Source organism: Chamaea fasciata, unplaced genomic scaffold (genome assembly GCF_029207755.1).
Source record: "Chamaea fasciata isolate MVZ Bird 193981 ecotype frontalis unplaced genomic scaffold, bChaFas1.0.hap1 SCAF_17, whole genome shotgun sequence".
NCBI classification, from domain to species: Eukaryota; Metazoa; Chordata; class Aves; order Passeriformes; family Sylviidae; genus Chamaea; species Chamaea fasciata.
This window is the reverse complement of record NW_027094102.1, coordinates 9,172,496-9,313,367: the sequence shown is the minus strand read 5'-3', so window position 1 is coordinate 9,313,367 and position 140,872 is coordinate 9,172,496. Positions and strand designations below refer to the sequence as shown.

The following is a 140,872-nucleotide window of genomic DNA, read 5'->3' as shown; positions in this document are numbered from 1 at the left end:
TCTGTATGGTTCATACATTGTTATATAGGTTTTTGTAATGTAAATACGTTTTATAGACTGTTGTTGTAATAAAGATTCTTACATTGAAAATGCCTCATATAGTTTGTTTTTGTTGCTGCTCTTCTGTAAATAAGCAATCTTTATTTTTCACACCCCAGCTCTACTTGCATTGGCTTTGGGTGCAGGGAGCGTTTGCAGGGTTGTGGGTGCCTGGGGCTGGAGGTCCCTGGGGCTGTTGCCATGGTCATCCTTTAGTACAGAGGGTCCCAGTGACAGGTCACACTCTCCTTGCAGGTGCTTTGGACATGCATGGTACATGTTTGCACTGGAAAGGAAAAAAATAAAGTATTTCTTGCTGAGGTTTCCAAGATCAAAATGACTTGTGTGGCTTCCTGAAGTGGCAGACAAGGAGATGACTTAGACACACACAGGAGTCATGGAAGGAGAAGGTAGATGCCAGACTGGAGGAAGGAGCCCAGCAGTGCTCCTGCTTTCGTTTTACTTTATAACCACCCATGAAGAGAGAGCGGGGGATGCTCAGGCTGGAGAAGAGAGGGCCATGGGGACGCCTCGCTGTGACCGTGCAGGACTTGAAGGGTCCCACAGGAAAGATGGGGACAGAGTGTTCAACAGGGTCTGTGGTGGGAGGAGAAGGGGGGATGGCTTTCAACTGCAGGAGGTCGATTTGGGCTGTACCTAAGGAAACTGGCATTTTACAGTAAGGGTGGTGAGGCACAGGCCCAGGCTGTGCACAGAGGCTGGGGATGCCCCACCCCTGGGAACGTGCAAGGCCAGGCTGGAGGAGGCTCTGAGCAACCTGGTCTGGGGGGAGTTTGCTCCGGTTGGAATAAGATGAACTTTAGGGGCCTTTCTGAGCAAAATCAGGACAGGATTAGACCATTCAATGGTCCCTGTTGCCCAAAGTGGAGCGGTCCTGCAACTCCTGTAAGTCATAACGGAACAGTGCCCAAACGTTCCAACGCTTAACAATGTACCCACAATGCCATGATGTGTCCTGCAGCCCAGAAGAACCACACCCTGCTCAAAGGGTGCACCTGACAGTGCACGCGGCAAAGCGGGAAAGCGCAACTTTGACGCTGCTGTCAGAAGCGGTATCTCTCTGGTGCCTGGATCTTGCCATCCATCCCTGCAGGATGCCCACTTTTGCCCCAATGAAGGTACAGTGCCATTCCATGGAGGTGGACACCCCCAAGTGCCTGGGTGGGCTGGAGCTCTGTGGGGATGGTGTGGGACAGGGACCCCACCGTGAGGTTTTGCTCCCTATGCAGGCTGGCACAGACACTGAGGAAGCGATGGAGGTGGATGTGCAGGAGGAGATGGAGGAAGCGATGGAGGTGGATGTGCAGGAGGAGATGGAGGAAGCGATGGAGGTGGATGTGCAGGAGGAGATGGAGGAAGCGATGGAGGTGGATGTGCAGGAGGAGATGGAGGAAGCGATGGAGGTGGATGTGCAGGAGGAGATGGAGGAAGCGATGGAGGTGGATGTGCAGGAGGAGATGGAGGAAGCGATGGAGGTGGATGTGCAGGATTACATTGAAGACATGGATGTAGATGAGGAAAGTGAGGAGGAGAAGATGGTCTTGGGATGAAGAGGGAGCCCAGCAGCAGCACAGGTAGGTGCTGGCCATGCCCTGCCCACAGGCAGAGTGGGTGCCCTGCTGCCAGGCTGGGGCTGGGCTGGGTGTCCCCACTCAGGGACACGGTGCCCGGGGGGGCCCTGGGTTCTGGTGGCACAAACACCACCCCCAGCCCGCCCTGGGCTGGCTTTGAGCCAGGCTTTGGGTCCCACTGCCTGGGGCCCAGCCCTCAGCCCCAGCCAGGCTCAGTGCTGGCAGCAGAGTCCCTCTCTGCCAGCGTGTCCCAGCCTGGGGGCACAGGGAATAGACCTCTGTGCCTGCCTGGAGTGACCCTGTCACTTGCTTTTCTTCCAGGGCTGATGGAGATGCCGGGCAGGGATGCCACCCCTCTGGATACATGTTTTGGAGTTTGTTGTTACATTTTCATCTGTAAATATGTTTCAGAGTTTGTTGTTCTCTTCTGTATGGTTCATACATTGTTATATAGGTTTTTGTAATGTAAATACGTTTTATAGACTGTTGTTGTAATAAAGATTCTTACATTGAAAATGCCTCATATAGTTTGTTTTTGTTGCTGCTCTTCTGTAAATAAGCAATCTTTATTTTTCACACCCCAGCTCTACTTGCATTGGCTTTGGGTGCAGGGAGCGTTTGCAGGGTTGTGGGTGCCTGGGGCTGGAGGTCCCTGGGGCTGTTGCCATGGTCATCCTTTAGTACAGAGGGTCCCAGTGACAGGTCACACTCTCCTTGCAGGTGCTTTGGACATGCATGGTACATGTTTGCACTGGAAAGGAAAAAAATAAAGTATTTCTTGCTGAGGTTTCCAAGATCAAAATGACTTGTGTGGCTTCCTGAAGTGGCAGACAAGGAGATGACTTAGACACACACAGGAGTCATGGAAGGAGAAGGTAGATGCCAGACTGGAGGAAGGAGCCCAGCAGTGCTCCTGCTTTCGTTTTACTTTATAACCACCCATGAAGAGAGAGCGGGGGATGCTCAGGCTGGAGAAGAGAGGGCCATGGGGACGCCTCGCTGTGACCGTGCAGGACTTGAAGGGTCCCACAGGAAAGATGGGGACAGAGTGTTCAACAGGGTCTGTGGTGGGAGGAGAAGGGGGGATGGCTTTCAACTGCAGGAGGTCGATTTGGGCTGTACCTAAGGAAACTGGCATTTTACAGTAAGGGTGGTGAGGCACAGGCCCAGGCTGTGCACAGAGGCTGGGGATGCCCCACCCCTGGGAACGTGCAAGGCCAGGCTGGAGGAGGCTCTGAGCAACCTGGTCTGGGGGGAGTTTGCTCCGGTTGGAATAAGATGAACTTTAGGGGCCTTTCTGAGCAAAATCAGGACAGGATTAGACCATTCAATGGTCCCTGTTGCCCAAAGTGGAGCGGTCCTGCAACTCCTGTAAGTCATAACGGAACAGTGCCCAAACGTTCCAACGCTTAACAATGTACCCACAATGCCATGATGTGTCCTGCAGCCCAGAAGAACCACACCCTGCTCAAAGGGTGCAGCTGACAGTGCACGCGGCAAAGCGGGAAAGCGCAACTTTGACGCTGCTGTCAGAAGCGGTATCTCTCTGGTGCCTGGATCTTGCCATCCATCCCTGCAGGATGCCCACTTTTGCCCCAATGAAGGTACAGTGCCATTCCATGGAGGTGGACACCCCCAAGTGCCTGGGTGGGCTGGAGCTCTGTGGGGATGGTGTGGGACAGGGACCCCACCGTGAGGTTTTGCTCCCTATGCAGGCTGGCACAGACACTGAGGAAGCGATGGAGGTGGATGTGCAGGAGGAGATGGAGGAAGCGATGGAGGTGGATGTGCAGGAGGAGATGGAGGAAGCGATGGAGGTGGATGTGCAGGAGGAGATGGAGGAAGCGATGGAGGTGGATGTGCAGGAGGAGATGGAGGAAGCGATGGAGGTGGATGTGCAGGAGGAGATGGAGGAAGCGATGGAGGTGGATGTGCAGGAGGAGATGGAGGAAGCGATGGAGGTGGATGTGCAGGATTACATTGAAGACATGGATGTAGATGAGGAAAGTGAGGAGGAGAAGATGGTCTTGGGATGAAGAGGGAGCCCAGCAGCAGCACAGGTAGGTGCTGGCCATGCCCTGCCCACAGGCAGAGTGGGTGCCCTGCTGCCAGGCTGGGGCTGGGCTGGGTGTCCCCACTCGGGGACACGGTGCCCGGGGGGGCCCTGGGTTCTGGTGGCACAAACACCACCCCCAGCCCGCCCTGGGCTGGCTTTGGGCCAGGCTTTGGGTCCCACTGCCTGGGGCCCAGCCCTCAGCCCCAGCCAGGCTCAGTGCTGGCAGCAGAGTCCCTCTCTGCCAGCGTGTCCCAGCCTGGGGGCACAGGGAATAGCCCTCTGTGCCTGCCTGGAGTGACCCTGTCACTTGCTTTTCTTCCAGGGCTGATGGAGATGCCGGGCAGGGATGCCACCCCTCTGGATACATGTTTTGGAGTTTGTTGTTACATTTTCATCTGTAAATATGTTTCAGAGTTTGTTGTTCTCTTCTGTATGGTTCATACATTGTTATATAGGTTTTTGTAATGTAAATACGTTTTATAGACTGTTGTTGTAATAAAGATTCTTACATTGAAAATGCCTCATATAGTTTGTTTTTGTTGCTGCTCTTCTGTAAATAAGCAATCTTTATTTTTCACACCCCAGCTCTACTTGCATTGGCTTTGGGTGCAGGGAGCGTTTGCAGGGTTGTGGGTGCCTGGGGCTGGAGGTCCCTGGGGCTGTTGCCATGGTCATCCTTTAGTACAGAGGGTCCCAGTGACAGGTCACACTCTCCTTGCAGGTGCTTTGGACATGCATGGTACATGTTTGCACTGGAAAGGAAAAAAATAAAGTATTTCTTGCTGAGGTTTCCAAGATCAAAATGACTTGTGTGGCTTCCTGAAGTGGCAGACAAGGAGATGACTTAGACACACACAGGAGTCATGGAAGGAGAAGGTAGATGCCAGACTGGAGGAAGGAGCCCAGCAGTGCTCCTGCTTTCGTTTTACTTTATAACCACCCATGAAGAGAGAGCGGGGGATGCTCAGGCTGGAGAAGAGAGGGCCATGGGGACGCCTCGCTGTGACCGTGCAGGACTTGAAGGGTCCCACAGGAAAGATGGGGACAGAGTGTTCAACAGGGTCTGTGGTGGGAGGAGAAGGGGGGATGGCTTTCAACTGCAGGAGGTCGATTTGGGCTGTACCTAAGGAAACTGGCATTTTACAGTAAGGGTGGTGAGGCACAGGCCCAGGCTGTGCACAGAGGCTGGGGATGCCCCACCCCTGGGAACGTGCAAGGCCAGGCTGGAGGAGGCTCTGAGCAACCTGGTCTGGGGGGAGTTTGCTCCGGTTGGAATAAGATGAACTTTAGGGGCCTTTCCGAGCAAAATCAGGACAGGATTAGACCATTCAATGGTCCCTGTTGCCCAAAGTGGAGCGGTCCTGCAACTCCTGTAAGTCATAACGGAACAGTGCCCAAACGTTCCAACGCTTAACAATGTACCCACAATGCCATGATGTGTCCTGCAGCCCAGAAGAACCACACCCTGCTCAAAGGGTGCACCTGACAGTGCACGCGGCAAAGCGGGAAAGCGCAACTTTGACGCTGCTGTCAGAAGCGGTATCTCTCTGGTGCCTGGATCTTGCCATCCATCCCTGCAGGATGCCCACTTTTGCCCCAATGAAGGTACAGTGCCATTCCATGGAGGTGGACACCCCCAAGTGCCTGGGTGGGCTGGAGCTCTGTGGGGATGGTGTGGGACAGGGACCCCACCGTGAGGTTTTGCTCCCTATGCAGGCTGGCACAGACACTGAGGAAGCGATGGAGGTGGATGTGCAGGAGGAGATGGAGGAAGCGATGGAGGTGGATGTGCAGGAGGAGATGGAGGAAGCGATGGAGGTGGATGTGCAGGAGGAGATGGAGGAAGCGATGGAGGTGGATGTGCAGGAGGAGATGGAGGAAGCGATGGAGGTGGATGTGCAGGAGGAGATGGAGGAAGCGATGGAGGTGGATGTGCAGGAGGAGATGGAGGAAGCGATGGAGGTGGATGTGCAGGATTACATTGAAGACATGGATGTAGATGAGGAAAGTGAGGAGGAGAAGATGGTCTTGGGATGAAGAGGGAGCCCAGCAGCAGCACAGGTAGGTGCTGGCCATGCCCTGCCCACAGGCAGAGTGGGTGCCCTGCTGCCAGGCTGGGGCTGGGCTGGGTGTCCCCACTCGGGGACACGGTGCCCGGGGGGGCCCTGGGTTCTGGTGGCACAAACACCACCCCCAGCCCGCCCTGGGCTGGCTTTGGGCCAGGCTTTGGGTCCCACTGCCTGGGGCCCAGCCCTCAGCCCCAGCCAGGCTCAGTGCTGGCAGCAGAGTCCCTCTCTGCCAGCGTGTCCCAGCCTGGGGGCACAGGGAATAGCCCTCTGTGCCTGCCTGGAGTGACCCTGTCACTTGCTTTTCTTCCAGGGCTGATGGAGATGCCGGGCAGGGATGCCACCCCTCTGGATACATGTTTTGGAGTTTGTTGTTACATTTTCATCTGTAAATATGTTTCAGAGTTTGTTGTTCTCTTCTGTATGGTTCATACATTGTTATATAGGTTTTTGTAATGTAAATACGTTTTATAGACTGTTGTTGTAATAAAGATTCTTACATTGAAAATGCCTCATATAGTTTGTTTTTGTTGCTGCTCTTCTGTAAATAAGCAATCTTTATTTTTCACACCCCAGCTCTACTTGCATTGGCTTTGGGTGCAGGGAGCGTTTGCAGGGTTGTGGGTGCCTGGGGCTGGAGGTCCCTGGGGCTGTTGCCATGGTCATCCTTTAGTACAGAGGGTCCCAGTGACAGGTCACACTCTCCTTGCAGGTGCTTTGGACATGCATGGTACATGTTTGCACTGGAAAGGAAAAAAATAAAGTATTTCTTGCTGAGGTTTCCAAGATCAAAATGACTTGTGTGGCTTCCTGAAGTGGCAGACAAGGAGATGACTTAGACACACACAGGAGTCATGGAAGGAGAAGGTAGATGCCAGACTGGAGGAAGGAGCCCAGCAGTGCTCCTGCTTTCGTTTTACTTTATAACCACCCATGAAGAGAGAGCGGGGGATGCTCAGGCTGGAGAAGAGAGGGCCATGGGGACGCCTCGCTGTGACCGTGCAGGACTTGAAGGGTCCCACAGGAAAGATGGGGACAGAGTGTTCAACAGGGTCTGTGGTGGGAGGAGAAGGGGGGATGGCTTTCAACTGCAGGAGGTCGATTTGGGCTGTACCTAAGGAAACTGGCATTTTACAGTAAGGGTGGTGAGGCACAGGCCCAGGCTGTGCACAGAGGCTGGGGATGCCCCACCCCTGGGAACGTGCAAGGCCAGGCTGGAGGAGGCTCTGAGCAACCTGGTCTGGGGGGAGTTTGCTCCGGTTGGAATAAGATGAACTTTAGGGGCCTTTCCGAGCAAAATCAGGACAGGATTAGACCATTCAATGGTCCCTGTTGCCCAAAGTGGAGCGGTCCTGCAACTCCTGTAAGTCATAACGGAACAGTGCCCAAACGTTCCAACGCTTAACAATGTACCCACAATGCCATGATGTGTCCTGCAGCCCAGAAGAACCACACCCTGCTCAAAGGGTGCACCTGACAGTGCACGCGGCAAAGCGGGAAAGCGCAACTTTGACGCTGCTGTCAGAAGCGGTATCTCTCTGGTGCCTGGATCTTGCCATCCATCCCTGCAGGATGCCCACTTTTGCCCCAATGAAGGTACAGTGCCATTCCATGGAGGTGGACACCCCCAAGTGCCTGGGTGGGCTGGAGCTCTGTGGGGATGGTGTGGGACAGGGACCCCACCGTGAGGTTTTGCTCCCTATGCAGGCTGGCACAGACACTGAGGAAGCGATGGAGGTGGATGTGCAGGAGGAGATGGAGGAAGCGATGGAGGTGGATGTGCAGGAGGAGATGGAGGAAGCGATGGAGGTGGATGTGCAGGAGGAGATGGAGGAAGCGATGGAGGTGGATGTGCAGGAGGAGATGGAGGAAGCGATGGAGGTGGATGTGCAGGAGGAGATGGAGGAAGCGATGGAGGTGGATGTGCAGGAGGAGATGGAGGAAGCGATGGAGGTGGATGTGCAGGATTACATTGAAGACATGGATGTAGATGAGGAAAGTGAGGAGGAGAAGATGGTCTTGGGATGAAGAGGGAGCCCAGCAGCAGCACAGGTAGGTGCTGGCCATGCCCTGCCCACAGGCAGAGTGGGTGCCCTGCTGCCAGGCTGGGGCTGGGCTGGGTGTCCCCACTCAGGGACACGGTGCCCGGGGGGGCCCTGGGTTCTGGTGGCACAAACACCACCCCCAGCCCGCCCTGGGCTGGCTTTGGGCCAGGCTTTGGGTCCCACTGCCTGGGGCCCAGCCCTCAGCCCCAGCCAGGCTCAGTGCTGGCAGCAGAGTCCCTCTCTGCCAGCGTGTCCCAGCCTGGGGGCACAGGGAATAGACCTCTGTGCCTGCCTGGAGTGACCCTGTCACTTGCTTTTCTTCCAGGGCTGATGGAGATGCCGGGCAGGGATGCCACCCCTCTGGATACATGTTTTGGAGTTTGTTGTTACATTTTCATCTGTAAATATGTTTCAGAGTTTGTTGTTCTCTTCTGTATGGTTCATACATTGTTATATAGGTTTTTGTAATGTAAATACGTTTTATAGACTGTTGTTGTAATAAAGATTCTTACATTGAAAATGCCTCATATAGTTTGTTTTTGTTGCTGCTCTTCTGTAAATAAGCAATCTTTATTTTTCACACCCCAGCTCTACTTGCATTGGCTTTGGGTGCAGGGAGCGTTTGCAGGGTTGTGGGTGCCTGGGGCTGGAGGTCCCTGGGGCTGTTGCCATGGTCATCCTTTAGTACAGAGGGTCCCAGTGACAGGTCACACTCTCCTTGCAGGTGCTTTGGACATGCATGGTACATGTTTGCACTGGAAAGGAAAAAAATAAAGTATTTCTTGCTGAGGTTTCCAAGATCAAAATGACTTGTGTGGCTTCCTGAAGTGGCAGACAAGGAGATGACTTAGACACACACAGGAGTCATGGAAGGAGAAGGTAGATGCCAGACTGGAGGAAGGAGCCCAGCAGTGCTCCTGCTTTTGTTTTACTTTATAACCACCCATGAAGAGAGAGCGGGGGATGCTCAGGCTGGAGAAGAGAGGGCCATGGGGACGCCTCGCTGTGACCGTGCAGGACTTGAAGGGTCCCACAGGAAAGATGGGGACAGAGTGTTCAACAGGGTCTGTGGTGGGAGGAGAAGGGGGGATGGCTTTCAACTGCAGGAGGTCGATTTGGGCTGTACCTAAGGAAACTGGCATTTTACAGTAAGGGTGGTGAGGCACAGGCCCAGGCTGTGCACAGAGGCTGGGGATGCCCCACCCCTGGGAACGTGCAAGGCCAGGCTGGAGGAGGCTCTGAGCAACCTGGTCTGGGGGGAGTTTGCTCCGGTTGGAATAAGATGAACTTTAGGGGCCTTTCCGAGCAAAATCAGGACAGGATTAGACCATTCAATGGTCCCTGTTGCCCAAAGTGGAGCGGTCCTGCAACTCCTGTAAGTCATAACGGAACAGTGCCCAAACGTTCCAACGCTTAACAATGTACCCACAATGCCATGATGTGTCCTGCAGCCCAGAAGAACCACACCCTGCTCAAAGGGTGCACCTGACAGTGCACGCGGCAAAGCGGGAAAGCGCAACTTTGACGCTGCTGTCAGAAGCGGTATCTCTCTGGTGCCTGGATCTTGCCATCCATCCCTGCAGGATGCCCACTTTTGCCCCAATGAAGGTACAGTGCCATTCCATGGAGGTGGACACCCCCAAGTGCCTGGGTGGGCTGGAGCTCTGTGGGGATGGTGTGGGACAGGGACCCCACCGTGAGGTTTTGCTCCCTATGCAGGCTGGCACAGACACTGAGGAAGCGATGGAGGTGGATGTGCAGGAGGAGATGGAGGAAGCGATGGAGGTGGATGTGCAGGAGGAGATGGAGGAAGCGATGGAGGTGGATGTGCAGGAGGAGATGGAGGAAGCGATGGAGGTGGATGTGCAGGAGGAGATGGAGGAAGCGATGGAGGTGGATGTGCAGGAGGAGATGGAGGAAGCGATGGAGGTGGATGTGCAGGAGGAGATGGAGGAAGCGATGGAGGTGGATGTGCAGGATTACATTGAAGACATGGATGTAGATGAGGAAAGTGAGGAGGAGAAGATGGTCTTGGGATGAAGAGGGAGCCCAGCAGCAGCACAGGTAGGTGCTGGCCATGCCCTGCCCACAGGCAGAGTGGGTGCCCTGCTGCCAGGCTGGGGCTGGGCTGGGTGTCCCCACTCAGGGACACGGTGCCCGGGGGGGCCCTGGGTTCTGGTGGCACAAACACCACCCCCAGCCCGCCCTGGGCTGGCTTTGGGCCAGGCTTTGGGTCCCACTGCCTGGGGCCCAGCCCTCAGCCCCAGCCAGGCTCAGTGCTGGCAGCAGAGTCCCTCTCTGCCAGCGTGTCCCAGCCTGGGGGCACAGGGAATAGCCCTCTGTGCCTGCCTGGAGTGACCCTGTCACTTGCTTTTCTTCCAGGGCTGATGGAGATGCCGGGCAGGGATGCCACCCCTCTGGATACATGTTTTGGAGTTTGTTGTTACATTTTCATCTGTAAATATGTTTCAGAGTTTGTTGTTCTCTTCTGTATGGTTCATACATTGTTATATAGGTTTTTGTAATGTAAATACGTTTTATAGACTGTTGTTGTAATAAAGATTCTTACATTGAAAATGCCTCATATAGTTTGTTTTTGTTGCTGCTCTTCTGTAAATAAGCAATCTTTATTTTTCACACCCCAGCTCTACTTGCATTGGCTTTGGGTGCAGGGAGCGTTTGCAGGGTTGTGGGTGCCTGGGGCTGGAGGTCCCTGGGGCTGTTGCCATGGTCGTCCTTTAGTACAGAGGGTCCCAGTGACAGGTCACACTCTCCTTGCAGGTGCTTTGGACATGCATGGTACATGTTTGCACTGGAAAGGAAAAAAATAAAGTATTTCTTGCTGAGGTTTCCAAGATCAAAATGACTTGTGTGGCTTCCTGAAGTGGCAGACAAGGAGATGACTTAGACACACACAGGAGTCATGGAAGGAGAAGGTAGATGCCAGACTGGAGGAAGGAGCCCAGCAGTGCTCCTGCTTTCGTTTTACTTTATAACCACCCATGAAGAGAGAGCGGGGGATGCTCAGGCTGGAGAAGAGAGGGCCATGGGGACGCCTCGCTGTGACCGTGCAGGACTTGAAGGGTCCCACAGGAAAGATGGGGACAGAGTGTTCAACAGGGTCTGTGGTGGGAGGAGAAGGGGGGATGGCTTTCAACTGCAGGAGGTCGATTTGGGCTGTACCTAAGGAAACTGGCATTTTACAGTAAGGGTGGTGAGGCACAGGCCCAGGCTGTGCACAGAGGCTGGGGATGCCCCACCCCTGGGAACGTGCAAGGCCAGGCTGGAGGAGGCTCTGAGCAACCTGGTCTGGGGGGAGTTTGCTCCGGTTGGAATAAGATGAACTTTAGGGGCCTTTCCGAGCAAAATCAGGACAGGATTAGACCATTCAATGGTCCCTGTTGCCCAAAGTGGAGCGGTCCTGCAACTCCTGTAAGTCATAACGGAACAGTGCCCAAACGTTCCAACGCTTAACAATGTACCCACAATGCCATGATGTGTCCTGCAGCCCAGAAGAACCACACCCTGCTCAAAGGGTGCACCTGACAGTGCACGCGGCAAAGCGGGAAAGCGCAACTTTGACGCTGCTGTCAGAAGCGGTATCTCTCTGGTGCCTGGATCTTGCCATCCATCCCTGCAGGATGCCCACTTTTGCCCCAATGAAGGTACAGTGCCATTCCATGGAGGTGGACACCCCCAAGTGCCTGGGTGGGCTGGAGCTCTGTGGGGATGGTGTGGGACAGGGACCCCACCGTGAGGTTTTGCTCCCTATGCAGGCTGGCACAGACACTGAGGAAGCGATGGAGGTGGATGTGCAGGAGGAGATGGAGGAAGCGATGGAGGTGGATGTGCAGGAGGAGATGGAGGAAGCGATGGAGGTGGATGTGCAGGAGGAGATGGAGGAAGCGATGGAGGTGGATGTGCAGGAGGAGATGGAGGAAGCGATGGAGGTGGATGTGCAGGAGGAGATGGAGGAAGCGATGGAGGTGGATGTGCAGGAGGAGATGGAGGAAGCGATGGAGGTGGATGTGCAGGATTACATTGAAGACATGGATGTAGATGAGGAAAGTGAGGAGGAGAAGATGGTCTTGGGATGAAGAGGGAGCCCAGCAGCAGCACAGGTAGGTGCTGGCCATGCCCTGCCCACAGGCAGAGTGGGTGCCCTGCTGCCAGGCTGGGGCTGGGCTGGGTGTCCCCACTCAGGGACACGGTGCCCGGGGGGGCCCTGGGTTCTGGTGGCACAAACACCACCCCCAGCCCGCCCTGGGCTGGCTTTGGGCCAGGCTTTGGGTCCCACTGCCTGGGGCCCAGCCCTCAGCCCCAGCCAGGCTCAGTGCTGGCAGCAGAGTCCCTCTCTGCCAGCGTGTCCCAGCCTGGGGGCACAGGGAATAGCCCTCTGTGCCTGCCTGGAGTGACCCTGTCACTTGCTTTTCTTCCAGGGCTGATGGAGATGCCGGGCAGGGATGCCACCCCTCTGGATACATGTTTTGGAGTTTGTTGTTACATTTTCATCTGTAAATATGTTTCAGAGTTTGTTGTTCTCTTCTGTATGGTTCATACATTGTTATATAGGTTTTTGTAATGTAAATACGTTTTATAGACTGTTGTTGTAATAAAGATTCTTACATTGAAAATGCCTCATATAGTTTGTTTTTGTTGCTGCTCTTCTGTAAATAAGCAATCTTTATTTTTCACACCCCAGCTCTACTTGCATTGGCTTTGGGTGCAGGGAGCGTTTGCAGGGTTGTGGGTGCCTGGGGCTGGAGGTCCCTGGGGCTGTTGCCATGGTCATCCTTTAGTACAGAGGGTCCCAGTGACAGGTCACACTCTCCTTGCAGGTGCTTTGGACATGCATGGTACATGTTTGCACTGGAAAGGAAAAAAATAAAGTATTTCTTGCTGAGGTTTCCAAGATCAAAATGACTTGTGTGGCTTCCTGAAGTGGCAGACAAGGAGATGACTTAGACACACACAGGAGTCATGGAAGGAGAAGGTAGATGCCAGACTGGAGGAAGGAGCCCAGCAGTGCTCCTGCTTTCGTTTTACTTTATAACCACCCATGAAGAGAGAGCGGGGGATGCTCAGGCTGGAGAAGAGAGGGCCATGGGGACGCCTCGCTGTGACCGTGCAGGACTTGAAGGGTCCCACAGGAAAGATGGGGACAGAGTGTTCAACAGGGTCTGTGGTGGGAGGAGAAGGGGGGATGGCTTTCAACTGCAGGAGGTCGATTTGGGCTGTACCTAAGGAAACTGGCATTTTACAGTAAGGGTGGTGAGGCACAGGCCCAGGCTGTGCACAGAGGCTGGGGATGCCCCACCCCTGGGAACGTGCAAGGCCAGGCTGGAGGAGGCTCTGAGCAACCTGGTCTGGGGGGAGTTTGCTCCGGTTGGAATAAGATGAACTTTAGGGGCCTTTCCGAGCAAAATCAGGACAGGATTAGACCATTCAATGGTCCCTGTTGCCCAAAGTGGAGCGGTCCTGCAACTCCTGTAAGTCATAACGGAACAGTGCCCAAACGTTCCAACGCTTAACAATGTACCCACAATGCCATGATGTGTCCTGCAGCCCAGAAGAACCACACCCTGCTCAAAGGGTGCACCTGACAGTGCACGCGGCAAAGCGGGAAAGCGCAACTTTGACGCTGCTGTCAGAAGCGGTATCTCTCTGGTGCCTGGATCTTGCCATCCATCCCTGCAGGATGCCCACTTTTGCCCCAATGAAGGTACAGTGCCATTCCATGGAGGTGGACACCCCCAAGTGCCTGGGTGGGCTGGAGCTCTGTGGGGATGGTGTGGGACAGGGACCCCACCGTGAGGTTTTGCTCCCTATGCAGGCTGGCACAGACACTGAGGAAGCGATGGAGGTGGATGTGCAGGAGGAGATGGAGGAAGCGATGGAGGTGGATGTGCAGGAGGAGATGGAGGAAGCGATGGAGGTGGATGTGCAGGAGGAGATGGAGGAAGCGATGGAGGTGGATGTGCAGGAGGAGATGGAGGAAGCGATGGAGGTGGATGTGCAGGAGGAGATGGAGGAAGCGATGGAGGTGGATGTGCAGGAGGAGATGGAGGAAGCGATGGAGGTGGATGTGCAGGATTACATTGAAGACATGGATGTAGATGAGGAAAGTGAGGAGGAGAAGATGGTCTTGGGATGAAGAGGGAGCCCAGCAGCAGCACAGGTAGGTGCTGGCCATGCCCTGCCCACAGGCAGAGTGGGTGCCCTGCTGCCAGGCTGGGGCTGGGCTGGGTGTCCCCACTCAGGGACACGGTGCCCGGGGGGGCCCTGGGTTCTGGTGGCACAAACACCACCCCCAGCCCGCCCTGGGCTGGCTTTGGGCCAGGCTTTGGGTCCCACTGCCTGGGGCCCAGCCCTCAGCCCCAGCCAGGCTCAGTGCTGGCAGCAGAGTCCCTCTCTGCCTGGGGGCACAGGGAAGAGCCCTCTGTGCCTGCCTGGAGTGACCCTGTCACTTGCTTTTCTTCCAGGGCTGATGGAGATGCCGGGCAGGGATGCCACCCTTCTGGATATATATAGAGTTTTCTTCAGTAGTCTTCTCTACGTTTTAGGGAGTGTTTTTGCCTTTTGTAAATATGTTTCATACATTGTTGATATATAGGTTCTTTTGTTAACACATTTTACAGTTTGTTTTTGTTGTTATAGGGATTCTTACTGTTTAAATACATGGTGTAGTTCGCTGTTGTTTCTGCTCTTCTGTAAATAAACAATCTTTATTTTTCACACCCCAGCTCTCTTTCCATTTGCTTTGGGCACAGGCAGCATGTCCAGAATTGTGGTTTCCTCTTGCTCCGGGTTCCCCGGGCTGGAAATGTCTGGGAGTGCTGGGTTGTCGGTACCTGTGCACAGAGCAGGTCCCACTTCGAGATCTGTACACCCTTGGTATCTGTAGAGGCAGACCCCACAGGGTCCTTTCCCGTGGGATTACATCTGGGAGCAGGGCCGAGCCGGCGTGGTCCTGCAGAGCCTCATCGATGACACTGCACTAGGTGGCACCAGACACCAGCGCTGGGACGGCAAGGCTGGGCGGCGGACACCCCCTTCCATCTCCCGGGCACCCCCTTCCTTCTCCCAGGAACCCCTTTCCTTCCTTCTCCCGGGCACCCCGAGCGGCTGGAGCCGGCCCGGAGCTGAGAGGAGCCATGAACCGGGCAGGGATGGAGGGAGGGAGGGAGGGATGGAGGGATGGAGCCCACCATCAGGCTGAAAGCTTTGCATCACCTGGTGGGGGCCTAAGGCTGCTTCGCAGGCCACAAGCCGTTCCCGGGGTGTTTTGTGTACCTGGGTAAGGCTGAGGGATCAGGGGCTACTGGTCTCCCTCCTTTCCCTTCCCAGGGAATACAAACTGCAGAGCCATGCTCTGGCCGGGAAAATGCAGCATCTGCCACAATACCCTCAATCATCACACATGCAGGAAGGAGGGACACAAAGTGGTTTTCATGGAGAGGAGCATTAGCCATGTGGGATGGGGACTGCTATGAGGGATGTTGGGGCAACAGGTGCTGCACAGGTAACAGAATGCAGCATGAGGACTGCAGGCAATCTTGTGCCCAGAAATGCTGGGTTCTGGTTATTACATGGGAGTTTGCAACAAAAAGAGTTCACACTTTTCCCCCTGCTATGAATTAAGCACTATAGAATGTTTTTCAGGTGGATTCCAACCCTCCCCCCCCCCCCCCCAATATTCTCTTCAGCTTAATCCAAGCTTTGGTCCTTGATCTTTTCCCCTCCCTTGGAGGCATAGGTTCAAGCACTACCTCAGCCAGATTCTATCACCAGCTGGGAGCACAATATTGTCCTCTTCAGCCCCAGCAGCAGCTGAATGGCAATGGATTGCTTAAAAATTAATCCAGTGCTTGTATTTCTCATTAAAAGTGCCAAACTGTTGGTGCACAGCCCAAAAAATCTTTTTGGGTTGGCTATATTTTGTGCACGTTATTCAATATATGACTTCACAAAGAGCTAAATGCAGCCACAGAGTCAACAGGGAAATTGGACAATGATTAACACATACAGGGTTAGTTGAAGTCCAGTTAACAGGGCCCATTGCAACTTGAGAATGGAAGTCTGAGCAGGAAAGGGCACAGTGAGACACCCACCATGCCCTGGATGGAAAGAGGCAGCTCCAGGGGCTGGATCAGTGCAGTTCTGGGGGATTCAGGGGCTGCACAGAGCATGCAGAGATGACACTGGGCTTTTGCTGTTCTTCGTCCCTGCCTGGTTGTGAAATCAGCAGCTGCCCTTTGGAGGACTGGGGTAGGTTGGCTGTGGGTGCCTTCCCCTTCCCAGGAATTCCCAGAACCTGTTTCCAGGACAGCTTGGGCTCCTGCCAGCCCCAGAAGTCCCACAGAAATGTTTCAGGAACCCTTTACACAAGCTGAGTGGGACATTGACCAGTTGGTGGGAAATGGAGTAACTTCCCATTGCCCAAGGGCACCTAAAGAAAACAGATTTACCTGGAGGCCAGGGCAGGGTTACAATTTCCTTGGAAAGGAGGAACAGGTGGTGGGATCTTTGCCAGCCCCCAATCCCTACAGCCATCAAGAGTTAGGGCTTAGCCAAGTTGTCCTTGTGCTGCATCACAGCTGGTGACAGGTCTAGAAGGAGTGGATTATCCTACCCCAGAGAGGTCAGCCACTTTCTTTCAGCCCCAACCAGCTTCCTATATAGCAGAAGCCACCCAGAGAAGGTCCTGGAGTCCAGGTGACCCCCACAGAGCTTGGGAAAGACTCACCCTTGACTAAGCCAAAGCTGTTTTCTCTATACAAATTTATACTCCCAATAGGGCAGGAGTAAGGAGGATTTGGGGCTGGGGCAAATTACCTCCAGGAAACTTGAGGGATCATCCCTGGGAAGGCACAGACAGCCTCATGAAGAGTTGGATCATGTTGTGAGGTTTGGTTTGCACCACCACATGTAAGCAAAGTACAGAAGGAAACCCATTTAACAGGCCCCAGAAGTGAACACGGCCACCACAAGGGTTTCTCCTGAAAAAGGATACCTGGAGAAGATACCTGCCCAGGAGAAAACAGCTCCACCACCTCCAGCCTGTCAGGGTGGACAGTGCCCCAGCTCATGTCCCCTTGGCTTGTCCCTCAGCCCCAGGTGTGGCTGCATGCAATAACTGCAGTGGAATAACTGCCTTTTGAGCAATGGAACAATCCCCTGTGCATTTGCGCAAAAGGCTTCCGGAGAGGAAAACCATACAAAACCGGCAGATGCTCAGCCCTGTTCCCCACCCCCAGCCTCCCTAAGGGTTTAAATGTTGGTGTCCCCCACCTCTCACGCTCACACCTCTCAGGGACACGGCAGCATGAAGACGGTGGCCGCCCTTCTCCTGGTGGGGATGCTCGTCCTCTGGGCAGAGCTGCCAACAGGTAGGAGATGTCCAGGGATAAGGTACGGGGAGGAAAAGTTCAGGTGCTGGGAAGGAGCCATGTTCACATGGATCCTGCAGGAGGAGAGGGTGATATTTGCTGGGCAGCATCTCCCCAGTGCCCCTCAGCTGGCCTGGAGAAACCTGTCCCTCCTCTTGCAGGCAGCGCCTGGTCCTGTCCCCCCGTGCGCTTCACCTGCGCTCTGCACAACCCGCGGAACCAGTGCCTGGTGGACCGGCACTGCCCCCGCGGCAGGAAGTGCTGCCGGACCTTCTGCGGGAAGAAATGCGTCTCCAAATCTCCTGTCATCCACGTCTCCTATGGTAGGAGCTCAGGAGCCCCTCCTGCCCACGGGTAGCAGAGCGGGATAGGATGAGGTGGCTCTGGGCAGGGAGCAGTGTCCAGCTGGGGGGTGTCCGGCCAGGCTGGGGGTGACTGCTGAACAAACACGCTGGCTGGGGTGAGCACCAGACCCAACCTCTTTCTTTCTCTCCCTTTCCTCAGTGTGAGCTCTGGGTTCCAGGACAGACTGAGGGGCATCTCAGCATCCCCATCCCACCTCAGCTGCAGGATCACTCTGTGACAGCTGCTGCACAGTGCTCTGTGCCACTCGCCTCCCCTCTCTCTCTGCTTCCCCACTGCTCCTTTAACAAATAAAAAAGGCTTTTCTCAAGGGTGTTTGCGATGTGTGTCTCCTTTTCCCACCTCCTCCCTCCCTCCTGGCACACAGTCCCACTGCTGCTTTCACCCCAGAATTTCCACTGGAGGAAGATTATGAACACAGTCTGGCCACACACCTGCAGTGTGGTTAGGGACTGGTTTGGGGGAGAAAATTCATCCAGAGGCACACAAACCTCCAGGAGGAGAGAGCAATGGAAAGGATTGGAACAAAACATGACAGGCTGCTTCAGGAAGGCTGCAAGAGGCCCTGGAGGGCAGTGTTTCCTCCAGGCCCCTCCCAGCTGGACAGGGCTATGGAAGGGGACTGATCCTGCCTGTCCAGGGGGATACAGAAGGCAGAGCCTGCCTATGAATACCCTGCTTGGGGCACATTTGGAGAGCAGAGGAGGGGGTTACACAGACCCAAACCTCACGTGGTGCTGAACCCCTCACTGAACCCAAGCTGGTGAGGAAAATTCAGCTGGAGAAACTTGGCTGGGAAAGCCTCAAGCCAAGGCAATAAAATCATAGGTCCAAGGGGTTCTGGTAATTTTTGTACAGCTCAGTGCTGGGGACAAAAATTCAGGCAATGCCAAGAAACATCAGCAGAAGAGAGTGCGTGCAGCCTGAGGGACCTGCTGGCCTCTGTGCAGTGGCAGAACCGGGCATTGCCACCATCCACTGCAGGGGCAGAGCATCACCCAGCCCAATACCCAAAGAGGGCCTGCCTGCTCTCCCCGGCCCATTGCTGATGCCAGGCTTGCTGAGAATGTCCCTTCTCAACAACCAGCCCCAGCCCAGACTAGGGGAGGAGCTTGGTCCATCTGCACACACCGAGGGAACAGAGAGGAGCTGCTGCTGCTGTGTGAGCGCTGAGCTAATGAACCCCAGGGCCAGGCAGGAGCAAAGTGATCTGGAGAGCAGCACCAGCTGGCCAGATCTTAAACTACCCACAAACACAGAAGGATGAAGACTCTGGCTGTGGGATTGACAGCTTGCATGGTCCATGGGAGATGCTGGAAGCTTCCTGGCCAAGACTGGGGGGAGCCTCTGCTGGAGGGAGTCCTTCTATGGCCACATTTATGTTGGTGACTTCTTCTCTGTGGAGGAACGAGAAGAAGGAAAAGACCCAGAAATTACTCTGACTGAGAAGGAAGAAGTCCTACAGTGAAAAAAGCCATCTCTTTGCTTAGCCTGGCCACGGGAGGGCGGGGAGAACTGGAGAGCTCATGCAGCACTGGGGAGGCTGAAAACGGCAGGTGATGATCCAGCAGGGACAGGCAAAACAAGAACTGGGAGCTCATCAGCCCAACTCGGTGTAAAATCAGACATTGCTTCAGCCCAGTGTAGTGGGCTGGAAAGGAAAATCTCTCCCTGACACCAGCCCAGCACAGGCAGAGCTGTGCCACACAAGGCGTGGGCTGGGAGAGGCTGAGCCCCAGCGCTCCCCCAGCCATCCCCAGTCCCGGCAGCCGGGGCAGAGCAGCCTGATTACACCTCCCGCGGTCATTAGTCACGGATCACAACCCTCCTCCTCCTCCATCAGCACCAGCTATTATCAGCTATTAAGCAGGCATTTCCATACAGCTGGCTAATTTGATAATGCTGCAATTATCTTGGTTTGTTAACAAGATTAAATTGCTAATTGGTTTGATTAAGCACAGAGCTCCAGGCATGGGGTGCCTCTCAGCTGGCCCTGCACAACCCTACGGCCGCCGTACCCAGGGCAGCAGCTCCTCTGCAGAGAAAAGGAAATGGCAGGAAGGGTTCATCCTTCCAAAACCTGCTGCCTGAGGCCTCCAGATCACCCTGTGAGAGGTCCCTCTTCCTGCTCTGAGACAGCTTTGCTCATGTCACCACTGTCACCCAGCTGCTGGCCAGGAAGGCAGGAGGAGGTGGCTTTGGGCCAGGGGATGCTCTGGGGACATCTAGTCTGTCTCAGTCCGGCTGCTTTCTGTTTTGGAGCTCTGCAAGTCAGAAATCCCCGAAGCAATGCACCAACTGTGCCTCCACCTGCAGCTCTGCCTTTTCCCAGGCACAGGTCCCTGCCTCCCGTGCCCAGCATTTCCAGGGCTCACCAGCTGTGCTGGGGAGCCCGGGGAGCTCCCAGCACTGGATTAGGCTCACCTCTGCCCCCTCCATGAAGCAGCACCCACCTGGGAGGAGCTGGGCAGTGCACCAAAACACACAGGTCAGGATCACTGTGCTAAGCTCCTGGCAGTGTGCATTGGCTGAAATCCTTTGATTCAGGTCCCTGAGGAGGAAGGGAAATTCCCTCTTTGTTCTAGGTTGGTGCCAGCAAGATAGTGGGAAAAGCAGTGAGTGCTGTGTCAGAGATTCTTCCCACATCACCTGTTCCCCAAGGCCAGAGCAGCCTGGGGATGAAGGTGTTCATTTTCTCTGCCTGGGGGCTCAGAGCTCACCACATCTCCTGGGACAGGCCCACCAGGTCTGGTGCTGGGAATGTGGGCAAAGGCTGCACTCCAGGGCCCAGCTTTGAGTTAGAAACATCCAGCACGGCACATCACAGCAGCACCACTGCAGGGCAGGCTGCAAGTCTGGCTTACTCCATCATCCCTCAAAGCAAAGGTTTTCAGGCCAGTCACTTTTGGACAATTCCCAAAAGAAACATCCAACACTCCCCAGGATCCCAGGGGATGGAATCCAGAGTGTCTCCCCAGGGGTCCATCAGCACCGCAGAGCATCCTTGCTCCACACAATGCCCTTTGTTCCACTCTGAAATGTACACAGGACAGAGGATGGAGAAGTCAGGTCTCACCCACGGCACTGCAGAACATCTCTAATATTTCCTTGGAGCCTCCCCCTGCAGATGTTATGGTCTGGCTCGGAAGACTGGGTGGTTGGGGTCTGAATACAGAACAGTTTGGTGTTCAACAGTGACGTGAGACCTTTTCAAGAGATGATTCAAACGAGCCTAATAAGAATTACTACAGCTTTGACAACCTTTGAAAGGGGAGGGTTATTTAGCTAGCCTGGTCTAGGAGTGGGAATCTGTAGTCCCAGCAGGATCTCAGCAATCACATCAGTTCCAGAGGAGAAAATACCCTGGGCAAAGCAGATCCACTCAGCAACAGCTCTGCCCATGGTCAGGAGCTATGCACAGCCCTCATCATTCCTGCTGAGCAGCAGCAATATTCCAGGAGGGAAAAGGAGTCAATAGCATTCTGTTCCCCACCATAGAAGAAATAGATACACACCTCTGCAGAAAAACAAACAATCCTCACAGTTAAAGGTCAACAAATGTACGAATTCACTCTGTGCTTTTGTCTGTGGGTTGGTTTATACAAACTCAGCTCCTCACCTGGACCTAGACCCTCTCCAGTGGCAGGGAGAGTGGGCTGGGCCAGGGCTGTCTCACACCAGCTGGCGCCCTCCAGCATTTTCTTTCTGAAGACACAGGGGTGCTTTGTCTTACGCGGCCGGAATACACCAGTAACCTTTCCCAGTGGCCTCCCACTGTCGCCAGTGAGCAGCAACACCGGACACCCACAGCTCCCACCGTGCTGGGAGGGGAGGGCAGAGGGGAATCCTGGAATTACAGAGCGGAGGGGGGCAGTGGCTGCCACCAGGGCACATTTGAGACCAGGGATGGAAGCTGTCCCTTCTGCCTGGCTCTGGCAGATCATCTCAGCTGTGCACTGCCCCCAGCCCCCTGCATGGTGGGGAGCCCCAGAGTGGTGGGGGCTGGCAGAGGATGGAACCACGGCTGAGGAATACCAGAGCGGCCCAATGTGATTTCTCTCCTGCCCAAAGTGCTGCCAAAGCTCACAAGCTGCTTGTGACGAAGGCCTTGAGTCTGGCAGGGAACAGCTCTGCCTGCCCCAGCCAAGAGGCAGCAGAGCTGTGCTGAGCGGCTTGGCTCCATCTCCCCTCCATCCCACCAGGAATCCTCAGCAGACTGCTCTTTGCTGCAGCCTCACAAGGTTGCACACACCCAGGAAGCCTTTCAGATGCTGGCAGGACTTCCCTAAGCTGAGGAGCCAAAAGGAAGCTAAAAAAGATGAGGCACTGACAGCACCCTGTAGCTGAGGGAGATCCCTACATGCCAGCAATCCTTTTCCCCATGCAGAAAGAGAGGAAAGGAGACATCTCTTTTCTCTGCAGTAAGCCACACTGCATGAAGACACTTGTGAGAGCTCAGCAGGAGGCTGGCAGTGGCACAGGCAGGGCAGCTGGGCCTCCTTGTGTCCCATGGCAGGCAGGGCAGCTGGACTCCATCATCCCTGCCCTCTCTGTAGCCCCATCTCTCAGCAGGGCACTCCCTCCACAGTCCCTCAGAGAGGCTGATGTCTGTGCTCAGCCAAGCAGCTGGGATGCTCCACAAATAACAGCTCTGGCAAAGGCTGGTGAAACACACAGAGACTCACATGAAGCAGTCTGCAGGGAGGAAAGCAGCTCCCATAGATGCCAGCCCTGCACCAGCCCCTGCTCATGCATTAAACTGCAGCACAGATCCCACCTTGTGGCCCACACACAGTCGTAAACTCACCAGCGCTCCCAAATCCACCAGCACAGGAGCAAAGGTACCTGCACACCCCTCCCAAATGGGGCTGCTCACCTGCGGAGAGCCCCTCCTATCTGAAACCAGTGCCTCCCTACAGCACAGCGTTCTGGAAGAGGAGGGTGGGCTATTTATGCCACGGGGCAGCCCAACGAGCTTCGCTCTCTCCCTAGCTCCAGCCATGCAGGGGAAGCCATTTCCCAGCTCCTTCAGGTCCCCCCAGCAGTGCTGCATGGGGGAATTCCTGTCTCTTCAGCCCAGCCTGTGCCAAGGCACACACAGATGCTCCTTTCCCTGACATTATGTAGGTTAACAACATGCAATGTGATGGCAAGACACAGGGAACCGCAACGCGGTGTCAATATTTAGCTTTTACACATTTGGCTAATTAGGAGGCAACCTGTGATTCCCTGAGCGGGAGGCAGGGCTGCTCTGCCCCTCTCCCTCCCCGTTCACACGGGACAAACGTCAGCTCCCTATTTCGGGAGTTCTCTGGTCGCAAACGGTCTGTCCCAAAATGCCGTTCCCAGGCGGTGGATGTCAGAAATCATTATACTAAATAAAGCTTCATGAATGATTCATGAGGCCGGGTTTCACATTAATCAGGCAGAGATGGGCAAAAGCAGCAGAGCATCGCAGACCGCCCTGTCTCGCTCCTGCACAGCCGGGCCAACGGGGAGCTTTGGACCTTCGAGGCACAGGGCAGAGATGTGGTGCCAATCAGAGGAGCACCCTGGTCCCGGCATGATTAGAGCCTGACCCAGCAGAGACTGAGAGGCAGCAGACTTGCCCAAATACCTTTCTGCTTCAGGAACTCCTGTGACTCGATCGTGTTAATGACCCCAGGGCGGCTGCTCCGAGCATCCTGAGATGCACGACTGCTTCCTGCAAGCGCTTGGGAATCCTGTACTGACTCCCTGGCTCTGTGCACGATGGCCTCTAAAAATAGAAAAATGCTTTCCTGAAATGTCATCAGGAGGCTCTTTCCAGGGCTCAGGCAAATGGGGCTTCTGCCTGGATGCCATGCTGCCTCCAAGCAAACCAACAGGGATCTTCTTGGGACACAAATGCGTCTTCCACTGCTCCAAGAGTTTGGAAAGAAGGTCAATGTGTCCTCTCTTGGTACCTGAATCTGCCTAAAAAGGCAGGTCCTGAGCTCCATCAGTATCAGTGAAAGAATGAGGGGTGCTCTCAACATTGCAGCTGGTGTAAGGAGGTAATGAAATGTGGGATCCTGTGCGCATATTGCAGGAGCAAGTGCCCATGTCTCCCCCAGCTATCCAGAGTCAGCCAGCAAGCTCCCATCCACCTGCATCCTGCATCCTTGGCTTCTCCTCTGCTGCTTGCTCAAAGATTCCTGGTAAAAAATCCCTCAAAACAACAAAAATCTAGTGACAAGCAGCCAGGATGGCTGTACAGCAGGAAAAATCTATAGCCAGCATAGCAAACCTGGGCTCTGACATGGAGACAGCAGTGATTCTCCATGCAGCAGCAGAGGAATATCTATCAGGAGACTGAGGAGCTGTCAGACACCCCTGCTCCCCCCTGCCATGGCTCTGCAGCCTTCCCAGGGCTGGCAATGAGTCACCAGCCCTGAACCACAGAACCACAGCATGGCTCATCTGCTGCCAAGGGCACCTGGGGGGCTTAGGGGGTCCCACACTAGTCTGGCCCCCCAGAGCCACCCTGCAGCCCTGGGTGTCACGTCAGCCCACTCCCCAGCGCTCCAGCACCTCCAGTCCCACATTCTCCTCCTTGGACTGAGGTGTCCTGCCCATGCTGGGGTGATGGAGAGGCAGAGATGGGATGGAGGGAAGCCAGCAAGTCCCTGGCATCCTTCAGAGCCTCAAGACCTGAAGACACTCTGGCAGCAGAGCTCTCTCTCACCACCCCCAGTACTGCCTGAACCTTCTGCAGAGAGCCCAAAAGGCAGCATCCTTGCAGAGACAGGAGAGAAGACCCTTCCCTGCACCCAAGCATCTCCAGCTGTAGTTGTTTCTGCGTGTTCATCCCTATCAGCACAGAGGCAGCTGGAGGCAGAATTGGAATGGAAGCAGGGCGCTCACCCGGAGCCTCAAATCACCAGGGCACTTCCACCTGCAACACTACCACAGTGATAATTCACCAGCAATTTATAGTTTTGAAATTCTCAGCTGTGTCATCAGAGCTGGGCAGAGTCTGAAGAGCCCCAAACCCAGTTTCCACTCTCTGTCTCCAGCTCTGGTGGAGAGGCAGAGCCTCAGGGCAGGTTTGCTGCCCCTGCTTCCACCAGTGCCAGGCCCTCACCTGGGTTTGCTGTGGTATGAAATCATCCACAGGACCAGATAAATCTCAGGGAAATCACCTTTTAACTTGACCTCCCTTAGTACATGAAAAGACTGATTCCTGATTTGCCTCATTGTATCATTTCTGAATACTAATTTATAAGGCATTTCCATGTGCAGTGCAGCACAGGGGCAGGTGATGGACGTCCTGCTCCACCCAGCCTGGCCTTGCTGGCAGGAATCAGAGGCCACCTCTGGTTCCCTCCATGGCCATGGCCTTGGCTGTGCACAGCTATCAAAAAGCTATCAAAACCAAAATACAGGGCAAGTGTCCTCACTGCATGAGCCTGCAGAGAGTCAAAGCTCAGCTGCATTCTTGGTTACTGGCATCATTCGACCTGCAGTATTGTAAGATTTAATTACTCTTAAAGTCGTGCTTCCATCTTCACCTGTCTCTCTCCCGGCAGAGAATCCAAGAAGTGAGCCCATGCTGCCTGAGCAAGTGTGGGTATGATGACTGGGTTTTGTGGCTTTCGCTGTACTGGTAAATGAAGTGTGACCGACCTGACACCAAAGATGGGTGTCAAGGAACAGAGCAAGTCCTGCCATTAACCTCTCCTCTGACACCATGCTGCCCTTCTGCCAGCATCCCTACCTGTGGCAGCTCCTAGCCCTGCTGGGAATGGTCTGGAGAGGGCTTGGCCCGTGGGAAACCCTGGCCCGAGATGCTCCAACAGGTTCATGATGAGCCTGGGAATATCCTTTGATTTTGATGAATTCAGTTTTGGTAATATGTCCGGGCTGTTGGAGGATGGTGACACAACCTGGAGCAGAGACAGAGTGGATGGAGGGGATGTACCACATGGAGATTGCAGGTTGCTGTGAGATGGAGGCAATCCGCATGCTGAAGGCATGTGGGAACTCGCCAGACAGTAAATCAGTGCTCTGAAATGTATGACCTTACACTGCAGCATCTCCCTGCTCCCTCACTGGAGGCTCTCCATCTATATAAAAAATAGCCACTGCTTTGGTACAACTTTCCAGATTTTCTTATGTTTCCTGTTAGAGTTCCGGAGTCCAAATGCAAGTCAAGGTCTCCAGCAAGTTCAGTGAGTGTTCATGGATCTCTCCTGTCTCAGGCACTCAGTGAGCTCAGTAAAACTCAAGTCCAGGAGAGTTCCAGGCTGTCAGAGGGATGAGCTGCTGCAGGCCATACTGAGAGCCTGCCCCAGGCCTGCTGCAGATGGACTCCAACAAATCACCTTTCTGCAGGGGGCTGGATATGCAGGGGTATCCAAGGGCTCCAGGAGCTGAATGAAGCTGGTTAATTAATTTCCAGCATGGAGCAGGCTGATACGCCCGTCATCAGCATCTACAGACACTCTGTGGCTCTGGAAGGAAGATGGGGGTTGTAGGGGTGGAATCCCGTGGAGTTTGTGTCCCCACTTTTCTCCTCCTGCTCAGAGGATGCTGCCATCATAACTCACTTTCTCTCCTCCCACCCCATGAACTGGCTGCAGGGAGAGGCACGGAAACTGGGACAGCTGATGGCACAAGAATGGGAACAGCCAATGGCATGGGAAGGAAAAGCCCAAACCCCTGCGGCTGGAGCAACCCCCTCCCATAGCTCAGGGAACAAACACACCAGCGAGCACAGAAACCACCAGGAAATAACAGTATTAAGGAAAGCCCCTGTATTCAGTCATAAGTCTTTGCCACTGAGAAACACAAGACCAGGCTTTTGCGTCTGCCCTAATTTAGCTCTTTCCCTCTGGAAAGGACTATTTGTGAAATGCTTTGTGCTCATGTCCCCGGCATTAATCAGCCCCTGCCAGCCGCCGGCTCCGCGGATCCCCCTGCACTCGCAGGTGTGCTGCTCTATCCCACCCTCCCACGTGGCAGGTACCCAGTGGCTCCAGCCTTTCACAACAGATATCCAAGGGGCTCAAAAGTGCCTGAAGATTTTTCTTTTAATTAGAGGAGCTCTGGAGACATGCTATATTCATATGTATTTCCTGCTATTTTTTAATTTATTGCTACATCAGCTATTAAAAAAAAAAAAGGCAAAAAAGAAGAAAGGAAGGGAGCTGCCACAAGCTGAGCGCCTTTTGGGATGACTCACTGCAGCACTGAAATGGCTGCTGGCTTCAGACTCACCCTGCCTCTGCGATTTGCTTCCAGACTGCAGAAGAGACCACGGCAAGAGGTTTTGCCCCCCGTGCCCGTGTGGAGGATTGGCCGTGTGGTTATCGACATAATCCGCCCTGGTGCTCGGCGGGAGGAGACCTGCCTTCCTCAAGAGAGGAAGATGGGGGAAACATGAAAGGAAGAGATGGCGAGGCATTTCCAGCTGACCTGATTTTCTGCTTGCTCCCATCTCCACATCACTGCCATTTAGCTCAGGGGTGGCAGTGGGGGCACGGGGCTGGCCTGTGCCCTGGGGAGCTGCGCCTTACCTGGGCCATTGCAAATGCAGCTGTGCCAAGGAACAGCCCTTACACCTCAATTTGCTGGAAAACAACCTTAAAATGGGGGTCTCCCTTTCCTGCCACAGCATACCAGTGTCAGTGCAAAGGCAGGCCAACGAGCTCTGTTTGGCTCATGGCAGAGTCAGGCCTTTTGCCTCTGAATTTGTGCAGAAAAGGGAAAATTCACCTCGGGTGCCACTGATGTAGCAGCCAAGTCCCCTCTGAAGGATGCCGTGATGCCAGCACAAACCTGCTTGGGGCCTCTGCATCCTGCAAAGTGAACTTCCCTTCTCTGCAGTTGCTTCCAGCCAGAGCCTTGAGCTGGAGCAGGAAACATGGAGGTATCTCCTCTCTGTGTGTCCTCAGCCCCTTCCCAGGGTGATCCCTCCAGTCTGGGGGCAATAACGGCAGAGCACTGGCAACTCCCTTTCCACTCCTTATTCAGCTCCTCCACATGGCCCAGGGACACTCAGCAAACCTCCTTGTACTGGGAGAGTTGATTTTGGGGGGGACAGGGCTGAGGTCTACTCTGTAGTAGAGCATAAACAGGGCTTTGGTGCAGACACAAAGTGCCAGATGGAGTGGGTGCCCTTGCAGTGCCAGGCACAGCTCCTTCCCTGAAAAATGGCTGGATGAGAACTATTTTCAGAAGGGAAAAGAAAATTCACCCTGATCACCATATGTCAGTGACAGGCAGAGAAAACCCCACGTGGGAGCCAGCCCTCCTCCTACCCCGTGGGCTGCACCCTGCTGGGACTCAGCACCCACCATCAGCCAGGCTCGCAGCTGCCTGGAGCAGACAAAGATGGGCATGTTTATCTTGCAGCTTCCAGGGATGCTCAGCCATCTCTAATTGCCATTAAAATAAATGTTTTTTGCTTCATATCACAGAACAGAGGAATTTCCCTCTGTTTTTTTTTAAATTTTTTTTCTTTCTTCTCCTCTTTTCTGAGGCCTCCCTCAAAGTCATCCCTTCCCCCTCCCTCCGCTGCTTCCTTGCCATGTAAACAAGCACAGGCACACACAGTCTGACACATCACACACATGGAGACACGCTGATGGCCCTGCAGCGGCCAGCACTGCCTGGCACAGGGACAGGACTGGCAGCACACGCGGGAGGCGGGCGTGCGGGCAGGGGGAAGGATGCTCGCCACCAAAAAGAGCTCTCAGTCCGCCTCGTGCAAGCCTGGAGAAGGTTGAGAGCCCTCGGGCTCCAGCCCCTCGGGCTGCAAATCAGCAAGCCGATGGAAGGGATGCAGAGGGTGCTGCGAAGTCTCGCCCCGTGCGAGCCGCCTGTCTGACACAGCTGCTCTGAGCTGGCTGCCGGAGTAATGAGCCATCGCTGCGGGGACACGCAGCCCCGGCCGTCACCCTGGGAAGGTCCCTTTCCCATCCTCTCCTTGCCATCCCTGTGCTCCAGCAGCTGACTTCCGGGGGAGTCGATGCGCTTGCGGTGCTCCCCGGGCTGTCTGGGGATGGCCCCGGGCGGCGGCGGCAGCTCGCTGACCTGAAAGCCAGCGTGTGCCATGCCCGGGACTCGCTGCCTTCACCCACCCCCCAATGAGCCTTTAAAGAGACACCGAGGAGCTCAGCAAGCCGGGGGAGCGCTTCCCCGCGGGGCTGCCCCGGTGCCCTACACACTCCCAGCTCCAAGGAGCAAGATGAAGATGGATCGCACGGAGGGCGACTGCGAGGGCAGCGGTGCCCGGTGTGCCCGGCGCAGGGCGGCACGGCTGCCGGGGCCCTGCTCGGCCTGAACGCGCCCGGCACGGCACGGCTCGGCACTCCCAGCTCCGGGGGCTCAGCCCCAAGGGCAGCGCTTGGCACCCGGGCAGCTTCGCAAAGACCTGGGGTAGCCCAGGGCCGGGTGAGAAGGGTACCCTCAACGCGGCTGCCATAGCCATCCTGTGAGCTCGCCCGCCTTCCAAGGGACTTCCAGCAGGTAAGACTTCAGGAAAGCCAGGGGTACCCTCGCCTGGTCCAGATTGACAGCCGTGGTGGTGCCTTCGCGGGGGACAGTGCCAGCCTGGCACGGAGCTGCGCCGACCTGTCAGTCGGTTTCGCCAAAATCAGGTCGCTGGTCTTGTCCGGTGGGTTCTCCCCGGGCGTCCTGAGCCCTGTCCCTCCGTACAGAGCTCGGGAGGGGCTGGTGGGAGGCAGAGGCAGCCAAGAAACGGGCACCGGCAGTCTGGGAGCGGGGACTGGGAACCGGGAATCGGGAATCGGGAATCGGGAATCGGGAATCGGGCTCTCGCCGGCTGTTCCCGCGCCGCGGCGCCGGCGGGCGGGCGGAGGGCGGCACCGGGAAGGGCGGCGGGCGGGACCCCCGGCCCCGCGGAGCTTCTGCCGCCGCCGCCGCCGGCCCCGCAGGGCTCACGGCTCCGCGCCGGGCGCGCTCGCTGCGGCGGGGGCGGCGCCGAGGCAGGTGAGCGGCGGCGCGGGGCCGGGCTCCGCCACCGGGGTGCTGCGGGCACCGGCGGCGCGGGGACCGCGGCACCGGCACCCGGGGCGGGCGGGGACGAGGGCAGCGGCATCCCGGGGCGCAGCAGGGACCGGCATCCCGGGGCGGGGTGGGGACCCGCGGCATCGGCATCCCGGGGCGCTGCAGGCACCGACATCCCGGGGACCCGCGGCACTGGCATCCCGGGGCGCGGCGAGGACCTTAAGATCGGTAACACAGGGACCGGGGCACCGGCAACCCGGGTACCCGGGGTACCAGAACCCCCGGGCATTGCAGGGTTCAGCACCCTGGGGTGCGCCGGGGACCCGGGCCATCGGCATCCCGGGGTGAGAGGGCAATCGGAGCAGCGGCATGCGGGGATGAGCGGGGAAGCGAGGCACCGACATCCCGGGGTAAGCGGGGAGCCGCCGTGCCAGTATCCACACCCCGGGATGCTGCTCGGTGCCGGGGCGCAGGGACACTCCTCCCCGTCCCTGCGCGGGCGGGTGTAGGGGAGTCCCTCGCCCCGGAGCCTGCCTCCCCCGGGGGCTGCATCCCTCCTCCCCTGGGAACGGAGCACGGAGGTCCCTCTGGAGAGCTGTGCACGCGCAGCGTGAGACCCGGGAGTGGAGGCTGGCACAGCGCTGGGCTGTTGGTAATCACCCTCTCCTGCACCCGAGGCGAGCAGGGAGTCCCCCGTCATCTCCGGCCCCGGGCATTTTGGTGGCCTCTCAGCGTACAGCAGCAGCTTGTGCTCTGCCTGCAGGGAGCAGCCAGTAGTGGGAATCCCCCTTCCATTCTCCCCACTGCCTGCCTGGCAAACCCCCGCACCGCCCAAGGCAGGGCTTGGTCCTGAGCATCTTCAAGCCGATGAGCACAGAGACGCTCAGCAATGGGGACGGGGCTCTGCAGGGGCAATTTTGGATGACCCGAAAGCAGATATCTCCCCAGTCCTGTCCCAGCATATGAGGACACCACCCTGTAGGAGCTGGGATGCCGCCCAGCCCCACTGGCCCCCCTCAGGTACTCAGCAGGGGACCCCCAGTCCTACCCCAGTGCCATGGATATCCTGCACAGGATCTCCTCAGTGATTTGCAGCCACCACGCCTGCACACCTGGGACGTGCACGGTCACAAGCCCCGGGTGACAGGGCATTTAGGTCTAGGCTACAGGCAAAGGATAAGAGGTTCCTCCTCCTCTACGCTTTTCTAATGGCTCCTTTGAGACAAGCCACACGACTCCCTGCTGGGAAGCCTCGCTGAGCTGTAAGTACAGGGTTTTTTATTTGGGCTGTTAATCTAAATCCATTGTACCTGGTTGGAAAAGACCCTGTGTGCAATGCTCCCTGCACTTGCTGCATCCTCACTTGAATGTCTATTAGCACCTTCCTTCCCACTCCCTTGAGTTCCCTCTGCCAGGTAGAATAAATATACATAACTTCCATTTGAAAGCCTTTGAGAAAAAAAAAATATGTTGTCAAGGGAAACTCTTCTAGCATTTCTTATAGACATGCTTGATCTGTTTTATATTTTATTTTTACTGTCAAAAATGCATATATCAGGATTTTTTTCTCCACAAGATAGATATTAATTTGAACGCCCAACACCCAGCTCACACTGGGCTTGTGTAATTCTGATGGTTGTCTCAAAATAGCTTACAATATATTTCAACATTTATCAGAAAGATACTGGCTTTATCTGTTCCCTTTTTCCAATCATTCATGGAAATTTTGGGTCAACTAAAGGAAAATTTTGCAAATTCACTTTATCCCAGACAGACACATTTGTATTCTCTGTCCGTCACGCTTTTAAATAAAAATCACCCAAGCTTCCCAAAGTAAGCTTCTGTTTCCCAGCTGATACTCCTGCAATTGTGAATGACGTGCACGCTTTGGTGGTCCAACAGGGGAGATCACACTGGGTCCCAGTTCAAAGCCCAGTTTTGTTCTAAAGCTGAGCTTAGCTGCTTGTGAAACAAATAGGCAAGAGAGTTATAAAACTATTAATTGCTGCTTTAGATTCCTAGATGAAAGCTGTATGTGGGCAGAAATAATTTGGTCTATTCATAAGTGAAGATCAGAAAGGAACATCTCTGGCAGTTCGTGACCCTTCTCCTCGCTCTGCTTCCAGTGCAGGAGGGATGAAGGGATTTCCCTTGTGTACAAAGATTGCAGGGTCCTGATACCCACCTTTTAATTTTGAGCTGGGAGAGAGGTAGGAGTCATCTCCTTTCTGGCTGTCAGGGTTTGGCATGTCTCACCCAGAGCCACAGCCGTGCACTGGGGATGGTCTGGCTGAGCTGGAGCAATGCTTCAGGCTTGTCCTGCCATCCTGGGCTGTCCTGTGCCCCAGCCCAGCCTCCAGCCCACCTTGCCTTTGATTTTGGTGGCATTTGGCCTGACCTTTCAGAGAGGCTGCTCTATAGGGAGGGTGCACAGAGAGTCTGAGGTTGGTTTTGGGATAAGCTGGATCCCACAGATGCACCTCCAGGGCCCCCCATCTGTGTGTGTGCTTGTAGCCAGAATGCATGAGCATCCTTCTGGAAGGAACCTGGATTAGTCATCCCTACCCCACAGATGGGCTGTGTGATGTCTTCTCTGGAAAAGCTAATCTGACACTGAAATTCCAATTTATTCCTGAAAGAAGTGTTTACACCCCTTCTTCTCCCTTGCTTTTGGCTTAAGCATTAAAAAAATGGATCCTTCTTTTCTTCCCATCCCTTTGAAAGGCAAGACAATGAGTCCGTTAAGCTCTGAGGTTTATCACGAGCTGGTTTTCTCCTCCAGACGTGGTGTAATGGGAGCACTGGTTGTGGTGCAAAGCTGTGTCTTTAAGGAGCCCTGGCCGGGAGATGCAGTGGAGTTCGCAGATGCCTTTGCCAGGCTGTTTGACACAAATCTGGCATTTCCTGCACCCACAGCCCTGCTCAGTGTTAAAAACACCTCCGGGGCTTAACCGTGGCTCCATTACCTGTTCCTCTGCAGCTCTGCTGTGACCTACAGATTTAGATGTGACCATGTCCCCCAGGTCCCTCCCAGAGTGACAAACCTTTTACACCGAGTTTCTCAGACTGGAGAGCCCTGGCGTTTGCCCCATAAATCCTGTGAGATGGCTGGTGAGGAAGAAAGGGTTGCAGCAGGGTCCACAGGACTCCTCTGGGTGGAGGGACCCACCTTGTGTCACTGATCTGGCCTTGCTGTGGGACCAAGCTGTTCTGTGTGGGGTCTGCTGGCGCCTCAGCATCACTGCCGGGGCTGCAGCCTTTTTTCCCTTGGCTCCTGCTGCCTGTCTGTGCCCTCTGCCCCTGCACCTCCTAAAAGCTTGGAAAATTCTGTGGGTGACATAAGACAGGAAAAAATGTAATTCCTCAACCTCAAGAGGGCAAAGCAGTGTCCCTCAAACCCCACCACTCTGTGCCAGGAGCAGGGGGATCCCGTGAGCACAGGGCTGCTCCATGTGTCCCCTGGTTGTTTTGATGAAAAAGGTAGGTGGAAAAATCTGATTTCAAGGTGGTGCATAAAGATCACAATGCTTTTTATTTGCCTTTTTGCTCTAAATTTCTGGTCAAGACAGGTAAATGCATCTGAAGGTGTGGGAATATTTCTCTTTCTTTGATGCTTTAACTGTTTTTCATTAAAAAAATAGAATTTCTGCTGCACAAAAAAGCCTGGCTCCATGAAACTTATAAATTCCTAAAACACAATAGAAATCAAAACTCTGTGTTTTTATTTCCCCATTGACATACAAATTTTATTCGGTCATCAATGATTCTGAATCATGTTTTTGTTATGTTTCAACATAATGAAAATAACCTTAATATTTTACATGGCAGAACACACAAGAGGAAACACAACAGGCAGATGAATTGTTTTGACACTTCTTCCTCTCAAATTCTCCCTAAAATCAACACCTTCTGTGATAATACTTTGATTTTGGCAAAACTGGCTGTGCTGCTGGAAAGATTGCACCATCTAAGGCCTTTTGGACCAGGTCTAATTAGCAGCGTAGGTAGTGGGGCTACATAGCACTTTGGCAGAATCGCAGCAGTGGTGATTTGACAAGATCTAATTTTTCCTCCGGGAGACTCTTTGGGGAATAAATCTTCTCTTCAGTGACTAATTACCTGTTTGAAGAAGGAGAGCCCCAAGGGTGAGGTGCTGGAGGTGCATTAAACTGCCTTCCTTAGGCCATTGACAACCTGCAAAGGGAGAAACTTTAGGAGGTAAAAAATCAAGGAAAAGTTTCACATGGAAAAAATCATTGGCTTTTCTTTTTTTAGCTTCCATACCGCAGGGGAACAAAGGTCTAAAGCTGTTTCTCTCCCTGTCTCTCTCCTTGGTCCTCCCTTCTCAAAATGCAAACATCCCTCCTCACTCCCCAGGGTGCTTCTGGCCCCCCCTGACACAGGAGCACCCAGCTCTGGGGAAACCCTGCGTCCCCTCCAGCCCCACTGTCTCATCCACAGGTGGAACCCGCTCCTGCTCTGCTGATCATGGTCAACAAGACCTTAAATTACTGGGGTCCTGGTTTTGAGGAGGACGTTATCAACATCAACGTGGGGGGTCTGAGGAGGCGGCTAAGCTCCAGTGCCCTCTCTAAGTTCCCCGACACCCGCCTGGGCCGGCTGCTGTCCTGTGACTCGGAGGAGTCCATCCTGCAGCTCTGCGATGACTACGACGTGAGCGCCAGGGAGTTCTACTTCGACAGGAACCCCGGGTTCTTCCTCTACGTCCTCCACTTCTACCAGACAGGGAAGCTGCACGTCATGGAGGAGCTGTGCGTCTTCTCCTTCTGCCAGGAGATCGAGTACTGGGGCATCAATGAATTCTTCCTGGACTCCTGCTGCAGCTACCGCTACCATGAGCGCAAGCTGGAGAGCCGGCATCACAACTGGGATGAGGAGAGCGAGGTGAGCAGTGTGGACACGTCCCCTGATGAGATCTCTGACATCAACCACGATCTGCTGCGCTACAGCACCCTGCGCTGCGGCAACGTGCGCAAGCGCCTCTGGCTCACCATGGAGAACCCCGGCTACTCCATCCCCAGCAAACTCTTCAGCTTCGTGTCCATCAGCGTGGTGCTGGTGTCCATAGCTACCATGTGCATCCACAGCATGCCCGAGTACCAGGAGGTGGATGAGAACGGCAACGTGCTCGACGAACCCATCCTGCACAAGCTGGAATATTTCTGCATCTCCTGGTTCACCTTCGAAGTGTCCTCCCGCCTCCTGCTCTCACCCAACCCCAGGAAGTTCTTCACGCACCCGCTGAACCTGATTGACATTGTCTCAGTGTTGCCCTTCTACTTCACCCTCCTGGTGGACGTGACCATGGGCAGTGACTCGGAGCTGGGCAACCTGGGCAAGGTCGTGCAGGTGTTTCGGCTCATGAGGATATTCCGGGTGCTGAAGCTGGCTCGGCACTCCACTGGACTGAGGTCACTGGGGGCCACCTTGAAGGTAAACTGTCTCTCTATCTCCTTATCTACTCCTTTCAGGCAAGGAGAAGACCTCTGGAATGGCTGGGGGATGTAGAAGTCCCTATTTGCAGTGAGCTCCCAGCTCTTGGTGGTGCCTGGGGAGCCTGCCTGGGAGCCTGGGGTGGTGGCTTGGGCTGTTGGTTGTCTGCTAAAGCAGACAAGTGTGAGGAGCACTGACTGCACTCATGCACTGTGGTATGAAAGCCTCAATGCACAGCACTGGAATAGACTCAGCCATGCATGTGTGGATGGGCATGTCCCACCAGAAGTGAGTCACTGCCTAGTAGGGCTGAGAGCAAATGCTGAGCAGGTACCAGGCCAGCCAGCAGCCGCTGGGTCTGCCAGCATCAGTGTGTGTGGCTTAGGGCTGCTCCTGTCCCCATCCTGGGAAAAGGGGAACCCTCCTAAGGGCATGCTGCCAGCTGACCAGAGGCCAGTGTCCAACCCCTGGTGTCTGCCCATTTAGGGAAACAGAAACCCTGGCCCTGCTGAGTTAATACTTGAATGCTTCAGTTTACAGTGGGGTCGGGGCTGGCACAAAGCAGCCAGAGAAAAGCAAAGGGTGAGTTGCATGGCCTGGGACAACCAGCCCCAGGCAGGGTCTATGGCCTCAGCAGAGCCTGGGTTGCCAGCAGCTGCCCCTCAGCATGATGGAAAACTTGGCATGCAGGGCTGGAGGAAGCTGGTCCCAGGACCATGCAGTCCTCAGGAGGAAGCTCTGCAGGAGGAAATGCTGACCATGTGGAGGACCAGGGTTCAGATAGGCCTAGAGGTGCATCCCTGCGGGTTTGGTGAGAGGGTTCACATCCCCCAAACCATGCCCCAAGGCTGTGTTTCTCCAGACCCCCACCCACAGTACCCCTGGCCTCTTCAGACAGACCGAAGGCAACTTGAAATCTGTCATGCAATCCTCACTATCCCAGTGCTGCAGACAGACCTGCATCACTGCAGCTCAGTGGTGAAGCAGGACCAGCTTCCACACCCAGTGTGGTCCTGCTCACTCCCACCATCTCTCCTCTCCATCCCCCTTCTGCTGAGATCTTAGTTACTGAATCTGGGGAGAAGGAAACTCACCTCCTGTGCTTACACAGAAAATCCAGCCTGGTGCAGAGGCCAATTAAACTCAGCCTTTAATTGTCCCTGGTTCTTGGTGATTGCAACAATAGGCATCCTAAAGCTGATCCTTGAGCCTGCTAAGACTCAGTGACACATACTCCCAGTGCCCCACCACACATGGGGCTCGTGCTGGGCATGGGGGGATGATCACCAGGGAAAGCGTTGCCCCTTCTCGGGGCAATTGCATAAATATCCCAGTGCTTTCCACCCTTCAAATGACTGGTGTATCACAGCAATGGCCAAGGAAATGAGCCTTGTAACACAGCCTGAAACTCAACCAAAGGGCCACTCTCCTCCCACTCGGTGCCTGGCATGGGAGGGAGCTGCAGCTCCTGCTGCTGCTGCCTCTGAAGCGTCATGACAGGGATGAGTTGCTGGGGACACCCTGTTTTTGCTACTGCAGCAGTGACAGGGTTGGCAGGGGGTGTACTGGCATTGGCCATCTCGGCTGCTGGGGCTGGACCCATTCCTGTGGCTGAGTCATGGAGAAAAGCAAACATTGAGTGTGAATGGGGGTGAGGATGGGCAGCAGAAAAGGTCTTCTGCCAGCTTCTGCTGTGAAACAGGATCAGCCCCACCCAGAACTAATCTTGCAGAGCCCACAGAGCATCAAAATGATGCTCTCAAAACCTGAGAGTCCAGGGTGGGTTGTTTGAAATGAAGATGCCTGAAGTCCTACCTGCATCATACTTATTTCTGAACAGTCACCTTGAAAGAGCACTGACAAGTGACAGACCCAGGTAACACTGCTGGTGAAATTTAAGTAAACTTGCACACGTGGAAAGGGCTCCCTAAGTCCTGCTGGTGCACCATCTGAGCATGAACACCTTTCAGCAGAGCAGGCACTGATGGACTCATGTGTATATTACTAAGGAGCAAAGGAGATCTGGGGAGCGAGAAGCTTCCCAGCTCTGGCTTCTGACGAGCAGCTGATTCACCCAGTGACGTGCTGGAAAGTGCCCCTTCCTGGGGACTCCGTAGCCAGCTCTAAATGGGGATGAGCAAAGACACAGATCTGATGCAGCAGCTTGGCATGGTGATTTAGTGGGCACATAAATTACAACGTCTTGTTAATCATAATTTACTTCCTATTGCGAGAGCAGAAAGCAGGAGCAGAGCAGTGGAGGCTGTTAACAGCCAGGAAGTGGGAGCGATGGCTCTGGCAAGCTGAGTGATTGTTCCCCTGCCATGAAAGTGCTAGCAGAGGGAATTCTGCCATTTGTGCATCATAAACCCTGAACAGTCCTCAGATTGCTCGGGGCCTGATCCACAGCATGTTTAATTTGAGGAGAGGTTTCCTACTTGTCTCTGTTCTTCCTCTCTGCCATGCCCCACATCCATTATTGCTATTGCAGCTCCATGACTGCGGGTTTGGATCCCCTCTCCCACTGGCAGTCCAGAGATGTTGGTCCCTGGGTAATTACAGCACATACAGGGACCTTCAGGAGTTGCGGTCTGTCCCCTCAGGGGCCTAAATATGTAAAGAGGTTGGAACTGCTCATCACATGTCACCCTGCTCTCACTCCCGTGGGCCATCTTTGCTCAGTCTCCACACTGGCATGTCTGGCAAGACTCAAAGTGGGCTCTTCCATTCTGATTGTCTCCTGCTGCACTGGAGGAAAGATACGCATTTGGCTGGAGACACTGCTGTTCAGAGGGCTTTTTGCTGGAGTCTTTTGTTACCTAGCATTGCCTCCCCCAAGGCTGGCTACTTGCTAAGCCTGCAACCCACCCAAACTCTGGTTAAAACTGTATCCCACCCAAACCCTATCCAAGCCTGCATCCCACCCGATCCTTGGCTAAACCTGCATTCCATCTGAACCCTGGCTAAACATGCATTCCATCTGTACCCTGGCTAAGCCTGCATCCCACTCAAACCATGGCTAAAACTGCATCCCAGCCAAACCCCAGCTGCAGCTGCCTTCCCCCTCAATCAATGAGCAAACCAGAAGTTTTGCAGGTAAACGGCTGCAAATAGGTGGCAGTCAGTGCCTGAGGATCAGCTGGGAGATTTCTGGAGCCTTCCCTGTGCTGTAAACCCTGACCCTGCTTGTAAATTGAAGCAGCAGGAGTTATGGAGCTGCCTGACTTCCCCTTTGCCTTCCCCCTCCAACACATCCCAGGGCCAGAACCGATACACTTTTAAAAATGGATGAGGTTATTTGGTGCTGCTGGTCCCCAGCTGGGATGTACAGATCTGCTGTTAACTTCCAGCCAGGAGCAGGTCTTTCTTGGCCAAGTGATACACCCTTGGCTCTGAGCTGTTTGTCCTCCTCGAGGAGCTCCCTTGGCACTGCTATAAGGAATTTGCAGCCACAGGTGAGGGAGGAGGAGGAGGAAGGGGAGGAAGAGGAGATTATTTGGTATTACTGGCATTAGCTGAGCTGTTTTTGCCAGCAGTCTAAGCAGAGTCTCCTCATTCCCTGCCATGAATCCACCTCCTTTAAGTCTCATCCTGACCACAGAAGCCTTTTCCCACATCTGCTGCTGTTTGCTTTGCTCAAATGTTGTTTCCTTTAGCAATTATGTGGTCTCTGATAAAGCATTCTCTGCTTGTTAGGAGACTGGGAAAAAAAAATCCCCACAATCAAAGCATTGCTTTCTTTTCCCTAAAAGATGAAGAGCAAGCTGGCAGGTCAGTGGGCAGAAACATCCAAAAAATTCACTTGTGGCAGTCAAAAAGTGATTGGACAAGCCAAGCCGGGAGGATGGTGGTGGAAGTGTCTCCCCTGGCAGTCCCTTCCTGGCATGACTTGCTGCCTTGTCCTCCAACTACCCATTGCCTTTTCCCCCTGGGCTTCTGGCACAGGTTTATACTTTGTTCAAATATTAGGAATATACAAAGAAAGATGCAGCACAAAAGTTTTAGGTTGAAACCAGAGAAATGATGTCTTTTCAAGGAGCATTGCACACCACTGCCATCAGAGTTGGGTGTCCCACAGCTCTGTTCCCACCAAGGCTCCCAGACCCCTTGGGCGCTATCTCATCAAGCTGGGGCTTTAGCACCCAGTGGGATGGGTGCTAACATCAGCCCATGCTGACACTGGATGGGTCCCTGGAAATCCCAGGGATGTTTGGTTTCGTGTCAGCTCTGATGTGATGTTTCTACATGTGTGTAACAAAGGGTTTCATGAATGCTCAGGCTCAATGGTGTTGGGGTACAGGAGGGACCCTGGGGCTTAGGGGTCCCCAGGGAGCTTGGGCTGAGACCTGGGTAAGAGCCGAGCTGAGCCTGCAGCAGAGACCACGTCCTCCTTGCGAGCGAGCAGTGCCAGCGACTCAGGAAGGTACAAATTGCTTCTTTTAGTGGCTGCCTATTAGGTGGTTTCTGGGGACCTGCCAAGATAAAAGGAAAATGTGCTAAATATTGCTAGCTGAGATCAGGCCAGAGTGAGTGCTGGAGGCAGGGGAGCAGCCTCTGCCGGGGATGCCTGGCAGGGGAGCACAGATCTGTCTTCCCTCCCAGCACTCGCAGGCTGGTGGAGTGCAGAGAGGCAGCTGCGGGTGCCAGGAACGATTCCTGGCTGCACCACTTGCTCCAGGTGTGAATTCCTCCATGCACTCCCACCCCATCCCAGCCCACCCCTGGAGCAGGACATCCCACAGCAGAGGTGGATGGAGGCACTGAGGGGCTTGTGGAGGTGTGCAGGGAGTCTGTGCAGGGCTGTGTTTGCACTGTGGGATCTCCGTGTCCTGGTCAGCGGCCCCCACTGACCGAGGCTCTGCTTTGCCTTCCAGCACAGCTACCGGGAGGTGGGGATCCTGCTGCTCTACCTGGCCGTGGGGGTCTCTGTCTTCTCCGGAGTGGCCTACACTGCTGAGAAGGAGGAGGACGTCGGCTTCGACACCATCCCCGCCTGCTGGTGGTGGGGCACGGTCAGCATGACCACCGTGGGCTACGGCGACGTGGTGCCCGTCACCGTGGCGGGGAAGCTGGCGGCCTCGGGCTGCATCCTGGGGGGCATCCTGGTGGTGGCACTGCCCATCACCATCATCTTCAACAAGTTCTCCCACTTCTACCGCAAGCAGAAGGCGCTGGAGGCGGCCGTGAGGAACAGCGGCAAGAAGGACCCGGAGGAGGGCGGGAGCATCTCCAGCCGCGACCGAGACTCGGAGGCTCTGAGCGAGACCTCCCTGGACAGGGGCAGCCCCGACCGCCGTGGTCTGACCCCCGGCACTGCTGCCCTGGGGCAGGTGGGACCAGCCTGCTCACGGTGAGCACGGCACCGGGACACGGCGGAGGAGCCGCGGCCGGCATCGCCCCTGCCCTGGAAGGACAGCAGGGGCTGGAGGAGATGCCCGGTGGGTGCCGGCTGCTTCCAGACCCTGTGCCTGCCTGGACGTGTCTCAGCCTTCACCTCGCTCACCCGTGGCTGCAAAGGGAGGTTGTGGTGCTGGATATAGCCCTGCAAGAAAGGAAGGCAGAAAATAAGAAATACAAGTGACCCCTGATCAGGCACTGCCCCAGATGTGTGGAGTAGGATTTTTCTCTGCCCTAAGGTTTCGTGTTGTCCAGGGTGAGGTTAAATAGCTCAAGGATGAGGCAGCCCTCAAGCAGGCTGGCAGCCCTTACAGATCTTGAGCCATGTCGACAACTCTGGCCCCAGCCTTGTCCTACCCCCGGCTGGAAACAGCCTCAAAAGGCTCAACTGCCCCCCCATACATAAAGAAAGGGGCCTGGGAATGAGTCTGTGTGGCAGGAGAGGTAGTGTCCAGCTCAGGGTGAGCCCCATGGTCCCCAGCCCCTGCAGTGGGATCGACTGAACCTCACCTTCTTTCCATTGCAGCTAGGATTTATTTGCTCTCCTGCACCACCACTGCCAGGACCCCAGGGATCCGGGGCTGTGCTGGGAGTGTGGCACAGCTGGGAGCACTGCCCACACTTGGGAGAGGGACAGCAGCTGGGGATGACCAGGCAGAAGGAACGCTGTCCTCTGAGACAGCAGCAATCACAGGGGTCAAGCTGGGGGAACTGAGGAGCCAGTCCCAGTGGGGCTGTCCCCCAAGCCCTGGTCTCCCTCACCACAACCCCTAGCCTGGCTTAATCCTGTCTCTTCCCTCCCTGTGTCAGGGCCAGGCAGGGGCAGGAGGGCTGTAAGGAGGGGTCACACTGCCCCGGGTGTCCCCACAGGGAGCTGAGCTCCCCGGGTGTCACTGCACTCACCTTTCCTCTGCAGAGAGAGCTGGGGCAGAGGGGACCTTGCACTGCTTTTGTCACCGCAGCCTCAGCCCCTCACAGCCGGGCAGGGTCAGCACCTCACAGCCTGCAACACCAAACCCCCTTCCTGCCTGGACCCCCAGCCCACCTGAGCACTTTTGGGGCTGCTCCCAGCACAGCATTAATTCCCCACAGAGCTTCTCCTTGCCCTCCCACCCTCCGTTCTCTGTTTGGAAATTGTGCAGCTCTGCTGCACACAGAGGAGTGCACTCAGCAATGCCTGTTTCGAGCAGGAGAAACGTGCATCCCACAATCCCACCTCAAACCCGTGTTGAAGGGTGCAGAATGACCCCAGGTACCTGGATCATGGGTTTGCTGCTGGTTGTCCTGGCTGGGTTTCAGCACGGCTGCAGTTGCCGGTGCTGGCTCTGCCTGTAGCCCTCTGCCTGTTATGGGTAAGGAAAGCCAAACCAACACTGGTGCAGGTCCAGCCTTCCCAAACCCAGTGGAGGGTCCCCAAGGAAGGGTGGTGTGGGATGGGAGGGTGCTCACGCTTCTGGCTTCATCAAGTCTTCCAGTACCAACGGTTCATGGTCTGCTCCGTGCTTATTCCTGCTGGGAGCTGCGACTGGAGAGCAGCATCCTCTGCTCCAACCAGCTCCTGCTGCACTTTTACTTGAATACAGGAAGGAGTTTCCCCTTCTCAACATAAATATTCCAGTAGCAAAATGTATTCAAATGTGAAGAGTAAATTACATCTATTAATCAAGAAGCATTATGCAAATAATTAGGAGCATGTAAATTAATTTTCTATCTATGCATGGGATGCATACTGTATATTTTATTAAAGACCTCTAATGATCTGCTGTGGATGCTGGTTTCTGTTTCATGGCAGCTGGATGTGCTGGGTCAAGGTGAGCACAGTGCTGCAGGTCCCTGCCAGCCAGCTCCAGCCCCACCCTGGAGCACAGCAGAGTTCCCACCTCACCCCTGCTCTGGATGCTGTGCTGAAAGCAACTCCTCGTGCCTGGACCACTGCTGTTATCCTGGCTGGAGCAGTTTGAATAACCCACCTTCCTGAGGCTCAATGAATGAGGCATTCACGGGGTGTGGAGGGAATGGGTTGGAGCTGGTGGGCTCTGGGAAAAGCCACTCAGGGAGTCAAGGAACTCCTCCTGGGAGGGAGGAAATCCTGGTGCTGTGTGTGGCCTCTCTGATGCTCTGGGTATCTCTCGGCTGTTTCTCTGCAGGGGCTGGCTGGGGAGGGCACGACTTAGGGCAGCTCTCCCTGTGTCAGGTGCATTATTCTGCTGGGCGTGATAGGAGTCAGGGGAAAAAGCAGAGTTTAATCTTTATTCCTTGGAGAGCTTTCCCATTTAAAAAAAAATTAAAAATCCACATGCTGCTAATCATTCCAAGGCAAAAGTTCCCCTACTTTGGGGGCTACAAGCAAGGCAGGATGTCCGGTGAGCCCCTCTGCCACACGGCCAAGGCACATCAGAGGGGGCTGGTGCACGAGAGCTCCTAGCTCGGGTTTGGGAAAGCCATGAAAGATGTTTGCTTTTTTTAGCCTCCTGCTCTCTGTGAAGACATTAGGATTTGTATGGCTCTGAGTAACTGCACTAGGAAAATCCTCCCACTGCTGTGCAGGCAGATCTGGCAGAGCTGGAGCTGTGCAGAGCAGGGAAGAGCTGGGTGCAGGAAGGTGCCCAGCAGCAGAGTGGGTGAGCACAGCCCACGCTCCCCAGTGAGACATGGCTGTGCAGCACCGGGCTGCAAGGACGGGCCTCACTTACTATTTCTAAGGCAAGTAGGAAACTCATGTTCTTTTGCTAATCCCTAATCAGTTTTCCTGAGTGGCTGCATTTTCATTTGATACAGTGGGTAAATCAATTACACACTTTATCAGGTTATTCCTACAAAGCTGCTTTCCACATTCACCAAATGATTGACTAACACATGACTCTCTTGCCTCCAGGGAATGGTGATTAAGGAGTGACCTTATTAAGCTATTTAATGCAGCTGAGAATTAGACAACTCTGCTCAAAGAGACAAAGTAAACTTCATTACCTTTGTTTAAAACTTCTTTTCCTTTGCCAACTTTCAGATCCACGACTACCCCAAGCATGGTCTGTGCACTTGGCTGGTAATTAGAAAACTAGATTTTAAAGGGCTTCCTCTGTAGGAAGGAACGACTCCTCACTGGTAGTGTTTCTGGGATCTCTCCTGCTTGCGGATTCCTACAACCCTGCTCACCTCACCAAAAATGAGATCCCATTGCTTGAGCACACAGCTTGACATGTTGAATCAGTGTTACTTCTATTTGCTGAACTATGTAAGGAGATCAGTAAAGACAAACAGTGCAGTAGTTCCATTTTTTTTTTTACAGAATAACGCTAAACCACTTTTGCCTTGTAGTGGGACAGCCCCGAGGTCTGCATATACTTATGGGTTCACTTTAGCCTTTAACTGAACCCAAGCTGCTAACTTAGTTGTAGGAAAAAACACAAAATCAAGACTTGTATTCTAACCATCTGAGAAAGCCAAATGAGTAGCCTGGAAGGCATGGAATTAAATTAACCAAATGTGTCTAGACAGGTCACCCCATTTCAGGGAATAAAAACCACAGGCCAGGCATGCAGGGAGGCACAGCACCAGCAATGCATGTTCACATCCAGACCTTGAGTCTGGTGAGAGCAGCAGAGTAGGAAAAACTGCCCCACATTTCTTTCAAGATCATGCTCTCTGTAGTGAAGGAATGATGCTCCAGAGCCTGTGAGCCCCTTGGGCTGAGGAAAATGCACCCCCCAGCTCAGTTGTCTGCTGACTGTGCATAGACAGGTCTGCAAGAGGCTGCTGTGACCACTCAGGATGGGACTCAGGGACTCTGGGCTCCCTCCACATCCAGCACTGTATTGATTTGGACAGCAACAACCTAGAGGGGAGCAGAACAGTCCTTCGTGGATGGAATTGAATTGTTTCAAAGTTTTTAAACACATTGGCTTTCTTCCTGGGCTCTTAAATTAAAGAGCAATTAACTTTCAGTCTGGAAAGAGCTGATGGGTATTTCCTGGTTTGACTCTTCAAAATTTTGCCAAAATGATTAGTGAAATGAAAAATTGTCAACTCTCGAGGCAGGGCTGTCAGCCAATGCTCAAAGCATTTATCCAAGCTCAGACTCTTGGCCTGTGGACAGCAGGAAATGGTACAAAATGAGGGTGTAGGAAATGAGCAGCTGGGCAAAAAGGACACTGGCCCAGCAGCTCCTGTACCTTAATGCTAATAACTATTAAAAACTGCTGGTGCTATGGGTTTAGTGGAGAGCTGGCTTTTTCCCTTTTGGGAGAGAAACCCAAGGCTCAACATCAGTCCCAGCTTGTGGTGATCTGTTGCTGGGTTTGTCAGTCACATGCAGAGGTTTGTGCAGCAGATGCAGTGCTGCCAGCACGGAGGGAGTGCACACAAACACTGCCCTGCTATGGCTGCACAACCCTCCCTCCCTTTGTTCTGGGGCTCCACAATATCTTGGTAACGTTGCTGAGAATATGTGAGCGCTCCAGGCTTCCCCAGTTACTAGAACAGCCGGCAGCCTCCCTCCCTTTGATTTCCAAGCTCCTTCCTAACATTTAAAAGCTCAGATCTATTTTGTTTCTTCCGGATTTGCTAACCAAAGCTGACTCCTGAATGAATTCTGTCTCTGCTCCAGTTAGTCATCCCTCCAGGACAGATTTAGTAACTGCTCAGGGAAACCACATCGAAGCCAACAGTTCACCATTGGAAGGCAGCACCCACTTACTGTCAGCTTCATCTTTTTCTGAGCTAGAAAGCTCCAAGTGCAGCAAGTGAGCCAGAATTAGGAGTGAGCCTGTAGCCTCACCTGTTGTGTAGGAAGGTGGATAAATTGATATGTACCTAGCCCCAAATCTGCCTGCAGGCTCAGGGAAGCTGCTGCAGAGACAGCAAGGACCTACAGCAGAGCTCAGCATCCCCATCTGCCAAAGCACTCCGTGGGGCAAACATCCCTCCTGCATGACTGGAGCTCCAGGCAGGGCTGCCTGTGCTCCCCCCTGTTGGACCTGCCTGAGCATCACCCCCTGAACCCCCACAAGGCTGCCAGCACATGGAGTTGGCCCTCTGCTTAAGCAATCTCACCCCCAGCTGCAGAATTAGTAACGTTTTAAAATGTGTGTCTGACATGTTCACTGCCTGTGTTCCTGAAAGCTTGTACTCTCCCCCAGAACATTGCATAACGTTGGCTGACTCGAGGTGCATCATGTTAAAATTTGTCCTGGTAAACAATAACACCCCAAAGTATTGTAATGCATAAATATGAGTCATGACACTGATGTTTTCAGGGAGGGACATTTTATTTGCCCCTTTGAACAAATAAGGCAAGATATCTGAGAAAGATCAAACAAAATCTCCTGTATCAAACTGAGAGGAATGCAATAAAAGTTACTGTTTCATACATATACAAACTAAAGACCCAACACTATTATATACAAACAGCCAGATCTTACAAAACAGCATTTCAAGTCAGCAGTTTATGCCAGTGTTGCTAATTTCTTTGTTACAAAAAAAGTTAAAGCTACAAACTTCACATTTTTAAGTCTCACATGACCGACACCATCAGTATCTCTGGGTTTTAGAAGCAAAGAGAATAGTTTGTCCAGAACCCTTTCCACAATGCAGATGGACTCAAGGAGCACATGAATGCAGCTTCACAATTAAGCAAGTTTTTTGCTTAGAACTTTGTCAAAACATCCTTCCCTTATGGTACCAGCCTTGGTCATAGCTTGGAGGACTTTGAGAAATGAACAGGTACTGTGCTCCCAGACATTCTACAGAGGGGCCAAAAAGGGAAATATTTTCTCCAACAAACTGAAAACCTGTGAAGGAGAAAATAATTCCTCTGCACTACAGCTCCAAGTGCAAGAAACATCATTAAGTCTCACCCACTGCAAGCATTTAAGAAAGGTTCAAAGACAGCTAAGCCATTGGACCAGTTTTAGTTATTTTGGTTCGTTTGCTACATTTTAAGACAATCACGTCAGCAAAGCAGAGTATTTCAAGAGCGCTTACATTCAGTTACAGCAGTCACAGGTTGCATATTCTGTAAATAGACACCACCCCGTGGTGCTTCACCTAAAAGCTGGGGTTTCTAATGCCCACTGATCTCTACAGAGTTATCTATACAGTGCAGAAGAAAAAATCCTTTCAGCAGAACAGGCTTGACCCACGCCACACAGGCAGTGCACAACTTACCATGTCACAGATCTCTGTGTCTGTCATGCCAGAGGTGCTGGGCCACATCCATCCAAATGATTTATACAAGATCCAACAGCAACCAGAGAACTCCCTGCTAAGTTGAAGGAGTTTCTCTGACGCAAAGGATGCTCATGAAAATTGCTCATCATAAAGACACGGCTAGGGCAAAGCCTATTGCACAGATTCCAGATGAGCACGGGATGAGCCCTGATGTTCCCCAGCACCTGAGGCTGTCAGACTGCTGGCTATCCCAGGATGTACTCCTCCTGCAGCACCCTACATACACTGCTTACTGCCTCCCTTTTCCTTAGGGACAGCTGTGATCCCACTGCATCACCAAACTGAGACAAACCGATGCAACGAGCCCTGCAGAGGGTAAGAATGGCTTGGTTCCTTTCACAGCTGTGGAGCAGAACTGTGAGCAGCGGCCAAGAGCCTGCTCCAGGGGGGAAACAAGACTCTACAGAAACATGAAACAAACACATCACCTCTGTAGCAGCATTTGACCCAGGAGACACTGCTGTTTAATCATCTAGGTGATGTACCAAGGCCTAGTTCAGAAGCACGACGTGGAAACCGTTCCCTCTATCAGAGCAAAATAAAAGAACATTGGTAAAAACACTCGCTCTGCCCAAAACATTCCATCATATGCTAGGAACACCTAAAACTACACAGCTGTGCTGTTAGAGCCCGTGGGGCAGAGGCGTTGCTCAGTCTCTGCCCTGCGAACAGGCTTTGTTTTACTCTGCACTCTGATGTGAGCTGATTGCACCGTCCTCACAGCGATTGTACATGCTTGGGGCATTGTGGTTGATTGAGCTATGCTGGGCAGGGATAGCAGGGAAATAAAAAAAAAAAACAAAAACCCAGCACAAGAGCATCCAGAGGAACTGGAAGAGACTGAACCTCTTCCAGCAGGACATTGGGAATTGTCTTCTCATCCAAATAAACTCTGCCTCTGCTCCACCACCATAAATGCACATCTTTGCTAATTCAACAGTCTTTACTTTCAGTTTGACTCTCCTGATGTGCTAAACCTTGCAGAAATGTGAAGGATTGCAAAATCAAGTTTTTATTCAAGCATCCAAAGATGTAAATTTGAAATGAAGCCTATAAAATATTTCACAAGCTGTGGAGATTTGTAAGTCCTCTTAGACACAGCTCAAGTACCTAATTCCTGAGAGAGGTTTACACAACTTCCACCCATTCAAATACTGTTTCCTTTTCCCAGCACTCCATTCTCAGCAGGGTCTCCCTGAAGGACATTTCCAAACAGACAGACAAAGGGGCATGAGATCATTGACTGGCTTTTGGTTTTAAGTGGGTGTGGATTTTAAATTACAGAATGTAATTTCTTATGGAGGCACAACATGCTTTATCTACACGTATAAATTCATGAAGTAACACAAAACGAGGACAAAATTGAGGTCTTGAAGAAATCACACTTGCTTAAAGCACACAGTGTAAGGCATGGGGCTTATTACAGGCTTTTTAAAAACTGAGATTTAAGTTTCTTTCAAAAGGTTGGAACAGTTTGTAAATGTTCTCACCTGCTCTCTTCAGTGACCTAAAACTTATCAGTACCTTAACAGTAGAAACAGTTAACAGCTGGAAACTGAGTCTGTGCATTCACAAAGGAAAACAAAAACAAAAAGAATCAGCTGTTACAGACAACAATCCGTATTAACTTAAATCCAAACGGACTCCTGAAAGTTCAATTGAAAAGAGAGTCAGCCAACTTTCATTAGCCTATTTCTATCTGGTTCCTCTGGTTTAAAAACAATCCTCCTAAAATCAGTAACAGAACTCTTTTGGAATAATGTTTTAAATATATGTCTAACATTAAAACATACAATCAGGATTTTCCACGTAATGGCATTCCTGAGTTCACAAAGGTGCTATGGAAAAAATAAACGAGCAGAAGTATTGCCCTCTATTTTGCTAGCATATTTCAATAGAAATCAATCTGTTCAGTAGTCATAAAAGCAAGGGGCTGATTGTTTGAGGATGGAAGAACGTTCTACCCATGGCTCAGAAGTTCTGCTGCCGCCGTTTCTTGGCTTCGATGGCATCGAGGATGGGCTGCCGCTTGGACTGGTACTTCTGGCGGATCTCCTCGATCTCCTGCTCCATCATGGGGTCCAGGGCAGAGAGCCTCTTCTGAAGCTCATCCACGCTCCAAGTCTTCAGCTGGCAGGGAGACAAAAGAGGAACAGACACTGGCATCAGTGCAGCCACCACCCACACACCTGCAGGGATGCTGCTGCTCCTCTGACGGCCACAGCGCATCTTCCGGCAGAGAAAGACACTGAGAGCTCTGCTCCAGGCTGCTGCTCTCGGGGAGAGTGGTGTGAGCCTCAGGACACGCTTCTGCTCATTTCACAGGTATATTACACGCTCTGGTTACTGGCAGTGTGAGCATACAACCAACCAGTGAAATGCTTCCCCATGGAGTTGCTTTTCTAATGCTTCGTTTTGCAGGTTTAGGACAGAAATGCTGCACTGAGAGGGAAGGAAAGGAAAGTTCTCCTCCCCTTTCCTTGCAACTAAACCTCCTCATGCTAAATGACAAAGGGGGACACAGGGAACAGGAAGAGAATCATATCACTAACAAAAGCCGCATGCGAAGAAAAAAAGACAATTATGTACAGTCAGGCTGAATCTCAGTCATGGTGAGGAATTCAGACTCTGCTACACCAGAAATCTCAGAGCACAAACACACCCCAGGTCACTTTGGGTCAGCTTTGTACTGATAAAATATGCAAGTACAATTTGTATTTTCCTGTACACATGAAGATGTCAGGCTCATCTGGACAAGCTCCCTCCCCCTGAATTCTTCTCTCTCCGCCTGACCTTTGTTTAACTGGCTGTCTTGTCCATGCCAATTTGCTGAGAACTGGCACAGGAAAGTTTTGCTCTGTGATTACAGATGCCAAGTGTGGCCTGAGACAGTCTAGACTGTCCACAGCTACAGCCTTTATGTAATGCTGTAATATTGTAACTGGTGGGACAGACAGGATTTTAGTATAATGTTAAAAATATGGACACTGGGAATGCTTCAGGTGTTTACTTAAGCACCAGTCCTTTCCCCACCCAAGACCAAGTGACCACAGGAGAGACTGTTCTACAGGCACTCCAGCAGGACAGAAATGACTGTGCAGCACCTGCCATCAGTAAGCACCTGCTGTGGATGCTAAGAATATGCAAAATTATTTGTGATTTTTCTTGTGCACAAAGAACTGTCAGGTTTTTTTTTTCTTTCAACAAATGTCATAATTAAGTGACTTATCTTTATTTTCATGCAAGTGGGGCTGTCCTAGTTTAGCTGCTAATTAGTCAGCTGTCATGGTTATTCTTCAAGCCATTTCTGAACCGAAACACTGAGTGAAATGTTTGCTGCCTACTATAAGGCAACAAATGAATGTTTAATGGCAGTTTACATCACTCCTTAAAACTAAGATTTGGAACTCCTGATGCCTTTTCTTGAGGTGGAAGAGATACCAGTCCCTAAATCACAAAGTCACCTGCTACCAAATTTCTCACAATGTCTTTTGAAGTTCTTTAGCATATTCTGCTAACCAAGATCTTTCCTAGTTGCTGTTTCAAGATCACAAATCCATTTTAATAATCCAGGCACATATAAAACAACCTTTCTGCCCAGGATATACAGTCTTCCAGCCTTTCCAATCAGGCAACTGTTCATTAGAAAGACAAAGCACTTCCTCCACAAAGATATGTATTATTTATACACATTAATGCAACTTTAACAGGCAGCAGTTTAAGTTGATGCATGGCACCGGTTGCCTTTTCACACTAATTTATTAAGGAGCAGGTAATTATTCAACATTCCACTTCCTCACAGTCTAGGGAATTGAAAAGTCAAATAAAAATGCAAACCAGAAGAAAATATTAATACAAGTACTGAATACATACACTAAGCAGCTACAGCTCTCCCAGTGCTGGACTCCTTACAGAGAGTACTGGAACAAATCTAAAACTCCTTGCTCAAGGTTTAAACCAACTATTAGATGTGAGAAATTGCCCTGGGGCTGCAATCTTCCAGGGATGCCCTTTGAGCCTTCCCTGCCATCCTCCTCAAGTGCTTGGGTGCTGCTTAGAGCCAGGAACAAAGTGCCTGAGCTGGCAGAGCAGATGTACAGGGATGGGCTTCCCAGAGCACGTGGCAAAAAGAAAACACTGCCCTACTGCTGTCCTTGAACAGGATGGAGCATCAGGGGACATCCTTCATGGACACAGACACACAGAACCTTCCTGCAAAGTGTAAGAGCTGCTTGCCAAGGGACACAACAGCTTTGACAACTCCTGGGACTGTGTTTGTCAGGACAGATGGCTGAACAGTGTGGAAGATGCTGGAGCTAAGTCTGGAGTGGGCAAAGCCCACAGATTTATATTAATATGAACCAACTGGGAAGTGGGTTACCTGCATGACGCAGAGTGGCTGCTTACGGAGCCTGATCACGGGTTAAACACAACGGGGATGGATGGTGGGAGAAGGAAGGGAGGCAAGTCCACGTGGCCCAGGATTCTGGGAGCACAGGAACATCCTGTGTGCAGTGCTGTGTCAGTGAGGGTGAAGCACGGGCAGAGTTTTCATCTGGAATCATGGCACACTGTCTGTGAACGCCACACTGCTCCTGGAGGAGGCGGAGAAGCCAAAGGGCAACACTGCTGGAAGGCTCAGGAGGTGAAGGCTCAGCCCAGACTGGGAGACTGACAGGTCCCCAGTGGGAAAGAGAGCCACACAGAGCAGGGGACACCCAGCCCTCTGCTCCCATTGTGCCTCAGGCTGCGATAGCACCTGGCCTGGGCAACCACTCAGCCTGTCCTTCCGCTCACACACACATCTTTAGAAGGAAAAAAAAACCCAACAAAACTGTTCAAAATGTGACGGCCTCCATTTCACTTTGCTGCCTGGCATTTCAGTGGAAGGCAATGCCACAGACAGGCTTTCTCCCAGAAATGAAGTTTTAGACTCCAGTATATCTGTTTCTGCACTCCTGGGACACTGACATTATTCTCTCAGAGAAACGCCGGGAGCAAAATAAGACAAGAAGGACAAGGACAGCATCTCATGACAGACGGTGGCTCGGGGTAAAGTCTCAGCGCTGAGCAGCTGCAATTAGAGCTGGTTTTAGCCACGGGCTCAGTCCCATTCCTGTCCTCACTCCTCAGCAATTCCTCTGCTCTAAGAAGTCTAACTGTCTCTGTAAAAGCTATCTATTTTTGTCCACGCGGATCAAATACCTAAGACAAACGTTTAAAGGAAGGAATCTCATTTCAAATGTAAAGCTGGATAAAAAATACTTGTTCTAAGGTTGGCCAAACAAATCTATCAAAATGGTGAGGAGGCAGCACAGTGAAACTCTTCCAGCAAGCTTCTATGTTGAGAAAGCTAATTTTTAACCATTTGATAAACAGTTGCATTTTCACTTGAGGTTTTGAGAACGATCTTAACTCTGTAAAAATCCCCAACTGAAGACAAAGGTCAGAGGTGGAAGTGTTCATCTGAAAGCCTCACACCCACAGCTGTTGGATGCTGTTTGTTTTCTTTAAACACCACTGACAGCAACATCTTGTTTCAATATGCTGATGATTTCTACTGTATAATTCAGAAGGATATACATAATTATATCCTTTGGAAGGACATAACCTACAGCCTTTCCATGCCTACACAGTAGTGATGGACAAACCAGGAACAGATCATTTGAAAAACAATTTTATCCTCAAGGAGATTTGTAAGCTATTCATGACATTCCTTTGTCAGCATTTCTGACAGATCTGCAGACAACTACCCCACTGAATAATGTTCAACTCTGCAAACTGCTTCTGAGTTGCAGTTCTTTCAAATCAGCATTTTAAAAACAGGGGAAAAAACCACCCCACTTGCATTTCTTATAGTCAGGTAGAGTGTCACAGCAACATGATATTCCACTGAATGTAAATGAACCTAAGCAGCAAAAGGAGAATAAATATAAATTCCCTGCAGACACAGGTTTGGTATTCAAGGGCACCCTGGTCTGAACTTTATACCTCTGCTGTTCTGTCCTAAGCAGGACACAGCCCAAAACCCTGCCACGATATTTTTAAACAGCCCATGCCAGATTTCTGTTTCACGTAAAACAAAAAATCTGTTGTAAAACACAAAGCCTAGGGAATTAACTCAGCCTCTGCCCCGTCCCCAGGAAAACCAAACAAAAACCCCAAATGGTAAAAACTTTTTGAAGCAGAAGCTAATGCAAATAATTTACCACAGTCCTCTTAGTACCCCCAGCCCTCACAGTGAGGAGCACACACGCTGCTTTGCCTACAGCAAAGTCTGCAGCCTGACCAGTTTGGGACTTGCACACTCTCTGGTGCCTCAGCAGCAGCACAAGGTCACCACTGCCCGGACCAGCCTGCACTACTGACATAAATATGGTCACCCAGTAACCCTGAGTCACTTCAGCCATCATTCTTATTTGCTCCTCTAGCAAAACCACTGCCAGCCAAATCTCCTTGCTGCATGAATTATGAGCATCAAACAGAAACAAGCTGTTTCCCAGCAGCTTTCACACACTTCTCCCCCAACAAAGAGTTTTGGCCAAGCTCTAGCTCACTGACTGCACAGGAATCAAGAAATATTATCTTGGGGCAAGTGTTCCTTGTTCCTCCTGAAGCTTTCTTTTTACTCACTGACACACCGACACTCAATTTGATCCCTGCATTTAGCACAAAGCCTCTTCTTTGCATGCCTGCAAAGTTTCAAGCTATCTGGGCTTTGCTTTTAAATACTGTCTTTGAATTCCTGAGGCTTGTGCCAAACAGGAACCCTCCATCCCTGGGGTGAGGATGCAGTTTTTCTGCCATCACTTTTCAAATGTGCAGATGGACCCTGACTTCTGGAACAAAACTGGAATATGTGTGACACTGGTGAGATGAAGATACTTTCCTCCTGGTGAAAGCATTTGTAGAGTTTTTCAGAAGGAGAGTATTTTCATGTCTTGGTACTACAACTAATCCTACAAATAAAATTAGGAAGTTGTTCTCTTCTTCCTTAGCCCTCTAGACACATCTCTCTACCATCGTTCTTGTGAGTTTGAACACTTGTCTTCCACATGCTCAGGGTATTTTCTGAATATCCTCCCACTGTTACCAAGAGCCTGTGGCTTTTCAGAAAGAAAACACCCAGCTGCAGCCATCGCTCTGCCTGCCTTTCACCCAGATATTCCAGGTGGCATTTACTACTCAACATAACTCGATGTCAAACTTTAAAGTTTTATATAGCCTTTAGAAAAAAACTGGCTTTGGCAATTATCACTTCATAAGGGGCAGTGGGAGTTTGAAGACTAAAATACAGAAGTAATAAAATTGCAGCTTCCCACGCTACACAGGGAAATAAATTCTTAGTAGAAAAGATACGAGCTAGATGAGAGCTAAGGAAAAACAAATTAATTGTCTATTTAGCACAGCTTTTATTGTTATAGCTTCCTTTTAAGCCTAGTTTTATGCTGCAATCTAACAGTTCTTGACTGCATACCCAGTGATCAAAGCCCCCCATGGAACTCATCAATCCCACCAGCAGGGAGCACAGGCCCATCATTTTTTGTGTGTGTATTTAGACAGGCAAACTCTAAACGTGGCTTGAGAAGGGGTTTTACCCAAGCCAAGTTACCCAAGCTGTGCTAAACATTAAATGCCAAATAGGAATTTGCTGTTAGAGATAATGAAAAGTATCACCACAGTAATACAGTAGCAACAGTCAACTTTGGAAAAACAAAACCAGAACGATCAACTGGGACTACAGTTGTGTGGAAGCCCCTCAGGGGAGGTTGTTGATTATCACACTCGACAGCAGAAGTGGCTACACATCAGAGATGAGTATAAAACAATTCCTACAAGTTCAATTAAATGCTCAGGTGTCCTTTAGGAAGGGAGGCTCTTCACAGAAGAGTATAATTAAACTCCTGCTTCACTTGACCTTGGCTATCACCAAGGCTATCAAGATGCCTCCCTGCTGATAACACCAAGGGCACACTCACAACTTCCTTCTCCAGAACCCCGCAGATCAGTTTGATGTGTATCCACCTCAACTCCTCAACTTTTCCTCAATCACCTCCTCAAACAGAGTTTTATTTTTGGGAGGAGCTCTCCCATCAAATGCCCCTTGCAGTGGCCGTTTGTAGCAGCCACCCTGGGGCAGAGCTCAGCCTGCAGCACCCAGGGGTGCAGTGGGGCTACAGAGACCAGGGAGGGGTGTCACAACTCAGGGATTCATGAATGTGATCTCTGACGAGAGTAAGAGCTGAGATTATCCTGCAATTAGCTTTCTGTAACTTGAAAGACTGGTTAAACAAGGTATCCATTAAATGCTCATATCAAATATACTCTGAGGACACAGATTACTCAAAAGTACTACGCACTTTTTTTTTTTTTTTTTTAAAAACAGAAAAAAAAAAGACCTCAATTTCTCTGGCCAAAATTAAATGCAGAAGGTAATTTCTCACACTAAGCAGTGCCCCAGACTTTAGATCTTGAAGAGGGTGATATAAATTAGTGCTGGAATAGCATGCCATTCTTTTCTCATAGCATTTTTCCTGAAATGCTGCCTCAATAGCACTTGGCATACTTTCAACCACTGCTCTAAAAATTAAGTGCCTTGTTCTCGTTTACGTTTCCAGCACAAGGAAGCCCTGATGTAATGTATGAGCAGGCATTAACTATTTATTCACTTTAAATGCAAAGGACACAAGGACCTACTGGCCCTTTCTGACCATTTTTCCTCATCCATCAGGTCCCTGCAACTTCACAGGTCTGTCAAGTAGCCATGCTACAGAGGGGCTGCAGTAAATCAAAACAAGCCCTTGTGCCTACACAACCACTAATTATCTTGATTTTCCTCCCTCTTAGCATCAGCATGTCAGTGAAGTTTCTCACTGTTATGAAAGCAGCGGCTGAAATGCACTCATCGCGGGATTTCATGCAAGATTAAAAATACAGATATTAATCTTTCAAAAGATTTGAAAAATAAGTCTCAGCAGCACAAGCCTCTGCTTTTAACGCACCTTAATTATTTAGGCAATGTACTGGCAGAACATATCACGGGCTGCAGCATCCAGCACCAGCCAAAACAGCACTGCAGCTACAACTGCCCAAAGAAAGAGACCAGGAGCTGTGATCAGTGCACACCTGGAGACTGTTCTCAGGCCACCTCACCTGAATAGCAGATGGTTTTCCACAAAGAAACAACACTTTCAATGAGATCACTGGATGGCCTGGAGGTCAAGTCAGTTTAAGCCAGTTAAATATTTAAGTGCAATCACAGCATCACTTTTGTGAAAGAAAAGATGGACACTGCCACACACTCAGCTTTTGATCCCCAGCCGAACTGGAAAAGTGCATCTTAACAGAGAATTCAGAGAGAGGAGACCCAGGGCCTCTCCAGTGAAGTGTTTGGGATGGCTCTACCTCACTTGCACAGATGAAAAGCAAAGCACCACATTGTTATGATGCCAGTAAGGATTCCAGTTAATTTTCCATGTAGCTCTGCTTGCTTGATTAAAATAAAGGTTCAAGACACCAAACCATGGTATCTGTACTGTCCTTCCATGTGTGCCATCCTTCTCCCTGCCAGACACACTGGGAAGACCCTGTCTAAACTGGAAACTGCCTCTGCAGGAACGACAACTGCCAGGACCTCTCTCTCTCCCCAGCCTGGTCCCCTGCTCCCTCAGCAAGGCTTGTCCCAAGCAGGCACAGGATCAGCTCCTCACTTCACTGCTGGAGCCTCACCAGTGGCTGCTGAGGCCACTGCTCTTCTCCAGCAAGAACTGCCCCAGCTTTGCTGCTCCTCTGCATCTTATTTCAGGCTACACTTGCACCCACAATGTTTGATCCTGCTGGTTCAGCAAGGACCTTTCTCAATCCCACCCATTCCTGTGGCCGCTCTGGAAGAGACACAAAACTGCTCCTCACCAGCTCAGAGGCACCTCTGCCTTCCCCCCCTCCCCACAGTTTGGAAGTTTTCCCCTGCTCCTCGAAAGCCTTTAAGCACCAGAGAGCAGCTTTGCTCTTGGCAAGGTATCAGGAAATTCCCAGTTTCAGAGGATTACAGCAAACATCCCATTCCCCTTTGTACCCAGACAGAACTGTGGGGACACCACAGCCTGCATCAACAGCACTGGCATCCCTGGGCTGCTCTTAGCCAAAACTGCACTTCACTAATCCCTGCTCTAATCCTTCCCAGGCTCAGGGAAGTTCTGGTGTCATAGCCAGCACAACCATAGAACCTCTGCAAGCTGTTACTACCCTCAGCATTGTCCTGAAGTTTTAAGAAGAAAACCCATCCAAAGGTCCACTCACTGATATAAGTGCTGAGTGATCACTTAACACATAAAGCTTTTTTAAAAAAGAGCAATTCATTTTAATCTTCTAAACTCCAAGATTAAATTTCCCTTTTTAGCCTTAGTGTCAATTATGAGTATGAATAGCTCCATTCACTTCCAAAATCATCCCAAGTCCTCTACACACTTAATCTAAACAAAGGGAATGAGAAATTATGTCACTGTTATTCTGGAGCACTGAACTTCAAGAAGTCCAAACCTTGAAGTCCTTTAGGAACTTCGAAAGTGGCTGACTAATCCTATAACCACAAAGACAAGTTATCTCACTGCTATTCTTTTTTCAGTAACTGAATTACAAAGCAAGCTAAAAGGTCAGCCTGTCTGGACAAGCAAGCAAAAAAAAAAAAAAAAAAAAAAAAAAAAAAGTGCAAAAAAGGAGCACCGTTTGCTTTTAAAAAGCACTTGCTTGCCAGAGGTTTGATTAAATAAAAACAGCAGGGCTTTTTTCCTTCCCTAAGTGATTATGATTTAATTTTCTTAAGTAAGAGTACAAAAATACCTCTGAACATGCTAAAATAAATCATGTCATTAGGCCATGAGGATCTGGCTAGCTGCACAACTCAGCTATAAAGTACAGAGCTGACCAATGCAGGGTTTTTCTCTCTTTTTTTAGGAAGAGCAATCTGTCAGAAAACGCTGATTCCTTTAAATCAAACAATTTTTTTTTACAAATCTGAAAAGTTTAACCAAGTTCCTCTAGGAAGGGTACATGTATCCATAACAGAGCTTCCCTCCAGTTCCAGGTACCCTTCACCCTTCCCTGCCCTGCTCCTAAGTGCTCTACTTGCTTAACAATTAACAAGGATTAACAATTAATTTCTTCATTCAGGATCACTTCTCCTGAACAAAGCAGAACAACGAAGAAGTATGAACACCTGAACTCAGAGTGATTCATTCATCCAGTATTTCTCAGTATGAAACACTAATGTAACTGAAGTGGTAACCAATTAATTAGCACGAAATCAATACTCGAACACAGCCTTTATTAATGATGTGGAGTAAGAAGCATCATTAACATACCTGAAGACTTCACACAGTCAAATCTGCAAGGCACAGTGAAGGCTTAAAACACACAGTTTCTGTTTCAAAGGCTTAAGACTACATCATCCATGGCAAGTAGCCATTATAGCTTTAAATAATTTGGGCCAATTTATCTTAAGAGTATTAAGCTTCATTCAACAAACATTTTTGAGTCTTAGTCTCTCTCATTTTAGTTCCAGCTCCAGAAGAGCTGCTGAAAGGGGTTTGTTTCCAGGAAGACCCCACATTGTCCACCCAAAAGTGAAGCTTATTACAAAACCCTGGTCCAACCCTGCTCTGCCTCCCCTGTTTCACCAGGGAAAGGAGGAAACAGCTGCAACTTGAAGGCAAAGAATACAGGAGAAAGAACTACAAGCTTTCTGAGGAAAGACCAAATTATAGAGATTTCCAGGGCATTCTGGAAAAATGAACAGCTGCATGTTCACGCAGTTGTCTTTAAAACCAGGGGCACGTGTTTAAGAGGCAAATATTTTTTGGGACAGCCCCCAAGTGAACCATCTCCACAAAATCCATCTCGAATTAACCTGCACAATTCACTATGAAAGATTTCCCCAGTTGTTCACTATTACTTGGGTATCCATTTAAAAAGATCCTGCATGATGGCAGGACACAAAAACAAGAAGGAATAAAACACTTCATTTCTGAATAATATTCCTTTCAGACTGTATCAGTCTATATGCTTTAAGCTGCTCTTTCTCCCTCTTCCTGAAGGTCAAAGCTTTGATTATGGATAATAAAATGGTTTGGGTTGGAAGGGACCTTAAAGATCATCCAGTGCCACCCCTGCCATGAGCAGGGACACCTTCCACTGTCCCAGGCTGCTCCAAGCCCTGTCCAGCCTGGCCTTGGACACTTCCAGGGATCCAGGGGCAGCCACAGCTTCTCTGGGCACCCTGTGCACCCACAGCACCCACAGAGGGAAGCATTTCACCCCAATATCTGATCTCAGACACCCAAAGGTTACACACACCAGCTACGCTGGCAATAAGCAACACCTCGGTGTTCCTGCAGGTCTTAAAGTAATACAAGAAGAGGCTGCACAAGGTCAAATGCACCAGGTCCAGCAGCCAGAGCTGAGATAACTTTGCTCCTCTCACAGCTCATCATGTCAGGCACTTATCCAGATGAGACCCTACCCACTGCTAAGTGTTCCCAGAGGCCTGATGGAGGCTTCATGCCCCGGCTTTTCCAGATGGTCCAGACTCCATCCCCCGAGAGGGAATCCAGAGCAGCTATAACAGACTCTCCATGCAAAGAGTCTCCAAAAGGAGCCCTTTCTGCTACAGATGAGAAAAAAACCTGGAGAAGCTTGTCTTTTTAAGCTACATTACCCTTTACAAACATTTGCACTGACAGATGAGCTGGAAGAGGATTTCAGAAGCATTTCAAATAGATCTTGTTTCAGCAGCAGTGTTCTTTCTTTAAGGGAGATGCTGTGCCAAGAACACATCCAGCCCTGAAAACAAATCTCAAGGCGTAACAAGGCTCAAACATGTTTTCTAAGGAATTCAGTGTGGTCAGAGTGTATTTTTCCAGCATCAGACCTTCAACTACCCATTCCTCTCCCCTTTCTCCCAAAGCAGAAATGCCTGTTGCAGCCCAACCTTAATCATGCAGCAGCAGTGGAGCAAATCCAATAATCGGAGACCCAGGATGAAGTTCTTTTAGTTACTTAGTTCATCTGCAAAACTTTCAGTCAATGTCTCAGCAGATTAAATCTACAGCACGCAAGGGGCCTCCAAGAGAGTCCAGGATGTTGAATTTACAAGCCTGAGTACTCTGGTATGAAGTCGATTTCAGGTTGCATTATTTCAGTCTCCATTAAGGGATATGACCTAAGCAACAAACTACAGCAACTCATTTTACTTCCCACTCACTGCAAGTTTCATCTAAAAGCCTCATGTCACAGAAGGCCTGCTATATACAAAAATACAGCAAAAAATGAAAATTTGACAGCAAGTTGTGGCAGTAAGTGCTTTGCAATCAATGTCAGTTTGCACCAAAGCGAAAGCAGGTGGTGAGCAATGACCCTGTTACCAAAGGGAAGAGAGCAGGAATCTATTCTCTTCCCCAGCACAGACAAGAGTCATGTCTCTTAAATACCTTTCTCAAATTTAAACATTGCTAACGAATTTTAAAACCAAATGCAGTATATTCTTCTTTTTTTTCTTTTGTTTAGTTTTGTTGTTGTTGTTAGAAAGGGAATTTGGAAAGGTTTATAAAACCTACGTACGCAGAACTTGCTGTGAATCACACTGGTGGTTTGACACAGCCACGAACCCAATGAGGTTTGCAGTGAGGTTCAGAGTGTCTTCCTCATGCAAATGTTACAGAAGATTCAAGACTACTTAAACAATAAAAGAGAGAAGCAAGCTGCTCCTGGGCTTATTTTTAAAAAGATTGTTTGACTACAAGGTGACGGAATGAACCATTTGTCCTTAATAAAGATGTCACAAGTTAAAAGTATTTGCTGGGAAGAACATACTAAATATGCTGGAACAGTAATGCTTTAAAGAGAAATAAACAATTAACAGAGCTTTAAAAATTCTTGGCAGATGGCTGAAGAAAAAAAAAAATAGAGGAAATCCGTTCAAGGAATGTCAATGTTATGAATCAAGACAGGTGACATTTAAAACCAATGAATAAAACATCAGGAAAACCTGTCTCTTTTTATAAATCATACTTCACAGTGAAACTACATCTAGGTATTACACTTCAAGATCCTCCTCAATAAACAGGAGATACCATGGGGGTACAATTCAGGTTTGAAAGTCAATGGTTGTCTATCCTGGACTGCCTCCTGTTGTCAGAAAAACAGTCCTTTTATTCGAGTTTGTTTCCCTCCCTCCAGCCAAAAAAAAAAAAAAAAAAAAATGTAGCCTTAATGCTCTCCCATAGAAAGAAATCTTTATTTTAGATTCAGGACAGCAGAGACAAGTATCTCAAGTTTTCTTGCTTTCCAACCAGGAATCTGCCCTACTTCCATAGTGCCTAGACAGAGATATCAATCAGCCATCGCAGATCTGGCTTTATCTCTCAAACTGATGAATGCCCCAGCAAATAAGTTCACTTTATGTTCAAAGTAAGACTATTGGAAAAAATCAGTGCCTGAGAAGTAATTTTTATTCCAGTCACCACTGGGAAAAAAGAGAGTTCATGATAGATGAAGGGAAGAAACATTTGGACAGAGAAATCCCTGAAGATTCACTCGAAGTGTTTGGTTTAGCCTTCGAAAAACGTTATTGAAAAATGCTCTACTTTAACCAAACTTTTTCATTCTTCTACACGAAACTATACATATCCAGATAAACTTTTTGAACCATCAATCTTCATTCATCACACAAGGGTCAGAGAAACTTGCTCTCTTATAAAATAAAGAATGTAATCTAAGTTTCATAATAATTCAATAGAAGTCGCAAGATTATTTGATTTTCAGTGATGCCATTTAAATGACCTACAAACGTGCACACTCTAATACAGCTTTTTTTCCTCCTCTCCAAGCAGTCAGACACTTTCTAGTGCCTCAGTAACTAACACAAATTACTACTTGAGTAATTTAGCTGAGAGAAAGGAGGAACAGAACGATTACTGCAAGGGCCTGCATCTGACACCTTCACCAAGCTGCTTAAAAGACAGAAGTAAAAAGAAGATAAACCTGAGAAGATCACAGCAAAGTCAGGAAACACTATAAAATGATAAATTACAAAAAAGTTGCACACTAGCAGCTTTCCCATATAATGCAGGTATTCCTAGCATCTGCCTTAACCCCGTTATCCTCAGCATGGCTTCTTCCTACTGCTAGCACAGACCCAAAGACCAGTTCCAACAAAATAAGAGCCAATTATTCAGTCTGCCATCATTTTCAAAGCTGGCAACTGCACAGAAAATACTCTCAAGTTTTTAATCGATTGAACTTTTAAAAGGACAAAAGGTAGTAAAGCTATAAAGCATCAATATTAGATTGCTAACAAATGCTATCCAAATGGATGTTCAGAGAAACCAAAGACGTTGAATGTTCCAGGTACTGGCAGACAACGAGCTGTTCGCAAGACAAATGACACCTTCACAGACAGAATGCAATAAATTAGAGACTCTGGTCATTGTAAAGCAGCATGTGTTTACTGTTATTGATAAGCAATAAATCACCTGCCCTCCAGCAGTTCCTCCCTATAAATCACTTGCAGTGAAAGAAACAGATGGTTGCAGTGTGCAGCCATTCTCCACCAGAGCTGGGAGAGGGAGTGAGCTGTGCTGAGCCATGACCACGTTAACTGCAGTTCACAGAGAGCAGCAGGAGCTGCAATTCCTGCACCTGAGATCCCAGCTCTGCCGGTGGCTGGCTGGTGCCAGGCTGAGCAGCACCTGGTGCTCCAGGGGAATCCTCACTGCCCTTCCCTGGGGACTCCAGCCCACTGCCAGCCCTGCTGCTGGATCCTCCCTGCCTGGACCACACACAGGCAGACTGATCTGCCAGCACTGCCAGGCTGCTGTCTACCCATAAAATGTAGAATAAAATACATATAAAAAAAGGTACCATGACAGTGCTCTGACAGCCTTGCTCTGAAAGAATTCAGCTTTCTATACACTTTTCAGAGACTTCAATTTCTATCACACCAATACCTAACTTGTCTAACTGGAAGAAAACAGACTCACATTCACATTTTCACTGCAAACAAACAGCCTCTTGTTCAGGCTAAACAAGCTGAAAACACCATTAGACAAACACACTTTCCTTTTTTGCTGGTAAAGATACCAGAAGTGGGTTTACTTATTTATTTATTTTAAAAATCTCTTTCCAAAGTAACGTTTTAAACTACTGAGTAAAAGCACAGAAATGAGGATGCAAATAATAACAGAATATCCCAGGTGAGATAAGCATAATGAAACACTGTCTGCAGTAAACAGAAAATTTTATTTTTCTTTACTACTTAAAGAAAAATAATTATACCTTCACTCAGGGAAGAGGAAGGTTTGCTTTTATCTACACTATACGTGTAAAAAAGAAAAATCTAAGCAGCAGCTGTTCAATGTAAGCAGCTTCCAGCCAGGGCAGGCACACAGAGAAAATATCACAGTTTCCTATCAAATAATTATAAATGGACATCCAGTTATTCAGCTCTTTGAAGGAGACTGCAGTTGTGATACCAACTCTTGCAATTTAACATCTCCAAAAGATGCAAATACACTTTTAGAAACTGGACTTAATTAAATTTTAAGATTTCCCTTGATGTTTTGCTTCAACCACTTGCCAGATCATTGCTCTGTTTCTTATCTGAACAAACTACAATTCCAAGTGTGAAACAGGTTTCTATTGTCCACTCCTTTGTCCCACTGGCTTAGTGAGCCAGCATCCAGCTCCTACAGCTCCCAGCTCCAAGGAGCCCTGGGCTCAGGGGAAGCAAACAGAACCAGAGGCCACAGTAAGTGATGTGCAGACACTTGAAATGAAGATGTCCCATTTCTACACTGGTCTATTTTAAGGAGAACATTCCACAGAGAAGTCACACACGGACAGCAAATTGTGGCCTGAGCACTTTGGAAGCAACAGGTCGAACAACTGGAAAGAGGTCTACAGGTGGGGGAAGAGCTGGGTGTGATCCCACAACTCCTGAAACTCAGTGAAGCTCCTTCTCTGCTCATCCCTGACAGGCAGATTGTGGAGACCAGAACTGCGGCTTGTACCTGGGGGCTCTGCCTGTGCAGCCCTGAGAGAAGGGGCAGCTGATGAGCTCTTGCACTCTTCCTCCCAATTAGAGGCAATTAACACCTCCTGTTCATCCTTCTTTATTCTACCCTAGAAAATCTTCCGAAGCCACAGCTCTATTGCTTGCAGGCCAGCCCTCCCCAGCAGCAGAGAAACAGATGACACTGTGCACTGAGAAGTGATGAAGTCTGTTTTGGAATCCAGGGAAATCACAGCAATCTTTCCTGTCCAAAGAAATTCCCATCAGCAGCCGGCGAGACACTGCTCAGAGGGAGCTAAAAAGATGAGCTGAGACAGAGAATGGCACTCACAGCACGGCCACACAGAGCTGACACACAGGTTCCCTCCCAGCAGACTGCAGGGTGGTGGCACTGTGACCAAAGGCCAGGCAACTGCCACCTTCCACAGAAATCTGACACACTGGCCACGTCCACTCTTTCCACCTCTGCAAAGCCTGACATTCTCAAGGGTGAATGTTAGTTTTATTTTCCTAAGGACAGAAGCTCTGCTCCAAAGTGTTTCTGCTTCAATGAGAGAACCTGTGAATGCAGCTCTTCTTCATTAAGCCAAGGAGAGAGCAGGACAGACCCAAATTAAAGCTGTTGATAATTGCAGGAATGGGAAAGGTCTGACTCATCAAGACCTTGCAGATGCAAGCAAATCAAAGTTTTCCCAAAAGAAGCAGTGTACCTCTTAGGAAAGAGACATAAGCCTCGATTCTGGTTCTATCTTCCTTCCCAGAGCAGGATGGAGACTGCAGAAAACGAGCAGGTCCTGCAGGGGAATGGCCCTGCCTCCCTTCCAGAGCCCAGCTCCCTCCTGCTGCCGTGCCAGGGCAGCACAGAGAGCAGCCACAGCCCAGGTGAAGGTGTGTGTACCAGCCCAGCTCTCCACGGGCAGCCTCACACAGGCCAGGAAAGGCTGGCAGACACACAGGTAGTCAAAGAAAGCTGCAATCAAAGAAAGCCTTGGAGCAAACAGCTCCAATGCCGTGAAGACTTGATGTCCTGTAGAACTCCTGCCCTAATCTCTGTTAGAAGTTCACGTCCTACTTGACTTCACATCCAAAACAAGCCCCCAGGATAGCAAAAATTCACTGCTAAATGAAAAAACTGTGACTTAGAATTACAGCAAAACCTACACTCAACACAACAGGTGTTAAAAAAACCCCGGAGCCACATCGTGATGGCAGAATTTGAGACTCACTAGGGCCCAACTGCCACTGATTTTTGCCTGTAGAACCACAGTCATGAAATAAAACTGAAAAGGTTTCAATGTTGTCACAGCTCCCATAAGCCAGGAGTGGCTGGCACCTGCTAATTTGCTAACAAAACAGGCTTTCAATAAAAGGATTACTGATGCAATACAAAACAGTCATGACTGGCTGATCCACAAATATGTTCTACAATAGGTTTGGCAACACTGAGGGCCTTTCAAGCAGGGCCAGAATAAAAACAAGTGATTCTACTTTAGCCACAAGTGATATTAGAATACTGACCTGCTCAGAGCAGTTAAAAGGCTTTTAAAATAGGAATAAGTAAAGGATTTGTTGTGTCTAAGGGCAGGAAACACTACACAACTAAATTTTCTCTAGGTTACAATACTGCTGAAAGATTAAAGTGAAAAAAAGTAGGGCATTGTCTAAACAAATCTTCTAGCATTATTAAGTCTGTGCAACAGCATGTGACTAATGCTCACTGGCAAAATTAAATGCAACTACAAAAATTTTGAGATCTGATTATGGCAATTAGGAATTATCCATACAATGCAGCCTGCCCATTATCAGCCTACCCCTGCAGCAATCTCCTGCTAGAGTTTGTTATATTCTTCATAAAAGCAAAAATTTTTGCCCATAATTAGTATTTTTCTCCCCATGTTAAATAAATGATAATGTTGAAAATACTGTTCGCAGTCAATCAGGGCTTGTTCAAACATGCGAGGGGATAAACAGCACCAGGCACTGACTAATCATTTAATAACAACCTCTACCTCAGAAATCCATGGCTGGAAATACTTTTCTGGAAATACTCTGGATCAATTCCATCTCTGATCACAACCAGAACACAGCCAGAGCATCACATTTAGGAGGAACAGAGTTCATCACCTTCCAGAACAGGATCTCTGGGTTTTCAGCTCTGCAGTGGATGGGGTTGACTCAATCTAACCCTCATCTAATGTGACATTGCCATTGCGATATAAATAGTGTCTTATTTGCCTGCTTCAGAAGAACAATGTTAGTCAAGAAAAGGTCAAATGGTTCTGCCACAGGCAAAAAAAAGAGCAAAAATCTTTTGTAATTTAATATTTTCTTTTTTTTTTTCTGTTGGAAGACAGGAGACTCCAGGTGCTAGTCACACAGGAGGGAGAAGACTTCAGAAAAGAAAAGGGATATTTATCTAGTCTGCAGCAGCAGAAAGCAATAATATTTCAATCATTTCTTAAGGCCCAGAGGAACTAATATTTACCTGGCATCTCACTGATCTCATTTCTACTTAGAATGCTGCAAACTGTAGAAAAAGGCTGCTCAAACCTGCCTACTTTGGCAATGCAGAAGTTACAGCTGCAGGCAGGCCTAGGAGAGATGTACTGGATACAACTGATGAATGCTTTTTTTTTCTTATTCCACGGTGCTTATTACATTGATGCTTTCAATTAATAAATCATTAGTAAACATGATTTTTACCCACAGACAGTCATCCAATCAATCAATTTTTAGCCAAATGGGAAAAATACATGATTTTTTGTCTTTGACTACATTATACAAGGTGAGCTTGCTACTAACCCTCATATAAGTGCTATACAAACACCCACGTTATTTATTAAGGCTGCTTTCAAGCAATTTTCTCATCCTGCAGGAAAAAAAAAACAACCCAGTAACTCTGTTCCAAAATTTACATGCAAGGCAGGTTGGTACATTCACACACAAGTGAACAAGAAAAACACATAGAGCTGGGAAGTGAAATTTCTACAAATTACTTCCCAAAGGTGACCCAAAGGCCGATTTCTTGCTCGCTTTTATTGCTTCCAGCACAGTGGGAATCTGTGCACATGGCAGCACTGCAGTACTAATGGAAATCAGTAAACAGGGTCACACGTGCCACAGGAGTTGCTTTTCATATTCTAAAAATATTTGTGGGTCCTGCTTGCCGGAAAGGCAGCGACCTTTGCTGGTGCTGCCTGTGCTGGCCGGGTGTCCCCTGCACCCACAGCCCCCAGTGTGCCCAGGGGAGTGCATCCCACTCAGAGGAAATACACTGCTAAACTTGTTATCAACCAAATTAGAAAGCAAAATAATTACAGCAAATTTCCCCCCTGGGCCATCCTCTGCGGACTACAAAAGACTCCGAAGATACTCGGAAGCAGCCCAACCCTCCTGGGAAATGCCACTCACTGAAAAACAATTGTTTGTCATTCAATTAAGGTACAGCACGAGGTGAATGAGATAAATGAAGTATCTGACTCGACTGGAATCGTGTGTTGGGCCCAGGCCCTGTGAGACACGGGCAGCTGGAGGGTTAATTTTGTACAAAACACATTTATGCAGTGACTTTATGCCTTGAGACCAAGGATAACGTAGTGCAAAGGGCTATCAGGGAGGGAATGCAGGAGGTCTCCCCCTATTTTATTTTCTTATTCAGGCTGCTATTCTTTGCAGCCTGAGTAAGAAAATAAGAAGAGCAGGAGCAAAGACAACAAAAAACCAGCAGTAAATCTATACAACCTACAGAAAAAGGATGAAAAGCTCCAGCTGTTTTTCCAGCCTTGAAGGGAGGCATCTCCTCGAGTTGTGAACAGCAAAGGGATTTTGCTTTGCACACTCTGTGAATATCACCAGCTACTGCCAGAGTGACAACCTGAACCACAGGCAGCATGAGCAGGCAGTGAGAGGGCACACAGAGCAAAAAGTGCTTGCAGTGAAAGATCACTGCAGAAAAATGAGGAGGGAACAACATTCAGCATCTTCTGGCTTTTTGAAATCAAACATGAAATTTTATATCCTCACACACACAAAAGTTTAAATCAAATTTATGAGTAATAGCTCTTTCTTTGAACTTCTGAAAAGTTCCTGAAAATTCTGAGTGTGTCAGCCTCAGGAAGGAAGAATGAAAATAAGGATTTGAAAAGAGAAATGAAGGCAAGCTGGATGTTTGCATAATAAAACAAAATCCAGTGCCAAAGCTCGAGAAAAACAAGGAAATTCAATAGTTGTAACACTGTTCTTTGTCAAACACTACACACTGAGGATCTGCATTTTCCAACTGCCATCTGGATTTTTTTTTAAATTTTAAACGCATAATAGGGAACTAAAGCAAGACAACTTATACCTTCATGTCCTCAGGCTTTTCTGTTCCTTTGTTTACTTTTAAACAAGGAACATTCAGAGATAATGACTGGCTATGATTACTGAAAAATACATAAAGAAAACGAGTTTTTCTAAATGTCCCATCCAAATGCATTAATGAGCAAATAGAACCTCCTCAAGCTTCCATTAGTCTGACAAAACAAGAAATAATCTCATGGCAGCTGACTAAAATTCTTAAAGATTGTTACATTGATTGAGTTTCAAAGTATAGACTTACAAATTCGTAGTCTCCATCCTGTGGTACTTTCCAATCAGATGAATTTTTTGTCTGGCCAGAAACATTCTTCCCAAAGCTATTGATTTGATTCTCCTTCTCCTTCTGTTCAAAGTATTCAAGGAATGATGGTCTGGCTGGCTGCATCGTTTCATCCCTCCCTGGAAACATTAAAAATAAGAAAAAAATAGTTGTTTTGAAAAACACAGTTTTGGTTATACAGCCCTACATCATGCCCAAAAGTGACTTTATTTTTTAGCACACACTAAATCACACAGTACTGCTAAAGTACTCGCTAAAATACTATTTTTCAGTGGCTTTTCCATCATAAAACTGACTGCACAGTGAGGAAAGGAAAGCTGAAAGCCCACCACAGACGTGATTACAATGCTGGAGGCCTTGGCCTCTAGACCTGCAATCCATCCCTGACAGCACACTCCAGGTAACCAACTTCATGCACTGAATGCCAAAACTGAACAGCTGCTGGCGAGACAGGCTGGGCTTTCTCATCCCAGCCAGGTTCCATGCACTGCAAAATCAGCAAGCTTCAAAAATAAGCAGTGCTGTTTCACAAGCAGAAACTCACCTTTACTTTTGTGAACGGGACAAAAATGAGGCTTTCAAAGACCACAAACACCTTATAAAAACCACAAAGTTTGCCTGGGATAGAAGTGGTCAAGTTTTCTTTATTGTTTGGGTAGAAAGGCTTATTTAGCTTGCAAAACTTTTTTTTTCCCACTTCTTATAAACAGTCAGTAGTGTTCAAGTTTACTGCCCTAGTTTTCTTTTTGTAAACTAGTTCTTCTGAACCAACTTTCTTAGTGGAAGAAAGTCTTAGACTTAGACTCAAACAAGCCAGATATAGAGATTAAAACCATTCAATTCTAGGCTGTAAATAAACTTGGGGTAATAAGAAATGGGAGGGCGGCTTCATTTGTAGGGTGATGACAGCACAGTAAGGAAGGAAGTGATGAAATGTGAGAGGATGGAAACGCTAATTCCCAACACAGACAGCAAAAAAAAAAAAAAAAGCCAAAACAGGAAGAGAAGATGAAATTTAACTTCACAGCAAGTCAGGGTCACAAGGCTTCCAGTATCTCCAAGGGAAGATTTCTTCAGCAGCGCAACCAGTCCAGCAGCAGATACTGCCCAGGCTCTGCACACTTAAACTGGGCTGTCCTGAGTTTCAGCACAGCTAATTCCTTGAGAAGAGTCTCAGTCCAAACTAAGAGGGAGGCTGTTAAAGCAAACAGGACCATGAGAGCTGCAGGCACAGCTGAAGGCTGCTCACAGTTTAATGCCACTGCACTGCTCCTGATGATGAAATCACCAAAACCTTTGAGCAGCACGGAAGCAAGCACTGTAACCCACTAAATGGTTTTGTTCTGTAGCACAAGGCTCTGTAGAATAAGTTACTCATACTTGAAACATATGTTTTAGGTGATGCAGAAACCATAATTTTCAGAAAGCAGGATCAGGACTGGAGTTAACAGAAAATGGCATCAGAACAGCCTAAGTCTGGACTGCGGAAATAAGTTCAGTGCTGAATGCCATACATTTGAAATAAATGTAATCTGTCAGGCAGACAACCAACCAAGAGTTTAGAGCTTCAAACAAGCACACAGGGGATGTCCTGTGATGGGCTGGCAGGGTCTGTGTAATGCAGAGACTCTCCCACAAGAATCTGTACAGAAGGCAGGCTGTCACAAAACAGTCCTCTCTAAGGACATCCAGCAGCGCTTTCCTCTTGAAAAAATATTAGCTGCTCTGGAAACTCATTAAGATTTAATCACAGAATATTATTCTTGCATATAAAATTGCCACCCAGTGATCCAGAACTTCCCTGGCAGACTCTGTCTGAACCTCAGAGAAGTGGATGAAGTCCTTGGTCAGCTACAAGATACTCAAGGAAATTATTTGTCTACAGACATGTTAAATACAGAACAAATTTCTACAAAGTATGAGAAATCTCGGCAGGATATTTGGGTTGTGATACTGAGAGAAGTGTGGCTCTGCATACCCCTAAATGTCACGATGCATTTTGAAAAAGCCCTGCATCGTTCTGCCTCTCCAGGGCCAGCTAAAAGCTCAAGCATGAATTGAAGTGCTGATACTTTTGCACCATGACAACTGGAGCAAAGACAAATTATTATACCCCTGGCAGTAGTTCCCCTTTTTTAAAAAACAAAACTAAAAAACTCATCATAGATAATTAGATCAAGAAAGACACGTTCAGACCAGCAGCGTGAAGGTCAGGCAGGGAACACGTCTGCGAAGTGGAGAACAGATTTGCTGTTGGGAATAATTACGGAAATACAATCACAATCCAATTACTGCTGAGTGATAAAACATTTATTTAGAATGAAGTAAACACACCCCTTGTACTCTGCTGCTGCTCAGCCTCCTTGAAGCAGGAGGTAAGTTATTATGGACAATCATGGCAATGTTTAACACCAACTAATTTTGTAGAAAGAGAGGAATTCATAACTAGCCAGGCTAATCTATACACAGCTCACTGACAGCCAGCTTGGGTCTCAGTAATTCAGACTTCCTGGGGGAAAAAAAGAGAAAATCTAAATCATGTTTGTATTTTGTTTTGAAGATTACTGTTTGCAGCAGAGGAGATTGTGAAAGCAAACGTTTCACTCCAGTGACATTGGCTTATGCAGTTCTTTTCTATTGACTTTCTAAAAAACTGTTCACTCAAAACAGAACTTAATTCAGAGTGTCAGTTAAAGTAATCATGCTCATTTCCTCACATCTTGTGTTTTACCAAGAACTGCAGTACTTGCACTTGGCAGAAGAGATTTGCAGAGTCTCACCTCTGCAGCGTGCCCAGGTCCCACTGGATGGAATCCCTTCCCTCCAGCATGTCAACTGCACCACGCAGCTCAGTGTTGTCGGTGATAAAAGGAAGAACAGGGAAAATTATGTACCTATAGAAGATTTTCTTGCTGCCCCTGATGTCCCTGGCCATATTTAATTCTATCAGGGTTTTAGCTTTCCTAACCTGATCCCTGGCTGCTTGGACAATCTCTGTGTATTTCTCCCAGGCTACCAGTCCTTGCTTCCACCCTCTGGAGGCTTCCTTTTTGTGGCTGAGTTTGTCCAGGAGATCCTTGTTCATCCATGCAGGCCTCATGGCATTTTTGTCCGACTTCCCCATTGTCAGGATGCATCCCTCCTGAGCTTGGAGGAAGTTAGCCTAGGATATAAACCAGGTTTTGGGGCCCCTTTTCCCTCCATGACTTTATCCCGTGATACTCTACCAAGCTTACTCCTGAAGATGCCAAAATCTGCTCTCCTGAAGTGCAGGGCAGTGAACTTTCTGTGTGACCTCCTCACTCTCCCAGTGAGTGGATCAGGGGAGATCAACTGCTGCAAAGGGAAGAAAGTTTCACAGCAGGGATGGTTGTGCAACAGAATGGGACTGGAGTGACTTTGCAAGGCCTTGAGTAACCAGATCTGACCTTGCACTTGTGCCATTCCAGGGACAACCGCACACAGGGAATCAGACTGATGAGCACCAGAGCTCTCTGCCCACCCAAGTGCTTTTGTGGCACATGCTCTTCACACCCACCATCAGACACCTCACACCCTGCAGTCACCTTGGGCCTTGCAAACACAAGCAACATTTAGTCACCAATTTAAGCACATTTAGTCACCAATTTAAGTACATTTAGTCACCAATTTAAGAACATTTCTACACATCTACACATTACACCGCATCTAAGTGCTGCTTTGTTTTGTAACTGATATAAAGCAGAGATTGCTAACTGACAAAAAAAATGGGGAAAAAAAGAGATGGTGTTACAAAAGGAGAAATAGCTGTGATGCAGATCTAAGATATCTGAAATTTTAGTTGCTGCTATGATCCCTGTAGGGGTCTGTGGATGCAGCAAGACCGACAGAAACTCTCCTGGAGACAGAAAGACATTACACCAAATCAATTATCATCCCAGCACGACTGAACTACTTTTTGTCAATCTTAGCACTTAACAGCAGTGTCATCTTTCCAAAGATGACCTGCTATTAATTCAACACAAAAGTCACACCACTATAGCTTTAAAATTTTGGTAACAGGCAGCCAAAGACAAAAATCGATCATTGCTATTTGCAGAGCAGATGCTGCTGAAAGATGACATCGCACCAAATGCGTCTGTGCCAAAAAGCATTTAACTTCCTAATTTTATAGGGTTAGGCTAAAATACGAATATTTGACAGAAAGTGACATCACTGCTGTGGTAGAGAAGAGCCTTTTATGAGAAGGTCACCCTGTGGTGACAAGAAAGGTTTCACTGTTGCATCTATTTTGGAATCTAAAGAGTTGCTTATAAGGATGAGCCATGAGAGCTCCCTGGAGCCATTAAAGGTCTATCATTTAGATGTGCAGTCATCTTTTAGGAGCTATATTAATTACACAAATGGAACACCACAGCTCTGCTGGGGCTGCTCCAACTGACTGCAGAACTGCAGGTTCAGAGTGGCTGTGCAGAGCAGGGAGGGCTGCTCAGAGCTCAGCCTCTGTCCTGTGAGGAGCAGAAGCCCCCCATGGAAAATTCACAGGCATTGCCTGGTTTAAAAGTCATGTTTAAAAAGCATAAGAACATCAGTAATGTTGTGCCTGAGAACAGAAAAAGAAGGTGTGAAACTAGTGGGTCCAAAGGTAGAGAATGCTCTAAGTTGTGCACAACAAATATCCCTGTAAAACTTGGATTTCTGTGTTATCCTTCAGCACTGGAAAGCAATGTCCAACTGCACGTGGCAGTGTGCAAGCTGGGACAGTCCCTCTCCAAGCACAAACAGCCCAGACAAGCCAGAAGACAACTGACAGGTACAGGCAGGGCGCTGCAAGCAGCCAGCACTGCATCCTCTCCTCTGCCAGGCTACAGCAAAGGCAACTTGTAAGGAAAAAACTGAACAACAATCCACTCCTTTCCAAAAAATGTCACCTGTCTGAATAGTTGAGGGAATGGAATAGGTCAGTCTTAGAGGCTGACTGCAGCATACCAAGCACCTCACATGAAGCAAAAGATGACAAAGAAGGTGTGGAGAGCCTCCAAGTCATTTGCATTCCCATATGACGCTGCAGAGAAAGCAGAATGATAAAGAAGTAACAGCCCAGTCAATCAAACCAGCAAGAGATTTACCTTTCATTCCCACCAGTAAAGAATACCCATGAAACTATATCATTTGCTATCATCTAGCCCCTGAATCAAAAGACTCATTTCGTTGATTTTGCCAAATTAGCCCTCACAACTGAAAATTTTCAGAAGCTCATAAGCTTCAAAGGATGCTTTCAAAAAGAAAGGGAGATTTACAAAGACCTTCTATCTATCTGAACAAGCTTGCTGAGCAATGAAACTAAAATTTCTGCTTCTCTCTAAAATTATTCTTCTCTACTCAAACTTGACATCAGAAGAATCCTTGTTTTATTATTCTTTCCTCTTGAAAGGTATTGCAAAGGTCTACCTAGGGTGGATATTCTGGAGTTACAAAGCTTGTCATGAGAGGGAGAGTTAAGATAACCTCAGAAACACATTTTCTGTGCACTTTACTCAAGGCAGTTTATACAGTTAATACTTAAATACCTGTTCTTGAAGTCGCAATGATTAGATTTCCTCCCTATGCCACAGAAATTGGAGCTGGAGTTATGGCTGGGAACAGTCAGGAGATAATGCTACAAATTAATTTACAATGAAGCTGACACAAATCAGCAACGATTAAATGATCAATTACTACATTAATGATTTTGAACTAAAAGGTGATCCTTGGTACATGTAGGTGCACTTGTCAAAAATTCAGAGGCTGCAATCTCTACTAAGCCTTAGTCCTCACTGGTCTCAGAAAGCTGCTGCTTTATATTCAATTATGCAACTTTAAGATTGAAAACACATACTTGAGATGTACAAAAAAGTGCCTGTTGGTCATGTGTAAGCAACACTTCATTAATATTAAATTTCAAATGGAACTGCAGTTTTCTTTGCTTTGGGCTATTTTTTAGAGATCACAGATGAACTTTAGCAGCTGGACAGCATAATTTGTACAATCTGAAGAGGACTGAGTCATTTCAGGCAGCAGAGCAGAGAGATGTCAAATTACTCAACCAGAGCAAAAATTGCTCCATCGTTAGTAAGTTCATCCCATGGAAAGAGGAGCTGAAATTTCCTCGTATTAAAAGCACAACACGTAACACTTTTTATCTCTTTATGAGGACAAGTCTCCCCATAATTATGGCCTATCTCAAATTAAATCAAACCAAAACACTCCCAACAGGTTCTGCTATTAATAAGAAACTCCTAAATTAACATAAAAATCAACCTAAATCTCTTAAAGAATGATGTGTGAAAGACATCTAAGGAGAGGAGCACCAACACTCACCCAAAGCTGTAACATCTCTAGTGAGAATCCTTCCAAAAATAGGGGAGGAAATCCTCACAGTAATTGAAGGTGCTTAAGGTCAGGGTACCTCCTTTTATATCTCCTCTGCTTTAAATCTCAGACATGACTATAAATGTAGAGCAGCTTTCTTCCTCCACCACAGATTTTCAGTGGCCACCTCATGTCTTTCACCTCATTAGCTTGAATTGCTAATTTAGTCCAGCAGCCAGAGCACGTGACAAGGCAGCAAGATGCAAAGGTGCATCGAGAAAGAAGTGAACATTTCCTATTCCGCATCCTCTGCCTCAGCTCCTCACAAATCTTAATGAGAAACAAGCTCATCAGCAGGGATGTAGTGGTGTAGTCTTCACATCCAGCACCTGTGGGTAACAGTTCAGGCTTCAGATGGCACAGAACCAAGTAAGCACTTCCTAACTCCCCTTTCTATTCATAAGTCAGAAACTCATTTGCTTATCTAGAGAGAACAGAAAACAACATTGCAATGAACATTTTTTTTTCCCCTGAAGCTTGAAAATCTGCTGGAAGAAACAAATTTGGTTTTGAACTTCTGCAATGAAGGAATTTAAGAGTTTACATTTTTTCTTACTCCTGCTTAGGAGTAAAGCTTTCTCCAGGATTTATTCTGATCCAGTAGGGAGTGAGTTTATTCTTAGAAGGGGCAGGTAGGCTCCAGTTTGCCTGAATGTGCACATGCACAAACGTGCATGGGTTGGAGAAGTACTTACTAAGTGATTTATTCTGTCTCGTAGTTGAGTCTCCTGAAGCACACTGCCTCCTGTACAGTGCTCAGGAGCCTGTTAATCACTCCTCCCATCTTCTCCAAGAAAAATGTTTCTGTCCAGAAAAAAAAACCCTCCCCTACTTTCTATCCCCCACCCTACTAAATACAGGAGTACTCAATCATAAACTGTTAAAACCAGCAAAAATAGCTGTTAAACACATACATCCTTTCTCCAATTTCAGTATCTCTGAAAAGTTAAACAGATAATTAACTCTGTCTTAGCAATGGAGCTTTGTCAAATGTGCAGGACAACCAAAGGTAGACAAGCATTACTCTTAGATCCTGGATTTAACTTCTCTTCATTCTCCAGCCTGCACAGACCCAGTATTTCAATTACTAGGGCCAGTGTTCAAAAAGAAAAACAAAGCACACAACAAAAACCCCACAACAAAATGACACAACAGCTCCCATCCCTCTGCATGTTCACACAGCTTAATACTCTGAAGCAAATTTTGCTGGCCACTGCTCATGTCAAGCCTGCCAGCAAGGCTGCTATCAAAAGTCAAAAAGCAAGAGGAACATTTCTCTGTGCAGATTTGTATTCCCCACACCCAAGAGTGGCAGTAGGATGTTTCTTACAGTTTGAGAACAATTTAATCAATGTAGGAGTTTGTATAAGCAGTGTGTTATTTAAATACATAATGCTGAGAGTGTTTTATGGTTCAATTATGACTAAATGGACCAATTTGCTTTAAACACAGAACTGCACCACTGGACATTAATAACACTAAGTAGTGGGAAGCTGCTGCAAAGAGCTCTTACTGTCCATAAGGCAAACCAGAGGCAAAGCAAGTACCTTTGGCCAGTATCTTTGACGTCCACATGATGTAAATCCTGACAAGATGTGGAGTTACTCTCCACAGTAGCTGCATGAGCAATTTGGATAACGTGCCACTGCACTTCCCTGGACAACTAATGATATTACCATCTATGGCCACCTCAGCTATACACCAGCAATACTTCAGTCAATTACAATATTAATGCAATCACATAATCCCTCTGCCACCCATTCTCATTCTGCTGCTCACACTGCAGGTTTTACAGTCATTGCTGTACGTGAAAAATCTCAGGTTAATTCATGGGGAAAAAAACGTTTCCTGAGTCTTGGCAGAAACATTTCTCTGGCTTAGGTTTAAGTGTCACCCACTGGATGTCTCACACAGCCACCAAGATGACAAGCTTACTCTGAATCATTTTTCAAATAGGAAATTGCCAAGTTTGCATCTGAGCTCATTTAATTTGCTAATGAAGCCCAGTTCCCCCTCAAAAGGGGAAATACTTTTTTAAAATGACACAACCATGCTTAGCAGTGTGGGCATGGTAAAAGCACAACAAACCCCAAGCCACCTCAAACTGTGTAAGAATGAAGCCTGTTTTTTTTTTTTTATTTTGAACATTTACAAACTCTTAAGAATTTTTACCAGCACATTACATTATCAAGGTAGAGACAACAGTGTTATTGAGGCTTCTGGTCTTCCTCTGCACCAGACACTGTACTGAATGTGTGCCACATGAACAGAAACCCCACACCCACAATCCTGCCCCTGTCTCCAGATTCCTCATTCATTTCAACCCAAACACCAGACAGCCCAACTCACACTACTGCTGGCAGTTCTGCGTTCTCCAATATAATTCACCACTTATTTGATGCTTAAACAAGCAAGATGTACTTTAACAGAGAAAACAGGGCAGACTATAGTACTAGACAAACTAGATCCAATTTCACTTGGATCTGATCGTATTGCGGAGCTCAAGGAAGGCAACATGATTATAAAATTATGTTCCACTCTGTAAATCAGAGAGACAAATTCATGCCAAGATTCCACTATCTAAAGAAGTACAGCAAGTAAAGCAGAAAAAAGAAGAGCAAAGGCCTAAAGAGTAAAAAAAGGCTTCACTGTTTACTAGCACTATATATCCTCTCAGAGAAAAATTAAAAAAGGACATTTCCAGATATATTAACAGCTCAAAAGTTATTCCAGCTCTCAAGCACAATGGAAATGTCTGTTATTACAAATCATTGCTCATCTATAGTTCTCCAGCTACATTTAAAGTTTTCCTGGAATAGTTTAACTGCAATCCATAAGTAATCTTTCAGCAATCGATTTAGAAGTAAAATGTGTCGCAGCACAATTTAGTATCTGCGGTCTCAGGCAATCACTTGAGTGCTTTCAGAAAGTGTAACAGAATGTCACTGTGACATTTTTAATGCTGCCTGACTATTTATATTGAGTGCCCCGAATAAAGCCAAGCGAATGAAAGAATTTAAGCAAACACAATTACAGCTCAATTGACTGCAAAACAAAACTTCCCCTACAATGTAAAACACTGGAATTTAAGATTCCTCTGAGCCTAAGAAGTCACGAATTGATTTATGCAGGAACCACTTTCAAGTCTACTGGAAGTTGTTTGCACTTTCAAGGCTGTTGGAAGTTGTTTGCTAGAGATTTCTAAGACAATCCTATCCAGAAAACACTGAAATACAACACTTTAAACACTTCTTACATTAAAAAGAAATACAACCAAACAAAAAACTAGTTAAGACAGATTTATTTTTTTTAATTAGAAAGAAGGGCTAGAACACAACTTCAGAAGCCTGCAGTTAAAAAGTCCAGGACACCTAGGGAAGCTATAATGCCATGTAAAAAAACAAACCAGAAGTTTTTTATTGACTTAAAAATAGGTTCTACTGTGAGTCATAACACAAACTGCCAAAAATATATATAATGTCTTTAAAAATATGATTCAATGAAGCTCCTTAAAACTCAGCTGTTCTCGAACAGCATTATTATATTTAGGATTACAAAAAAACACTTTCTCCAGAGGATTCTGCAGCAGGCTGATGAGCTTTAGGGCTAAATGCATTTAACTGAATTTTATGAAAATGTAAATGGCAAGCTGAAAAATGGAGCTGCAGGAAATTCTCATGAAGGACAAGCTGCTCAGAGACACTGCCTTGCATCCCCAAAACAAACGGAGGACTGCCGCGTGCAGCAGCCAGCATTTCAGAGTCACACTACCAAAGGAGGAGGAGAAAAGGGTGTTAAGGTAAAGTTATCATTTTCATTAACATCAGATTTGCTGGAATGAAGCTTCAAGCAGGCAAAATGCAGCACAGCGTGCAGCAGAGTGGGCTCACTGGGCATCACCATGTGAAGCCCACGGGCAGGGAAGTGGTCCCTATGTCACCACCACCTCCAGGACCTCCAAACACCTCCTGCAGCACCTCTGCCATACACCTGGCTCTGAACACCCTGCACGGCAGCAGCAGAGGAACAGAGAGTGCTTGAGGAGCCTGAAGTCTAAGGAGGGTTTAAACCAAAACTCCACTTTCCAGTCACGGAGCTGTCGAGGAGTCGGAGCTGGTTGTGGAGCTCCCTCTTGAGGGTAGAGGCTGCCCTGTGCTAAAGGCACTGCTGCAGCCTCATAACTCATTCTGCTCAAAACCAGAGCGTGTCCTTGCTAAAGAGATGCTATCAAAGGCATCTCCTCGAGCCTCTGAACACCACTTCACAGACAGCACTAGGAGCTTTTGAGTTAAGAGCACTGCAGCCTTAAAAAGATAGTGAGAAGATAAGCACATGTCAAACACCGAAGATAAACTCAAGAGGCGCTTTACTTACACAGTGCTGGCAGTGCAGGAGCACCAGACAGCAAAACCTCTGACACTGTGAGCCATGAAATGGAACAATACACACTGATGATGAGAAACTATCAGTGCTGTCTGTTGGTAAAGAACTGCAGCTTCACCAGGTTTATTTAATACTGCTGAAATGTCCCTTTCTTTGGATGACATTTTAGCTGCTTTAAGCATCCATCCATCTCCTAGCTAGACCGACCTTGTTCCACCACACCATGCTGCCCCAAGCTGCTACATGGACTGACAAGGCTGGGTTTGAATGTGCAGAGTCATGTTTATCAAAGTCTGGAAAAATCTTGAAAGGGGTTCTGCTGAAATCTCTCTCCCAAACCCAACATCGTTCCACAAGCTTCAAAGAGCCCTCACAGGGAAGAAGCTTTCAGCACAGAAATTCCTGAGGAAAGGATTTTTCCAAACTCCTGTGAAGAACAGCTAAAGGCTCAGTATCAGATGGCCAAGGAAGTCTTTGGAAGCAGTGCCAGAGCCAAAAGAACAAGCCTTGCGTGTGATGGTCATACTTTAGTACTGCTAAGCCCTCAGCACTTTCCCCACTCTTTGAGCAAACAAAGAGCCAGGCTGGCCAGTTGAGTCATCCCTGACTACCTCTGCCTCAGGACTGTGAGGTTAATAACCAGTGGGAATGGCTTTCTATGAGAATCCATAATTCAGAAAAGATTCCTTTTCTTGTAGTCATACTTTTCCAGGGAGGCTCTCCCTGCCATTTCTTTAATCAAAGAAACATTTTCAACCCTTTTCCAGCTCAAGCTGTAAGGTCCTCCACAGACAACCAGTCACATAATTTCAAATCTTACATCCTCTGACAAGGCTTGTGGCTTTAGTAAGCTTTCCTGTTTTAGGGCAGCACGGATTTCAAGTGGAATGTCTGAAACAGCAACAGAGCTCATTCTGTTGTCCTCAGTGACTGCAGCAACACTACAGAAGCACACCAGTCTAGAGAGATGCCAACCCCTCCCACTGCATGTCCTGCTCAGATGAAGCCTGCAATATATTTGTCATTTCATAAATCTGTCTCTTCGTTGATTGCATCACTCCTAACACTGACTGGTTTCAGAGGCCAGGTTACAGCCAGATCACCATCTAAAGCAACACACATTTTGTCATTAACCCCTTGTTAGAGCCCCCCTCTACATTCTGTGAAAAATACAAAACCCAGCAAAATAGAACTGACAAAAAACCTCCCAAAACTACTAGCTAGAATCAGATCTTATTTGATTAACACAAAAGCTTGTGGAAATTGTACACTTCAGCTATACCAAGTGCAAGACTACAAAGCATGGCTTGAAACTTGGACCTAGAAAGGTTTCTCTACTTCCAGAAGGCACTGGCCTAAGAGTTTTGGTCCCTAGAACCAAAAGGCACAATAATCTACCAAAAATATCAAAGCAGCATTGGGAATATGATATGTATTAGGAATACATACCATAGCCCATATGAAGGTTTAAGTAATATGCCAGAAGTCAGAGATGTTTCCTTACTTTTCATGGTGCCCTCCTCTTCCTCCTCCTCGGTGTTGATGACCATGGTGCCCAGCTGGGACTCCAGGGTGCCATCGTGCTCTATCATGGTGTTGGCTCCCTCACTCATGGTGTTCACAGCCCTGATTGTGCCAGTTTCATCTCCACTCGCCCTCACCATGGTACCCGAGTCCGTCTCATCCTCCTCCTGTTCAAACAGGCCACAAATGTACATTTCACTGATGGTGGTGGAGGCACATGAACAATGTCTGTGTTTAAGGACACTGGCAAGTCACACGAATTCAGAGGTTTTTACAGACACACATAGAAACAACGTTTGGTTTATGCACTTTGTTCTCTCCCTGTCATCTCCAAACAGGTAATGAAAGCTAACGAACGCTTTTCTGCCAGCATGATAAATAAGAGAACAGATAAATAATTAGCAGAAATTTCTCAGTGCAAGTTGTATCTCATTTCTGAGCTGGTGAAGTGTCTGTAAGAGTAGATTAGAACACTCAGTCAGTCATCAGTGTTTCTATTCATGCAGGCAGTTCTGAGAGCTGACCCTAACCCACTGTCTCCAGTGGTACAGCTCACTGAGGAGTCACCAGTTACTTGACAGCACCAGGTCTAAGCCTGCAGATTAGGTGGCACATGGAAAGAAACATCCCTCATCCTGTTTTTTTATCTATTTCTAACATTTAGGTAGTTTTACTCATTATAAACTTCAGGAGCGCTGAAGAAAAATGAACTACATCTGCAGATCTTTAAAAAGGATTCAAATAAATTATCAAAGTTTGGTAACTTTTTTCAATGAAAATCACTTTTTATCTTTCCATTTGTTTAAAGGGACTAATAACAAAAATCAGAGTTACTGCTGCCAAGGCTTTGGAGACTGATTCTGTAGGAAAACACAACCACTTCTGGCAGAACAACTTCCTGGCAGAGTTATGTTAGCCATAGGTGGCAGTTCCATCAGGTGGTGTGTGCTTCACTAAGCATGTATTGTGACTAAGATTTAATAAAGAAAAGGGTCAAGATTTCCACAATTCATTTGGTTTCTTGAAAATATGAACCAGCTGTCCAACTGCACGAACAGAAGTCCCTTTCTAGGTTTACAATAGAGTTTCTAGGCACCTCACCTTAGATGAGAAGCTCATGTTTTGTTCTCAGGATGAAGTTCACATTCTTTATGTGACCATGGCCTTACTGATCTGTGTTAGTGTTAGAAGGAAAATACACAGGTATTGCACATCAAGCTGTAATCTCCACCTCAAGGTCATGGAAAGAGAGAAGTCGCCTCTCCACATTCTGGTGGAGAGCATTTTACCTGTTGTGCCAAGAGTGTCTATAAAATTTACTTCCCAACCTCAAAACCAATAGCAAGAGAGGAAAAAACTACACAAGATGTTAACAGAGGAGAATTAATTTTGTGTGGAGTGGAGTGGGTGAGAGGAAGTAATAAATTTGTTAGCTACACATCATTTAACAAAGGACTACATCAGAAGTTTCCACAGCACTTGGGAAGTGTTTGGGAAGCTTTTCTGCCAGCAGACACAGAGTAGAGAAGCTTCAGGAAAACACACAGAACCAACAGAGAGGACTCAACTCCACCACACAGACACCACCTCTCAGCATTGTGACCCCAGATCAGACAAAAATGAGGAAGAGATGGCAAAGACAAAACTCAGGGTAGGGACAGTACTCGTAGAATTGACATCATGGCATGACCAATGAAGTCACTTCCACACTCAGTAAATACCCAGTCCTGGACTGCAAAACCAGATGCACAACGTGTTCAGCACAGATACCGTGGACCATGCTGCTCAAGTGCCACCCCTGAGCAGGGCTGGCATACAATGCCTTGTGTTGCCCATTTAATTTATTCAGGCTGGAGCAGGCAGAGGCTCAAAAACCAGCTTTCAACATGCTTCCCAAATTCACATGCTGTAACCACTGAAACAAAGAGCCGAACTGAAATTCACAGCAAGCCCTGAGCACTTCCCATGCCCTCACCTCAGCCTTCTGTCGGGTGCTCTTGTGTAGAAGAAAGTTTCTATAAGGGATGTTCTAAAGCACAACAGTGAAACAACACAACAGGCTTATATCACAGTGCATCAGAGATATTATTATTCTATACAAGGAGAGCAGTCTAAGAACTGAATCTACAATGAAAAAATTCTCACTATTGCATAAATAGTATAATCCAGCTGGGAAAATGAAGCAAGTCTTCTGCATACAGCACTTTGTAGCCCTACTCAATCCCAGCTCTCAAGCTACAGTATAAGGTGAACATTCCCCCACACATGCTGCCTGTCCCACTCAAATACAGCTTGAGCAGGGACCAAGCTTTGGGTTACACAGTCATAAAGTAGAAAACTCCAGAGCTAAGTCAAATCCACTGGCAACTGGACAAAATATTGCAAAAACAAAACCCAGAGCAGTTAAGCCTTACGAAAGGAGCAAGAGTTTGGACTTTGCACACTGCTGCTATTAAATACTCACTGAATTTTCTTCATCCTCTTGGTCGAGCTCACGCTGTTGTGCCTCTTGGCGTTTCAGCTTGATGTCCATTGCTTCATTAATCAGGTCCCGCAGAATTGATACCCCTTTGGCACTTTTAACAAATGGATGCTGAGAAATATTTTAAAAACAAATAAGCACTGCATCCAAAGCAGGATAGAACAGTAAAACACTGTTATTATGGCCTAATTCAAATCAAAATAACGTTTAACTCGAAACATTACTAAAATAAACACCCAGTTCTTCTGTTTGGCACAGGAGGGAGGGAGACCTTCCACCCTCCAAACAAGACCAAGCTCCAAGGGCACAACTGATGTGAGACCTTGGGCTCATTCACCTCTCACAGCTCTTCTTACTTCTTTCCTTAGCTTAGCTGTCAAGAGCCAATTACACAGACCATTACCAGGCCTGGAACATTCTGAGCAACCACTTACATTTAGCCTGCCCTGTTTTGTGTTTTAAGAGACAGTTTCTTGGCAGTGCTGGTGGGAATTTGAAAGTAAAACAACAAATCCAAAGGAAACAAAACCAGCAAACGAACAAACCAACAAAAGCCAAAACAACAAAAACAACCCAGAGAAGACAAAGGAAGTTGAAGTCAGACTGGCTCATAGAGAAGAACTGAAAAGTTGAAGTTGAGTGTGAGATTTTTAAAATGACATATTAAAAAGTAAAATCTGTAGTGAGCAGGAGCAGCAAGAAACGAAACCAACATCTCGAGAGCCACACAGCACAGCCTACCCTGAGCAAGCCTCCCCCAGAGCTGATGTTCCCCTAGGAAAAGGCAGACCTGCAGCAGCTGTGTTGCAGTGGCTCTCTGCTCCGGGCTCTTCACAAGACACTGCTTCACAAAGTCTGTGAAGTTGTCCGACCACAGCTCTGGTTTCCGGAATGTTGGAGGTGGATTGGTAGGAATCATGAAAATTGCCTGAAAGCAGAAGGATATTTCAGATTTCCACAACAAAGCTTAAAACCAACAAGTCAACAGAAATACATCCAAACACATGCCGGTAACTAAAGAACAGTGGGCCTTTCAAAGTGCTGCCTCTGATGAGTTTGTGCCAATATTACACACAAACCTGCCCACAGGGATCAAGTAGCAGGAAAACAGACTTTTCTCACTAGGCGCTCACACCTGGCTGAGACATTATGTGCCCCAAAAGTGTGAAACTAACATTTTGCAGTCTTTAAAATTTGTGGTTGCATTAAAAAAAAAGAAAATCCACCTTGGATAATGCAGCTGAATATATTTTTCATGTCCAACACAGAGCGTCAGCTACGTCTTACACAGAAGAGGATTGTGGTTTTTTTTATTCCCATGCAGATTCTTCTTGACAAAGACCTGTTTCTAATTTAATCTAATCAACAGTACAAAGAACTAACAGAAAACAACTTGTTCTATAAATTAAAAGCAAGATTACATGCTGATATGTGATTCAGCCACCTATATCAAACCTCTTGCATACAACAACACATCCAAGGCCACAGTCCTCACCCTCATGGGATGAATATCTGCATAGGGTGGCTTTCCTTCAGCCATTTCTATTGCAGTGATTCCCAGGGACCAGATGTCTGCCACACAATTATACCCAATTTCCTGAATCACTTCTGGAGCCATCCAAAATGGGGTCCCTATGACTGTGTTCCTCTTTGCCATGGTGTCCTGAGGAGAGAAGGATAAAGATCCAGACAATGGCAACTGTATCAGCCAAGAACAGTCATTAATGAATTATCACCCTAATTATCTTGCAGGCATGCAGATTATTAGACACAGCAAGACTAGAATATGGAAGTCTGCAAAAACAATTAAAAACTGCTCACAGAACTTAAAAGTATCATAAAGAAAGCAGCAAATGCTATTGCAAACCATTACTTAGTTGTAACAGCTTCCACAGAGGAAGATCTGGTCTAATCTGCTGCTGGTTTAGCATCTCATGTTGATGAAAAGTGCTGAAAAGCAGCTATGAACAATTTGTCAAACTCCACAATCCCATCACATTCCCACACAGGTTAAAAAGATAAACTGAAATGCACACAGCCACCCTGGTTTTACTTACTGTAAGCTGTCCTGCCACTCCAAAATCAGCAAGTTTAGCATGTCCCTCTGTATTTAGCAATATATTTCCAGCTTTGATGTCCCTGTGTATTTTCCTCATAAAATGCAGGTACTCCAGTCCTTTCAGTGTCGATTGCACTATTGTAGCAATTTCCTCCTCTGTGAGCTGAAGAAGGGAAGAGTTACTGCCAACATACCAGTGGCTGAGACACAGCACCATTGTGCTTTGGTCTGTGTTTTACTGAGATTCGCTAATTGCCACTTAATTGCCTTCATAAAAGGTTGCCATACCAGTGGGGAATTAGTTAGAGACTTACAGCATTATGTAGCAGAATTAGATCACAACCAGCATACATATATAGACACTACCACATTTCACATGCCATAACCCTTTCTCAACTAGTAATTCTTACCCTGCAATAACCAAAGGAAGGCAAAGTAGAGTCTTACTTGGAATCAACCTGGGTTTTCAGGCAAGCCAACACACCAAAACCTGCTCCACCAACTAAATTACCCAGATAACCAAAACTCAATGAAATCAGTTTTCTCATTTTCAGAGGAACAAAGGAACTGCACCTCAAGTTATGGCCAATGGTTGTGTCAGGCATTGAACACTGAGAATTATGCCCTAACTACTCAGCTTCCTTGAGCTGCTGGACACCCATATCCCCATCCATACCCTCAAAGCAGGAAGGACCTACAGTTTTATTTCGTAACCGAATAATGTCGGACACGGATCCAGCGCCGCAGTATTCCATGACTATCCACAGGTCTGTGTTCTTAAAATAGCTGCCATAATATTTCACCACATGAGGACTAGGAAAAAAGAAGTATAAAACAAAGGGTCAAACACCAGAACCAGCATCTCTGAGTAATTCCAATACACTGCGGAGACCCTACACATGTTTTAGAAAGTCGGTGCTGAAGTGCCACTGAAACCCAGATCAGAAGTATTCCACAACACCCCAAATTCTGCACAGGGCTCCCCAGTCCTGCCAAGCCTGTTCCCACAGCAGGGCTCATATGACCTGCCAGTAAGTCACTCCAGGGAGCTAAACTGTCCAGCAAATCCCACGGAAACAAGGAGTGATTAGCCTTCAGTCTGGTTCAGCTCCCTGGACCAGGTTACTGCAGGGTCACTGCTGGGGCAGGAAAAGGGAATGGGAAACAGGCCACAGCAGTCCCGGGAAAAGCTTCTGCAGAACATCTGCAAACAAAGAGAAACATCAAATAAAGCCCATAATTTGCTGGAAAATGGGTATCATGCTCATTGAGACAAATGTTCCCTCACTACCACATGAATCAACTTGTCTCTTCAGTTTAGTCCAGGATATATTTTAGGATCTCAGCAGAACCTAAGACTCTGTCTCAGCTATCTGGCTGCCCAAAAAGCAAACAACCTAGTAAAGCACAGTGTTAAGAAAAACCATGTGTCCTCTGGAAAAGGTAAAGCAGAAACTAACAGAAAGACTGTCCCTGATTTGATGGAAATGGAGGTAAGGAACATAAGTGTGTTTAATCTATTCTCTGCTGAACATTTTCTAATGAAAAAGCTTGAAAACTAGCAAGTCAGTCACACTGCACAGTGTCCCTTAATGCTTGCACAGAAAATGTGTTGCTCCAGTGATTCACTCCCTCTGCTGTTCACAACTGTAAGGTCTCACTTTAGTGCTTACAAAAGGCTTACAAAACTAATATTTAATTTAAGAGAAAGTAGTAATGCATTTCAAGTTATGCAGCAAGATTTTTCAGGAACAATTTCTTTTCAAGGTACACTCTGCTGCCTGCCCCTAAGTCATCTTCATTTAACTACAGTGAGAGTGGAATGCAATAGAGTAAGTGGTGACTGGGACCACAATTTTATACTGCTCATGTAATTTGTTTTAAATGGCTTTCCACACAGGAAGTCCTTCAAAGTAGTGTTTCCTAAGGCCAGATTCATAATACCAGAGAAATGAATGTATTTTAAACCTTCAGCCTTGTTCTTTGAGAGGGTCTTCCCTACCCACAAGCTTTTCACTGGCTAAGTCACCGCAATTTTTCCTATAAAAACATGCACAAAGGGGGACAACCATCAGCCCAAAGAGCTGCCAGCAGGTTATTCTGGGGATGCTCAGATCAGCAGACAGCTTGCACTGCAGCAGAGCCTTCACAGGCAGAACAGGACCAGGAAGGACAGTCCTGCCACCCGAGCAGGTGACAGCACGGAGGTTGTGCACATGCAAGAGCAGTCATGCATTAGCGGCTCTCACCCACGTGCCCTTTAAAAAAGAAACAAAAAAACCTCCTTCTACCAGTTTTCTAGGCCTTGCTGGGAAGGCAGCAGCCCTGTGGGAGCTGCTGTTCAGCACACACACAGTCAGGTTTCCTCTGTCCAAGAAGCGATGGTGCCCAGGCAGAGCTGCTCGCACGCTTGGCTCAGCTGGCAGCGAGTGCAGGGTCACCCCACGCAGCTCAGTGCTCTCTCCTGCTGCAAGCCACATCTGTGTTTTCTTACCTTCCACTACCCAAATGGCCAGCTAAGGTGACTCAGTTGAGACGAGGTAACTCGACTGTACAAGTCCAGCCTTTTAAAAACATTTAAGGCAACATCGTGGCTTTTATTTGATGAAATGCCAGGGCACAGGTGATACTTTTCCTTGCACCCCAATAAGGGGTTTTGCAGCCCACGCTTACCTGTCACATTGCTGCATTATGGATATTTCCTTTATGATCTCTTGCAGGTCAGATTCCACAGGAACTTGTTTAATTGCAACAACTTGACCCGTTTCTTTATGGATGGCTTTGAATACACTGCCATAAGAACTAGAAAACAAAACATTGAACACTGAATATAAAAATGCAAATGTTATGGCTTTGCTTTTTGTGAGTGTAACCATCAGGTAAAACATTAACTATGCTTTTATTAAAAATATTTTGTATTTTAGTGTAAATGATCAGCCCACTAACTTCTAAACACTATAATACAAGTAAGTCAGCACACTGAGACAGCAAGGAAAGAGCACACCATCATTACAATGACCATAGCTTTGGAATGACCTTTTGCACAAATTCGACAACTAAAATTCTCTTTTTCCAGCACAGAGTACAAGCTGAGCATCCGTAAGAACTACAGCTCTGGTCAGAGAGGTTTGCTTGTTCCTGTCAGATACAATCATTCTAATTTCCAACTTCTTTACTTACAGCAGCCAGGCAGATTTACAACTCAGTCTCTTCAACCTAACTGCTTAAGGCAGTGAAAGTGTCACTCCTGGAGTGTTCCCATGCTGCTCTGCCTCACCAAAGGGCACAGTGTCACTCAAGTTCACATCCACCAGGCAGACCTTCCACAAGAGGTACTAGGGATGAACTACAAAATCTCTCAAGCTCCCACAGAGCTTTACCAACTCCAGGCTGGCATTTTTCAAGAACTTTTTAACTCCTTACTGCTGACCAATAACCTGCTATTTGGATTAAGATGCCACACTCTTGGGAAACAAATTCTTCATTCAGTTATTAACCAAACACTGTCTCTGTCTTGGTAGCTACCTTTCAGAAACAGGACCATGACTAATGAGAAACATCAGAGTCCACTGAACACACCCCCATTACACAGATGTGTTCCTGGAAAAACAGACATTGGGCCCACTGGAACACAACACATACCCTTCTCCAAGCTTCTCCAGGACATCAAATACTTCTTCAGGCTGTTTGGTTAAACTGTCTTCATCTAACTTCTTCAGCTGCCTGTATGGGTAAGAAGAGACAAATTATTATGTTTAATTTTATGGCAGTTTGGGCTCTGTTGAATCAGAAGAATAAACATCACTTTAAATAAATATACAAAAGGCTTGGCATGAAGTAAATAAACATACAATAAATAAACGTATAAAAGGCTTGGCATGAAGTAAATTGATTACAAAGTTTATTTCACCTGATGAGGAGACTGAATATTATCAGCATCCAATAGCAAAAAAGGACTGGGAATTACAAAGAATACAGTGTGAGCAGGCACACAAATCTACAGCTCCTATTAGAAGAAATCAGTCTCAGGATCTATATGCTGGTGGTCATGTCTCAGCATGGCAGTCTTGAAGCCATTGAACATATCTGCTAAATTTCAATATCTGGAATGGAAGGATACCTACCAAGGCCATAAAAAAGGGAACATCATCTCCCCTGATGCTTAGAGTATGTGTGGAAGACATTTGTTGGGAGGCAGGAGGCAATACTGCTCTCACCCGGTACATTTTTAACATCAAAATTTCAGATCTTAACTTCATGGGCCTGGACATATACGAGGAAAATTCTATCAGGTAAAAGGAAACTCTCAGGATCTTAATGCCATCCTTCTTAAATGTATGACTAATAAGAGTCAGCTGAAATAATTTCTACGAATAAAAACCTGCCATGTGCTATGATTCTTCATGTGGCCCCCCTTTCCCCCAGTACAGCTTTTAGGGAGATCCTGTACACAAAGCAACAAGAAGATCAAACATATTCGTTTGAGTCTACACTGGAGAGCTGTTCACCAAACCTCCTGAAACAGCTAAGGAGTACATAACAAAAAGGTCAGAAAACAGTATTTGATTGTCAGTGGTAAGAGTATCCAAGAGCTCACAAACAAGTGTTCTTTCATTTTCACGTGAACTTAAAAAAAATCTGAAACAACAATAAACAAAACCAAAAACCAGCCAACAAAACCCCCTCCAAGCTCCCTAAACCAGCTCATGCAAGTTTTTTAAACACAGAAACTTAAGAGTCTCAGTTTTCAGCACTAACTGGTGTTTAAAGTAAAACGCATGTAGTTGCCTGCAACCGCAAATTACTCCGGAAAGCTTCTACAGCTGCTGCTAAGGATTAGGTCTCCAGTCAGAGAAATACTAATTTTTATACTAAATATATAACCTTTTCTTCCACTTCCTTCAGAAACAGAGTGAAAAACCATTAATTGATCCCTGGCTATTATGGTTATGTACAAAAGCCACACGGGAGGAGCAGCTCACGCATGGAGCACATACAATGGCTTCCTGAAGCAGAGGAAACATTATATAGAAGCAGACTCAGGAAGTGGTGAAATACTGAAAGTAACTGCTGGCTTCCCTGCTCAGATAAGCATTAAACAGAATTTACTTGTCCCTGTGAAAATGGGGAGGGAAGAAGGTGTGGGAAAAGAGGAAAAACAAGTAATACATGCTCCAGAAAACACATAAGCCACCATTTCCAAGGAGCCCAAAGAGTGGCAATGCAAGAGGCAGACCCCTCTTGCTAAAGTTGAGGCCTAAATTCTACTAGCATAAAAGAAAAAAAAAGGCTTTTCATACACCTGAACACAGTAACCAGACAACTACTGCACTCCCAGCAAACAGCCTAATTTCTACTATAGACCAGGAGCCCAATTATTTTGCATTGTCGCGTTCCATGGAGTGCACTCACTGCTGACACACTGCCCTTCTCCTGGGTGCTTACACCACACAGATGTAACACCAACACAAACCCAATCTCACCTCTGTTGTTATTCAGATGTAATCTTAATCACCTGCCCCGTAAACACTGGTATAAGCAATTATTGAATAAAACCAAGCTTTTTGGTTTTTTTTTTTTTTGAAGAGAACATGCATCACTGTTTAACCAAACGGGCCAGTGCCACGGGGGACCAGCGCCAGCAGCTTCCTTTGTTCGCTGCCGAAGCGTTCCCGGGCCCCAGCTGCGAACCGCTGATAGGAGTCTGACACTGACACTTCATTCAAGCCGCTGCCGAGCTCCAGCTCTGCCCCGCAGCCCCGGCCCGGCCTGGCAGCCCGAGATAGGGGACTCACGGCTTCGTGCGGGGGTCTCCCCGAAAGCCCCGGGTCCGGCCTCGGTGTCCCCGGTGTGCCCGGGGTCCCCAGGTCCCCGGTGTGCCCGGTGACCCCGGGCACGGCGGAAGGCGGCAGTGCCAGGGCTGGGCACCGCACCCGGACACGGCACCGCAGGCACAGACCCGCAGAGAACTCCCCCAAGGAAAGACGCGGCGGGAGAACAAGTGACCGAGGCTTTGTCACCCCAGTGGCGCGGGCCAGCACACCTCGGACAGCCGCGGTAGTCGGCGGGAGCTCCCGCAGCAGCGCAGGCAGCGCCTTCTCCTCCCCAGTGTTCCAGTTCAAGCGCTTTTCCCCACCGGAGCAGTGCCGTCCCAGCAGGGACCTGCAGGCTCTGCCCGGTGCCACGCGATTGCTGCCCACGGCCCCGCGGCTCCGGGCAGCGGCAGTGCCCCGGAGAACCGAGGGGGCCGGAGCTCGGCACGCCCGCGGCCCCGCGCCGACAACAATGCGGGTGACACGGGCCGGAGCATCCCCGGTCCCGGCAGGGACACACCCCGCGCTTACCGGCGCGGGTTCCGCAGCTGCACCGTCTCCATGGCGGTGTGTCGGCGAGCCGTCCCTCACTGCTCCATGGCACCGCTCCGCCGCGGCTTCCGCCCGCCGCCGGATGCCAGCGGGGAGCGCCCGCCCCGGGCCCGGCGGGCGGGGCGCGGCTTCCCGGGCGCGGCGGCGGCGGCGCGATGGCCGCGTCCCCCGGTGCGCTGCGCCGGGCCGGCAACGAGGAGTTCCGCCGCGGGCAGTACGGCCCGGCCGCCGAGCTCTACTCCCGGGCGCTGGCGCAGCTCGAAGCCGCAGGTAAGGCACGACTCGGGGCGGGCGGGCGGGGGCACCCCTCTGAATCCCGGCTGAACCGCGGCTGTCCCGCGTGTGCCCCGCGCAGGCGATGCCACCGCCGAGGAGCGCAGCGTGCTGCTGGCCAACCGCGCCGCCTGCCACCTCAAGGACGGTGCCTGCAGCCTCTGCGTGGCCGACTGCACCAGGTGAGCGGCGGCGGGGCCGGGGACACCCGGCGGGGCCGGGGCGAGCGCTCGGCCGCTTGTCCCGGCTCGGCGGGCGCGGGCGGAGGAGCGGCGGCGGCCCCGGAGCGCGCTGGCTCACAGCGCCCCGGCGCTCTGTCCCCTCTGTCCCCTCAGCGCCCTGGAGCTGGTCCCGTTCGGGATCAAGCCCCTCCTGCGGCGGGCAGCGGCGTACGAGGCGCTGGAGAGGTACTCGCTGGCCTATGTGGACTACAAGACGGCGCTGCAGGTGGACTGCTCGGTGCAGGCGGCGCACGATGGAGTCAACAGGTACCGAACGGCGCCCGGGGCCCGGGAGCACCGAAAGGCTCGGGAATACGGCAGCCGGCTGCTGCTGCTGCTGCTCGGACCGTGCTCGGTCCTGCTGCCCTGGCATGACCGAGCCGCGTCCCAGGCACACCAGTGAAGCGAGGCCTGGCCGTGCTCCCTGTGCCTGCTAGTGCTTGTAGCTCCTTTCGAGGTGTTGGTTGAGGTCTGGGAATGATTTTTCTGAGATTGTTTTTGCTTTGCTCAGTGTCTGAACTAAGGTTCAGTACCGTATCCTTTAAGCCTCCCTATGTTTACTGTGTTTACAGGCTGCTGTGGTTCTGTTCTCTTTCTGGTGCCCTCTGCTTCACTTCGTGGCTTGCCAGACCAAGGAGTGAAGTGCATGTCTTTTGCTCATAGCCCCAGCCTGTGTCCTGTTGTATTTTCAGCCCTGCTGGTGTGAAGATAATCTTTTCACAAATGTCCTGTCTGTAGAATGAACCTAGCTGAGATGCGTGTAAAAAAATCAGCAGAGAGATGCTGTTCTTAATACACAAGGCAGGTTAAAAGTGACCCTGCTACTGCATGGCCCATCCAGCCAACAGCCAGGGTGACTGGGAGCTGTCTCTTCCAGGATGACTAAAGCCCTGCTGGAGAAGGATGGTGTGAACTGGCGTCAGAAGCTCCCGCCAATCCCCACAGTGCCTGTTTCTGCCCAGACGAGGTGGAGCATTCCTTCTGCCCAGGCCCCTGGGGCAAACACTCCTCCTGCAACTGCACCGAAGGGAGAACGAGGTGGGAATGTGCCCTCAGGCTGGGCAGAGAGTCCTGTAGCTCCCAAGGGTGATGAACAAGACAGCTGCCACACCTGCTTGGTGTGTCTGCAGCCAGGGCTGAGGCCTGGAGAAAGCAGGCCTGGTTCTGCCACAGCCTTTTCGGTTGATTCTGGTTCCTTTGATGTCTCTGTGTCTTGCCTCTGGTATGGGGATATTTGTTTCCTGTGAGGGTGTAATATTCTTGTTGGTTTTATAGAGTTCTGTATCCTTTCACACCATTTCTAGATGAGACTGCTGCTGGCATGGAGAGAGCTAAAATGCTTAAGGAAGAAGGAAATGAATTTGTAAAGAAGGGAAACCATAAAAAAGCAGTTGAGAAGTACAGTGAGAGTTTAAAGCTCAACAAGGAATGTGCAACTTACACCAACAGGTACTGTTCAGCTCTTTGCCCAACTACTTCTTGGCCCTATATAAAAGCCACGGTGGTACTTCCTGGCAGGACTGTTTAATGTTTGCTCCCAAACTAATGAACAAAACAAAACCACCCCCTCAGGGTCACCCCAAGTGCTGCCTCCCTTGTAGTGTAACATTCTTTGATCGGGGACTACAGAACCCCTTGGAGACACTCCCCTCTGGGCTTGCAAGGGATTTCTTCCTTGACTGCTTTGTCTGACAGGACTAGGGTGTGTTGAGTGGTCTCTGCTCTCCTACAAACCACAAACTGCAGACTGCTGTTCTTAAACATTCAGAGTACTTCTAAGGCAGTTGCAGCAAGCAGAGAATATGCTGCTGTGGCAGAGGCAGAAACCTGCATCCTCAAAGTGCAGGTTCTTTAGCTTCAGAGCAGGTTGCTCTAAACATCTTCCTTTTTGTTTCTTTGAGAAACCGTTTCCTTTTTTTTTCCTCTCTGTAAACAAAACAAACTTGAGGTCAAGAAGTAAGACAGCATAACACATGGGGATGGTTCTGGAGTCCAGCTTTGTGCTGCACTGACAGCTGCTCTGTTTGTTGTGGCAGTAGGTGCTGCTCTCAGCCCCAGGTCTCTAAGCAGGTGTGTGTGTTGCAGAGCTCTCTGTTACCTGGCCCTGAAGCAGTTCAAGGAAGCAGCACAGGACTGCACTGAAGCTCTGAAGTTAGATCCTAAGAATGTTAAGGCACTCTACAGGCGTGCTCAAGCACTTAAAGAACTGAAGGTAAGTCGGGAGCTTCTGAAGGGCTTTAGGCTGGGACTAAGTGGCTGCTGATGCACGATCAGAGCCAGAGGTACCCTTTAGGGCTTGTTTCTGTGCTAGACAACATCTGCCACCAGACCTTTAAGGAGGCAGACATCACACATTACCATTTGAATCTCATGAGTTTGTCAGCACCAGGTCCTGTTTCTAGAGCTGCTGAAGGCAACTGCTTTTCACAGAATCACAGAATATGCTGAGTTGGAAAGGGCCCACAGGGGTCCTTGAGTCCAGCTCCTCACCCTGCACAGCACCACCCCCAGCAATGACACCCTGGGCCCGAGAGTGTTGTCCAAACACTTCTTGGACTCTGTCAGGCTTGGTGCTGTGACCACATCCCTGGGGAGCCTGTTCCACTGCCCACCCACCCTCTGGGTGGAGAAACTTCTCTTAATACCCAAACCTCCCGACACAACTCAGGCCATTCCCACAAACCCTGTCCCTGGTCACCACAGAGACCAGTGTTATACTGACCTTTTATTTTTGTCTCATGAGAAATTCTGGAGTCAGTGCTGGAGTACATATTGCAGTGGTGTTGGACTCAGAACCTGCTTGAGTGATGAAATTATATTCTCAGCCCTAGTTTGAGCATGTTTTAGAACAGCTACATCAATGCCAGTGCTTGAGCAGTTACAGAGAGGGAGTCACGAGCTTAATTGTGCTGTGTTTGCCTCTGCTGCTGGGTAGTAGTTCTGCCTTAGACTGCCTTTTTAATCACTAACCCTTAAAAAATACTCTCTTTCTAGGATTACAAATCAAGTATTGCCGACATCAAGAGCTTGTTGAAAACTGAACCAAAGAACACAGCTGCACTGAGATTACTGCAAGAACTGAACAGAGCCTAGGGTAACCGAGCAACAAGGAAAGCTTTCTTTTCCACTGCAGAGGAAAGCTTTCTCCCTTCTGCTGTTGATACAGGGACCAGTCAATGCAGGATTGGTGTTGAAATCTATCTTCCAGTGCTGCTGAGATCTAAGAGGTTCTGTACCAGCACAGTGATTGTTAAGACATAATCTGTACCAAACTCTACTAAGCTGGTTCTATGATCATGAATAGTTTTAATGCCCCTCCCCAAGAGGCATTTAGGTTCATTTTCCTGGTTGAAGTCAACTTGCCTCTAACTATTGGCCTCAGGGACTCTTTACATGTTGGCTAAGATGCACAGAAAGTGGCTGTTCCTGTCTGTCTGAAGAGCTGCAAACAGAGGGGGTTTAGTCCTTTTTCAGGTGACAGTTTTGCTGCATTTGTGCTGCTAGTACTGAAAGAAAGTCGCTGCAAGTTGCCAGAGCACCACATACCCTTCTTGTGACAGGGGCACAGTTACTTGCACAGGGCCAAGCTTGTTTCCTCCCCCCTTGATGCCTGCTGGCCCTCAGCTGGGTTCTGCTGCTTAGTGTGGCTGGGCAGATGTTTACAGTAGCAGCTTTCTTTAATTATTCTGCACATTTAAGAAAACAGCAGCAAGTTAAGCCTGCCTTGTTACACTGTGCACTGTTCTTTCAGATTCTGGGTGCTTGGGGATTTTGCAATGGTTTTTGTCTTTCTTTTTTTTTTTTTTTTTTTTAAGAAAACCACTTTAGCTCCTCTGTGCCTTTTGGAGCAGTTGCTATAGGGTGTTACAGGGAGGAAAACATGCAGTAACACCCCAGCTGACATCTGGCTTACTACTTCAATGCATGTTTAAATTTCTTCTGATCTGGTAGTGGTGGCACTGATTTTAAATGGTAGATAAAGAGATAGTTGGAGTTACTTTGTGAACTGTTAAAACCCGTTCTCATTAAAGCCATGTTTATTTTCACTCTAGGACTGTGTTTCTTATGATGGATGGAATAGGGGAAGGGAAACACTTGTTTAACCACTTCATACTGTCCCCTCTGTTTGTCAGGGGAATTCAAGCACTGCACAGTGCCTTGCTCTTTCAGACAGCGACCTCAGCTGATAGCTGCCATTAGAGTTTGGAGAATCAGAAAGCCTTACAGCTCCAGGGATACTGGGGTTGGGAAGGGCATGCCAGGGAGAGCACAGCACTGCATCAGGGTTTCCAGCCATTGCTCAGCCATGCTCTCTGCCTCAGCTAGTAAGATGCTGGGCAATGCTAGACCTGATCCAACTCATAATACAGACCAGGAGACAGCAGCTAGCCCTGGATCAGGGTTCAAAAATCTTTGTTTCCCATCCCACTGCCTCTCCCAGCAGTGTTTCAGGCAGGTACCCTGCTGAATTGAATTTAGAGAGCAATCCCTCTAATGCCATTGAAGACAAAGTCTTCTTACCTTAGCCTGACATAAAACAGCTTTTTGTGGGTCCCAGGGCTCTACTCCATCAGCTGTAATGGGCCAGGGCTTAGAACAAGTCCTGCCTGAGGGGCACAAATTGCTCCATTTGCTCCATTCCTGCTTCTAAGGGTGGCAGCTCCATTGATCCCACAGCCAGCCCTTGCCCAAGCTCTTAGCAGGTGTGATGGATTTCTGGGTGGGGAAGCACACAGCAGTACATCAATCAGCAGAGAAAGGTCACAGAATCCAGAAGGACTGCCTTCACCTGGTTAAGAGCTAGCCTTTTGGCAGCCCTGCTGTTACCTGAGTGGCAGATACCTGCACTTCTTAACAGCAGCTCATTACAGCATCCGGAAGCAGCAGCAGTCACCATATCTCCTTCCCCTCAAAACAGCAGTTTTGTTTGTCCCTGTTACCAAAGATTGCCCCAGCAAGAGCACCAGGTGAACAAAGGTCACGCAGAGCAACAAGACACCACTGCAAGCTCAGGGTCACTTCTGCTCCTGTCTCCCATTCTGCTCCTGTTGAGGTGCTGCTGTCTGTGCAGGACACTTCCCAGGTGGGCAAAGGTAGTGCTGGCCACAGGGCTACAAGAGGAGGTTTGACACAGGGACACACCTTCATCTGCCCCATTCAGAAACAGCAGCTGCTCCAGACTGGAGACTCCAGACTCATTTGCATTGCTGCCTCAGACCTCACCGAGGACTGCAGCCAGGGGGCTACTCTGAGTAATTTCTAGTATCATCAGGGATCCAAGTGCCAGCTTCACCTTTTCTAATTATCATTTTAAAACCTCTTGTCCTTGTTCACATCCTTTCAGAGGCTATTCTGAGATCCCTGAGTTTCTGGGCTCCACTTTGCATTCCCCCTCTGGTTTTAAAGAGGACTCACCCAGCACAGCCATCTGACACTGTAGGTGGTGTCACAGGCACACCTGAACTGCCCTGCTACACCTGAAAAAAGGCTGCAGCCAAGCTAAACAACAGCAGAATAAAGTTTACCTATACAGCTCCATTCGGGCTCTCCTTACGTGCATTACACTCATGCAAATACATGTTTTTTCTCTAGAGACCAAGCAGAAAAGCTTCCAGCCATGACACTTTGAGAGAAATAACAAATTAGGGTCCTGTATATTAAGTGAATTAAAGTCTTTTATAAGAATCTCACTGAGATGATATCTAAACAGTGAACAGTTCAGGCTGAGGCATCAACTAAGAGGAAAATAAATATTTAAGGAGGTCAGGGGAAGAACTGGTGAAATAAAGGTGAAAAAAAAGAATGATGAAAAGCCCTAGTGAAGAGTCCCAGTGGAGCAGAGCAGACACCATGCAGGAGCAAATATGTAAGTGGTTCTATTAAAATGCTGGAAGGAAAACAAAAGGTAGGAGGGGTGACTCAGCAGGGAGCTGAGGCAAGAGTATGATACAGCACAGAAGGAAGATTGAGACAGCAAAACCAGCACAAGCTGCACAGAAAGAAGGTGGGTGGTGCTGGTGGAGGTGTGGTCCTGCCAGCTCGAGGAAGCTGTCAAGTGAGGTCAGTGCATCACCAGCCTCAAGTACTGAGGAGTCTCTAGGGACTGAAGTTCCTTACTAGGAAGAGCAGAGGATTAAGGCCAGGGTGATGACAGCAACACAGGGAGCACAACACAGCAAGAACAGGTCCCAGCTCCCCCTGCAAGCAGGGTGTGGTCCCATGGGACATGATGCAGTTGTGAATACTTGCAGGCTCTTCAGTGACTCCTTGGAACCTCTGGTCAGAGATACACACTGGAAAAGCAGCTCTTGATTTACAGCTACTCCACCATACCTCAAAAAGTTGATCTTGTGCACCACAGACACATAGACAGACCCTGTGGTGACCAGCAGGAGACTCTGGAGGCCATTACTGCAGGTATACAAGAGTCATTACAAAAAGAGAACAGCAGCAATCGATCCTGTTTTGCTGAAATCCATCCTCCTAGGGAATCAGAATGGATTAGAGGAGCCTGTTGGTTGGCAATTTGTTAATGTAATCCTGTATGTCCCTTCTGTCAGCTCTCCAGACTGACACCCCACCAGCACCAAAAACTTCAGTCACTAATTACTGCAGCCTGAGTCCATCCTTCCTCCTGCAAGAAGCAAAGTACTGGCTCTCTTTCTACCAAGGGAACTAACCCATTTGTTGGGGTGGAAGTATCAGTTCTTTATTGGTGTCAGCTACATGAACAAATAAAACTACAGAACCCTATAAATTCACTAAAATGATGATTCATCAGCACTCCTCATTTCCTGGGCAACTGACCCAGGCTGGGTTCCACACTACATTTCACAAGGTGCTTTCAGTGGTGAGAAGAGATTTAATGTGAGGATTTTTACAGGTGCAGGAGGAAGCAATTCTACAGGGGTTACAATACACACAAACAATAGGATGGGGCATTTGAAGACAAGCCAGGGTCACTGTACAGGCATGATTCCAACAGCATGGTGGGGTTCCTGCTCCTGTTCTTCAACAGCAACATTCTCAGGGCTTGCTCTCAGTCCCACAGTCTGCAAGAAACAGAGAACCCACATACAAAATTTTCAACTGCCGAAGGAAGAGCTTCATCCAGCAAAGATGAAATTCACCTGAACTTGGATTAACACAGTTTGAGATCATAAATCAAGAAAATATCTGATATGTCTTCAAAGGGGTGCATACAGTCTGAATTGCTTTGTTAGTGTGTCCATCCCAGCCTCAGCAGCAGGGCCAGCTCTCCTGATCAAGCACACAAAGGATATTTTACAGGCTATCTACTGTCAAGATTCTGCAAAAAAACCACTGGGAATTCCCAGGAAAGATTGTGCTGGTCTGCACGAGACCTACAGAAAAGCAAGGACCTTTCTTATATTCCTTTCTGGTAGCAGAAAGAAAGTATTGCCTTCATCAACACAAAAAGAACCCACACAGGTCTCTGCAGTTAAACTAAGGCCAGAAAATGGAGGATGCAATTTAAGAAACAGAATATTACAGTCAAGGACACCGATATTGCTCATTAAACCTTGCTTGACCCGGATGAGAAACCCAATCCCCAGCTTCAGAGTCAGAAACCAGAGACTCGGAGCGCACCACGGCTCCCAGCACCCACCTGGAGTCACTGCAGGAACGCCCCAGCACTGCCCCTGTGGGATGTCTCGGTGCTCTGGTGTGCCTGCAGGACGGTGACTGCTTCCTCGATCTGACAACAGAGCACAAGGGGGAGAAGTTGAGTTGCCCCAGTGTAAAACTGCACTGCACCAGGAGCTCAATATTTCAGGTCCCAATGTGGCCTCCACACAGACTCACTTCCAAAAGGTAAAGGAGTTGAATAATTACAAAATCGAAGCCTGCTGCTTCTGCAGGAGACTGATCAGCCCAAAGACCTTTTCTGTCTCTTACCAAGGGAAATCCTTTATTATCAAGTCAGAACTTGCTAGACAGAAGTCAGATTTCACAGGTGAAGCTACCTGACACCACCCAGCAGGGCCCAGGCTCCTCAATAAAACAGCAGAGGAAGGGTGAAAGTGGCTCCTGTCTCCAAGGAGCAACAAAAAGATGCAGTCAATTCACTCCAACTACTTCGATGGGTACCAAAGCTAAATATTCACCAGAATTAAGAAGGAAACTGAAGAAATACTGCAGAGAGGCAGCAGTTTGTCTGGCTTCTGTTCTGAGGAAAAAGCATCTTCCTGGCTGTTTCCATGTAGAGACATCACTCTGCTTTTCCCCTCTTGGTTCCCAGCCACCTCCAAACCCCCCTGAGGCTTGACCCTGTGCTTTTAGGGAGCTGCTTCCAGCTTCTGCTTTTGCTGAAGGCAGGCAGACATTCAGGCACTGGGTGTGGTCACAGCAACCCGGGGCTCCTTTTTCACTTGAAAATAAAAACAGCAGCTACTTGCTCTCCCTACGCTGATCAGTGTCCTGGGCTGTGCTCACCTTTCCTTGCAGCAGCAGGTAACCAGCCCTCTGGAAAGGAATTTGTTTGGGCACCGAGTGCCTCCTACCTTGGAGCGCAGGGAGTCTGGGGACTCCAGCAGCAGCAGCAGCTCAGAGTTGTCTATCTCCAGCAGCATCCCAGTGATCTTGCCAGCCAGTGAGGGATGCATCACGTGGATCAGGGGGTAGAGGCGTTCACCTGCTCCAAACACCAGCGACAACATGAGCACTATGCAAGCCCTCCTGCATTTTCAAACCCACTGCAAACCCTCCTGCCCTCTCAACTGAAATGGGATACAAGGGTGGTTATAGTGGTGGAAAAACCACTGCTCATAAGCAAAGCTACTGCAGCACGTCACAGCAACAGGAAGCTGCTGGATGAAGTCAGCAGCAGGCACAGGGCCGTGTGCACATCTGCCCACCCATGCACAGGTGAAAGTGCCAGTTTCTGCAGGAGCAGTTTCCTCCAGGGGAGGAAAGAGCTGGTCTGTGACCTGCTGTGCTTTGGCCAGGCCAAGCAATGCTGTCCCACAGCAGGGCACTGCCTGCTCCACCACGGAACACCTGAAACCCAAGGGTTGTGTGGCACAGCTGACCTTAACCCCTCTGGCCACCAAACTGTTCATCAGTGCGCAGGAGCAGCAGTACAGGATGGTTCAGAGCTTAGGGGAATTGCAAATGCCCTGGCATGGCATGGCATGGCCTGGCAGCACAGGCAGGGTGGATGGAGCTCTGCCTCAATGCAAAGCTTCACCAGACACTGCCAGGCAGCTCACGCAGACAGGGAGTGGTTTTATTATTGCCATCCAGTTCCAACACAGACTGAATTTATTATTACTTTTTTAAAGCAGCATAATATCAAAGCAATCCCACAAAGCCTTACAGCTTCTCCCAGCAGTTAAATTTGCCTTGGTGCATGCGAGCCCACATGCCCCCAGGGCCCTGCAGCTGGACCTGCTCCAGCAGAGCAGCCTGGCACCCACCGATCATTTGCTTCTGCTCCTGAGGAGGGGCTGCTGCGAGCAGGGATGCTGTCAGTGGCTCCTGCCCCTGGATATGCACAGCAGGTTCTCCCACCTGGAGGAAAAACAGGGAAGAGCAGCAACCAAAGGCTGGAAGGGATAAGAGTTACCTGGCTTGCAGGAACGGTGCTCAATACCAACCACAATGGGGCATTTCAGCCTTCCAAGACACTAGCACTGTCTGTTTAAATATAAACACCAGCTTCCAGAAAAGCTGGAGTCAAGCATCAGAGCTGTGCGGCTACTGGATCCACAGCCCCCAGCAGCCCCTGGGAAAGGTCCCCACAGCACCACTCACAGAGCCATGGGCATCCCTGGGGTCAGCAGTCACCTCATCCCAGAGCAGGACCAGCAATGTCACATTTTGGTGGCTGCAGAGCACTTACCTGTGGGGCCACCATGGGTGGCATGTGTCCCATGGGCTGCATGTTCCTGGCAGATGAGGAGTACTTGTACTGCTGGGTACCCCGTGGCAGGGCAGACGAGGAGGGCACCCGGGTGCTGACTGTCTGTGTCCCGATGTTGGCTGCAATGGGAATGAGGACACTCGTGAGGAGTCCTTAAATGCATGCCTATGCCAAGGAGGCTGAAGCCACAAGGACAGTGTGCTTGTTTGGAGGGCCTGAAAAGTCCTACATGGGCTCAAAGCAGCCCCCAGGTCAAAGGCAGCTTCCCCAGGGCAGGCAGGGCACTGCCACCCTTGAGGTGGGGTGGTCTGATATTGTGCAAAGGGAAGGAGAGTTGGCAAAGGCACCCACACCTCATCATCTCTCCTCCAGAAACCCAACTGCATCAGCAGCCAGAGAATGGGAACAGCACTGAGGAGGGTGGGCTGTGAGACCCTTGTCTCCCACCTCATCCTAAAGGGAGGTGAAGGCAGAGGAAGGAGAGGACAATGACAAAAGGAGAGGGGACAAGCCACAGACAACCCTCCTGGTCCCACTGCTTACTTCAGCAATTAGACACTCAATGCCAAAGAGGACTTTGGGCAAAATCCCACGAAGGTGGGAAGGCTGTAGGCAGTCACTGCCCCAAGTGGTCATGTGTGGAGGGGACACCCCAAGACCCAGGGCCAGCCTCAGCACAGCCAGGGACCAGGGATGCCAGCAAGGTTTGGTTCTCAGCTCCAAACCCCTCTAACATGAGGCTTGGCATTGGCAGCAGTTCAGCCAGAGCCTGTAAGATTCCCTTCCTGTGCCCCAGAGATCCTTCCCCACCCTCTGCCTTTGTCTGAGCACCAAGCCCAGGTGCTGTGTCTGCATCACCATCTGCTTTAAGGATCATACTCAAGGCATAGCCACCAACAAGACCAATCTGCATATCAGAGACCTGTCCCACTATCTGAAAGAGCCCAACCTTCCCCAAAAGCTACATATTTAGTTCCTACAGACACTGCTCCAACTCCATCACACCATCAGGCTCCTCCACGAGCAATCCACAAACCAATCCATCCTCAGAGGAGACCTGAGCTCACAGTAAGCACCCTTGCCACCACGGCGATGTCCCAGCTGGAAATCGTGGGGGTCCTTCCCCCACTCACCCACTCTCTGGGCCTGGGGGGGCACTCGGGGCACCTGGGTGGAGGCCTGTCTGGTGGTGCTGATGTTGGACAGCAGGCGTCGGGGCGGCACGGCAGCCCTCAGGATGGGGGTGGCTTCAGGGTACACTGCTGTACAGAGAGAACACACATAATGAAGCTGCTTGGGAGCAGAGGCGTGGAAGGAGACGTGGGGGGAGCGACCGTGGCTGGGGACAGTTGAGGAGCACCTCACCTCTGGTGCCACTGCCAACATCCCACCTCCTGGTGCCCATCACCAGCACCCTGCACACTTTTTCAGGACAGACCCCCATGGTCACACGCTTTGTGCTGCTTTCGAAGACCCTCAGTCCCTGACTGAGCCCAGCCCATGCCAAGAGCCCCCAGGGAGAGACAGGCAGACTCACAGGGAGGGCGGGAGGGCTGCGCACTCCAGCGAGTGGCAGGGCGGACTGGGACTACAGGGCTGGGGCCGTAGAAGGCAGCTCTGGTTTGTGGCTGGGGAAGAAGAACACATTGTCCAACATGACTGGGGAGCAGAGCTGAGCCAGAACTAACCCAGAGCTTCTTGGTGGCTGCTGCACACAGACAGACAAGCCAAAACCATGCTCTGCAGGGTACCAGAGCATTTTAAAGACCAAGCTCCAGCCCTGCTGCCAGCATGTCCTCCAGCAGCTCTATTAAACTCCTCCTCAGGAGCTTCTGCACCTCTGTAACCCTTCTCCCTTGCTCTCCATGCTCACACCCTCCCAACAAATTCCTCCTTGCTTCCTTCCTCTGAGGAGCAGCAGTAACTATGAAATCCCCAGCCCATTTCCTGGAGCACCTGCACCCCACCCTGCTGCTCACATGGAAGCCCAGGCAGATCCTCCTGGTTCCACAGGGTGTACCCAGATCTGCACAACCCAAACCCTGCTTCTCAGGCCGACTGCCACCCCACTCCAGGGCAGACTTGGGTCCCTGTGCAGGGCTGCCATTGGGGAGCAGGACTCACCTGAGGCATGGGGGGTAGGAAGTACCCTGGGGGGGTTTGGAAAGAGCCCAGGAGAGGGCCAGGCAGGGCCCTCATGGTGGCCAATCTCTGCATGTACTGGTTGGTGAGGATTGCTTTCCTCTCCTCTTTCCTTTGAGCGAGTGCGACATAAAGTGGCTTTGTGCTGACAATCCGCCCATTCATTTCTGTCACGGCCTTGGTAGCCTCTTCTGGGGAGGAGAAACATACAAACCCAAACCCTTTGCTGCGGCCACCCTCCATCATCACCTAAAACAGGATTAGAACAAGACAGCTAAGGCCACAGATCGCTGCTGCATACAAAAAACACGGTGTGGAGGGATGGTGTGTGAGATCCAGCCACAGGCACCTCATTTCAGCCCCCACACCAAGGGTGGGATGGATGGGACTGCACCTCTCCCACAAGTTTCTCTGGGGAAGGACAGGATGTGCTCAGACAGCAGGTTTGGGAAATGAAGATGACAGAGTCTGGACCAGTCTGAGATTGGGAGCCTGTGATTGTCTGGGGGGAATCTGTGCCTCAGCCTCACAGGGCCCATGGGTCAGAAATGCTCTGGTGCTAAACACTGCAGGAGCCAGCATGGGATGGGGATCAGTGCCCTGACAAGGGCCAGGCAGCATCTGTCCCTGGCAGGTCACAGGTAGCTGACCTTAAAGCCAGACCATCCCCCTTACATGTTGCCTTCCAGAGAACCCTGACACCAGTACCAGTGAATAGTGACTCTTCCATGATGTTCCAAAAGGCCAAACACCAGCTTGTCACCCCACAGTCCTGAGAGAGGTGGCTTGTGGGTCGTTTTCACTTGTATCAGTGTCACAGAGCAGCTGGGTAATACTCAGAAGGTTGCAGCTTTAAGGTCCCGTACCTGGCACCTCACCAGGGCAGGGGTAACTCAACAAAGCTACAAAATATTTGCTCCTCAGGACACTGTGAGGTGAAGCAGCATGTCCCTCACACCTGGCTTGAGATACAAGCCATCAGCAGGGAAGTGTAATTCAACAGGATGATAATCCCTATCCATCTCCAAGGGTTGAGTGCACTGGTTTATGACCCCAGGTTCTCCAGTGGCAGCCCCAGTCCCTCACCTTGGCACTGGTGATGGTGCCATAGGGAGAGAACTCTTTCCTCAGCCTCTCATCATCTATCCCATCATCCAAGTTCTTCACGTACAGGTTGACGCCCTGTACACAGGTGAAAAAAAAGCAGCTTGGAATCCCACAGTTTACAGCAGTTGGTCACACTGGATGCATGTTTCACCAGCAGCTCAGCTGGAGGGTGGGACATCCCACAGACACATCCCCTGCAGGAGCAGTGACATGGAGAGGGGCCAGGATTGTGCATAAACTCCACTCGAAGTACAAACACCCCAAGTGAAGAGGGCACCCACACCATCACTGTGAGCCTGCTGAACCTCATGAAGCTGTCTCATCCCCAGACTAATATTTCTGGAAATTAGCAGACCCATCTGTTCACTTCGCAACATCATCCTGGGTTTAAATCTCTCTTCTCTTTCCTGATATTGCTTCCCAGGACATTCTCAGGCAGTGACTGGACTCCTAAGTGCAGGAGGTACCCACCATGCTGATCTGCTCTGGAGAGCTCTATGCTGTCTGTCCCCACTCTGAGAGTGTCCCTGGTGCACACCTGCAGGACGGAGCACCCTGCTGTCCCCTTACCTGGTACCTGTTCACCCGCTCCTGCTTCATCTGCTCAAACTTCCTCTTGAGCTCGCTCTGGCGCTCCAGCCGCTTCTGGGCCCGGCCCACGTACAGCACCCGCCCATTGACCTCCTTCCCGTTCATGTCAGCCACCGCCTGCCAGGGGAGGGCAGGGGAGGGTTCTCAGCTCAGCAGGAAGCCCACGGTCACAGCTCTGCTCTTCACCCACCACCCCAGGGCAGCCCCATCACAAGCAGAGACCTGCTCCCCCTTGCCAGGTCCTGCCCATTCAGGTACCCAGTGCCAGCTCCCAGACAAGCACAAAGCTGGTGAGGCTCCCCCTGAGAAGAGGTGGGAACATCACCAGGTGACAGTCTCAGGGGAGAGATGGGCAGTGAGGAGCCTCTTGCCTTCTGGGCTTCTTCGTGCTTCTCGAAGTTGACAAACCCAAAGCCCTTTGAACGGCCGCTGTTGTCCGTCATGACCTTGACACTCAACGTCTTTCCTGCAGCAGGAGAGGAAAGTCCAGTCCGAGGGGAGCCCACCAAGGGGTGCTGCCAGCATGCAGCACTGTGCTGGGGAGCTACCATGAGAGACCAGCTCAGCAAGGAGGCTGGACAGCCATGGCAGCATGGAAGAGCCCAGCAGGAGGACAGACAACGGGATCCCCATGAGGCAGGGACAGGAGGCTGTGAGGTTTGGTGAGGGTGATCCCTCCAACCTGGGCTGCTGATCTCATGGCCCTGGGCTCTTCAGCCTCTCCAGCCAGTGCAGCGAGTTCCTTTGGCTAGAAAATCTCATCTCCTTTACACATGAACACATAGACTGGGTTCACAGGAAGGATAACCACAAATTCCCTGGGATGACACTGACAAAGCATGGACAGTACTGACCATGGGTTGGCACAACACTAAAACCCATCACAAGAGGCATCTTCCAGTAGCAGACTAAACTGAAAAGCCTGTTTTCTTTAAATTCAGATGCAAAAATTCTTATTCCAAGGGTTCCTGTAACCAGACAGCATGCTGGTAACAAGACAATTTTAAAAAAAAACTATCCAAAAAAGAAAAAACTTACTTTTTTCATGACAGCACCAAGTGCAAGTTATCCTCTGTCACAGCAGGAATGCACATGTAACATCCTGACAAATGAAGTGACTGCAGTCCTTTTATGTGGGAGATATTTAAACAAGTCACATCTCACTGAGAAAAGGGGCTTGCTATTTCAGCCAAGCACTCAGCTTCCTTTTCAGTTGCCCCAACTCCAGTTTATCAGACACACGGATATTTCAACAACTGCACTCACCAAACTTGGAGAATATTTCCCGCAGTCTGTCATCATCCATGTCATTCCCAAAGTTTTTGATATAGACATTGGTGAATTCTATTGCCCTAGCCCCAACCTCTGCCTCGCGCTCTTTGCGGGATTTGAAGTGTCCAACAAACCTGTGGGAAGAAAGGAAAAGGCCTCACACCCTGCATGTCCCCTGCAGAGGGAAGATGGACCCAGGCACACCTGTCTCAGTACAGGCTAAAAGAGATCCCATCACCTCAGGCCATGCTTTGCTCATCCACACACTCACCATGAGTTTCACAGATAGCAACTTCAGCATATCCCACTCTGGTGTACATATACCCAAACTCCCCCTTGGCACTGCCAGAAGTAGAGATGCATCACCCCAGGAGACATCAAAAGACTTCAGAGGATGCCACCACCACAAAAGACTCCAAAGGATACCACCAAGTGCCAGCTCTCTTCCTCCAAAGTGTTCTCAAACACTCGGGGCAGCCCTTGCCTCTGTGGGCTGTAGAGAGTGATGTGATGCAATGCAAGCAGAGAGAGGAACAACAACAAAACCTCTTCCTGCCCAGATTATCTGATGGCAACAGCCAAGATTAAGGACCAGCCCCACTTTGTGGGCACTCATTTCACCACCTCAGCAATAAAACCCAGCCTGGGGCTGGACTCCTTCCCCACCACCTGGGAACAGCTCCAAACCACTATCACAGTTCCACCAGCATCCACCACAAGTGACTCACTGTCCCAGCAGAAGTGCCATGCGCTGCAGGGATGGAAAAGGGAAGAACAGAGAGCAGCAGGAAGGGGATGCCTGAGCAGACCATGCTTCTACTGCTTATAGGGGACCAAGGCAAGGGAGGAACAGAGTCAAGTGAAGAGCCCAGACTCCTCTCTCTGGCACTTACACCTTCCTGTCATTGAGCAACATCCCATTCATGGTCTCAATGGCCCGAGCTGCTGCCTCATGCGTCTCAAAGTGGACAAAGCCATAGCCACGGGATCCATTTTCATCACAAACCACCTACAAACACAGTGTGAGGGGCAAAGGAAAGAGACAGATGCTGGTTTTTCTCCATATTTGTACACAAGTATGTCACAGGAAAACCCATCCTGGGCATTTTCGGGAGGCATTTTCCCTCCCTGACATCCTGCTCCCACTGCAGCTGAGCTCTGTTGGGGTGTTGGCAGCAGGTCAAGGAGGTGGGCAACTCCAGGACCAGATCCATGCTGCTTTATAGGATACCCAGGAACTTATGGCTCCCCAAGATGCACATGCCACTGGTGCACTGAGCTGGGACAGGATGACACATAACATCTCTGTGCAGGGACTGGGGAAAAGCCCCCATTCTGAAGGGAAACATAGCAAGGCTTTTTGGCTTCAAAGCAGCTGGGAATTTAAAGGAGATGTTGTGGGAAGTGAAATGAGTAAGTGAATTCCAGCTGGCTGGAGCATGCTTCCAAGAGTGAGGGCAGCTCTGCAGCAAGCCCTCTCCTGCAGGGCCCTGGGCACACCTACCTTGCATGACAGGATGTTTCCAAAGGTAGAGAATGTGTCATACAGGGCTTTGTTATCAATGGAGTCATCCAGGTTCTTGATGAAGACGTTTCCAACCCCTGATTTCCTGAGCCCAGGGTCCCGTTGGGACCACATGATGCGGATGGGTCGGCCTTTGATCACCTCGAAGTTCATGGTGTCCAGGGCTCGCTCAGCTGGCAAAGAAGGGGGAGGAGAGGGGAGTAACAGAGACAGATCTCCCTCACATCCTGCAGCAGCTGAGATGGGCACAGGCATCAGGGACAGGGGCTTGTTAACATAAAGGGGACAGGCAGCTCTGCCTCCCCACCCCTCCATCCACAGCACTCTGATATTTTTTTTTTTTTTTTTTTTTTTTTTTTTTTTTTTTTTTGTCTCCAAAGCATGTCTGACTCCCAAGGATCACCCATTTCACTGCAAACTCCAGTCTGGCAGATGCCCAGCTAATTTACCCAGTAAGGATTTTGGTCTCTAGGGCAACTAAATCAACACCTTCCCATCACTGCAGCCTCACTTCAGCATGGAACACCTTCCAATTACAGTACTGTGTCATGGCAATGCCTGCCAGGAGAGTGGCCTCACTTTACACTGTGAGCCAGTGGCCAGCTGGGTACCCCAGGGGAAGGGCAGAAGGGGTTTTCGTGGCCTTCTCTGATGGAGAAGAAGGAGGGAGGCAACTTTTGCAAGTCACCTTCATCCCCTCACCAGAGCCCAGCAGCTGCATCCTTTCCCAAACCCTAAGAAGAGATGGAAGCAGGATGGGTCACCATCAGAAAGCAGACTGGGATTAATTACAATCAAGCCCCAGCAGCGATGCAGCCATTCAGACAACTTCTCTCCCCTCCTCCGTTGCCCTCCCAAGTCCTGCTGTGAGGCAGCTCCTCAGAGCTGTGTTAGGGGAACATACCATCCACAGGCTGCTGGAAGTTTATGTAGGCATAACCAAGCGACCGGCGTGTGGCCACGTCCCGGCAGACTCGGATGGACATGATGGGCCCAGCAGGGGAGAACTTCTCGTAGAGCATGGCTTCAGTCACATCTGGGTGCAGGTCTCCCACATAGAGAGAGGCTAAGGGATAGCCAGGGCCACTGGCATTCATGGTTACCCACAGAGCTCAGCTGCAGAAGGAGACAGACCCCAGATTGTCTGCAGCAACCACCGACCCACACTGGGGCTGGCCCCACTGCAGCAGCACAAGTCAAAGCACCTTCCCACCAGCAGCACTAGGAACAGGAATCCTCCAAGGAAGCTGCAATCTCAAAATTTTCCAGGACATAACAATTTTGGTGTAAAAGTTGAGCTGGGATCTGCACCTCACAGCCCTTTCACACTCTGGAAGGATGCATAGGGACACACCACAGACACAGAGATTTGCTCCTTAAAATACTCAAACACCAAGAGAAATAAAATGGAGTTTAATTTCTCAGAAGGTAAACAGCCCTTTTCCACCAGAGACTTCCATTTTAACTGTTTGATAGCTCCCTCCAGCCAGAGCAGACCCAAGGAGTGGGGGTTTGTACTGATGCCCAGGGAGCAGAACTGCAGCCCATGCCGCTCCCTGCAAACAAATCCATCTCTAACGAGGCAGACACAGGGTTTTAGCCACCCATTCCCAGTTTCTCAACTTGCTGACTACTGTTCCCAAGGCAGACAAATTTGATGCTCAGTCTCTGCCTAGTATCATTTGAGTATAAAGTTCTGTGTGAAGACAACAGTCATTGCCTGAAACCTCCGGGGTACTCCCTCGAACACAGAAATGCAGGTCCCGCCCCAAAAGCTTATAAATCCATCCTTGGGGCTCTTACCTGAAAGCTCAGAAGTCCTGAGGCACTTGTTTAGATACCTATAGATACCCAAAATTAACATGCACACATAGGAGAGATGCATAGAGCAACCCCCAGGCCAAAGGCAGGTCCCCACGGCGGGCAGCCCCCGGCAGAGCCGCGCACCGGCTCCGAGACACAGCCCCGCTCCTCGCACCGCCCAAAGGCGCCTCCCAGGGGCCCCCCAGAACAAACACAGGGTCACAGAGCAGCCCCAGCGCCCCTTCACAGCCAGCGGGGCAGGGAGAGAAGGGAGCTCAAACAGGGAGGAGGCAGCCGAGGCGGCGAGGGGAGAGCGGCCGGGCAGAGGCGGCACAGCCCCGCCGGGAGCCAAGGGCAGCGCACACCGCCGGACACGGCACGGGACTGCGGGGGAGCGCTGCTCGCCCTGCCCGAGCCCGCCCGCCGGCGGGGACCCCCGGCCACCCCCGCCCCGGAGAAACGGCCCCGGCAGCCAGAGCCGGGCGCTGGGAGCCGGCCCCGCACTCACACCGAGCGCTCGCCGTGGCAGCACCGCTCCACTACCACCGCCGGCACCGGCCGCCTCTTCCGCGGCTCCCCCGGGGGCGGGCGGGACCCCCGCCCACCGCCCCACCCCGGCCAGGTGCGGCCCTGCCCCGCCCCGTGCGGAGCGGACAGCCCTGCCGACAGCTGAGGGGCTCAGCGGTGCAGCAGATGCGTCTCCTCAGCTTTGCGGATCGCAGCTCCTGCGAATCCCGCGCCTTCCCAAACGACGGGCAGGGGAATTGCGCGGCGTGTCGCCCTGGAACGCTGACAGCGTGTCCCACCCACGTGCTTCTAGGAAATCACATGCACCTTCTGGTACGTAATTCCCTGAAGTTAAGGAGTACAGGCAGGAGCCGTACTCGGCTCGGTTACAAATCCCTGATCACCATGTGCTCACACATTTCTGAACTCGACAGCAGTCTCCCTCAGGACCCTACAGAGACGCAGGGAATATGGCCTCTGCCATCATCACCTCTTGTCTGCATGGCCCAGGACTGCTGTAGGCTCACTCATCCACTGGTTGCACCCCAGCTGTTCTGGACATGATTGTGCTGCTGAAACGCTGGATGAAAGCACACAGGAACCTCGAGCCGCAGGCAGTATTATTCCAAAGCAGCTCCCCCAGCATCCGGCTCCACCCCATCCTGAATCCTCGGAAAGGTCAGCTGCGGGGCAATCAGGAGAACCCTCACCTTCACAAAAGCCTTCTGGTGGCTTCCCACACTAAGGCGCCTCACCCGAAGGTCACATGAGCATCAGTGCCAAGAATGAGAGGCTGCAGCAGCAACAGTTAAATGAGTCAACCACGTAGAGTGCACCTGGACTAGTACTGCGGCTGGGCCAGCTGGAGTGCCCTTTCCCAGGAAGACAGAATTAAATAAAAAATTGAGACACCCCCTCAATTCATCACTGCTGCCGACCAGCCTCCTCAACTCATGATTTCCCCAAGAGATGGCAAGGATGAGAGACGTTATGTGAAAGGACTAAGACAGAGGTGGTCTCTGCACAGGAGCAGCTAGCAGACAGGGATTTTTCTTCTCAGAGCTGACATCAGCTCATCAGCATCAGCCAGACTGCAGACTATAATTTAAGATGGATGGTATGTGCATACATGTCCATAAAGGCTGAAGAAAATGACAAAGTAGCAATAATTACAGACACGGAAGGACCACCATGTAAAGCCATGGCATAGGGCAGAGCAGCCGTCAAAATTTCGGCCTAAGATTTTTGCTTTCATTGGTCAATCAAGAGCAGGCAAGTGATGTTTTCCACTGTGCACACTTTCGTGTTGCCCCACTCCGGGAGCAGGACCAAGCTTCCTTGAAGCTTTTAGGCTGCCTGGCAAGTGCCATCCACCCCCTTCAAATGCTCTTATGTCCAGTGCACCTCCACTATTTTGCACTCATGGTGCTCCTTTAGCACAGCAGTGTGAGACAAGCAGAGCTGGGTGTGCAGAAGCGCAGCCAGCCCTGTGTTCAGAGTGGGCATTTAAAACATTCCCAAGATTCTAACCAACAGACTTTTCTCATTTACAGTGTGTTCAACCCTACAATATGCAATGACTCACGGCAAGTTAAATGGTTATTTAGAGTTGCATTTAAGCCCTGCAATGACAATATATTACAAGTATGGCCTTGACAAAAAAGAAGAGAAACAGTGTTTTCTCCTACAAATCTCGGAGGGTGTGTGGGAAAGGCTCTCGGCAAAGGAATGAGTAACTCAGTATTTGTAAACCATGAAACAACTCATACAATCCACGAACTGAAAACTGAATACAAGTGGTGATTTTACTACCACAGCTTTTGGCACTACTACAGCAAAGACAACAGACAACCAAAATGATAAAATTTTTTTTATTATTCACTTTTGAATTCTTTTACACTTTCCTGATTATTTTGTGTAAGGTGAAACTAGAACTGTTTAAAAGACATACACAAATCTAGTACATCAATAACCAGGTATTTCTTTTTGCTATACTATTCTCACAACCACGTGTGTGCTAGGCAATATAACCGTCACAGAAGCAAACTTTAGGCAGAATACTGGTCAGTAAAAACAAAGCGAAAAGAGCTACCAGATATACAGACAGGCTCGGTTCCACATTCACTACTGCATTTATCAAGCGCCAAGTATTAACTGCACAATTTGTTCAGCTAGTAGAGGGGAGTTTTAAAATCAGTGCATGAAATTCTCTTCAGCAGACAGATGGACAAACAGATGGATCCTATACCTAAGTGGAATGTGAAGGCAGGAGATGATACCACGGGACTGATAGGTGACTATTCCTTATCTTTTCCACTGCATTATTCACGCAACTCTTACAAGGTTTTGTTTAATGGGATGTGTTTGAAACATGACAAGGTGAAGACATTTGGAGCTCAAATATTACAAGCATTACAGATGTGTAGGTCTGCATTCCAGTACAAGATGGGAAATCCTGAATATTTGAGCCAGTACTTGAGCCAGTTCCTGGTACTACCAAAGAATGGCAGATGAGCCGAAGAATGCAACAGCACTGGCAGCTCTCAAACACTCAAGGAAGAAACCTGTCCTTGGTGATGTGCAGGCCTCATCCACCATCCTGACACCACCAGGAACCAAAGAAAGGATGATGCATATGTGGGAGTCCAAAACTGCTTTAATGAAGTTTAAACAGGTGAAAGGGTCAAGGATGAACAGAGTCCAGTGGGAGAAAAATTTCTATAAAGTGAACTTAAAGATGGCTCAGTGGATTACTTAAGTTTTCAGGATAAATTGAGAATGGGAATACCATGGAGATTTTGATTTACCTAAGAGTAAAGTAATGCAAAAGTGGCAGATCACTTCATGGTATCATCCAAACTAATAAGGCCATTCAAAAAATTGAATCTTCTCCTGTTGCAAGTCCATGGCAGCGAACCAAGAGTTTTTACTACTGAAGAATATCTAAGTTGTAACTAGGTAAAAGTTATTGCTGTGGGAAGGGGCTTAGTCATGCATGTGGTATGAGCATGAAAGCACTTTGAGAAGTCAAATCCCAGTTATCTGCCAGTGTAAAGAGTTTGGAAATCAAGCTGCTAACTCCCCTGTTTCCCTCCTCCCCAAAACAAACCCCATCCCCAGAAAGACAGGATTGACAAAGTGAGCTTTTGACTGAAAGCGGTGCCTCAGACTCGATTACAAATGTCTACAGAGTGTGCCTGTTCAACTACCTCATAGCAGTGTCCCTAACTGGAATGCCATACATTGGATTGTTTTCCTTCCATGCCCCAGTGTAACAATAGAATCTCTATAACTTTCTGTACAACTTTACAACAGAATTGTACTTCGACTATTTTGGTGCCAAATTAAGCTCGCCAGAGTTACATAATTGATGTCTACTTTTCTACCAATAAGAGTTTTGTAAAGTCAATTGCAATCACAAAACCCTTTATTATTATTATCACAGTGTTCAGTTAAAAATATAAACACGGTAATCGGAACTGTAAATGTTCAGAATAGGAAAGTTCGGAATGCCATTGGAATAACCGACCTCCGCTCTAGGTACACAAAACACCAACCAACCGGTTTTACCCCACAGACAGTTTTTGCTACGTTGAGGTTGTGAAAGTCAATGTACTATTCTTTTTGCTTGTCGCACAAAGGGATTATGTGTAGGATACAGGGTGACATTGAACATATAGTGAAGCGTGACAGCCATTAGTTCTCTCCCTCCCCAGCATCCCCTTCATCTCCCTGGTTTTCCGACGTCCATAGCTGTAAGGAAATACAAACACGTGTTGATGCTGGAAGCACAGTTAATTACAATTGTCAGGAAAGGGAAGACAGCGTAATTAGTAGTAGCTGTGCAATTTTCTCAGCTAAGAGCAATGCAGAATTGAACTTAATAGTAAAGCTGAAGAATAATAAACTAGAACACGGATAAAAGATAAGCAAGAAGCTAGCATAAGCTGGGAAGTTCCACATAAAACTGTTGAGAACAAACTCCACTCTGTGTTACAAAAGGAATCTGAGTTTGTTACAGCAGTTAACAAGTGATTCGTAGTTTGAACAAGCGAGTCTAACTGGTCTGGTTACAAAACGCATCGCAGTTAATACATGCAGTTAACGCCTCAGAAAAAGCTTTTACTGGCACAGAACCGCATCAGCTTTCAGATGCTGAGTCCCACTTCAGAGTGCAGCAGCCTAGAGTGCAGTGGTTTGCCCCATGGTACTCACAGTGAGGTTGTCCCTAAGCAGCTGCATGATCAGGGTGCTGTCTTTGTAAGACTCTTCATTCAGCGTGTCCAGCTCTGCTATCGCTTCATCAAATGCCTAAAAACATAAACACAGCCCTTTCACACTATGCTTTCTGAAGTCACTTCTGCTTATACAGAGCTTACAAATCTGCCACATTACTATCTAAATTGTGTAAAAAGAGCTTCCAGTATTTTTCTTTTCCACCACAAGAAGAAATGTAAAACAAAGTGAGCACCAGATCCCAGACACCCAGGGGAAAACAGAAGCCTTCAGTGGTGTCCAGATAAAAGCCCAGAAAAACTTTACGAAATGCCAATACCAAGTACTGAAGAGGCAAGAGCACTCTATGTGTCATGCTGAAATATGGTTCACATAGCTAGAAGACAGACTTAAGACAACACTTAAAAAAAGAGACTCATTAAAAGGAAGGTCTCACAGGTCTAAACAAGCAGTGAAAGACAAAGGTACCGTTACTTGAATGAGTATATATATATATACACACACACATATAGTACGTAAGTAGACAAGAAAATGGAACACAAGATTTTTTGACAGTGGGCAGGAAGGTTTTCAATTTCTTTTCAAAACAGCAGAGGAAATCAGGTATGTTCCACTAGAGATTAACAAAGCCATTCTTCTCATCCATCTGTTACACATGAAAATCAATACTGTGAGTCTGAGAGCCATAAGTGCCATTTCTTCATCCAGGTTTGAAACAGATGTAAGCATTTTAACTAAAAAAAGCAAGAACAGCAGCAGCATTTTACAGCACAACATCCCTTCTTGTTACAAAGTCTTACTGAAGTGCACATTAAGAACACAAAGATTCACCTAATGCCAGCTTATTCAAGTTACTACCAGACAATTTTCACAGACACAAAAAGCTCCATTTAGAAGACTAATCCTATTTTAGGGAGAAGGCTAAGGAAAAAATGACTGGCTATTTGTTTGCCACAAGCCATCACAAAAGCTCTTTTTGGTCTCTGGAGAGAGGGGCACACATGCATATGGATAACAAGGACATTTAAGGCTACAAAGACAGGCACACAGACAACACTTCATGTACTGGCTAAGTGCTCCAATTTAAATAAATATTTCACTTTAGAAGTGCTAAATTAATTCAAGTGTTTTCAATTTTGACACAAACACAATCTAAGAGAATTAGGTGGACATTAAACAGAGGCAATTTGTCTTCCCTGTCACTGGAGCAACTGCAGTAGCAAATTAGCCTTATCCAAAGCTAAGCTAGTACAGCAAACCAACTTACCTGAAAATATATTACAATGACAACCATTTCATGACAGCATTTTTAAGGAATTTGATATGAAAAAGCCTAATCATCTACAAAATGTTACTGTAACCATGTAATTACCTCCTCAGCCTCCACAAAAATTGGTAATATGAAGAGTCTGCTTACCGTCTTTGCCAGGTTACAGGCTTTTTCAGGAGAATTTAGGATCTCATAGTAGAAGACAGAGAAATTTAGAGCCAAACCGAGTCGAATGGGGTGTGTTGGCTGCATCTCTTTCTTGCTAATTTCAAATGCCTCCTGATAAGCTTGCTGGGAGTTTGCTACCGTTGCTGCAAGAAGCAATTACAACCACATAAATACACAGTAAATCTCTCTGCTTCACAGGGGAAGCAATTATATTCTCAGCCTAGACTACCGTGCCACCAGAAATTCATACAATTACCTATGCACAGACACTTCTTTCAATGTTTTTACATGCAAAAGCCTTCCACTTGCTGAACAACTAATGCTGAAATAGATTTTTAAATAGAAACTTAAAAATAAAATTTATTCAACAAATTCCAACCAATCTGAAAGGACACAAACTGCACCTAAGTGTTGTAGTTTTACACATTCATTTCCAGCCCAGCTGAAGAAGTCATAGTTATCAATAATGAATCCAGACAAAACCATATGGGGAAGAGGAGGTAACTAAACTGCTGCAGTTAGGTCATGAACTTTTTATTTCAGGTTGGGGTTTCAGGGCAAAGCCAACAGTCCCTTCCTGGCTAATGAGTAACAATAGGCTCCATACCGACATCAAGCTAAGTTTGCAAGACATGGACTACATCAGACCCTCACAGGAATTCAGGCAGTTCAGCACTGCTTTCCCATTTCAGAAGTTATTACTTTAGAACCCAGGAACCCAATATCCCATATTTGTATGCAGGGAGTTTGCAAACAGTGAAGAGTTGAGCTGAATTCATACTTTAAACACGAGATCAAACAAACTAAGCATTTCCCATGAGAAAGAAACCTACATTCTCCAGGAAAATGAAATTACACTGCCACATATGCTTGGAAACTAGCTACTGCGGTCAGGGGCTGCAAGTAAGAGTTTAACTGCACTGATGAACATCTGTCAATCACTTCTATTAATTTCAGTGAAGTCTTTCTCCAAAAGTGATTTGCACTGCACCTATCTTCATTACTACAGAGCAGTAGTGAAAAGAAATAAATACATGATGTTGGCGAAAAGAATACAAGTGGTTTTTGTACTTGATTCTGCTTGGTCTGCGGAGAGAGATTTCATTTCTACTTACTTTGCTTATTGTCCCCAGATGCCACCTCTGAGAGGTATCTGTAGTAATCACCTTTCATTTTCAAATAGAAGACCTTGCTTTCTGGCTGCGTGGCATTGACAATAAGGTATTTATCCAGGAGTTCCTGAGAAAGATTAAAAAAAAAAGTGATGTTTCCTGAGTCAGAAAAATAATGTCTGAAACAGAGCCTTTGTTACAATGGTGAGCATGAACTGTTCAAACAGTAACAATGACTTCTGTCATGGCTTACGCAGACTCATGTGTTAATCACTTTGCCTACTGTCGTCTAAACTCTGGGAAAAAAAAAAAAAGATAAACTACTTGTAGCCTTATCTGTGGAGAGCTGAAAACTTGCTATGTTCACCCTATCCACAATTGCCTCCTGCAGGATCTGAAGGCTATCAGGACTTAAGCCTGTTGATGTAAACCCACATCCATGACCAAACTAATGAAAAGCAGCAGCTGAAAATTAGCATATCTGGTCACTTTTGCTGCCACAAATTTGAATTCTATGCAGAGCTGTGAAATTGTCCACAAGAAACTGATTCTATCTCCATCTTCAGCTGAAAAGTTTGACAGTGGCACAGGCAGCACATGTGCACTCAGAAAGAGATGCAAAGATTGACTGCACTGACAGCATCTGCTCCTTATCAATCTTATAAAATAGAACAATAAAAGGAATCCCTCTTGTGAAAGTGAAAGAAAGAGCAAAATCAGTCTGGGAGAACTACACACCTTCTCCATAAAAAAAACCCAAACAACTAAACAAGACTCGGGACATCAGTGTTCATTAATTAAAGAATATAAACAGCAGGCAGGCCTTTTAGCAGGACTCATGTCAGTGACCCAGATCTAAATTTGTTTTCATGGTGAATCCCCTCCAGCCAGCAGCCAGGGGTCTTCAACATGGCCTTGCTTGCTTTTTGCTGCTAAAAAAAATTATACTCTTTTATAACCAATTCCCTAAGAAGCAAGTTAAATGACTTTGGAGCTAGAACTGGACCCAAGTATGTAGCTATGCAAAATTATTCCCCTGCTAAGGTGCTGCAGTGTCATCAGCACTCCTAAAATTCCTAAAGCCTCTCTGAAGAATGCTGCAGTACTAACTACTGTTATTTTTGCTGTTGGATTATTACCAGAACATCATTGCAGATATCCTGCAATTCAGCCTCAATTTTCTCACGATATTCTTTTCCCATCTGCTGTTTCTTCTCGTTTCTCTCTGTTTTCTGCTCGATGCTGGAAATGACACGCCAGGACGAGCGGCGGGCACCGACCACGTTCTTGTAGGCCACAGAGAGGAGATTCCTTTCTTCATTGGACAGCTCATGTCCCTGCTCAGTGACAGCCTTCATAGCTGCAGCCATGTCATCGTAACGCTCGGCCTGCTCAGCCAGTTTGGCTTTCTGTACCAACTCACTTTTATCCATGGCTGTCCTGCAATTAGCGAGGAATAAAAATAGAGAAAAAACGTCTTGATGGTCTGCACTGGGGAAGTTCATGCTCAAGGGTGAAATAGATCTTACAGTCAGTAATAAGGGGGAAATCTATCAACTGTAATAAAGTAATGCAAAGGGTTTCTTTTAAAAAATGTATTTGACCTTTTGCCTATGTATCATTTCCATGTGTAAATGACTAATGAGAATCCTGAAGATATGAAAGCATCATTCTTCAAAATGCAGCAAAAGTCATACTGGCATTAAACACAGCTCTATGTGAATCTCTCCTCTCCTTTTCCAGCCACAGCTCAACTGGGGAGATGTTAACCAAGGAACCACCAGGTTGCTGGGGCATTTTGAGGTTTGTCTGTTTGTTGTTGGTTGCTTCTCTCCACTGCAGTACAAGTGCTACTTAGGAGTACTGAAGCACTGGACAGCTCCTGACACTGAAGATTTTTGGCAAGTTAAAGGAGATGTTTCTGTGGGTTTACATAAACCATACCCAGGAAAGCTGTAGTTGTTGGTAACTATGGAAAGAACATTTATAATGTTCTGCCAGAAAATAATGTGAGTTTTTTTATATGTGCATCAACACACATAATGGACAACTCTACACAGCTAGGGTGGCTGCAGTCTCAGGTTTTCAAGAGCTTTTAAATAATATTGACATTCACAAAATCTGAATGGGACGTGGCCCACACAATGGTCACTGCTACAAAACAAATTGCTTATATGGAAACAACTTGTTTATCATTTCTGATAATGCAGTTTAGCAACCAGAGCTGTGGAGACACATCACATGGCCACAGGGTCACTGAAGAGCTTATGCCAGGGAGAATGAATCAACCTCCCAGGGCCAGGCTCACAGGAGAAAGAAGCTTCTTTGCCCTTATCAAAATGGACCTCAATACTTCACAAACTTACAGACAACCCAAAGTAATCTGTAAGACTCCTCCAGGTGTGCAGGTTCACTTTTGGACACATCCAGAACTGTTATTCTCATCAGTACTGAGCAATAATTATCCTCTCCTACTCCTAAATCCTAATCAGGGCTCTCACTGTCTAGGTAAGTTGTCAGGCTGAGACTGAACACCTAAAAACAACTTCTAAAAGAACAATAAAAACCAAACAAGGACAGTAAGTTTACATCTGTATTTCACAGACTTCTGTTCATTACGGAAGCACCTACGGACCTATTAGAAAGAACCAACATGCTGCAGCCTTTTCCATGGCTCTCACCTTTGAAGATTCAAGTCTGACAGGCTTCTGATGGAGAACATCTTGCACATACTGCTCAGCTTGTATTTTACTCCAAGGATCACCTACCACACTATTATAGAGGAAATCCAGTCCCCTGTACTAAATCTTCAACCAGGACAATGAGACGCAGACCCAAATTCCCATTGTGTGTATGAGCAGTTTCATACACTGCTCACCCTGCTGAGGATAAATTCTAACTACAGAAATTATTTTGAGATGAGCACATTCTGTCCCTCCAGCTGAAGATATTCCACTTTAGCAAAAAAATAATAATAAAAAAATCACCCAGGATATCAAGTCAAACATTGTTACTTCACATAAAAGTTCCTGAAGTTAACCCAGCAACCAAATGTACCTGCTCTGTATCTGCAAGTCACACACTCCTGTTTGTGTTTGATCCTTTGTAAGGCACTCAGAGTAAGGACATGGAATACTAAAACCAGCCTCCTGGAAAGGGATCTTTTGCAGACTGCTAAGTAAAGCTGGGCTGTAGTTAAGCTCAGTTTCAGGTGCTGTGTTTAAACCAGTGGATTCTGGGATCTGCTGGAAGGTGCCACACAGAGTTCAGATCAAAGCCCTCACCAAGACAGGGTGACTGTGGGCAGCAGTGTGACAACTTGTGGTGAGGCATGATTCATTTGGTTCTCTCTTCCCCAGTAAGCTTTTACCCCGGGGATATTATCATTGGTTTCCACAGGCTTATCAAACAGATAGCTCCTGATGATGGGAAAGGTTAAGTGGGATTTGTGATGTGCATTGTTTCTCCCTACTTTGAAGGCTGCCATAGCACCAATGCAGAACAAGTCCAAGGAAATCATCAGATCATTTCCCCTTGAGACAACCCATCCCACTCTTCCCTGTTGAGTCTATCAAACCTTGTAAACCATTCCCTTAACTCAGCATTAATTGCAGACCATGTGCTTAAGGCAGGAAGTAATTTGTGAGTGGTATTTCTCTACGCGCTCACTAAAATCTGAACATGAGCAAAGTACACCTGAAGAATGTTTTTTACATTACAAGAGCCAACTTTAAACAACAGGACATTGAAACCAAACAGTTTCAGAGCACTTTTAGTTTCTTCATTGTCTGCACAGCTTCCAGAAGTATTTCTACAGCAAACATCTTATCTTCTCCACTTCTTCTCATGGAATGTGATTGTTATGTGGAAGCAGCCTGCTTGTTGAAGTGCAGAGGCAAGTAGCTCCAACTGAGTTTACATTTTGCCATTGAAAGGTCAGTCATTTTTATCTTTGATCTGCACTTTGCCAATAGTGGTCTAATCTGTAGACAAGTCATCTGTGCAGAATTCTGTTTACAAACAATATAGAGTTCAGTTTTGAAAGGGTGCAGAGTCTGTTTTATCAAGCTCACTGACATATTTATATTTAGATGCAAGACAGTTCACAGCAGTCAATGGGTTCATATAAGGACACATGAAGGAAATCACAAAGGGAATTGCACATGAAGGAAAGCATGGGGGCACAAAGACCTAACAGATAAAAGAGATCCAGAAACCAGTTTTACACATCAATTATACAAGGAAAATACCAGCACAAAGATTAGAATGTTGCCTCTCATCAAGCAACTTTCCTCAGCAATCTAACTAATTTATGCACATTAAAGTCATTTATGCTTATATGAAACTCAAACTCATCACTAAAGATGGTGCTCCTGAGAGCTTCACTGGCTTAGTTTTGACATAAGAATTCAGTGTACAGGGGCTTGAGTTTAGCTAATTTGTCTTAATATCTGTACTCTTAGTAGGCTTGCTATGAAACACAAATATTATTCAGTAACATGGATTTAACAGAACTTAAATGCAGTAAGAAAATCATTGCCCACACCAAAATATCTGCCAATGACAGCAAGCCTACCATTACTTCCTTCCCAGGGTGCTGCATAAAGGAACACTTAAAATCCTCATTTGATTCTCCATTGCTTACCTTGTTAGAAGCTTGGAGAGAGCTTTGCAGAGCTATGCTGGCTTGAGCTCCAAAAGAGGGAAGTGTTTGCCAGAAGGAAAAAAGATACAAGGAAAGGAGTGATGTTTGAAAAGGCAAAGAAGCAACTATCAGTTATAACTGGTCCCTCCCAGAGAGGAGATGAAAGCCACACTCTAACAATGGACCAGTGTGCCACAGTCTGAAACAAGCAAAGCCTAGAGCTAAAAATACACCTAGGCCACACACAGAAGCCATCTACCAAAGGTTACCTGCAGCTAGGAGCAAAACACACAGAGGTGATGAACAGGAGGCTGACAGGAATGATCTATTCTAGCACTGATAAAGCCATGCCGTGGTGGCAAAGGGAAAAGAGGGAAGATGGAAGAAGGAGCAGAGACGTGCAGATCACAGCCATGGAGGAGTCCTGAAAGTTGCCTTTTCTAAGCAGAAGATTCTGATATTAGATGCATTAACACAGTTCAAATTCTTAAGACACTGTCTTAAGAATCTGTCCAACACAACTTAGCAGCCCTCCAAAAAGAAGTGGCTGGACACTGCTCACATTAAGGAATGCCAACCACTGCCCAGCAGTCACAGCCAATAGCACCAGCTGCTAGAAACTTCTATCACCTGAAGTCCCACACTCAAAATGTAATTTTTTACTATTTTTTTCCTCTATCTCACATACAGCCTAGAGCTCTTTCAAATCTCTCTTACAAATGCAGAAAAGCATGGATGCAGGCACTGTAAGTTACAAGTGCTAATTCCCACTTCAGAAAAGCTTTACACCTGCGTGGACAAGACTGAAACGTACCACAAAGCATCAAAGGTAAAGGTCAGAACCTGCAGAACTCAGCAGTTTGTCGCTGCCTGCATCTTTCAGTGGAAAATGCAGTGAGAAGGGGATGATGTGACCAGCCTGGGAACAGCACGTGGAGTCAGAACACCCATGGATCTCTCAAGAGTGGATGGACACACAGAACTGGATGTTTCCATCCCATTAACAGCTGAGGGGTAAAACATGCAGCTACTGTCCTTCAGAAGACTGCAGGATTTTGAGAACTATAGCTCACTCCTCAGCACTTACTCCAACTGCTCTGCAGCCTTTATGGTTTCCCATTCCTATGGGCTCTTTAGGACAAAGCCAAAACGGATCGGAACTAACTGTGCTTAAAGTCTGTAGAAATCAAATGAAAACTGACACTGAAAATAATCTGGCTTATATAACATATCGAACTGACAGGACAATACTAATAAGCTTACGTTGGTCTGAAGTCTGCTGCTCTCGATGACCTGTTCTTCTGATGCTAATTAAGTCATTGATTTTTGTGCACTGTTTTTCTCTCTACAGCAAGCATGAGAATCTATCAGACAAACACTTCCACTTTGTAGAAAAGAACTGGTGAGAAAGCAGTGTCATTATTGGTTTGACATACTGGTCTCCAATGAGCTGAGCAGAGCTGCAGGTTAACAGACCTGCATATTTCACTTTGAGAAAGGAATACAAAACCAGATTGGGTGAAATGGGAGGCAATCATACTTCCCAGTCACGAGCTCTCTAAGTCCACCCAAATTCTAACAGGAAAAGCAGAGGCTGGTACAGAATTTGCAGTTCAATATTCCAACAATATGTGAACATACCTTATTTGATTTCTGGATAGGCAATTCATTCCAAAATTAAACATTTGAGGGAGGTGAGTGCTATTTCAAATTAGAGTTTGATAACTACAGAGAGTACGAGCTTTGGAGACATTATTTCGAAAATAAAGAGAAAATCATTTTCCACCATTCAGGTACACACATGCTGACACAAGTATCTGCATGATGGGGTGATGGGGATGGCATTCCCTGTCAACTGGACACTGCTTCCAACGTTTATTTATTATTATTTACAGGAAATGGAGTGCAACTCTCTCAATTGAGTGCAAGGAACCTTCCTCACTTTACTGCAGCGTCAGTATTCGATTTTATTAGTTGTGTTTCTCTAGTTGGTTCCCTCAAAGGCTACCATGTATGATTAAACAACTGATTAGAAAATGAATGGCTCTGGTAAGATCTGAACAGTAAAATCATCTTGTCATTAGTTTGGGCATAGCAAGTTCAGTAAAATATCCTGCAAACATAATGAGGGAAAAAGGAAAATGACTTCACAGTTGTGATATTCTTGCTGACCTTGTGCAGCACATAACTTCAGCCTCCTCTGCATCTACCCTGGCCTTCGGCTCAAATCTCTATGCAAATGTTGAGATAAAATTAACATTCTATAAAGCCATGCCTCACCCTGCTCCGGCCATCTGCTGCCATCATTACTTGTTGCTTTGTAAAATTGAATAAAATGACACTCAATGGTTTTCAGTCTCCATAGAGAATTACAAAATGCCTTTGACCACTACCAACAGCATGTGGGAACACTGATATTGTATGGACATCTTGAATTCAGTGACAGCAGCCTTGTTCTTCCTAATGCCAGGCTGAAAAGCAGAGCTGTGCTCCCTGCCTATGGCCCTTTGCTCAGGACAGCTGCAGGTGGAGACACGCTGGCATTTCCACAGCTCAACATCCCCACATGGCAACACCTTTTTGTTCCACCCAGCAGAATTGTTCTTTGCTACAATCCAGGTGGAAATAGTGAGTTAATCCAAAAAAATCTTCCCCCAGGCATAAAGTTCAGGCCAAACTAATCTATTCATATCACAGGTAAATCACTTTTGTTAATAATAAACTGACAGTATTTATATTACAGGGAGGGGCAAGAAGTGTGGCCATATAACAGACACACCACTGTAATGCCTGGTATTAGGACACCACAAGGATCAGAGTAGGAGCTGTTACCTCATTAACCAAATAATTATTTACTGAGCTCCTCCTCATCCAAGTTTATTCACATGCATCACAAAAAGCTGCATACTGGCACAGGCCTGCTCAGGAAAAAATAAAAAGACTCAACATCAAAATAGCGGAGATCAGAACATGCGGTACTGACATAATGAGGTTGAGAAAACCGCACCAGGCCCATCTGTGCAACGAGTCTATCACTTTATTGGTACCAATTTAATAAACAAAATATGATACCGGGGATATTTTTGCAGTCGTTTAATATGAAGGGAGAAAATGGCACTCGTGTTCGTGCTTTCTTTTCTAGACCAGATTCTATCTCATTATTGCTTTGAAATAAAAGCTCATCATTTTTCATCTAAAAGTATTACAATTTCTGACTGAGGTGTCCTGTGTTAGTGAACATGTGAAAACATAAATATTCCTACAGCCACTGAAGACACAAAACATTACAGACATTGCCAAAGTCTCTGATATTTTTCCGTGGGAATTTAGTCTTTATGGTGCTGCATGATGTGGTTTTTGTTTTCCTATCACTGGAAAAGATATTCGAACTATTAATAAGGAATCTATCTGAAAGCAACCAATTTATATTGTGATATTTGCACGAGATGCATTTATGCCAATAGTGATTGTGTGCCACTGTCATTTCAACATCCCAATTAATACCTGGTTATACATACCTCAAACCCACGGACGCTAGATCTGGGCTACTGCCCAGCCTTTTTGTAGGCTGGGACTGGTTTGAACCAACCTTCCTTCCCTGTGGAGTCCTCCCTAAACGTATCTCTATTCCCAAATGGACAGGAATGATCAAAATTGGAAAATAACAATAAACGCGTTTTGTTCCCTTCTACAGCGCTCATAGATGGCCACGACCCCCTGGGCCCGCCGCGGGCCGGCTCACAGCCACGGGCACGGCCCCGGCAGCCGCGCTCTGCCGGGCCGGGCACGGAGCTGCCGGCTCTGGGAGCCCGAGGCGGGCCCAGCCGTGCGGCGTGGGCCGGCTCCGGGCAGTGCCGGTGCCGGCTCCGGGCAGCGGCGGTGCCGGCGTGGCGGGGCTGGCCCCGAGCCCCGGCCCCGAGCCCTTCCCGCCGGGCGGGCCCAGGTGAGCGCGGCCGCGCCCCGGGCACCCAGTGACTCACCGGGGCGGGGCAGCGCCGGGCGCTCGGCGAGGGGCGGCGCCGCCCGCCCGGGCCCGCCAGCGGCCCCCGAGCGAGGGTCGCACCCTTACCGGGGCCGGGTGACGCGGCACCGGGGAGGCAAAACCGGGAACCCACCCGCGGGGACCCCCCCAGGGCGCGCCCGCCGCGGCCTGCGGCTCCCCGCGCGGGGTGGAGCGGAGCGGGCCGGGCGGGCGGGCGCAGGCCGGGGCGGGCGGCCCCGCGGGTCGCGGCGCGGATGCCCCGGGCCGATGCCCACCGCGATGGCGGCCGCGGCCCCTCACCTGGCGGCGCGCGCGGATCCCACGGGCGGAGGCGACGGCAGCGGCGGCCGCTCGCACGGACACGCGCACACACCCTGCGGCGCTCGGCCCCGCTTCCGCCGCGCGACACGCCCCTTCCGGCGCCAGGGGGCGCCACCGCCCCGCGCGCCGCCCCAGCGGGACGGTCGCCGTGGCAACGGGGCTCATCCCGCCCGGCCCGGCCCCGCATGAGCGGGGCTGAGGGGAGCTGAGGGGGGCCCGGCTCTGCCCTGCCCTGCCCGCCCTGTGAGCACACCCCGAGCGGGGATAACCCCCGAGCCACGGCCTGAGCCACGCTCACACCTCGGCACCCGCCGCGCTGAGCGCTCTTTGTCTCCGCGGAGCGCCCTGGTGCCGCAGGAAGCGCCGGGGTGGGGGTCCAGGGCAGGGCGTGCTGCGGCCTGGAAGTGCAGCAGTTTCTCCGGCAACAAAAGAAACAATTTCTGGTTTTCTTGCCGTTTCGCACTGCTGTTCTTTGGCTGGACATCACGGTATCACAGAATTGAGTAGGTTGGAAAAGACCTTTTAAAATCACCGAGTCCAACCTATGAGTGATCACCTCCATGCCAATTAGAGCATGGCACTAAGCGCTGCACCTGGCCTTAAACACCTTCGGGGACAGTGACTCCACCACTTCCCTGAGCAGACCTAAAGGGACATATAAGGGACATATCCGTGGAAAACAGGCACTGTGGTTATTCCGTGCACCCTCACAGAAATAAAATTTCACAAACGCTTTGAATTGCAAAATCGCCTTTAAATGCTGTTTTAGTAGCAGCTCTTTCCTACAACTTCAATTGCATGTTTTCACTGAAAAATCAAGATCCTCACTGACTAGATAAGTTCTATGCAACTAATAAACTACATTTTCTAGGATATGGCAAAAGAGAACATTTTTGGGGCATGAGGAAGAGTCTAGCTTGGTCTCCAAAAAGGAATCCAAGTAAAAGAAGTTCAGTTTTGTAATCCATATAATCCTTTTGGAGAAGATGTGACAGGACACACAACTCAATTGCACTGCACCCAGATCTCAAATTTATGGCAGCAGCACTTGTCTAAGTGTTATTATTGGGGCTCAGTTCAATTACAGCATCCAGGAGTCAAATTTTCTCTTCTACTTTCAGATACAGTCCTGGACCCATGAAAGCCACTGTCAGATTCCTTTTTGGTGATGGAAGGACTTCATTAATTTCCTGCTTAGTCTCAGTCCAAAGGTTAATTACTTTGGAAAGTCAGAAGGAAAATTACTTGGCACCCACAAGTTATCTTAAGCTGCAAACACCGACTCAGCTCCATCAGTTGCTGTCATCACTCTCTTTTTTCTTTTCCAGGCAAAACTTGTTTTTCCCCCTGATCTTCTCCATAGTCCCTATCTTCTCAGTTTCTATTTGGGCCATTCCCCGTGTTCTTGCTGGGGCCCTGGGGGTGCTGATTCATGGCAGAATTACTTGGTTTTGACACTCCTCACCCTCCTTGCCTGCATATCCGTGTATCACACTCAGTTTGCAGAGGTGTGCTGTCGACACCTGCTCATTTAGACTCCCACTGTACCTCCCTCACCCTTCTCCCCTTGCTGCCTGCGTTGTGACAGCTCATGCCTCTTACTTCCAGTGAGGTGCACTGAGCTGCCTTCATACTGCTCCTCCGATTTGTCCACATAAAATTCTCATCATCACTGCTGAAGTGCTCGCAGTCCTTCTCAAACGGTATTTTGATCTCCACTACAATATCCAGGCAGGAGAATTCCATACTGTGTGGTCACAAGGGCAAAGTATCACCCTCTGCTTTCACAGAGCTCCTGCAGCTGGATCCCTGCTGGGCCAGAGGCCACCGAGACATAACTGTGTTAATGGTACAGGTCCTTCATTCCTCCCTGAGCTTTTCCTACCCTGGGGCCTTCCCAGTCCTGTGTCTGGCCGGGTGCAAGAGATAAGCAGGACACCCTGCAGTTCCTCCAGGGGTGGTGAAGGCTGGAATCAACACCAAACCTCAGCTCTGAAAAAGCTTGCACCAGCACTGAGTGGTTCACTGTGTCACCTTTCAGAGGAGGAAGTGTGCGATGGCTCAAAGGATCTGAGATAAGAGATAAAAAACTGTGCAAGAGCAGCCTTTACCTCAGGGTCGGGCTGGATCTGTGAGTAAACAAGCACAACAGAGAGACCAGCCTGCCTGGCTCTCCTGCAGAAAACGTCCTGCTGTGTGTTTTCCCAAAGAGCCACATTTCAGGTAGCTAAGTGTGAGGTATAAATGGAATTTGGCTTTAGCAGCCCGTCAGCGTTAACCCTGTCGCTGCCCTGGGGAGCACAGAGCAGCTGCACTAAGAGAGTGCTCACACTGAGCTACAGCCTCACAGAGAGTAAATCCAGAAGAGACAAAATCACGGGATTTTCTCTGAAAGAGGAGACAGCTCATGGCTGAGTCTCTCCGCCAGAGGAGTGGTTCTTTACAAGGACTGTAAAGAGACCCGAGCCCTTCCCTGGTTACACCACAGGCTTCACCTTTCGAAGAAGGCTCTGCAGGCAGCTGGGGCTGCAAGGACAGTTTGTTCCTGTCTTTTGCAACTGCTTCACTCTAGAGAGAGGATTTCAGTCTCCAAAACACTTCTCTTGCATTAAGTTAGTACTTAACATCAATAGCGGGTAAAAGAAGTGGAACAAGCTCTTTGACAAAGATGTCAGTTGCCAAACAGGGAGGGCTGGCTCTGTTCCCCGTGCGAGCAGCAATGTCAAAAGAAGCTGTTCCCAGCAGATGGCACAAGAGCTCGAGCTGCTTCAGTCTCTGCTCTCGGCAGCCCGTACCTGCCCTCAGGTGCGCGGCTTCTGGAACAGGAAAAATTAACATGACATTTGTACTAAAATTAGCGCATAAACCTTTGTTCAGAAATGCCATTTTGAAGAGTGGCTCAATTTTTGTGAGGTTTTTTTTGGTCATTTTTGTTGAAAGTAGTAGGTCTGAGCTGCTGTGGGTACCAGAAGCAAACAGTTGATGGCACTGCATGATCGCTGTCCCTGCAGTTGACGTCTCCCTGCAGCCTGACTGAATGAAAAACGAGGGTGTTTCACTTCCATGCTGTAGGAAAGACACAGAATGTAATCGCCACCTATTAAGTATATTTTATTTCTTGATTGTTATGGTACTCATTTTCCCAATCTTCTGCTCTGGGTATGAGAGTGTACAGCCTGGATGTTTCAATTGTTCTAGATCTGGATCTCACAGATCACTAAATAGTGGATTAGGAACTGCTGTTGTGGTTTATGGCAGCTGACACAACTGACCTGCTGGAGCTGCTGGAGCTGACAGCTGGGATGTCCACCAGAAGTCTCATCAGTGTATTAAGAATTCTATCACTTGTCAATGCTGGCTGTGGTGTACTTTGAATTGCACATGGTGGCCCTAAGAAGGAGACTTGTAAGGAAGCAACAAGGAACACAAAAGAGCAAAACCAGTATTTTTTAAATTAATATTTCTGCAATAGGAAATAAAAAAAGCTCCACGGGAAAAACTTCTGCCTTTCTTGTCCATCTTGTATTTTGTCTGTGCATAAACTGCTTGTGACATTACAGGCTACTGTGATGAAGTTAAAACTAGAATTACATTAGTTAGAACTAAACTTACAACTAAACTGGGCTCAGGCATAAATATCTTGCATAGGATAGAATTATTAATAAGTTTAATTGAAGCAACATTTAAAGCAAAGAGCAGCAGGTTTTCCTCATGGTCCCTGCCAGCTAAATGCTAGACAAAATAATACTTTGTTTGGGCATCTTTCAGTCCTTCCTTCTGTCCAAGGAATGCAAGTGGTTTAGTGCAGCTTCTCTATTAAATGTGATTTGGACCAAAGTCAAATGGCTGTTTTAATTTGAAGGTGTTTAAAGGTCTGAAGGTGACTTTAGAGAACACAGTTAAGAGCATAATTGCAAAGCAACTTTCAAGAAGTAACTGTGGGAGCATGAAAATATAAATGACCTAAATAGTATAAAATAGTATGATGGGAAATATGGTTGGAACAAATGTCTTGGATGGGATAGGAATTCAGCTCCAGGAATGCAATTTTGGCAGTAGTACACCAAACAGAGAATGCTATTTCTGGGCAAATGCTCTGAACTCTGGGTCATGAATTAAACTCAGGTAATTTATGTTCTGCTCATAAAAAGTGGCAGTGCAAAAAACCAAGCAGAAATGGAATGGAATATATTGCTGTAAATTTTGTAGCTGCTGGGACCTGGAGAGTCATCATGTGCTTCTGATGCCAGGTAATGCCTAAGAAAAATCCAAGCCAAGGAACACATAGCAAACCCTACAAAGCTGCCAAATCAGTGACCCTAAGGAAATTCAGTTTCAAAGCAGCATGTGAGAGAGGTTTGAAGAGGTGACTTCCCAAACCCTGAACTTTATTTATTAGCTGTTTCTGACAAACTCTAAAGAAAGGCAAATGTCTTGATATTTTGAAATTGCATGGCATGTGTTCATTTTCATAGGAAACTCTGATCTTTAGGAAATACCAGTATTATTCCATTTCCTGATTTCTCATTCTTTTCTCTCTTGGTATTTAATACCAGTCTGCAGTGCAGAACTTCCAAGCCAGTGTCTCTTCCAAGACTTGGCTGCCTAGGTCCCACAGAGGTCCAACTTCCTCACAAACAGCTATCTTCCAGGTGCCTTTGAAGTGGGATTTCTGCTAGAAAAGCATCTATGGAAGAAATAACCCTCCCTGTGGTAGTGACAGTTAGGTCTGCTGAAGTTTTGATAATGTTTCACTCCTCAGCATGTGCAGGTCAGCTGGAATTCTTTATGGGGAGATGCAGCCAGACAAGAAACCTCCACTTGGCAGAGTGATGGGTCCCTTTGGTATTTGGTGAGATCAGCTTGGACAAGACCAGGCCCCTTATGGCAAATTGGAAGAAAACTCTTCTTAATACACAGAGTGGTGCAGCTACTTCTTTGGTATAATGCATAGGGGAGCCTGGCATGATGTTTTCTCTGGATGTCTCTGGGGAAAGGCAGCTTCTCTCCCAGCAATATGTATCTGTTTCAGGCCATACTTCAAAGTCCAGCCTGCGTTTTTGGTGTTTGCTTTTCTCCTTTCAAATAGGAATTATCCAAAGGGCTAAAAATCTGAAGTTTAAAGAACGATACAAGCCGCCTGGAGCTCCAAAGTGTTTCTTTATAATTAGTACAAATGCATTAAATATTTAACCTTCATCCTGTGAAAACCTTGACTTTTAAAAAAGAATTTACAGCACAGGGTGGAGTTTTATCGTCTCTTAAATAGGACAGCGATTTTCGTCCTTCCATTTTTGCCCCAAATCTCAAATTCCAGAGTGCAATGAATCAATTGCAGAGGAGGATATGACTGTTCATCCACCTCCCTGTGCAATTGACACTCAAAAACTTGATTTTTCTCAGACGAATCAGGGTGAGAGTTCTGAAGTAGCACAACTCCAGCTGGATATCTGTCCTTTATTCTGGCTTGTGGTTCAAGGTGTCTTTTTCTTAATAAGCACCTACCACTAGACCGTTAATAGTTTAACAGTCCACAGCTTCCAAGGAAATGCTTGCCAGCAGTCAGAGCTGGAAAATAACTCAGAGAATGGCATAGGCCTGATAAAAGGATTAATAAATCACAGCCCTGAGAGCTGTGAGTTCAGTTTTGTCTGACACTGGCTCTAAGGATTATTTTGTGCATTCAGTGCTCTTAATTGCTTTTTCTCCCCGGAAGTTTGTGTGCAGCTCTGGGATAGATTTGGAGAGTTTTCCAAAACAAACTGAACTAGATTTCTTCCTAAATTATATTTAAACTGTGGTCCTTACAGAAGGCACTTGTATTTGAGCTGTACTGAGGGGGCTGAAAAACAGAGAGGAGAAAGAGTGACACGTCTTCTCATGGCAAAAGTAGAATATTTTTGCAGAATAAAACTGCCAGCCATTTCAACCTAGCTCTGCTATTCCACTTTTACTGGAATTGTTCCGTCTGTTTCTCTGAAAATGAAAGTCTGTTTCTACTCCTGCCACCTGCTATTTCCATATGAAAAAGCTGTTTGGTTATAATGAAGGTACCATTTCTCCCAAGGGCGAAGTAAGGACATTTCATCACACTGCGCTTCCTGAAATTCCAGTAACCAGATTCAATATGTTACTAGATTTGATCTACTTTTTCACAAAGCTTAAAGCCTTTAAGGGAAATCTCAAGTTCTGTCTGTGCGTATTTACAAAACAAAATGTCATTTCCCTGCTGAACTGTAAGACAGTCTGATCTGGCAAAACAAAAAAGAGAATCCAAAACCAAGATTCACTTTGGCTTTGAGATTTACCCAGTGACAAGCTTGGGGAAACGACAATGATTTCCAAGCACAGACCATATTTTTATCCCAGGCAGAACTCAACAAGAGCATAAACAAAAAGTTCCCTCATGCTGACCTCGATGTGAGCAATGGGGAGCAGTTGAGATGGCCAGCGTTTGGGTTCCTGAGCAAGTCAGCATTTTGCAGATTCATTTGTGTTTTTTAAGAAGCTGTTTAAACTCTCCCTTGACTCCAGGAGAAACTCTAAATGAGTCACTTTTGACACCCACCTTTTAATGAACACCTTGACATCATGAGTGTTGTTCTCCCACTTTCCAGGAACAGGGCAAGAGAACAGTCTGTGGGTTGATACTGGGCCACTTGAGCTTCCTCAGCAGGATTCCTGGAAAAGATTCATGGAAAATTGACCCTTCTCTTAATATTTGTATAGCTGACTCAGTATCTAACCCATGACAGGGCGTACTCTGGAGTACTTGACACCCAGGAGTTTATAATAAAATGAGTTTGATTAGTTTGCAGGCCTGGATTTACTGCAGGAAATTCCCAAATCGCTGATAAAGGCTTTGGCAAGGCAAAGAGCAGGGGCTCTGCCATGGGCCATTTGCTGCACTTTCAGCTGTGCCTCAAGTCACCTTTTCAGAGCAGTGCAGACACAAACATGAATCAGAAAAGATTGCACAGTTACAAAGCTCTTTTCAGCACTGTATCCTTTTTCCTGGTAGCCTGGCAATCCCCTGGGCTGAGATACACTCTCTGCTTTGTCCAGGGTTAATAGGTATCATCAAGGATGGAACGGTACAGGCTGCATTGAAGATTGAATAGAAGACATAGCTGAATTTTTTCTCAAATCCCCAGAAAGCCATCAACTGTCACTAGAGCTCTGGTCAGGATACTACAGCTCCTTGGAGACTATCCAGGCTCATAAAAAACACACCAGGCCTCCTGCTGCTTCTTTGACTCCTTTAGGTTCCAGCCTAAGAATCCTGAAGGAATGGGGCCCGTAGCAGACTGAGGCTTTCTTGAAAATCCCAATTGACACTTCCCTATAAATATTAAAGATCTGCCTGTTTTTTGCAAGTCATCTTTATTTCAGGCCTGATTCATTTATCAAATACTCACAGATCAGCCAAAGGTGTTAACACGTTCACTCTTGGCTTGCCAAAACATTATCCAATTATCTATGCTAATGACAGCTGCTTGGAACATGGAAAGCCCTTAGTAAAGATAAAAAACTGATAAAGAAATGATGAAATGAGTATAGCTGAAGATGTCTCCCTAGGCTGGGTGAGACAAAGATGCAAAGGAATAACAAAGTCATCACAACTGCACACCTAAACATTTTACAAACATGAATATATCAAGGGATGAAGTCACTGTAGCCCCAGGAATAGAGGCAGAGTGTGTCTTTCTGGTTTAAATTGGTTTTCTGACAGATTTCTTGGAGGAAGCACCACAGAACTGCTGTAAGCCCTTAACTACAAGTGCTACCAGCCACTAGATGTCCCAGAGCTGCAGTCAAACTGCACCCATCAGCTGCAGACAGAGGGAGGGCAAACTTGGTGGTGCAGGAGACAAGGTATAATTTAACAGACTGATTTGTCTGGAATCAGCACATATCTGTTCTTCTTTAGGGCTTGTATTGTACCTCTGAGCATGCGAGGAAATAAGGGATCTGAACACATGGGTCTGAGGAAGAGTTTCCACCTTCCAAAGCTGGTCTTGCTTCATTTATTGTTACCTTCATCAGGGATACAGCAACACTGCTACCACAACAGGAAAGCAAAGAGGGATGGGAAAGCTGACACTTCAGTGTTAATAAGCTCGTCAGAAAAGCAATATGGAAGAGCAGAAGGCAAATATTTCTGATCTTGTCAAGCTGGTGTAACCGTGGGATCTACACGTGCACCTAAAGGTGCAATGTCAAGTTGCTTTTCTTTTCCTGTTCCTCATTTGTGGTTTAGCATCTTTGCTCAGCAAGCTGCAATGATGCAAGTTTCTATACACACATGCACTGTTTCTGCACCCACTGTTTCTCTCTTCATTTAATTGCTTTTCTATGATATTCAGAAGTGCTGTGATTCTGCATTTGACCCAGGAGAAAGTTGTGAACAGCTCACTCAGAGGAAAAAAACAGAAAATGGCTCAAGCATGGCTTGTGCTCCTTCCACAGAGATGTGGTTTAGAAACATTAACCTTTCCAGCATCCTGATGCCCACAGGGCCTCCTTCAGCCAATTTTAACCTCCCTTCACCTCCAGTTCTTGGCTAATTCCTCTCTCTGAACAATCTTTATGATGATCAGCCATATCTCTGCTGGCATGAAGCCTTCTGCAGCACTGGAATGTTGTGTTAGGGCTCCTGTGTTCCTCTTCTCTGTGTTGCTCTGTTGCTCAATCCAACTGATACAGCCCAAGCAGAGTAACTTTGCCTGACATGCACAGCACACCCTGGCACTGCTCTGAACACACCCCTCACATGTGGTTGGGATTCTGGGGTGCTCAGAAACTCAGGGGACAAATCCTCAAAGCCCACTGCTCTGCTTCCTGCTTGAAGGAATCTCCTACATGTTTTTTTTCCTGATTATCAGGGAAAACAAAAACTGTGGTCCTGCAACACTCCCAAATCTGCCTCTTTCCTATGGCACTCACCTGCCACTCAGCTGCTATTTCTTCTCTGTCAGAGCAGTAATTTAATAACACACACCAGGATCCAGCCAGCATGTCCAATAAAGGAACAGAAGCAATTTAATGTGATTCATGATCAGTCACAACTAAGCAACAGGACTAATTCTTTGGCACTCATTCCTGGGAGTAAAGATTCAAGGAAAAAAAGATATTCTTGATTAGATTCAAAGAAAGTAGAGCAGTCTACAACCTCTTCACGGGCAGAAAGGAAGGGAAATGAATCCAAGACTTTTTTTTTTTTTTTTTTGTAAGTGGCCCCCTGCACTGCTGGATGAAGAGGGAGAAAGGATTGTGTCAGAGAACACAGCACTGTGGTGCTGTCACTTGCCTCCTCCAAACCATTCCTGCCACAGTGTAAAAAAATTTCAGGAGACAAGGCTGGATGTGACAGTAAAAGGCTCTTGAGGTACTCTGATATCTCGCTTGCTTCCCCTTGATATGTCAACTACTAAGCAGGGTGAGATAGAAACAGGGTTTTGGATGCAGAAAGGTTGCATGGGGGCATCTGCTCTCCATTCTGGTGCAGAATGGTGGTGTCATTTGTGCTTGGCAGGTCCTGAGGATGAATGAGAGAGAACTAATGAGAACATCAGAAAGAAACCATTTATTAATGCTTCCCTTGCTAGGAAAATCCATCGTGTCAGTCTCCTGTTCCTTCTACCTTACTTACAACTCCGTGACACTGGGTGACATTTTTAGCTTAGTCATTTTATCAAGGCTGTGAGATAAATCACTGCCCAGTGTGGGAAATGAGCTCAGCAACATTTATAGCAGTGTGGGGTCTCATGAAATCTTAATTTAATGACCTTTGAGTAAGAATAGAGGCAAATATACGCCCCTCTCAGGCGACCACATCCTGGACTCAATCAAATCCTGCTGTCTGCTTCTCTGGCTGTTCTGATCCTGTGCTGCAAACAAGCCCAGGTCTCAGATGATCCTCTCCTTCAGTCTAAAGGGAGTGCTCAGAGAGTTCATTTGCCAAAGCTGCAGGCAAGAGGGATAAATCCTTTTCCCAGGATGCAGCAGTGCCGGTGAAAGAGCCGTCAGTCACCAGGCACGGGCTTTAGCTGATGGTTAATGCCATCTAAAGGCAGGCAGGGAGGGAGCAGGAGAGGCTGCAGCCTTGCTCTTCTGAAGCCTGTCTGAGACCATAGGAGCCACAATCAAGACCTGTTACAGCATTATCACATCACATTCATCTGACAAAGCTGTCATTTTGCACTTTGGGCCTGGGGAAGCCCCATGATGGGCAGGATGGCAGCCAAGCCTCGACCTATGCATGATGTGACAACCCTGTCACTTTGCCTAGGGACCTCCTGGGGCATGTATGGCCCTGTGGTTAGTGGCACTAACCGAGGCAATAATTGTAAGGGATCAGGACAATGTCCTGGAAACTGCACGCCGAAAGCTCGGCAACGACAAATCCACAGTGCAGCTGCACAGAGCTTGTGACCAGCAGGCAGCAAGACAAAGCACGGAGTGGACTCCTGAGCAGGTCAGCTCAGACTGCCCAGGCTGTTACACTCTTCTAGTTGTCAGAGGACTGGTGTTACAGTCCTTCATAATACATTCCTTCAATGCCTCTTTATCTGCCCACTTCTCTTTCTACGGCCAAGCCTCTGTGCTCTTCTCTGCACATATATCTAAATAAAGGAAGAAATCAGAAGAAACACTGGAGTAGCAGTGATGCCACTATTCCCATGATCATCATTATTTGTCACATCTACCATCAGTTATGGTTTGTTTGTGCTGGGTTTTATCCAAAAGCATGGGAATAAGATATTCCTCACCAGAGGGAACAGAGAGTGCACTTTAGGATGTGATGCAACAGGTGGGGGTGTTTCAGACTGGCAGGGACCATCGCTCCCAGTTTGTCTGCGTGGCAGATCTCTCTGGCCCTGGGCAGGAGGCAACCAGGGAGCCTCTCACCTGCAAGGAAGCAAAGAGAGAGCGTTTGGTGCCGGCTCAGCCCGGTGACAAGGACAGGAGCACTCCTCAGAAGTGGAGGAGTGGCTTTGCCAGGAAGCTGAACTCCTGGGTGGTGGGACGTGGCTGTCAGGAAGCCCGGCCAAATGTCTCAGAGAGCTTGTGACGTGGCACTGCTTCGCCACCACACACACACCATCTGCCACCAGCCGTCCCCGAGCACAGCCTCCATGTGTAGCTGCTCTGCAAAGCAAGGCTGCAAATTAGCTCTGGGAGAAGGAGGCTGGTAGCAAATGCCACCCCACACAGGGGTGCTGAGTACAGGCTCTGAAGTGGGGTGGGGGCACTGCACGGTGTCCTGGCCACCAGTGTCTCCCATGGCTGAAGACAAGGACTGCTCAGTCTGCCCAGTTCACACAACCACCATGTCCACGGGACAAAATGACTTCCTCATCAGCTTCCTCACAAAAGTCTGAAGAAACTTCCTGAAAGAGATAGAGAGGAGACAGCTCACAGTGACAGGTTGACTCTGAGCTGTGTTGGGGTAGTGGAACACGTGCCTGTGCAGCCCCTTGCACCTTGGTTTGTCTGAGTAGATTTGGAGCCTCAACCCCCCAGCCAGCACAGGGTCCGTCAAATTGCTGATTCCTCTGCCAACCTCATTTCTCTTCTGCAGCTCAGACACCCCTGGTTTCCCCAAGAGATGCTGCAGGGCTGAGTCTGCCTTCCATCCACAGTGTGGCTGTGGAATGCACACTGGTCCCTGCCATGGGTGCACAAGATAGCCTGGAACTGGTGTTTGTTTTCTATAGGGCCTGTCTCCCACATGTGGTCCTCTATCTTCTTTATTGATAGAACTCCCCCTGAACTAGAAGAATTTGCCATTTTAAGTGGAAACTATTATTGATGAGCACTAGGGTGTCACAGATTTTACCCTCTACCCTCTCCTTTTCCTCTCTTAATTTTCTTGCTGTTGGAGGCAGCCATCTGCTCTGCCTGCCCCAGGGCTCAGCCCTGGGGATTATAATATCTCCTAGCAGCCCTGAGCACAGGAAAGCTACGAGCCAGTAGACTCTGAGCACCAGAGTGAGGAAGCCTCGTGGGAACTGAGTGAGAAAATAGCAGGCCCAGCCTAATCATCATCTTGGAGCAGTCCCTTCATTTGGGAAGCTGAGACCGGCGGCGGAGAGAAGCTGCTCTGTGTTATCACTGCTGCACATGGAGCAAAACTGTGCCAGGCATCTTTCTTGGTTCCCAGGCTGCTTGGCACCTGTCTGCCACCCAGCTCAAATCCAGAAACTTTACAAAGAAAAAAATGCCAATCTTCTAAACTGCTTACTAGTGAGTTTCTTCCTGAGAAGGAAAAGGCGTCTTTCAATGCAGCTCCTGTTCTCCAGGGGTTTACAGTAATCAGCTGCAGCCCAACAGCACCGTGAGGACTCCAGCAAAGCCCAGATCTGTGACACAGCCAGCAGAGGCTGGACACAAAGAGTTGGCAGCTTAGGATTGCCCCTTGCCTGGCCCTCTGCAGACTGGGACTCCAGTGCAGCTGCATGGGGCTGATAACCTGCTGCACTGCTTCATGGGCACATCACAGAGCTGAAGGGATTGAGCCCCAGGACGCTTCTTCAAATGGGTGGAATGTCAAGTCCAGCCTGGCCATGAAAATCAATTCCTTCCTGCCCAAGGGCAGCGTGGGTTTAGCAGGCTGTGCAGTGGACAGCTAGCACTGACAAAGTTGTTTCTTAGAGAGTAGGGTTGAGCCCACCATCCAGGCATTTTCCCTCCTCCCTCAGGAAACAGAACTCTGCTCCAGTTTTTCCTCTAAGAACCTTCCTTTCTCCCTGCAGTCTTTAGCTAACAAGACTTCTCCGCTCTAGAAACTCTGAAAAAAAAAGTAAATAGTTGCCAACTTTCTTCGAGATTCTGTTACAAGGAGTCCAATAAAGCACAGGAATAGATTTGATTTGCCTGAAAGTAGGACTTTTTTTTCCTCTAGAGCTTGTTCCTGTTGCCGCAGAGAAAGCTCCAACACGGTGATCCACCTGCACCTGGGAGTGTGGTGGGAACAAGCCCAGAGGCAGCTGGTGGATCCCTGGCTCAGCAGAGCTCCTGGAGTGCTGGCAAAGCACTCCATGCTACTGCTCTGTTCACCATCACTTGCTGGGACTTGAAAGTAGGGCAGATGTACATTAACTCCCTTTCTCTGACCCTCCTGCCAGGTATTAGCTGTACCTGCTGGAGGTTGTGTCTGTAAATGATTGACATAAACAGAAAGTTTATACCAAACAAGAAGAGGTGACATGGAGTGAGCCCCAAACAGCCTTCCAAAGAGGGAGCTGGGTGTCTGGGAGTTTTCAGATCCAGGCTGAATGCTGTCCTCATGAAGTGGGAATATGGAAAGTGCCACAGCTCCACACCTGTTCAGGTCACTGTGTCCAGCCCAGGAGGACCTAGAGCCCACCTGGACTTTCTGGGGAGGGCATCCTTATGATCCCATGTTTACAAAATGCCCACTTAGTGCTGGAGCTGGACACATTGGGGATGAGTGCCTTTGCCAGGGAAATACACTCGCTCAGGGTGACAGGCTGCCTGCAGCCCTGCACAGGCGTGTAGGACAGGAAACCAAGGAGAACAAATATCCTGTTCAAATACTGGCAGACAGCGTGTAATTACCTGAGCTGGGAGCTGGCCAGGACTCCAGGAGCCATAGTGCTGCAGGAGCAGAAGATGAAAAATGTGAGGGCGTGATAGATGGGGGAGGTGGGTACCAGAGAACCAGGCACAGATTTTTACTCTCTCTAGGAAGGCAGCATCTCTACACTGTGCCTGTTGCTGGGGCTTTGATCCAGCAAGGATGGAGAGAGAGAGATGTGTGCGCTTGCTTCACCCTTCCCAGCCATTCCATTGCCCTGCAGAGCTGGGGATCTGCCCAGGGGATGCTTTGGCCCAGGTAGCCCTTGTAGCATCCCTCAATGCTGTGTCCCAGCCATAACCCCTCACACAGAGCCCACAGCAGCTCCATGGGACTGTGCACTGGGCATGTTATACCCTGTGCCAGACCCAAGGTGCATCCACACCTGAACACTGCTGGAGTGGTACAAAAGCATTTCAGCCCAAAGCAGCCCCAGAATCCAATGAGGAAGACGTAGATGGGTTGGAGCAATGCATCACAAAACCCTTTGGGGACAGAGAAGGGAGTCACAGCCTTCAGCTGATGGTAGGAATTCCCTGTCACAGGTCTGTGGTGCTTGCAGAGAGCAGTCCATAGGTTCAGCCTCACCTCTGTGACCTTCCTCAGAGCTGGATGAAACCTGGTGAATTCAGACTCCTCCAGGCATTTCAGGGCTGTCAAGCACCAGGTCAAGCTGTGCTC

At 48.5% G+C, this 140,872-nt stretch overlaps 6 protein-coding genes across 11 annotated transcripts; 3 read left to right on the top strand and 3 right to left on the bottom strand.

The window, feature by feature from the left end:
• Nucleotides 1–17,072: 17,072 nt before the first annotated feature.
• LOC136298444 (veswaprin-c-like) lies at nt 17,073–17,863 on the top strand. Its single transcript, XM_066199173.1, has 3 exons — nt 17,073–17,187; nt 17,349–17,510; nt 17,692–17,863. Exons 1-3 carry the CDS (start codon nt 17,073–17,075, stop codon nt 17,694–17,696), a joined length of 282 nt encoding a protein of 93 aa, XP_066055270.1. The 3' UTR covers nt 17,697–17,863.
• Nucleotides 17,864–33,660: 15,797 nt separating this feature from the next.
• Nucleotides 33,661–42,155, top strand: KCNS1 (potassium voltage-gated channel modifier subfamily S member 1). The gene is made up of 2 exons (XM_066199143.1): nt 33,661–34,998; nt 39,873–42,155. Exons 1-2 carry the CDS (start codon nt 34,033–34,035, stop codon nt 40,350–40,352), a joined length of 1,446 nt encoding a protein of 481 aa, XP_066055240.1. The 5' UTR covers nt 33,661–34,032; the 3' UTR covers nt 40,353–42,155.
• A 3,485-nt stretch (nt 42,156–45,640) lies between these two features.
• Nucleotides 45,641–91,586, bottom strand: STK4 (serine/threonine kinase 4). Of its 2 annotated transcripts, XM_066198702.1 has the most exons (12): nt 91,507–91,586; nt 88,805–88,885; nt 87,836–87,964; nt 85,861–85,975; nt 85,161–85,325; nt 84,599–84,766; nt 83,894–84,031; nt 83,086–83,214; nt 82,597–82,650; nt 80,602–80,788; nt 68,286–68,443; nt 45,641–48,750 (listed from the first exon to the last, which is right to left on the bottom strand). In XM_066198702.1, exons 1-12 carry the CDS (start codon nt 91,536–91,538, stop codon nt 48,592–48,594), a joined length of 1,515 nt encoding a protein of 504 aa, XP_066054799.1. In that variant the 5' UTR covers nt 91,539–91,586; the 3' UTR covers nt 45,641–48,591. The 2 variants fall into 2 exon arrangements, with proteins under 2 accessions (XP_066054799.1, XP_066054800.1); XM_066198703.1 differs by lacking the exon at nt 82,597–82,650.
• Nucleotides 91,537–96,072, top strand: TOMM34 (translocase of outer mitochondrial membrane 34). The gene is given in 9 exon segments (XM_066198704.1): nt 91,537–91,556; nt 91,558–91,630; nt 91,632–91,797; nt 91,883–91,982; nt 92,136–92,288; nt 92,899–93,059; nt 93,326–93,470; nt 94,107–94,233; nt 95,016–96,072. Coding segments are annotated over 9 exon segments (1,044 nt in total). The 3' UTR covers nt 95,115–96,072.
• Nucleotides 96,073–98,704: 2,632 nt separating this feature from the next.
• Nucleotides 98,705–110,895, bottom strand: PABPC1L (poly(A) binding protein cytoplasmic 1 like). 5 transcript variants are annotated; one of them, XM_066198681.1, is made up of 17 exons: nt 110,856–110,895; nt 110,348–110,385; nt 109,449–109,660; nt 108,524–108,717; nt 107,913–108,028; nt 107,014–107,153; nt 106,119–106,213; nt 105,727–105,864; nt 105,136–105,231; nt 104,032–104,298; nt 103,445–103,535; nt 102,975–103,169; nt 101,887–102,026; nt 101,462–101,555; nt 100,547–100,677; nt 99,652–99,741; nt 98,705–99,073 (listed from the first exon to the last, which is right to left on the bottom strand). In XM_066198681.1, exons 3-16 carry the CDS (start codon nt 109,639–109,641, stop codon nt 99,658–99,660), a joined length of 1,974 nt encoding a protein of 657 aa, XP_066054778.1. In that variant the 5' UTR covers nt 109,642–109,660; nt 110,348–110,385; nt 110,856–110,895; the 3' UTR covers nt 98,705–99,073; nt 99,652–99,657. The 5 variants fall into 5 exon arrangements, with proteins under 5 accessions (XP_066054778.1, XP_066054780.1, XP_066054781.1 ...); XM_066198683.1 differs by having other exon boundaries at nt 102,984–103,169; nt 110,858–110,888; XM_066198684.1 differs by having other exon boundaries at nt 103,041–103,169; nt 110,858–110,888.
• A 1,811-nt stretch (nt 110,896–112,706) lies between these two features.
• YWHAB (tyrosine 3-monooxygenase/tryptophan 5-monooxygenase activation protein beta) lies at nt 112,707–126,671 on the bottom strand. The gene is made up of 6 exons (XM_066198740.1): nt 126,568–126,671; nt 118,780–119,080; nt 117,644–117,767; nt 116,508–116,671; nt 115,070–115,165; nt 112,707–114,607 (listed from the first exon to the last, which is right to left on the bottom strand). The coding sequence occupies exons 2-6, from the start codon at nt 119,071–119,073 to the stop codon at nt 114,551–114,553; spliced, it is 735 nt and encodes a 244-aa protein (XP_066054837.1). The 5' UTR covers nt 119,074–119,080; nt 126,568–126,671; the 3' UTR covers nt 112,707–114,550.
• Between the last annotated feature and the right edge of the window lie 14,201 nt (nt 126,672–140,872).

Excerpts from the sequence above, each read along its gene's own strand:
- PABPC1L (XM_066198681.1), bottom strand. The coding sequence starts at position 109,641 with ATGAATGCCAGTGGCCCTGGCTATCCCTTAGCCTCTCTCTATGTGGGA. Across the intron at positions 107,154-107,912 it reads TTGCTCAATGACAGGAAGGT|GTTTGTTGGACACTTCAAAT; the intron begins GTAAGTGCCAGA and ends TTCTTCCCACAG. Across the intron at positions 99,742-100,546 it reads CAGACTCCCTGCGCTCCAAG|ATCGAGGAAGCAGTCACCGT; the intron begins GTAGGAGGCACT and ends CTCTGTTGTCAG.
- STK4 (XM_066198702.1), bottom strand. The coding sequence starts at position 91,538 with ATGGAGACGGTGCAGCTGCGGAACCCGCGCCG. Across the intron at positions 87,965-88,804 it reads CTGGAGAAGCTTGGAGAAGG|TTCTTATGGCAGTGTATTCA; the intron begins GTATGTGTTGTG and ends TTTGTTTTCTAG. Across the intron at positions 85,326-85,860 it reads TTCGGTTACGAAATAAAACT|CTCACAGAGGAGGAAATTGC; the intron begins GTAGGTCCTTCC and ends TCCCTTCTTCAG.
- KCNS1 (XM_066199143.1), top strand. The coding sequence starts at position 34,033 with ATGGTCAACAAGACCTTAAATTACTGGGGTCCTGGTTTTGAGGAGGAC. Across the intron at positions 34,999-39,872 it reads CACTGGGGGCCACCTTGAAG|CACAGCTACCGGGAGGTGGG; the intron begins GTAAACTGTCTC and ends TTTGCCTTCCAG.
- LOC136298444 (XM_066199173.1), top strand. The coding sequence starts at position 17,073 with ATGTTGGTGTCCCCCACCTCTCACGCTCACACCTCTCAGGGACACGGC. Across the intron at positions 17,188-17,348 it reads CTGGGCAGAGCTGCCAACAG|GCAGCGCCTGGTCCTGTCCC; the intron begins GTAGGAGATGTC and ends CTCCTCTTGCAG.
- YWHAB (XM_066198740.1), bottom strand. The coding sequence starts at position 119,073 with ATGGATAAAAGTGAGTTGGTACAGAAAGCCAAACTGGCTGAGCAGGCC. Across the intron at positions 117,768-118,779 it reads ATATCTGCAATGATGTTCTG|GAACTCCTGGATAAATACCT; the intron begins GTAATAATCCAA and ends AATCTTTCTCAG. Across the intron at positions 114,608-115,069 it reads TGCTTAGGGACAACCTCACT|CTATGGACGTCGGAAAACCA; the intron begins GTGAGTACCATG and ends ATTTCCTTACAG.